Source organism: Amblyomma americanum, chromosome 1 (assembly GCF_052857255.1).
Source record: "Amblyomma americanum isolate KBUSLIRL-KWMA chromosome 1, ASM5285725v1, whole genome shotgun sequence".
Classification (NCBI taxonomy): domain Eukaryota; kingdom Metazoa; phylum Arthropoda; class Arachnida; order Ixodida; family Ixodidae; genus Amblyomma; species Amblyomma americanum.
The window spans coordinates 219,108,467-219,252,645 of NC_135497.1; the positions used below are offsets into that span (position 1 = coordinate 219,108,467).

A 144,179-nucleotide genomic window follows, 5' to 3' on the forward strand; every position below is an offset into this window, starting at 1 on the left:
AGATCCGGCATCGTCAGATGCCGGATCACGTAAACAGACCTACAGCGTCCGCTGCTGTAGCAAAGCTCTCAACTGCACGATTTTCTCCTGCGTGATTCACTTCTAGGAATCGCACGTCCACGAAGATTAATTAGCCACTAGTTTGCGTACCAAATAACATAATAGAATGACTCGCATTTTTCCTTTCCTATACTCCGTGTACAGTCCGACGCCCGCAAGAGCACGACTCGCTCATCAGCGTACATCAACTCCGCCATCTTTAGACAGCAAGTTAGCCTGCATCGATGTGGACTTCGGCGAAGCAGTCTTATGAGACTGCTTCGCCGAGAAATGGAACGCGTCCCAAGATGGCGGCTGTCCGGCTAGACGTCTAAGTAGCCGTCTACTTGGGAGTATTGGAACGCAGCCTAGGCTTCAAGATTATGACGTCACGCTCCCCCCTAGTTGTTCTTCCTCCATGCTTGCGCCCACTTCAGAAAGCGGGAATGCGGCATCCAGCCACCTAGTGGAGATCAGTGTTGGAACCTCAAGCGCCTCAAGCACTCTTGAGGAATCGGCATCGAGTCAGCAGGATCGAGCTCGATTGCGCTTGAAAGTGGCCGTGTGACAGGGGTATTACTAAAGGGGAGCGCGCCACTAATGGAGGAAGGGCGCAACTCGGGGACGCACGCGCTTCGTATTTAAACGGACTGTTCCCACCTCCCGCCGCATCTCGGTGAGGTCGCCACTATACTCCCGCTCCGCTTCATGTCGCCGCTTCCTTGCAGTGGCGCGAAGTACCACACCGAAGTCAAGATGCTTGCATTTCTTTACTCTAGTTTTATATTGCAGAACGCTCTACCAAAAAGCTCTCACTGAGTACGCATTTTGGCGCGCTTTCTTTGTGTAACGAAGTTGTGGTACGTTTGTGGGCTCGCTCTACATACTTGCAAATTGTAGTAGTTTTATTTACGTGAAACGTTTGCTGTGATGGCAGAGGCGATGGATGTCGATTCGGAGAGCGCCCAGAAAAAGAAAGACTGCATACCTTGGGTGGAAAAGTACCGGCCCGCAAAATTCTCAGAAATTGTGGGCAACGAAGAGACCATCGCGCGCCTAGAAGTGTTCTCTCGAGAAGGTAACGTACCGAACGTAATTCTTTCCGGTCCTCCCGGTGTTGGTAAAACGACGACAATCCTCTGCTTGGCACGAATTCTCCTTGGGCCCGCATTTCGCGAAGCCGTGCTGGAGCTGAATGCCTCCAATGATAGAGGCATCGATGTTGTTCGGAACAAGATCAAGATGTTCGCACAAAAGAAAGTGACGCTTGCGCTAGGTAAGCACAAGATAATAATTCTCGACGAAGCAGACAGTATGACGGAAGGAGCGCAGCAAGCCCTGCGTCGTACGATGGAGATCTACTCGAAGACTACTCGATTTGCTCTGGCATGCAACACTTCGGACAAAATAATCGAGCCCATTCAATCTAGATGTGCCGTTGTGCGCTTCAGTCGCTTGACGGATGCACAGATCCTTGCAAAGCTGCTCGACATATGCGAACGCGAAAATACAAGCTACGCAGAAGATGGTTTGGAGGCTCTGGTATTCACAGCCCAAGGCGACATGCGTCAGGCAATCAACAACCTCCAATCGACGGTGGTGGGTTTTGGACATGTGAACAGCCAGAACGTTTTCAAGGTATGTGACGAGCCGCATCCGGAGCAAATCAAGGACATGCTGCAGCACTGCGTTGACGGCCAGCTGGACAATGCGTACAAAATCATGTTGCACATGTGGAAACTTGGCTACTCCGCCGAAGACATCATCGTGAACATATTTCGTGTCTGCAAGAGCCATGATATGCGAGAAGATGTCAAGCTAGAGTTCATCAAAGAAATAGGCTATACCCAAATGAGAACCCTTCAAGGCGTACACTCGTTGCTTCAAATGGCTGGCTTGCTTGCCCGGCTGTGCATGAAGAATCGCCAGTGCAAGGCCGACTGAAATCGCTTCAGTGGTAGTTTACTTGTTGTATTTGGCATTATGTGTGTTCTGGTGTGCTCTGTCCTGCTGCAGCGATGGCAGTGTTGCATGTGCTGAATTGTGCTAGCACGTACTTTCTTGCCGCTTTCATTGAAGCATCTCCCCGGGTGGAGTGATGAATAAATGAAGAATACTGGAAGGAATATCTGCTTGAACTTGCTGTCATAATATACAAAATAGGGATGTTTAGTTTCTTTTTGGTTAACTAATAGTGGAGACACAAATGCTCTGTAATTATGTTCCCATATCACGTCATTGTTCACATGCAGAGAAAAAAACTGAAACAGCTTCAAATAAACCAGTTTCAGCCCTTGGCACAGTTGCTTTACAGTTTGCCTTGAATGCTATTCTGAAAATTTTATTTTCCATCGGTTACATTTACTTGCACAACAATATTTGTACAGTCAAGATCTGGTCCTCGTACAGCCACATGGATACTAAAGTTTGTTTGCTGTTTACAATTTTAACGTTTCCATCGTTTACATTCTGAAATCACTAGCTTGATGCCAACTAGCTCGCCACTGCATCATTCTGGACATAATTTACAACCATAAAAAGATACTTATTTACTACTACTAGAACTAAAATTTCAGTTTAGGGAACGGTATGTTATGTGGGGTTTTAACGTACCGAAGCTGCACGAGTTGAGAGAAACCATAGTGGAGGGCTCCAGATTAATTCTGACCACCTAGGCTGCCAATTTCTGAAAATATTGAAAACCTCGGCTCTTCCCAATCATGGATTTCATTTTTACAACTTTAGCTTGGCTACAGATTGTAAACTACCCCTGCTCGAGTGTCCATTGGGGATTATGCTAAATGTGAAGCTGTCATGTTGGTCACACAAGTCCTGCACACATAAGCGTGCCTTTTTCTACTAAACTTATGTCACAGACTTGGTCATCCTTTAATGGGAGCAGTTGCTTTCATTACCAACCTGCAGTTGTGAACAAAAAAAAAACACTTCCAAACCTTGAAATTCTGCATCAGCACCATTCAGGGTATAAACTGAGGTTTTGCTTTCATTGTCACTAGGTTTTAACTTGTTTTAAAGTTTAATATAACAGCTCGAAGCTAAACCATTTCTAAGTCTCCATGTGTTTAGATGCTAGCCCCCAGGTACAACATACTTACCATTTTGCTGCATTGTGCAATGGCATGTCAAGTGTGAGAATCCTGTTGTCAGCAATATAGCCTTGGTAAAGCACAACAAAGCCTGTCATGGCATCACCCCAACTATTATAAATTCCCAAGGAACAAATAGACTCATAGATATGTAAGCTAGTTTATTTTACAATGGTGTTACAAGTATGTGGTTCTCATGACGTCTAGGAAAAAAGACAATTCACTCTGGAGTAATGTGCTTCTTGATGGCATGAAACTAGTACACAGAGCAATGCCATTCAGTAAATAATGATCACATAATTCACGGCTGGCCATGAGTGTCTTCTTTCTTTGTACAATTAACAGGCACAACTGTCACAATGTACTTGACTGCATTGTCAAGGCCTTGGCAGGTGACTGCACAACAGGTGAGCTTGAGACGTTGGAATAACAGTGCTCCTTCAAGTAGTCGGGACCTTTCTCTTCATAGTCGGCCCTCTTGATGGAAAATTTGTTGAGGAAATCTCTTTGAACAGCACACTGCCTTGCACCTTTCCAGCTGTCCAAGGCTGGGTTTTCTGAAAAAGTCTCCGTGTAAGCATCCTCCATCCAAAAACAGCTACAATTATCAAACTTGTTCATATAGGAGGTAAAGCTTCTCTGCAGCTCCTTGGCTTCAGCAATTTTCAGATACTTTAATGCCTGCTGTTCCATGTGGCATTTTTTGCAAAACCTGGTCGCATAATAACTCAACAATTTACACATTAACAATCTGAGCAAATCAACCTCCCCACACCTTGTTAACGCCCTCCCACCAAATGAAATGCACTTCATCATGATTCCTTCAGCAGCCCCTTGTACTGTGTGCATGTCACCTTAACCACGCCTTACTGTTACTGTTCTGATCAGTACCACAGCGTAAATATAAAAACGTGGTTCTCCAAAGCTTCACATAAGGTACTGATGTTAAGCACATTCAGCACATTGGGCCTCTAGCCAGTTGTGACACCACATTTGCACCTGTCGAATAAAGCTCAAAACAGACAGGCACTGTCTTCTATGACATTTTACACCCTACAGCCAATCACAGTTAATCCACCTAGACAGTCAGTGGAACAGCCTGCACCAGTGAAAAGCTATAAAAAGATATTGAAAGAATGCATCTTTTCCGACTGTATTTCAAGCTGCAGCAGTTGGAGCTAGGTATGTGGGCACGGAGGGGCCCACATTTATTTCGCTGGACGACGGGAACCGATGCAGCGAGGCATAACCAGCTGAGGAACGAAGCGTCCGAGCTGCTTGCCGACCTCGAGAGCGCTCTGGCGTTCGATGCTCGCACTCGCCAGAGCCCAACATTCAAAGCTCGCGCTGGCTGGCACGATAGACGCGGTGCCGCGATGGTGGTCGCTACAGGTGCTTAGCAACTGAGCAGTTGAGATGAGTTCTCTTAGCAGTTTTTTGCATTTATCAAAGTAGAGTATTCCCAACTTTCACTGAGCACACTTGCTTGTGAAGAACAGTGCCTAACCTAGGAGAAGCATCAGTTAACAGGTTTAATTGCCTGCAGCTGTACAGGTTTTTAAAAACGGGCTGAAACAGAAAAACATGTCTACCGAAGTTTTGGTACACGTCGACATGCCATCCTAATATATACATGGACTCATCCATTACCCAAAGTTTCATAACATGGTTTAGTTTAGGATAAACGATAAAGCAACACATTTTAATTTTGTCCATTCCAACACATTTCATAACTTGGTTTTGATTTACAACTTAAAGCCATACATTCTAAATTACCATTTACAATAAACACTGCTAAGGATCGAAGGCTCTGCTGTCACAGCTGCAATGCGGCAAGGCTGTAACCTCATTTTGTCATCATGCTTTTCTTTCATATCATGGCATCAGTATACATATCAGAGACAAATAATCTCTACACTTACTTGCAAATGTTACAGAGAACGGGGACTGAAAAGGACGCATCGCCAGGAGTTCAGTGCACAGTCGCTCACAAATGCCAGGAAGCAATGCTGGGCTGCCTGTTACAAACACATTCTACAAAATAAAGAAACACAGCCAGTACTTAATGCACAAGAGTGACACTTAGAACCTGTCTTTCAAAGCTCGGTGGGAAAACTTTATCAAGCACCTACATAGCAATGTAGCCCTCATCAGCCCTTCAGCAGAGTAAACATGTGCCATGGTTTATTCCTCGGCTTTCCAGATGGTATTATTAAAAATGTCTATACAGACAAGCTGTTAGCATCAGTCCCTCAAATATGTGGACTAAATACAAAGAATGAAATAAGCAATACCAAACTACTCAAATCAATTCAATGGCATTTTTCCAAAGAGATCCTTTACCCATGCTATAAATAACATCAGCAAATTCTGATAAACCAAATAAACCAAAGTGATAAACCAAATAACAATCTGGGTGTGGTCCTCACCAATACCAGCAGAATTCTGGTTCCTGAATTCAAGTGTGCACAGCCTTTCAGTAACACTTTTCCTTCATGCTTACTACTAAAAACATCTCATTTCCTCATAGAAGTGCCTATTTTGACATCTCAAGGCTGAAATAACCATTTATGAGACTGGTATTTTATACCAACTAGATAATCTTAAAGGGACTCTGAAAGGGGCTCTCAATAAAGGTATGGCATTCTTGAGATGTTAAAGGACGCTGCTTCACGAATATCCTCCAGCAAACATTTTTTTAAATGCATTTTGTAGAAGCTGAGTTATCTGTAGTCAGAACTTGAATGTGGATTTTAATTTGAAAAATTTCACGAGAGAATGTAGTGACTGAGTAAGTTTATGTACTCTTTTCAGAAGGAATTTCAGAGCCCCTTTAAGATCTTTACCAGCTCTGATTAACATAGCTTAACCAGCATTCCCAAATCATTTTAAAATGTTTTAATCAAATGACTGGCATGCAACAAAAGTGATAAAGCGATAACTACCCTTAAATCATGTGACCATTCTTCTTCCCTCCTTTACCACCCTACCTCAAAAATCGAAACAACTGACTAAAACACATAATTCATCACCAAGTCATTAACTGCTTGGAAGCCTATAACATATTTCAAATACTACTAACATAGCTTTTGCAGTAATTTCTCACAGGGCACTCAACTCATCAGACTACAACTCGCATTTTGAAGTTTATGCAGCTTTGCTAGTACGGACTTTACATTAGTTATTAGGCCTGCTCTGAACACCAATTTGCTGATGCATATTCAATATTAGGCTGCACTAGGGTAAATTAAGCAGCTTTTATAAATTTTTCTGAAGTATTTGATGCTGTCCATTTGATCCTGTCATGCTTAAACACAAATCAACACAATTGAACACTGACTTTCATATTACTCCTTAGATTAAAACCACCTTCAGCTCAGTTAATTTGTTAACAACATTAACTTCTTATCTAAATCCTCTCTGAAATACCCCAGGGAGGGTTTCCTTGGCCCACTACTCTACATTAATGACTTAGTCAGTGATATGCCACATCAAGTTAGGCTATCTGCTGATGACTGCATAAAATATTGTAACATTAATTTTGTCACCAATCATCAGTCTTTACTACTGGTCCTCAAGTGGCAAGCACACATTCATCTTGGTTAATGCCATTTACTCAGTTCTTTTCGCATGGCAACAGCTCACTTTGTAAATAATAGTTCCGTCAAACTTGCCACTAATTACTCACCTTCAATCATTCAGAACAAGGTCAGAACTGTCAGAACCATTGCTTTGTTGTCCTAACCACAATTCTGAATGCTTCGGCATATCTAAAGACACCTGCTTAATTCACCCTAGTCCACCCTAAAATTGAATATGCATCAGCAAACAGGCATTCAGAAGAGGCCTAAAAACTAATGTAAATTCTTAACAAAACTGAACTGTGCATTTCATTGTTTCAGACCATGCAAATATGCCAAGTGTTAGTGCATTAAAAAATCATGTAGAATCAGAAGATTAGCCAAATCACCATAAACTTGATCAACCACCACATACCACTACATCAAAGTTTCTTTCAGTCACCTGCATCCATCTTTCCGTGACATATTACCCTCACAAAGTTAAGCACACTGCATTTCATTAACCTTCACAAACAATGTCACTTATTGTGCGCACCATTACGAGTTGCAACTTAGTACTATCGCACACTGCCCCAGATGCTAATACAGCTAAATTTAATGATCTCATATGCAGTGATGTCAGCCTTTCAAAGCTAACTTCCTTTTCCTTCTTTTCTTTCTTGACACCTTGAACCATTTCTGATATGCAACTAGCTCTTAATATTTCCCATTTAAATTATGTTATAATTATTCTCATTTGTTTCTACTGTTTCATGAGCATTTATGTACTTCCCACAAATGGAGTTGACTTCTTCCTTTTTTTGGTGTTAAACGTATAACTTCTGCTACATGCTAGGCACTCATAGGTTTCATGTCTAATCATGCTTAGATTTTTGGTTGATTAGCTTAATTTTATACCTCATTTTCAGTGTCGCACTTCATTAATATCTGCTGTTACTCAGTGTTTTATACAAACAGTTTTGTCAAAACTACCCAATTGTATTCTCTCTCTTCTTTTTTGTTTTACAACAGCGTACGCCACCATTCATCCAATGACCTTATTGACAGCCTTGAGAAGTATTTCAAATAACCAATAAGAAAGGAACCAAACAAATTCACCATTATTCATCTTTTCTTCCCTTGGAAACCATGCTCTCACTGCAGTGAGGAATAAATTTATGTACACAGCCTTGAACTCTACAGTGCATTTCAGTTAATGATGCAGGCAGTAAGTACTTTACAGCAGCTCTAACAGGGCAGGAGCAGTCAAGGTTGCTTGTACACTCATCAAGCCTTGAACTATGCAGTGCATTTCAGTTCATGCTACAGGCAGTAAGTACTTCAAAGAAGCTCCAACACAGCAGGAGCAGTCAAAGTTGCTTGTACACTCATCACTCACTTGCGACAAGCCTCAGTGTTCTGGCAGTGTAGACAAGGTAAGCAGGACAGCAAGCAACATGAGTTCAATTTCATGAACAGTCAAGCCAGTGCTATGCACACACCGCCTGAACGAGTAGATGTGGAGGGCTACAATACACAGCGCCCTGCAGCATGCTCATGCCACGGCATGAGCACAGCACATCAGTTTCATCAATCTGTCTACTACATTTCATGGCCAAACCAAAACCAGAACTTTCATAAAGTATCTCTTTCTTTGTCCATATAGTTCATTGTGACAATGATCAAAGAGTGCTGACACTACAAATGTGTGCAACTCCACACTTAATGAACTAATGTTAAGCACCATCACAAATAAGAAAAGTAAATGATCAAAGAGTGCTGACACTACAAATGTGTGCAACTCCACACTTAATGAACTAAAGTTAAGCACCATCACAAATAAGAAAAGTAAATTCCCCTGTTCCGTGGCCAAAAAGAAAACAAAGGATTAAGGTTGTTCATGTGCTAACAAACAGTACCTGAATACAAAAGTGTGCTCCATTACCTGAGCCAAGAAAGACTGCTGTTCTTTAGTGTACCTAGAAAACACAAATTCTAAGGTTTCAGCAACACCCGCTTGTTCAACGCCGATTATGCTGGGCTGGAAGAGGATTTCTGGTGCTCTGCATAGACAAGAAAAAAGAATGCATGCCATATTAAGCAATGCAGAAGATTGCAGGTTTTTCTTTTTTTTAACGACACCTGCGTCTAAAAGTTAGCCAGTCGCTTTTCCACAATAAAGAAATAACCACTGTCATTCCAGGTGCCCTGTCAAACTCCTGGAATTTTGATCAGCACAGTAGTGAACCATACCACATCGTGCACTTTGATTTTTACATAAATTTAGTTACAGGTGCTCAAACGAACCTGATCCTTTCAGTTCCCAGTTGAAGTTGATAATATTCAGCAATGCTTGTGCCCACTTGATCAGCACCAAGTTGTTTCCTGAAACACAGCAGATAGATATGGTCATGTTGCCAATGCTTTTTGTTTGCTTCATTCAAAAGCTCAGTCTGACACCTACTTCTTGAATTCCCTTTCAAACTCTGCTATAATTTCTTCCATCTCTTCTCCTTCCTCTGCATAATCTGCATCATCAAACTCACTGTCTAAAAACTGAGACTCCTGCAAAATGAAAAGAAATCATAAGAAAAGCTTCTGACAAGGTTATGCAAGTAACAAACATCACATATTTATCATACATCTCGAACCTTATAGTGCATCCGGAGCTTACCTTCTTTCTTGACTTCCCTTTCTGACCTGGAAAAAATAATAGAGTATATTACACACTCCAAATTGCAGGTTTATGCATGTAGGTGTTGTGCCACTAAATTAGTGAAGTTTTACTACTCTTGCAGCAAAAAAAAATGGCCAGCTAAATAAGTTCAGAGTAAAAGTAAAGTTTGGATTTGGACTTTCCTTTATATGTCAAGAAATCTGTTGATGTCGATAAAAGAATTCTGCCTTCAGAAACTTGCCGTGTCTGCTCATAAACAGTATGCTCGCACAACGTTCATTCTAGACCAGGCAACATATTCTCATCTACAAATCTGCCGAAGATAGGTGGAAAAGGCAGGGTAGAAATATGGACCTCAGACCCCCCGAAAAGAGAGTGTTCATAAAAACAGAGAACCAAGAAAGGAGTCCAAATGATGGAATGAAGATGGTAAAAAGAAATCCTATCCACTAGACCTGCTAAAGAGCTGCAAAGAACACTCTTTTTTTTTTTTTCATTAACTGGTTTCTCTATCCAAAACCTGCACTTAGTTATGAAGGGTATTTTAGTTAAGGGGTCTGGAATAATTTTACAGGCCCACAAATTAGACAAGGCATCAGAAGTAGACTAGACCTGCTTATGCCTTTTTAACAATTCCTTGTGCCAAAAGAAACAAAACAGTATTATTGTTCAGCCTTTTCATTTTACATAAAAGAGGGAAGTTCCCAAACAGCAAATATTATTTCTAATACTTAAAAAATTAAACAAAACTCAAATGCTTGAAGTGAATACCTCCATGGACCACAAAAAATCAGCTGCAATAACAATGATAGTAGCAACAATAATAATAGCAGTAGTACAGTAAAAGCTCATTAATTCGACACCCATTAATTCTGAAATCTGGACAATTCGAACTGCTGGCTCAGTCCCAGTCAATGGCCACGTAAGTCGATAGCATCGGATGCTTTCTCATTTAGATGCTAAGGGTCTCACACCTGTTAAATGGTCGTCTACGGGTCTCACACCAGGTTCCTGAAGGGATGCCGTGCCCAGATATGGCCGGCGCGGCAAGGAATTGTCGAAATAGCCTAACTCAAAACTTGAGTTCCATGCTGCAGATTTGGTTGCACACCTCTGAGATGCACGCAGCAGCAGGCGTGACAAAAAATGAAAAGCCCCGTCGCAGAGTATAGTTTGACCGCTTAGTTTCGATTTCGCTTATCTGAGCTTTGTTCCTATCACCCGTGCATCAGCCAGCCAACCTAGCTTAGCTAAACACCATTTCGGATGCCGACTGGCACATCGCTGGTGTTCTCTTCCCCCCTTTTTCTTTTCTCACTCCTCATACGCAACGGTGCTACTTATGACGCATGTGACAAGGCAGCGGTGGAGCTCCACCACTTCACACCATTAAGGATGCAGGGGTCCTTTACTATTTTGGTGCAGTTCTGCTTTGACGTTTCCAACAGTATGCACGCAGTACAGCCTAGTTTTTTTTCAGGGTCATTCGACAATTCAAATTTTTTGATAATTGGAACATTTTTTCTGGTCCCTTGAAGTTTGACTTAAATGAACTTTTACTGTACAAGACATATACTCGGCTAAAATTTACAGGCTGAGCACATCAACCATCTGGACAACCAGTCAAGACTGTTCTTCTTCCCCTTCAGTGCCAAGCCAGCCAAGCCAGGTGGCGATGGAAACAATGATATAACTAATGCCTACATTAGCATACATCAGACAAGCCTAAAAAGTTAATCTGATGCAGAGTTACTGAAGCCATGATACACAAACAGACATATACTTTGGTTAAGAACAATAATTTACACAAGCACTAACTATCGGAAACACATCAAAAGTTTAATGAGAAAGAAGTAGTGTCCGCCTAAAAAAAAAAAACACCACGTGAAATTTCCTAACGTCTTTCCCAAAGTTTTTCAACACCTAAGGTGAAATCTATGAAACAGAGAAAGTTGGACACCCTGTCGAAAAGCGGCAGCTGCACAAACGGGACTGCACCAGGGCAAAAACCAGCAACCCATGGTGCCAACCATAGGACATTAAAACCATGTTCACACTGCTTGAATTTCAAGTCTTTTGCTATACGTTTCAATGATACCTTATAGGTAGGGCAATATTTCTAGAAATACCCTCATAAGGCACTCCATGCAATGTACACCACATCATCCCAAATAAAACTCATGAATGATCTCAAAATGATATAAAGTTGTTAAATCAATTACACTAACTGATCACTTTAATACATATAAAAATATTTTGTCACAAAAAATTTTTCTGTGCCTACCAACAGCTCAACAAAGCATTACAAAATGAGATTAGCGCAGACATATCATATAAAGACAACTAAAAATTAGTTACTGAAAAATGTGATGTCATAAATTAGAGCAGGAGTACGGTTCCACAATAAGTTGCTTATTATCAATTACAATCTTTGTGCGTAAAGTTCCGAGACTGAGTTCATTAAAAAAAATGCATTTAACATTGAAATCATTTGCGCAGCACCTCTTCGAAATAGTCTCCCTAGCAGTCTATACACAGCTCCCAACGCTTCTTGAGGTCATGGAAACAGTTGGAAAACGCTTCTTTTGGCAGGGCTGTCAGCTCATTTGTCATGGCGTCTTGAATGACCTCCAAGCTCCCCATCCAGCGAACTTTTAGGGCTATCTTCACACGAGGAAACAGGGAAAAGTCGCATGGGGAGAGGGCAGGCAAGTATGGCGGATGGGGAAGTACAGTAATGCTGTGCTTGGCGAGAAATTTTGTCGTGCTGAGAGCAGTGTGCGGCCTGCGTTATCGTGGAGAAGAACCCATTGTGCAGATGCCCATAAGTCATTGCGACAGCGTCGCAGTGCATCACGCATGTGTTGGAGCATGCGGACATATAACTCCTGATTCACCGTCTGCCCTTGCGGGACGAACTGGTGGTGTATGGCACCTCTGGCATCGAAAAAAACTATCAGCATCGTCTTTGTTTTGGTCTTCTGTTGCCGCATCTTTCTCAACGCCGAAGAGCTTGCGGACCGCCATTCGGCGCTCTGCCTCTTTGTTCCAGGATCGTATTGAAAACACCATGTGTCGCTTCAGCCATGATGCTGTCGATGAATGCAGCATCCTTCTCTGCCTCGGAGAGTAAATCAGCGCTCACTGGTGCCCGGGTGTCCTTCTGGTCCTGTGTGAGGTAGTGCGGCACAAGTCTGGCATTCAGCTTTCATTTTCCCCAAGTTCTCACGCAAAATTTGGTGGCATGTTGTCTTACTAATGTCGAGAGCATCTGATAGCATGCGGATTGCAATGGTGCGGCCTTGCTGTACGATTTCCCTGATCCGAGCTACGCTGTTTTCATTCTGTGAGGTTGAAGGGTGATCCTGCCTTGTGTAGTCTTCTACCGACGTTCTCCACGCAACGAACCTCTTGTGCCACTCGAAAACTCAAGCCCGCGGTAATGTCTCGTTGCCATAAGCGTCACGAAGGAGCTCATACGTCTGTGTGGCAGTCTTACCAAGCTTCACACAGAATTTTATGTTTACACGCTGTTCGAGGTGGACGTCTATCTCTCCACATTCACTCACAGTAGAATGCGCAGACGACTAGTGATGTGTTTTTCTACATGGAATGCCACCTAGCGGCTGCCACAGCAATTAACATAAAAAGCTCAAGTTAGCTCGAAAAGATGGCGCTGCACATACGCACCAACATATGTTTTGGGGAATCATTTCTAGAGAAGAAAATAAATCAGTCTCAAAACTTTACGCACAAAGGTTGTAGTTGCTGAAACCTGTGACGTCATAAATTAGAGCAGGAGTACGGTTCCACAATAAGTTGCTTATTATCATCATGTGTACACATGACCATAAACAAGCAAATAAGCATTCAATAAGAAAAAAACAGTCCTACTTTAGGACTGTTATTTTTCAATTCTGGCCGTGACATACACGTCTAAGCTCCGAAACACAACTTTCAAACTTTGTGCATAACCAGCATTCCATATGAAGGCCGAAAGATGTTGCAATACAGTGATCATATACCTATATGCTGTATTTAAATATAATGCTACACCCCAAATACTAAACCTTTTATTCGACCTCCCATTGCCATGCTAACAGCAGTTATGTCCAAGCTAGTTATGACATACAGTCAATAAATTTACAACTACAGGAGAAAAAAACACAAGCAAGCACTCATAAACACATGAAAACTATACAGGTAAACTGCACTGTCAAAAGTTGGACAGCACACCAGCAAGAGAGGTAGCCACTGGCAAATGGCCCATGTCTTGGTTGACCAGCTGAAGTTATCCATGAGGAAATGCATTACAAGATGGAAGAAATGACAATGACTTTGGGTGTGAAGGGATCCTTCGAGTTGCTATGGAACGAAGTATTAATACTTGATCTGTAAAAATTACCCTGCACAAGCATTACAGAAAGTCTAACATCTCAAAACAGTGGCCACCAGTAATGCTGACTCTTTCATATGAAATGAAGAATCACGTGAAGTGTAACCATAGAGTGCTAGCCAGGAAGAAAATAAGCAAGGGTTCTTTTTACAACTACACAGAAGCTGGGAATGAAATTTTAAAGTGCCATCTGCATGACAAAAGCAAGTAAGCAAGCAAGAACCACATGATGGCAGTAAAATTTCACGACATGCCAAAAATGACACGCAGCATATGACAAAAAAGACACTTAATACAACAACAAAGACAAATTAATTCTGCTGTATCACTAGACTGTCACATTTTAACAGCATAGATACTATCTTAATTGAAAACAGAAATTTTCTAAACTAGAAAAGGTAAAAAATGAAACGCAGGTATTGCCATTGCTGGCAGATTTCACAAGTGAACTCTGGCGCATCGACAGTTTTTTTTTACATGGATCTCTGAAGCTAGCTCATACCACCATTCACTTCAAAATGGTGACCACTGTGTCCTTTTCAGTGATTACACAAGTTTCAACTGAGTGGGGGCAATTTTTAAATGCCACTTTCTCGGCAGTAAATGCATCTTTTTCTGCCGAATAAACATCAATATAGCCAGAGAGAGCCATTGAAACAATTTTTACAAAGACCAACAATTGTATGGACTAGTCCTCAGAGCTCCTTTCAGGCACACTCATCAAACGCTCTCCAGCTAAGACCACAGCAACGGAAACATAATAACCCCAAGTACATGTTCAGCTGCACCTGGCTAGCAAACAGAACTGTCGGCATAAACAAAGCCCAAAAAAACGTGCTGCTTGATGAAAGTCCCCTTGACCCCCCTCTACCCCTGTCCAAAGCACTGCTGGAAAATGTGGGCTTAAACAGTCCCCAATTACAAAGTGCATTCTCCGCACCTTGCCTGGGAAGCTTTTTGGGGTCACATTCTTTAAGAAAGCTAAAATAAAAAATACCTGCAAGCCCACTAATTTCCCTTAAAATGAAGAGCTGAAGGAGGCATACGAACAATATTTTCAGAACTGCAAGAAAACATTTTTTTCTCTTCAGGAATACAACTTGCAAACAAATGCCAGTGGTGCAGTGCAGTTTCAGGTGACCCTGCAGAAAGCTATGTTCTCACTCAAAAGCTTGTCACATCGATGCCACACTCTGAACCCATCAACTGATATTCATCACTGCATCCTTGTGTATCACTAGTTAGAAATGATGTACACCCAGCCAATTCTTTAACAGTATCACACGAGTATCAAACAAATGGCTGCAGAGTGCTCTGTGGAAAAACGGGGGGGGGGGCTGAAAAAAGCATGGACTTAGCACACCGCCTCACTTCCCCAACGCCACTGTACGACTGCTTGTTCAAAACCCAGGTGATAAGGTTAAAGAAATGGCCAGGTGTACAACAATTTCAGTACTTTCAATACACTATTCATTTTAGCAAAGAGTTTCCCAAATTACCAGCATTGTGTGCTCGCTCCAAAAACCTTTGCTGCTGCAGCATCTTTTTTTCCTTCAGCTCCTGGAAAGTGAAGCCAAAGACATTAATAACATAGTGCCGACTACAAGACTGCCACAACAGTGTCAAGCTCATCACTTTCCAATTTCCAAGCAATGTTCATTAACAAGAAACTAAATTCATTTCATTTCAAAAGACAACAGAACGCACGCAGGGGCAAATAAGCCACAAAAGCATGTCAAGATGGCTTCGCGTACACACTAGTAGAGGCTCCACACTAGAAGGTGTGAACACATATTACCGAAGCATCACGGTAATCAAATGCCACAATACCAAGGACTCCACCACAGATGAAGCATTATCACTACATTATCTAACTTCACAGTAACTGTGGTTGAGGTTTACAAAATGCTTGCATGCATGCATGCTTTCATATCTTGGCATACCCCTGTCCCCTCTAAACAGTGTGATGTGCTCCTGTGCTGCACAGCTGGCAAGCACTGTTCTCTGATTGCAGCACCAAGCCGAAATCACATTAACCTTTTATTTGCCAATGTTCCAAATTTAGAATATACAAAATTGAATTTTTTATTTCCCTTCAAAATACACCCTTCTCCAAAATTTTTGTTTTTGCATACTGTATGAAGATTGTAGAAAGCATTGCAACTATGATATTTACTACTGACTTATTTGTAGACTTTGAATTATTACTGGTAAAATGAACATCTTTTGGGCCTTGCCACCACAGAGCGTTTGTGGAGACCTTTAACAGGAAAAAGAAAAATAAAGAACTAAACCCTTCGTGTCTTCAGCTGGCAGCGAGTTTTATGCAAATGTTCCTTTTCTGAAACACTGGAAATTGGCAGAAACAAAATTTGTGAGCACAGATACGCCAATGTTTTTCAGCAGTTGCTTCATAAGCAGCATTCCAAGCGCATGCTACGTATGTTGGACCCACCGCATGTCTTCGAGCTCTCACCTCCTGGCTACGTGCGGCGTCTCACAGGTTTTTTTAAGCATTCTGAGCATCTCAATACCACGTGTTCCACCTGATGATGGCAAAGATTGAACGAAGCGAGAGGCAGGTGCATGCAGAGCGTGGGCACACCCCTCCCCCCTAGCATGCACCCTACCTGGAGACGATGAAGGAAGTGCAAGACAGGTGAAGTAGTGAAGAAGGTGGTCACATGACCACGGAACGGAGCCATGCATGGGTCGTCATGGGACGTGCGTACCATAGCCATGCTGTAAAAGCCATTGCTCGAGAAATGCTCTGCTGCCTACCACGGGATCTGAAGCGATGAATGTGATGCAATACAGCAAGCATGATGAAAGAAAACATTATTTAAGCATAGTTGTTTGCGCAGTAATTTGATCTCCATAATTTGCAAAGACATTGCAGGCAGCTATGAGGTGGTCTTGATAGCCAAAAGAAGGAATCGCACTGCACAGACCATAAAAGCTGTTTCAAATGACAATAGCAGTCGGTTTACGGGAAACGCCAATGTTCCAAAAATGGAACATGGAAAAAACTTTAGTCATTGTAAATGTGGCTACATTTTTTTTTGCAGTTAATTTAAAAAGCATCTGTAAATTGCCAAAAAAAATTTTCATCTTTCAAACACTGCTTCACAGCGCGGTGTTTAAAAGGTTAAGAAGTTCACTGGAAGTGGCACCTTGTGTTATCACTTATAACAAGAGTCACACCATGCAGAAAAAGGCATGTGATATACCAGCAGACAGGAAAGGACATGCTCGTTAACAACACCAGTCTGACCTGCAGATGATACGCTAGTGACAGCATGGCAATCCAATCTGGTCATGCACTTGTAATGTCCAAACAGTAGGACCCAAGAGTACGGCTTGCAACACGGCTTGCGATCACGGCTTGCAACAACTAGAATTTGATAGTACCTGGAGAGAAAAAGTGCTAACGTGGGTACTAAGCAGGCCTGCTAGCTGTTCCACATCATCACCAGCAGCATGCATAAGCAAGGCATTGTGCATATGTCACTGCTAACATGGTCACACATCCAGGGCAAAATATGCATGTTGATTAAACATCTGCTATAAAATTGCATTGTACTGTGCAGACTCCATGCAACAAATAGAACAAACAGGAATTCGCTACAGTTAATAGCAAACAAAAGATACAAAAGCAAGCATCAAAACACGTTGCTAGGCTGTATCAATGAAATAAAATCGGACAACCACACCAAACACCCCCAAAATGTAAACAATACAGCTGAGCCAAAAAAAACTGTGTAACAATGCACTCACCTCTCTTCTTTTCCTAACAGCTGATATCCAAGTGTCAGGCTCTGAGAAGGAACGAGGGTCTAGGTCTGAGCAGGATCGTTTCAGGGCACTCTCCTGTAATACCAAAGGAAAAAATTCCTCAGGGAGCAGGCCTATTTTGCTAGCAGTTGCAGCTTAACAGCATACTTCTTCTCCTGGTAGATGAATACAGAGCACCAAAAAATACACAACACAGCGGACAACTTTATGAGAAAAAAATTACCAAAGTAAGCTGCAACAACACTCGTATTCACGCACAGTTGTACACATACCCTCACCACACACACGCACACGCAAGTGTGCATGCGCACACGCAAGCACACACACAAACTATGGAAGAGAAAGATGGCCATTGGCATATATGTGCTGAGAAGTTTACAGCATTTTTTTTGAACTGCTGCACTTCCCTTTTTTTTTTTGCGAAAACCACACACTACACAATAATCACAAAGTGAACAAGGAAGGGAAAACCTCAGTGTGCTTGCCAATGTTTCAACAAGTGTACTTGTCGTTGTCTGGGCAAAGAGTTCATCATTAGCTGGGATTAAATAGGGTCGTCCTTCCAAGGAGGAAGGCCCTCTGAGGGGAGGGAGAGTGTGAAGTGGGAATGCCGTTAGGATGGGGAGGGTGAATCTTGTCCAGGCATGATGGCTACTAAAGATGTTTAACCAGCTGTCCTGCAAAACTGTGAAAAGAAAAAAGGCCAGCTCAGCAGAAAGGAATCCAGTGGTGTGGAGCATGGAGAGGTAGTGGGCGTGGGCTTGAAAGGCTGTGTTGACCTGAAAAACTCAGATAAGGGATTAGTCAGCATGGCAGAACAAAATACCTTGAAAAAAATATAATAAAGGAAAATGAGAAAAAAGAGAAAGCATGAAAGGAAAGGGGAGTGGTGGAAAGGAATGCGAAAGACAAGTCTTCCTGAGAAGTGATGGCAAGAGAAGCAAGGCACAAGGTAAAGATGAAATTGAACAAAGTAGAGAGAAAAAAATAAAAATTGTCACTGAGAGGGTAAAGGACCGGTCAGGGCAGAAGGGCAGGGTGAAAGGAACGATTGAGCGGCAGTATGAAGTGCTGGTAAATGCTCTGACCAGGGCAGAAGGGCAAGGTGAAAGAAATGATTGACCAGCAGTATGAAGTGCTGGTAAATGCTCTGACCATGTGCAACACTTGTTTAAAGAATTACTCCAGTGCCGGACTGTACCTGAGATATTCTAAGTTTCCTCTGGATATGTTAATCCCTGCTAGTTGTAAGGTTTTAAATTTGTGGATTAGGAATGCCTCACTGTATTTTCTGTCCATTGCAGATTTGAAAGCCTGATTGAAGAATGAACAGTTTAAGCTCATCGAAGTTGTGACCGCGTTGATTAAAATGTTCCACCACTGTCTTCTGTCAGTTCCTTGCAGTGTCAGCTTGACGACCATATAGCCTGGCGCTCATTGGTTGCCCGGTTTCTCGGATATGTTGTTTCTGACAAGAGGGGCATGGAAGCGTGTAGATAACATTGGACGACGTGCAGTTAAAGCTACTCTTTATATCGAAGCAGAAGTCGCTTGGCGTACTTCTAACGGTAGTGTCACTTTGTAAATGTTTGCATGTCTTGCATCTAGGTCGAGAGCATGGGCTTACTGTCGGCCGGGGTTTCTTATCAAGGCTAGCGTATACTAGGATGTCTTTCAGGTTTGTGTTGTGTCTGTATGTTGACAAGTTCTCTGTAGGAATGTTATTGTTCGAAATGGTAGGCCTGCCTAGGATATCTGCTGTAAACAAGTCTTCTGCTAAAACCTTAAAGATTTTAGGATGTAAGTAGAAGAGTCCTGCTTGTTTGTTTGACGAATTTAAGAAGTTGTAGTCTGATTGCATTATCAGTTACCAGGATAATAAGTCTGCCAGTGTGCCGAGAATGAAGACAAGCTCTGTTTTAACAAGTCCCGCAAGCTGCCAGAACTTGTGGCGAATGCACAGCACGCCTTCACTGATCCTGATCTCTGCTTCTGCATGGCGCAACGATCCAATGCGTTGGACTGTTCGAAGCAGCTGTGGGTGCTCAAGAGCAGCTCTAACGCCGCCGCAGTGCACTTAGACACGGATCCTAGGACGAACCTGATGGCGCCGAACCAGGTTGAGGATTTCCAGTTTGAGCATTTTATGCACACCGAATCCCTTCATAATCATGAATGTGAATGAGAAGTTTGACAGCAAAAATGTGGCCAGGCACTGCCGTTTTTGATGACTCTTTTCGCTAACCACCTTGCAGACATTCCAACCCTCCTCCCTTCTTTTGTCCAGGATACAATGCACATTCTATGAATAATAGAGTCACTTAATGACACAGCCATTATACCAGTGGATAGCATACTGGTTACACTTGACGTCGACGCTTTGTACACAAATATTTCCATGCATGAAGGGATCAACGCACTCTCCAATGCACTCACTCAAAATCCACACCCACGTGAAACTGAAGTGTATCTCTCGCTACTTCACTTGGTACTCACGCTCAGTTACGTTGAGTTTGATTCTTTTTATTACCTTCAAGTATTTGGAACAAGTATGGGCACTTCCCTCGCACCGACTTATGCAAACATTTTTATGGGGCTCCTGGAGTTTAAACTTCTAAATTAATTTTCAGAAAAATCCTTCATATACCTGTGCTACATAGACAACATTTTTATGACATGGAAACATGGATGTGAGACCCTAAAGACATTCACCACACATCTTCATTCGTCCCACTCTAGCATAAAATTTACCGTTCATTACTCTATAACGCAGGTCAATTATCTCGACACTACTGACAATCCACACAGTACAGGAAACCTACAGACCGACAGCAATACTTGGATTTTACTAGCCATCATCCAAGACACTGTAAGCAAAGCATATTTGTAGGACAGGCATCGCGCCTGAGAAGAATATGTTCCGACGATGACGACTAACTGGAACACCTACACTAACTAAAAAACACCCTAAATGGTAGGAACCATCCACAGAACTCCCTTAATAATGCTTTCCAATGAGCAAGCACTCTGAAACGAGGCGAGGTACTTAAAAAACAAAAAAAAGCTACAGTGAGTGCCCTCCTGCACTTATAACAAAATACTAGAACGGCTTTCCGAACATAAACAATATTTTGCAGAAATACCACCCTATTTTAGCTGGCAACGATTGTTTCAAGAAAATATTTCCCGACGCACCAAAGGTAACATACAGACACAACACAAACCTGAAAGACATCCTAGTACATGCTAGGCTTGATAAGAAACCCCGGCCGACAGTAAGCCCATGCTTTCGACCTAGATGCAAGACATGCAAACATTTACAAAGCGACACTACTGTTAGAAGTACACCAAGCGATTTCAGCTTCGATATAAAGAGTAGCTTTAACTGCATGTTGTCCAATGTTATCTACACGCTTCCATGCCCCTCTTGTCAAAAACAATATATCCGAGAAACCGGGCAACCAATGAGCGCCAGACTAAATGGTCGTCAAGCTGACACAGCAAGGAACCTACAGAAGGCAGTGGCGGAGCATTTTAATCAACGCGGTCACAACTTCGATGAGCTTAAACTGTTCATTCTTCAATCAGGCTTTCAAATCTGCAATGGACGGAAAATGCAGTGAGGCATTCCTAATCCACAAATTTAAAACCTTACAACTAGCAGGGATTAATATATCCAAAGGAAACTTAGGATCTCTCAGGTACATACCGGCACTGGCACAATTCCTTAAACACGTCTTGCACATGATCAGAGGATTTACCGGGCCTACATACCGCCGCTCAATCGTTTCTTTCACCGTACCCGTCCGCCTTGACCCATCCTTTACCCCCTCAATGACAATTTTTTTTCTCTCTCTTCTTTCTTCAATTTCATCTTTACCATGTGCCCTGCTTCTCTTGCCATCAGTTCTCAGGAACACTTGTCCTTCACATTCCTTTCCATCACCCCCCCTTCCTTTCATGCTTTCTCTGTTTTCTCTTTTATCATATTTTTTCCCTGTATTTTGTTCTGCCATGCTGACTAATCCCTTGTCCAGGTTTTTCATACCAAGCTACAGCCAGTCATACCAAGCCACCTGTAGCAGCTAGACACGCAGCTTTTCAAGCCCATGCCCACTATCTCTCCACACTGCATACCCCTGGACTCCTTTCTGCGCTGGCTTTTTTATTTCACAGTTTTGCAGGTCAACCAGTTAATCAACTTCAGCAGCCATTATGCCAGGACAAGATTCACCCTTCCCATCCTAATGCCATTCCCACTTCACACCTCCTCCCCCTCAACGGGCCTTCCTCCTCGAAGGGATGGGACTATTTAAAACCCGCCAATGACGAACTCTTTGCCCAGACGAAGAAAAGTCCACCTGTTGAAACGTTGGCAAGCACCCTGAGGTTTTCCCTTCCTTGTTCACTTTGTGATTATCAAGGGCCTTCTGACCAACCTCTCTCTAGCATGGACTCCACTCACCATTCAGTACAAAAGTCGCACAGTGATGAAAGTAAACACAAGCTAACCATAAGGCACTTCTTCAAATGCCAGACATAATTGCCATTACCCCTTCTACCAACTTTCAGTCTTTGTTTTGGGGGCACAAGTTCACGAATTAAACAGCTCATGCTTTGGTTTGTTACCTCTTTGCTGTATGACAGCCACCATTTGCATGTAATGCAATAATCACAACACATATCAGGAGCAGCACGCCAGGTTGTGGAGGTACCAGACAGATGGAGAAACAGACAACGGGACAACAGTGGGAAGGTTGCCACCTACCCACTGTAACAGGTGAGCCACCCACCAGAAGCAGGCTTCGGACAGACAAACAGACAACGGCTTTTCGGCAGAGTAGAAGCCCTAGTAGTGGCGGATTAAAAGTGTCTACAGTCCTTTACAGTACTCGGATGACTAAACTTAATGTTCAAAAGAAACACTCCGCTCTTTCCTTGCTGGAAACTGCTGACCATAACGAACACTACCCCTCACAGAAAGATGCCGTATATTTCATCTCCGTTTGCCACGCACTGTGTAGTTGACTGTCCACCCATACCGGTCATCCCAGGCGTGTTTGCAGCATTGTCTCCTGTAGCCATTCTTTTCAGAGCTTCAGATATTGTACTTGCTTACTCTTGAAGACATGCTTTTCTGAACTTCTGTACATACTTCACAGGCCCAATGTTGCCAAGCAGGTTTGAGAAGCAAGCTCAAAAAATAAAGCCAAGGTGTGTTGGGAATGCATGGCTTTTTGCCACAGTAACATCCCAGTGCTGTCATGAGTTGCCTGTGGCTTTCTAAAGCAAAAAAAAAGGCATAATTTTGCGAACTTTATGCTCATCAGGGATAAAAACACAAAACAGTTCCTGACAACAAAAGAAAGCCAACATCAATTAAATACTAGCCAAAAAAAAAACACCAGGTGATTTCTCTTAAACAGCACAAAATCCCATGCCATGACCACAGCCAAATTGGCAGGACTGCCCATAAATGGTGCATGATCATCAGACAGAGCAGGACCACAAAAATGGGAATTATTGCAATAGTTGTTTCCGAGATGCTTGTTAACTGCATAGTATAAACATTGCTTGACTTGAAACAGTGCAGTCAAGCTGACACATATTAAAAACCCAATACATTAAACTTTCTTTCATATATTTTTACAAAAATGTAAGCCTATTTTGAGTCACAGCATATCTTGTCCATTTAAAGGGTACTGATAAAGAAAAACAATAACAGGTGCATGCATTTGCACAAACACAATCTTTAGCACAAATGTGATAATAAGCAATTTTGATAAGGAAACACAACAAACTAACCATTAGGTCAGGGTCTGCTGCATTACCGCTGGCCAATGAATTCTTCACTTGTTGAACTTGTCGTTGTAGCTCATTTATCACCAAACTGAGCTCTTCGATGCTAGAGAATCCTAACTCTTGCAAGGTTCTCTACAAAAAATGAACAAAATAATTAAGTTGCACAGAAACCACGGCATGAGAGAAACTGGGAAGAAAAACAAATGGCACAGACAATCATACCATATGATATGACATAAATCTGTTTTATTGGTTGTACATTTTGCTTTTACAATGATCGCCCTCCCATCTCCCTCTCTCTCACACGCATGCCTGCACGCACGCACGCGCACACACCTGGACCAAGGACTATACAACTAATATAGTAAAAATAGTGCCCCATCCTCTTCTTCTCTATCACTATTATGTGACCAGACTTGTCAATGAACTCAATTTTCACATAATATCAGGCTTACTGTATCCCATCCCACCTGCTCCATGCAGTACTGCTGAAGCTGAAGGAAGTATGCAGTAAAATGTAGTTCCTGGCTATGTCTTCGCTTGCATAGCAGATGTGCAGGTAGAAAGATTTTAAGATTCCTTTACACTCTAAGTATCCAGCAGTAACATGTCCTATAGTTATATAAACGATTTTGTAGATGCACTGCAGAGGATCATTCTACGTCTGTACATTCACTTTCAAAATTGGCTACCGTAGTGCACAGTTAGGCTGCACTGCACAAACATCTTGCCATGCAGTAATACCAAATTCATGGTTTAAACCTTCTTACAAATGCAGATGTAATGCATTACAGCAGCATGCTGAAACACTTGTTTACATCAAAGGGTCAAAGATAGCTAAAAATGGTTCAAGCACCCCACTACAAGATGCTTCAGCATAGGCAGGTAATTTGGAGGGCTCTTCCATCTCAGGACCACCTCCACTGTCGACAGAAACACTATGGCAGCATTATAAACAGATACTACTGCTTTTCAGAAGTCTAACCTGCCGTGATGGCTCAAAAGTAGGGCGCTCGGCTACTGCTCCTGACTGAGGTCGTGGGCCCATCCGTGGAAGATGTGTTGCAATGGAGGCATAAAGCAAAATGTGCCCATGTGATGTGCGATGTCAGTACACATTAAAGATCCCCAGGTGGTCAAAACTATTCCAGATGGCTCTGTGTGACCCACCGGTGATCCACGACACAGTGAGTGTATTAAACAAAGCTAGGTAAGGCATTCTCACAAGTGGTCATAAGGTGTCAGGCATCAATTGTACTGCACTGTCACTGCATAATGTTGGTTCATTTAGCTTTACACGATTTTGCATGCCAAACTGAAATCCGTCAACCAACCAGAAATGTCATGCTCAACCCAATCAATACGAGGCAAAATCGTAATTTTTACCACACCCACATAACATGTCTCAGTCAGTTGTCAGTGGTTCAGTACAATATAGTGCCGAAATACATAAACTCTAAGCAATGATGGTAAGCAGCCCCATGCACTATTAGCAGCAAGAGGTCCGGTATGTGGAGGCATAAAACACTGCACACTGCTGAGCCATCCACCATATACTTGTACTCAAAAACCACACCCTGGGCACAAGTGCCAAAGCAACACTGTGAGCTACGAAGGGAGGCTCCGGAATATGCTGAATACTTGCGGTACACCCCAAGATCAAAGCACATGGCCATTTTTAACGTTTCGCATACATCAAAACGCAGCCACCACACCAGTTCGGACCAAACCTTTTTTTCACCTCTCATTCAGGACACTAGGAGTTCATCCAAGGGGTGACAAATGCACAATGCACATGCACATGCATATGCACAGAGCATGGGTAAGGGACAGTAGGCATATGACACCTGATGGCATGGTGGCGCAGTTTAATCAGCACTCACATGCCTGTAAGCTTCTGCTGCCAGTACACCTCAAGCACACTTCTGACCTGAAATGTTGCCTCATCTTCAAATTCAAGCAGCTCCTGGATGTTAATCAGCTGCTGCAGTTTTTCTTCATCATCTGCTAGCTGTAAAATAAGAAAAAGGTGAGATGTAGAAAGTACTTGCAGTGTGGTCATGGCAAAGAAGGCATTCAGATTATGAGCAGTCAGTTTCCACTAACAGTATCCTGTTTCTTCTTTGCTATGGACTCCTGTACTCGCTTCACAATGTTGAAACAGATGTCCATTTTCCCAACCCCAGAGCCAATGGCACCACTAGAGGTCTGCAAAAAAGAAAAAATAGAAAGCAAGTTGAACTATAGAGGCACCCTTTCAGTCACACATCCAAAGTGTAACAACGGGCACATCTCATCATGTGATTCATGCATTGTCGTTGTACACAATTATAAAGAGCAAGCAATGACATCAGTACAGAGAGAGCTTAGTACATCATGAGCACTGCTCCTCATAGCAGGGATGTCCATAAAACCCCAGCTACCATTAACAGGCCAGTCATAATATGTCTCAAAGGTCAGCATAGGCAAACAGGAACTTCTAAACTTGTTCAGTTATTTACTGCACCAAAATTATGCTTGAAACAGCTACTTAAAGACCCTGAAAATCCCCACGTACCACTGGAGCCAAAAGTTTACGGAATACCGAATCAATTAAAAATCTTAGCTGTTGTGCTCCCTGAGCAAGCAGCTTTGAATCGCATGGTCCAGACTGTCCTCCTCCCGTGTTGTCCATGCAGTGCACCCATTAATTCCAGGATACTTGCTGAGGATGCATGGCTATGCATAATTTCACAGAACCATGTCTACCTCCCATAGCCTGCCACACTATGAGTGACAAGGAATCCCACTTCAGGGTTCAAGTATTCTCAAGAAGAATCTTTTATCTGACTTCTGCATTAGGCTCACACAAGAATGATGACACTAAAACAGACCGTGCAGTGACTAGGAAATCTATACTTATTATGAATGTCCCTTTATCAGTACACCGACATCATATTTCCAAAGTGCACTATGTTTACTAGAAGGATGACTCGAACGATGATGACACTTAAGTTATGCCTAAAAAGCTTCAGAAAAACCAGCAGCTCAGAAAATTCAGAAGGCATGCAGCTGCACTGAATGGCAGTACTGCTCATATGTCACAAAACGTGCATTCCCCCCATGCAGGACACTAAGCAGTACAAGGATGATGGGACAAAAATAAGCAGGCACATAAAATTAATGCAACATTGCAACTGAAATTTGCTACTAGTAAAGAACAATAAAGATAACTAAAGCACCAGCTGCATTAAATATTAATGAAAAGCTCTGCTATCCATCTCAGTCATAGCACATTTTCTCACATGCATGCCCACCATATACTATATTTACTCGATTCTAATGTGCACCTTTTTTTTTTAGGGAAAAAATCATTTGAAAATGACATGTGCATTAGAATCAAGTGCGAAAATGAAACTAATGCAGCAATATCCTATTTGCTGCTGCAGTAGTTTCATTTTCGTACTATTGCGCAGGTCATTTTTAGACGATTTTTTCTGGAAAAAAGGTGTGCGTTAGAATAGAGTAAATACGGCATTCCATCAATACAGCTGCTCATTTATCACTATAACGACTCTGCATTAATTTGGTCATATATACAAAGAGCCTGAGGAATTTCCCATGCAAACAGGGTTCTGAAGATGCTGATGTTTCTCTCCATAAATGTCAAGAGTGCACAAATAAGGTGCTTCTTACAGTTATATGCTAAATGTCCCGTCGCTGCACATGCCTGCACAACACTATCACAATTAGTAACTGAAGTGACTCCTTGTCTGTCCAAACTAGCATTCCTTATAATACAACAGGGCAATTTTGCACACCACAACATTTCGTATAAACCAATGTTATGGACCTTAGGGACATAAACACTTGAGTGCAGTGGGGTCGTGCGGAGACCCAGGGGCATGCCCCGACTTCCTCTCCAACAATAAAGTTTTTCTCTCTCTCCCCAGCATCTTGAAGGCTCTAAATACTGTTCGCAGCCAACACATTTGTGACAGCTTTTGTGGAGCAATGCAGAAGAGGCACATCAACATACCCCCTCCTCAAGAGGCTCCACGAATCACTGGTCACAAATCATAGTCTTCCATGTGGACACCAATTGTCATCAATCATCAGTGAGAGTGTAGATCCATAACAGGCCACATTCTACCCCGTTTAAGTAACACTTTCAGTTCACTCCACACAAGTCACCGCCCAGCAATGGGAAAGGAAAATACTATGTGGATGCGCATTAACTGCGATAAATTGGGCTGCATGCTGGGCTGGTTTGTAGGTGGTAACTGCAATAGCACTGGCGGTGATAGACCTCCACTAGCATTTTAGCTTTCACACATCTCCTTGCTGTATAAACATCAGCACTTCAAGAATCAACAGCACAAAAGCTGTTCTCTGCATTAACTGTGCTTTGCAGAATGATGGAAAATATTCTGCAGCACAGCTTACACTTGCTGCACTGCCAATCAGGTAGGCACTATGCAACTTGCCCAGAACAAAAAGTAAAAATAATGTGCATTAGCCACTGTGCACATGGTAAGCTGTCATGCTTAAATGACCGACTAATACACAAGATTCAGTTGAAATAGAATGGAAGATTAGTCATAACTATTCAGTTTGTAACTACACCTCGGTGGCTATGTATTAACATGGTTCCACTCTGTTCAAAATTAAAGTGATAATTATATCAGTGAAATGTCTGTGGTACTGGGCAAAGAAAGGTATGGTATGGTATGGTATGGTATGTGGGGTTTAACATCCCGAAGCTGCACACAGGATATGAGAGATGCCATAGTGGAAGGCTCCGGATTAATTCAGACCCCCCGCAGCTCTGTAACACACACTGGCATCATACAGCATAAAGGTGTGTTTAAATAATCGAAATGTGGCCACTGCAGCTTAGATTTGATCCATAGTCCTTGGGTTCAGCCAATAAATGTCATTTGCATTGAGACACAGCGGCAAGTTGATGAAGAAAGAGCAGTTTAGTTGATGGGATATATGCCTGCCTGACACAAATGTGCAAATATACGCAATAACTTGCCACAGGCAGCACAGCTTTTTCATCACACTCTATGGTTCAAAGTGCACTTTGTATGTGATGTGTGTGCTGATGTGTGCATGTGTTTGGTTTGGCTTCCCCTTTTCCTGTTCAGCATTCGTCTTGTGGGCACCCTTTTTAATGCCCGAGCATTGTTGGCCGCAGTGAGCGATTTCAGCGATGTGTGTGTGGACCCCCTATATGGTCCTTCTGCGTCACACGAACAGAAAAAAAATCCTACAAAAAAGTTCCACGGGTCAGATTCAAACCCAGGAATTTTGCGTGGGAAGTGAGTACGGAACCTCATAGCCCCGACGAGTGCTGTGTCATTTGATGGATAAAGGGGAGCATAGCCACCTTTACTGGAAAGGTCTTTTAAAAGTGCCATGTGATGTGACAGGAATATAAGATTTACTCAGAATCTCAAACCATTACTAAACCAGGATATAGCATTTAGAGTGAAAAATGCAAGCACATATTAAAATACTAATGCTCCTCATTTCTGACAACCATCCAGTCAGTACCTGTCATGGAAATTCTGCTTTGCCTTGCACATTTCCTGGAAGACATACTGCAGTGGTGCAAATTATTATCATAAACTAAAATTACTTTACTTGACTCTTTCTGCACTGCAACAAGTTCCAGTTTTGGTTTCCAAGATGGCAGCTTTGCCAAGCAACAGTGAACTTGCCCCTGCCTTTTCTCTCACCTCACCCTCTGTTACGTGCCCAAACTTTCATTTTCTAGGCATGCTACATGACCGCAGTAGCACCACACTTTACAGTTGCAAAAATGGATATATAAAGTTTTATTTTGCTTGTTTTTGCGATCTATCTGAGAAGTGGTCGGAACCCAAGTGCATGCCACAGACCTAGAACATCTTCCATTTGTTCCGTAGCCTTTTTCACCCATGGAGTTTGTCACGAACCAGCTAACGTACGTCATGGTAAAGCGTGAGGAGTGCTGCCGAAGGGGAGCAAGGGAACACGCCGACAAAGAGGAAAGACTCTCAAAACAGCGCCGCGTGCGAGTTTCGGGTTCCTCGGCCAAGGCCTAAGCGAGTGAGGAATGGCTTGTTTTTGGAAGTCGGTCGGTCTGAAACAGATGATGCCGACAAGACGGCTCGGGTGGACCGGTGCTGTATGTTTTTTTTCCTTAACCTTCTTGCTAGCCAGCCAAAGCGGCTAACAGCGACGCGTGTGTTGTAAATTGTGTTTCTCTCCTCTCATTGTAGCATCTTCTAGTAAGCCAGTACAGCTTGCAGCAAGGCGTGTGTTCGATATTGTGTGCTTTTCTTTTGCGTTGTGAGGCATGTGTTTGATATTGTGTGCTTTTCTTTTGCGCTGTGACATCTTGCGTCATGACATCTCGCGTCTGAAAGGTGGCGGAAAAGCCACCTATTGGCTGCTAAAGAGTAAGTTCTGGCGGGAGGATTGTGTATTGGCTAAGGATGTAGTTCTGGCGGGAATTCAACGAGATGGGTACGCGCGAAGGAGAGCGCAGGAGGTTGGTGTGTGGCAGCCGGACAGATCGGTCGTGTGTGTAGCCGGTGGTTGTCCCGGGGCCACGGAGTTGGAGACGCTAGTTCCTTGAGCAGCGGCCGGACAGGTTGGCCGTGTGGTGTGGTGGCCAACGGTGGTCCGGAGTCGTGGGAGTTTGAAGTTTTGTTTTTAGTTAAATCGAAGAGGCCGAAATCTTTCGGCATATGTAAATCAGTTCTGTAGATATTGTAATAAATAACTTTTTGAGGAAAGCCTTCCAAGTGCCAATGTCAGAAGACCTGCACACCTGTCTGAAACTCACCAGTCGCGAAGTGCGTCCCCCGGCTCACTCACGAGACCCACCCTCTACCACTCCACGTCAACATCTGGATCCAACAACATCGACAAGGGAGGGAAAAATTCGTGACTGAGTTGCTGCAGGAATTTCACTTTAATAACTTAGCTTCCTTATACCTTTGTTGTTCGTCACGGTTGCTGCACCTTTTCTTGAGTCCATTCCTGTACCTATTAACTTTGCTTTTCCTCTTACACTCCTTTAATCTGTGTAAATTTTGCATCTGCATTGCCTGTGACCTTAATTAACCTCCTCACTGTAATACTGTGAGCTGCGGCTTTCTGTTCTCAGTTGTCTAGCGCTATATTTTCTTACTGCATTTATCCTATTCATTCTTTTGTTACATGCTTTTCCTTCCAAAGTGCACTGGCATAAAGGCTTTGGTTGTTCCAGGGCACTATAAAGAAACATTGCTTGAACGACAATCATTATCATCATCAACACACTGCTGCAAGAAATATGAAACAAAAATTTCTCACCGTGTTGTATGGAAGTTGGACCAGCTGACAGTGCTCATTAAAGTAATCAACATCTGCCCACTTTTTCAGTTCTTCCATATAATTCTCCGCAACATAGCAGTGTTGATGCATTAAATGCTGCAAGCATGTCCACGTGTTAGTTAAAACTTGTTCAGCAACTTGAAAGTACCCAAGCTTTTTGCATCCCAACACAGCAGCCAGAGACATGAGAAACGCACTAGTTCAGTAGACAATCTTAGCCTACCTCAGATGGTTTAACATGCACAACTCCAGCACAGATGAAGGCTACCCAAGTAGAAAGCATGATACTACTCAACACAAGCATTTGACAAAAGAGTGAGTAACAAGAGAGAATTATTTTGGTGTTTGTCGCTGCTCAGAGGTCACTTTCATGATAAACCTTTATGTTCATACAATGGCCGTTAAATGACGTGTGTAACTACCATGAAAACTGTCTATCTTGCATGCGGTGATAAACATTTGCTGTGCTATATTCATTGTCCACTTCATTATAATATATAAATATATATTTATCTATTTATTTATTTCTTGCCACGGTGGCTCAGTGGTTATGGTGCTCAGCTGCTGACCTGAAAGACACAGGATCGATCCCGGCTGCGACCGAGGCAAAATGCTAGAGTCTGTGTGCTGTGCGATGTCAGTGCATGTTAAAGAAGCCCAGGTGGTCTAAATTATCCAGAGCCCTTCACTACAGCGTACCTCATAGCCTTCGTCACTTTGGGACATTAAACACCATAAAACCAAGCCATTTATTTTTTTCTTAGTATCTCAAAGGCTCCCACAGGCACTATATGAGGGGTGGGCTAAAACAATAATCGGATTGAAGCAGTCAGGGGCAGAGTGTATGTCCAGAAGAAAGCACTTTTAAAAGCCTTCTTTTCAAGCAGATGCAATAATGATGAAGAAATGCCAAATATTTAGTAAACACATTTTGACAGAGTTGCTCACCAGTATACATACACTACACTAAACACAAAGCCATTTTTTTTGTCATTCTTGGCTTAGAAAAAGCTGCCTTTGAACGTTTCAGTTAACTATTTGGACCTTTAGCAGAGAAGTACTAACAAAGCAATGACAATGTAGCCTATCATAGCTCAAGAACAATCCAGTTCAATCACTATTTGCAATGCAGTGACAGCTTAAGCTCTATCACAATCAAGTGCAAAGTGTAAGCCAGCCACATCAGCTCTGTCTTAAGAAGCACTCTTAAATGATGGCTGTAGATACTAGCCCGATAATGCACCTAACAGGCTACTCAAGATGAGGATTATTAAACATTTAGTAATAAAATAATTTAGTCACACACATACACATACACATGACTATCTGCAGAGAGCAATAAGTCCTGTGTACTTGAGGAATCACAAAACAGCCTTTGTCACATTCAACACTGAGGCCACATGCTCCATGGCCCAAGTACACTGATTAGGCTCAGGTTAAAATTCCAAGCATTAGCTTTCCTGCACCTTAGCCTTAGCTCTGTCTTCAGTATTCTATGAAGACACAAAAAACTACACAGAAATGCAATGATCAAGGCCTTCCCGAACAGCACATGCTGAGAGTTCTGGCTAGCCCAATTTTATGAAAGAATAGTATATGCTACATTCATGCAAATCTGATGAATGCATGTGTGGTTATGCCTACCCAAGCCACATGGCACTCGCTTCGAGAGACTCTCAAAAAAAGTAAACACGAGTACTAAATCAGCCACACGGACTGGTTACCTCTAGAATAATATCGTCAATTATAGGACATCGTTAAATATGAACATGCTGTGCCTTTACATGCCTTCAGCTAGTAAAGGGCTGCATTAAATCCATTAGTATACTGTATTTCCTGCATACTTGACAGAACAAAAGGCTAAAAAGGCGCTGCAAGAATATGTGCTCTTGCTAAAGTAAGGCCTAGTACCAGCTGAGAGGACCAAAATGGTGAGGACAGTACATCATGCTGAATCCTACCAACACAATCTTCACCGAGAGCAAAATTACACCGAAGCTGGAAATCCAAGAAATATGTCAATTTTCTCTCGAATTTATGTTGTGGCCTGTTATCTCAACATCCACGCTTGCGGAAAGCCAGTTTTTGTGTACAGTTTTGTTTTTTTTTTGTTGCAATAACTGCCCGCAAAATCATCACAGACTCTTCAGTTTAAAAGGAAGGTGAAATGGTTTTCTGAGAATTTGAGGTCTTTTCAACAAATCAAATCTATGAAGCTTCTAGGTAAAGCATGTCAAGTAGTTTTGCACTGGCATTTAAAATAGTGACGTAATCGCCGATTAAAAACGCAATAACAGTAAGGCTTCTTCTCACTACATTGGAGAAGTGCGGAGAAACTCATGATGACATCATTGTTGCCAAAATTTCATACGTCCGCTGCCTTTGCCCACGAGCTGCAGTGTGTTTTCCAACACTGCCAAACAATGCTGCGTGGGCTTCGCCTTCAGCGGCGGCGGTTTGCTTCCTTGAAACAACAGTTTCTTAGCTGGAAACGCAGTGCTGCCCTATGTGATGTCATCACTGCGGCCTCTGCCCGTAGCTGAGCACTGCAGAGAAGCCTGAACGATGATGCCGCTTTATTCTGCGATTACGTCACCATTTCAAACCCTAGCACAAAAATACTATGCATGGTTTACTTGCCAGTTTCACACAATCGACCCCCTTAAACTTGTCAAATTCTAGAACCTCTTCACTTGCCCTTTAATTCATTACACATCTTGTAGGTAGACCTGCATAAATGCCAAACCATTATTGTGTACATTGGTTTGCGAGTTATCATTGTTGGCATAAGAGGCAAAATTAACACTTTTTAAAGCAAGACATCATGTTTAAAAAATTACAAAACATTTTTTTGAAGCCTTACACCCATTGATGACATCAACATGGTATGCCTGATAATTCAAAACAGCAACAGGAATTTTATTCTATAAAATAAATATTTTCCAAGAGTGGCATCATACCTTAAATGCATATTTAGCCCATTGGGGCATTTCTGAGCTCCTTTCAAATTGAATTCGTTATCTACAGTCGCAGGTTTTCCTCTAAGTTGTCATACACCCTGCAAGCCCAAGCTGCCATCTCATAATGCGCTATTTCTACTGTAAACAGGGCTAATTACCTCTGTTCTGCTCAATGTAACCGCAGCTGTCAGATGTGGATGCTTCAGTTGCAGCAGCCGCTGCAAGTACGCCGTTATGTTGTTTCCACCAAGACTTATCCTTTTACAGTTCTCGATATCAATTTGACAATTCAGAACTGGGATGATGTGCGTTGTGTGGTGCCCAAAAGACAGGACCAATGCATTCTCTGCAGAAAAAAACAAAATTTAAGAGACATAGTTTATTAATTGTATTTATTTAAAGCAAGAAAATATTCCTTCTTACTATTCAATACTCAGAAATGGAAATGAGTAAAAGTTCATCAGTTGTATCCTTCAATAGATAGCTTGCACCGATACCAAAGTAGCCGCGATGTTGGTGAACCAGGAGCACAGCAGGAACCTAGCCCGTTTCTATAATCCACTTACCAACCCCTGCTCAGCATGCACTGTGGAAGTTATGCATGGTTCACCATCATGGCGTTTGTGACGCCAGGTGCATGCCATCTATACCCTCCCTGTGCACAGTGGCACAGAAGGGGCCTGACAAAAAAAACAAAAAGTGTAGAGGAGTGAAATACATAGTTACCAGCTTTCTTGGAGCAGTTATGGTGCAGGCTGAACAGTGCATCAATACCGTAGAGTACTTGGGGCACATGGTAATGTTCAAAGAGTAGTTCTGACATATCTGCAAGTCAGTTAGCACCCATATTGCAGTCACTGCAACCCTGATCAACTCGCAACACCCACAATGTACTCACTCTGGCGGTAGTAATTAGGATTGCCGACAACTTCTGTCATCACAATAGGGTGATCCACCCTATTTTCAGTGGAAATGCCAAGGTGGCTGAATATATGGTCAAAAATATGTTCCTGCAACAACAAGAGAAAGATCCTCGTCAAAAGGACAGGAAGTTCCAGAAACGTATCTAGAACCAATCAGTTCCAAATGCAGTTTGGCAACTTTTTTTTTTGTCAATAAAAGCGAACCTGTATGTCAAAGTGCGTAACGACATTTCGATCAAACTGGGTCTTCAGGAGCCAACGAACAGCCTCGATGTTCATTATGTCATTTCCAACTTGCACTTCACTTTCCTGCTTAAAAAAAGAAGAAAAAAACAAATGGCAAACGTTCTTGTTGAACGCTATTTAATAGCTCGTAAATTATAAACTCCGTGTACTTGCCTTCTTGCCCCTTTGTTTAGCTGTGATGTTCTTAAATACCATACGCGGTGCTTCATCAGAAGCCCAGCCAACTCTGCACTCATAAGAACCTGAAGTCGAAGGAGCAGAGAAGTAATTAACAAACGTAAATTTTAAATAAAATCTGAACCACTTACCATTGTCAATAACAACGGGCGTTTTCCGTAACCGCAGTGCATCGCTGTAAGTGAAGAAACTGTCTGGCTCTTTGGCGAGATTTGGAATGGTGTAAACATCTTGCGAAGACATGACAAGAGCTAGCGATCCACACTCGCACCACAGTTCTGCCTGCACCTCTGCACCTTTTGGCCAGGTGACGACAGTTTCCACCACGTTTCCACAGCACGAGAAATTTGTTTACAACAGCGATGTTACTAGCGCTGTCTTCGATTCCTGCGTGGTTCACGGTACCTATGACGCATTGCAAGAGAAAAGGAGACGGCACAGGAACGAAATAGTCCAGGCGGTGCCGGGCGCTAACAGCTAGAGCTCTTTAACAGTACTTGTTACAAACGCACGAACTACACATAATTAAAATCGGCACCAAACCAACTGTCCTAACTACGAATGCTGTGCAATGAACGGTTCCTCTAATTCACTGTAACCGCTGCGGCCAATCTGGATTTGGATTTGGCTATGTGGCTTGCCATTTGCATCGGGTGTTAAACAAGGGCTGGCGTAGTAGTAGTAAGTGGCTTTTATTAAAATAATAATAAAAAGGAAAATATTTTTGCTAGCCCCAGCATCTGCATTCGATACTAAGCACCTGAGCTGGGGCAGCGGAAATAAAGTATAGCAGGCAGAATGAAGAAATGAAATGAAAGAGGTGAGGGGACAGAAAGAGAGGATAGAGAAAGACACGTTTTTATGTGCCGGATTTGAAAAAAATTCCTGTGCGAAAAATACTAGCCTAATCGAGAGCAAACACCGCTCAAAAGGTAGGATATTATTGCCAGTATTTGGTGGGATTATCGAGAAACTGCTTTCGGCTACGAGTACAGTTTTTGCAGACGCGAGCCAAGCAGGCGGTCTCAGAGGCTGCTCCATCTGCCGGATGAACATACAACTCGCAAGCGACGACTTATCAGTTATTAGCAGTGTTGTCGGTAACGCGTTACAAGTAACGGCGTTACCGGTAACGGGTTACTTTTTTCGGTAACTTAGTAACGTACTTGTTACCAATTCGGAACTGTAACGGGTAACGTACTTACGTTAGCATTTTTCGGTAACGTGAGGTGTCACGTTACTGTCGTTTGCCTCGCCGTCCGGCAGATGGCGCAACCTGTGAGACCGACCTGGCAGGAATAGACTGAAATGGGAAGAAATAGAAGAACAGTTAAGACAGGAGGAATTAATGGTATATGTTTAATGGAAAGGCATCTTAGAGACGGAGCAGCCACCCTGTAATCCAGACTACGCATGGGAATATTGCAATAGAACAGAGGACAGCAGAAAGGGGGTGGAATTGGGGCATTGATTCATAAAAGTATGAATTTTCAAAGGGTTAAACTGGGATGCAAGGAACATTTATGGCTAAAAGGAAAAGTGGCAAGGGAGCAAACACTCCTTGGTTTTGTATACCTGTGGACAGGACCTATTGCCAAAGAGGAAAACAGGAAAATGTTAGAATGTATTGAAGTGACATTGATGAGCTAGGAAGACAGGACGATCAGTAATTATATTAGGCAACATGAACGCACATATAGAAGACCTGGATGGGTACACAGATTCGACAGGAAGCATGCTGCAGGATATGTGTGACAGGCATGATTTAGTTGTATGCAACAGTACCGAGAAGTATGAATTAAGGGCTCATAACATGGGAGGCAGGGAGTCTGCACTCGACGATAGATTATGCACTAATGTCACAGAGGATGTATAGATGATGTATAATAGATTAGGGGCAATAAGCATAGATGAACATGATTCCAGAAGCCTAGGTACTGACCACAAGCGTATCAAGTTGAGTTTCAGAAGAGAAACCAATGTAGGACTGAATTAAGCAAGCTTATGAACAATCGGAGGGGAATTTTTACTCAGAAAAGCAATTGGAAGCAGCAGCCAAACAAATTGAGAAAGCAATTTTTGAGGATAATGAAACAGAACGGACTTATGCCAAACTAACTCGATTACTTGAGCTAGAGCTAACTAAGGTGCGAGTAAAGCCAAAAGGGAAAAGATGCAAACCCAAGAGTTGGTGGGATGAGGAGGTCAAGAGGGCGATAGAGAAACGTCAGGAAGCATCCAGGGAACACAGATATTCCAAAAAGAGGGAAGAACCAGAAGTTGAAGTAGACAGAAAATAGAATACCTTCAAAAAGTATAGAAGAGAAGCATCCTATTTGATTAATGGGAAAATTAGAAGAAAGGGTGCCCAATGGATGTCAAAAGTAAATAAAAAGAATAGAAAAGCAGCTCAAAAATTCTGGAAACATCTAAATGCAATGAGTAATAAGACTTGGCTAGAGCAACGGTTTATAGTTACAGATCACGATATTTGACTACAAGGGGATGAAGCAATGAAACACATAGGAACAAGGATGACAGAAAAGTTTAAAGAAAGAAATGTTGCACATAATTTATCGAAGGAGGATATACCGGTTACGACAATTGCTCCACTTAATTGAGCAAAGAGAGTGGGAGAGGGCAGAGAAGAAGGTTCCTAGTGGCGCGTCAACAGGACCAGATGGTATTCCGATTATGTTATAAAGAAGCTAGGACCAAAATCCAAGCAAACATTAATACAGGCAGTGAATAAAATGATAATGTATGGGAAAGTCCCTGATGAATGGCGATTAAGTAGAATGAACATGATATATAAGGGGAAGGGGGACAAAGCTGGCGTAAGAAACTACCGTCCCATAACAGTGACATCTGTGGTTTACAGGGTGGTGATGCGGATAATAAAGGACAGACTGCAGGCTTGGGTAAAGAACGAGGGGATGCTAGGGGAGCTACAAAATGGGTTCCGGAAACAAAGGAAGTTGGAGGACAATCTGTTTTCATTCACACAGTGTATAGAGATTGCTGAAAAGGAACACAGGCCCCTATGGCTAGCATTTCGGGTTATTAGGGGAGCCTACGACAACGTTATACAAGAGTATTTGTGGGACACACTGGCCACATTGGATGTGGAAGATGGAGTAATTAATCTTTTAAAAGATATATATAAATGTAACAGAGTGCTTTTAAAATGGGAAAAAAATGTATCAGGGCCTGTAGAGATATAGCAGGGGCTTAGGCAAGGATGTCCTCTGTCTCCTTTGTTGTTCATGTTGTACCCGCAAGGGTTGGAGACCAAGCTAGAGAGGAGCTGACTAGGCTTCAACCTTTCTTTTTTCAAGCAAGGGGAATGGATTAAACAGTCATTACCGGGACTAATATACGTGGATGATATAGTGCTAATGGCTGACAACAAGGAAGATTTGCAGAAGTTTATTGGCATATGTGGTACAGAGGGAGATAGATTAGGTTTCAAGTTTAGTAAGGAAAAATATGCAGTCGATATTTAATGATGAGGGCGGCGAGCATAGAATACAGAAGTTCACGCTAGAAGTAGTGGATGAGTACAAGTATCTTGGAGTGTGGATAAATAACGGTGCTGAGTATCTGACAGAGCATGAAAAATATGTAATGAATAAAGCTAGTAGGAATGCAGCTCTCATTAAAAATAGGACACTGTGGAATTACAATAGGTATGAAGTGGTAAGAGGGATCTGCAAAGGGGTGATGGTTCCTAGCCTGACTTTCGGTAATGCGGTCTTGTGCATGAGACCAGATGTTCAAGCAAGGTTAGAAATTAAACAACACGGCGTAGGGAGGCTAGCTTTGGGAGCACATGGCAATACACCAAATCAGGGGGTACAGGGTGATATGGATGGGCGTCGTTCGAGAGCAGAGAAGCTAGCAGTAAGATAGCATTTGAGGAGCGATTGAGAAAAATGGGGGAAAAGTAGTGGGCTAGGAAAGTTTTCAGATACCTGTATATAAGGAATGTTTATACGAAATGGAGAAAGCGAACTAGAAAATTGACAAGCAAATATCTGGACAGCAGTAGGCGGGCAAATCAGCAATTATCGGTTAAGAAAAAGGTTAAAGAAACAGAGAGAGCTCTGTGGAAAACAGGGATGCTGACGAAATCGGCACTAGGAACATACAGGATCTTTAAGCAGGAAATTGCCAAAGAAAATATCTATGATAATTGCAGGGGAAGCTCTTTGTTATTTGAGGCCAGGACGGGAGTTTTGTGGACTAAGACATATAGAGTCAGGCACCACGAGATAGACACGTTGTGCATTGCGTGCAGAGAGGAGGAGGAAACGGCTGAACGCTTGATACTTTTCTGTAAAGGGCTTCACCCTACAGTGGAAAGCAGCGGGGCTGATTTATCTAAGGCATTGTGGTTTAAGGATTTTAAGCGGACAGAAGTAACCAAGCGAAGGTTATCTGTTTGGTGGCTATAATCAAAACAAGAGTAAAATTTCACAAGTCATGGCTAGGTGGCTTGAGCCACTGCCCGATTTAAAGGGTTCAGCCCCATCCGCCCGCCCGCTTGCCCGTCCGTCCATCCGTCCGTCTCCAGGCTTCGGGGATGTGTACGCGCTCTGCCGTCAGTGTTGGTTGGTGGATGTGTAGTCGGGCTAATAGGCGGCGTCCCTTCGGAGTCTTTGAAAGTCTAGTGTATTGATTGGTCAAGTGTGCCTACTGGAGCTCCGCGAAAGTGTTTACCATCCCCAGGCCCATGAGGCGCTGGTTGAACGTCTTCACCTGGAGATCGAGGGCAAGCTTGTACATCTCTCTGAGAACTACCTCGAGGGCGTTCTCATCAAACTTGTGCAGGTGAAGGTTAAGAAGTCGAGTAGAGGACTCCAGCCCATACCACCACCTACAGCGCATTTCCAACAAGTGGGCATGGACCTGTGGGGGCCATTCCCAGTGTCGTCCTCGGGAACAAATGGATTGTTGTAGCGACAGACTACCAAACGTGGTAATCCGAGATGCAGCCGCTTCCCCGCGCCACTGCTGCCGAAGTGGCTCAGTTTGTTGTAAGCTCCATAGTCTCGCGTCAGTGTGCACCATCGGTCGTCATCACGGACCGCGCCACCGCCTGTAGGCTGACTTATGCGGTCTCTCTTCGAGCTTACCCAGAGCAGACACAGGACGACCACGGCTGATCATCCGGCCGCAAACAAACGGACTGACCGAACACCTCAACCGGATGCTCGCAGACATGCTCTCTGTATGTATATGTTGAACATCGCACGTGGGACAAAGTTCTCCCGTATGCAACCTTTGCCTACAATATGGCTGAGCAGGAGATGACCTTTCTCCCCACTTTCCAAATGGTCTACGGACGTCATGTCACTACTATACTGGACGCTATGCTACCCGCTGGACGTGGTGAAGATGACACTGACACATATGACGACGTTGACACATTCGTCCAGCGGGCTGAAGAAGCCCGCCAGCTCGCAAGGTGTCGAATTCAGCACCAGCAACATCTCTATGCCGGTTGCTACAACCTCCGCCACCTAGCCGTTCGGTTCGAGCCCAGCGATTGTGTGGGTATGGACATCCGTGTGCAGTCGCGAGCTCTCCGAAAAGCTACTCTGCCGCTACTTCGGTCCATACGGGGTAGTGCGGCGTCTTGACGTTACATACGCAGTTGAACCGCGGGACCAAATATCCTGCCATGGCGGAGCCATCCAACCTAGAAATTGTCCATGTGGTGCGCATGAAACCTTACCATGACAGGCTGCAACCCACTGTTACCAGCTTAACTGCACATTATTTTACCCCCTTTTACCATCTTTAGTTGCCGGCGTTGGGCCACCCATTGACGCAGGGAGTATGCCGCGTGCTCATGGGCGAGCAGACGACGAAGACAAAGTGTGTGCGTGGCTGTGTGCCAGTCAGCCATCTTCTCTTAGCGCAGTCTTCTGTGTTTTCCCAGTGCAAGTGTTTGTTACAATATAAAGCAAGTAAAATTTTCTCTTTTGAATCATAGTTTGGCAACAATGTCTAAAATTTTTGAACAGTTAAATACTCCCTTGGACGGTACGCAAGCTAATATAGTTTACAAAAACATGAGTAAATATTTGATAATATCGAATATTCAGTCGATTCGATCCGAACAGAATGTTTGGAATTCGAAATCACGAAGTGTACAATTGAACCTCTTTATAACAAAATAATGGAAGAAATGACGATTTCCCTTGGAAGCTCGCTCAACGCGAGCTATAGCGAAGCTACAGCTATAACGAAAGAATTTCCGAGCCCCTTCAACTATTACGTTATAACGAGGTTAAACTCCAGGTTAAACTCCATTCGTTTCAAGTGAATAAAGTTTCTGGAATGCTCTTTTTGTGTGTTTTCGGATCTGCGCACCTCCTCAGGGATGGCACGACGGCGCGCCTGCAGCCAAAGTGCCGGCCCCAACTTCCTAGACGTGCGCGCCACGCCTATGCAGCAGCCGGTCTGGGCATGCACGCGGCAGCACATGCGAGAGATGATGCGAGCGGGTCGCTCAGATCTGCACCTGCCAAGCGTGTGCGCCGGAACCGGCACGGCAGCGTGCATTGTTTGGACGATACGCGGTTCCCTTGACTTCCACGGGACAAGTCTGAGTTGACTGCAGCTGCCGCAGCTGCTCACCTCCGCGTCAGATTCGCTGATCAAGCATGAGAAGGAGCTAGCACGAAGCACATGGAGATGGGTGCCCCTTTCCTACGCCTGACGCGGGGTGGCGCTGGGCACGCAGTACCTAGGTACGTACGCCTGGCAGGTGTCCAAGGAGTCACCGCTGAAAAGCAACAGCTACACAACGACGCAATCGTAATTAAGAACAGTCGGAGGTGCCACACTGTACAAATTGTCTCTGCATGTAGACTGACTCCCCAAATTTCCTACGTCCATTTTTGCAGAAAGTCGACATGGCTTCAATGAGTTTAACAAGGCTTCGATGTGCTCTTTTTTTGCATGCAATAACCTTCAGTTTATGCTTTATGGGAGTTTAGCGTCCCAAAGTGACTCGGGCTGAGGGACACCATTGTGAAGTACACGGGCCTCTAGAATTTCGCCTCCATCGAAATAATAACCTTGAGTGTCAGAAAAATAAATGATTTGGAAAATGCCAATTGAGCCGCTAACCTTTTTTTGCAATATTCGAAATGTTTACTTCGAAAATATGCGAAAGAAATTACTATTGGTTCGAATTCGCTTTTAACCAATAAATCACTATTTGCAGAGATCTAGTATATATGTATGCGATTTTTTTTAATGCGATAGCACTAGAAGCTGCACCAAGAAAAAAAATTGGCGGTGGGTGGTTTAGCTCTGGTTAAACCTGGAGTGACTCGACAGCTACAGATGGCCGAGTGGAACTTGGTCACGTGACCAACCACGGCGCCGTGCTGCCAGCAGCTGCTCCGCACCACGGTGAAGGTTCGAAATGCTGCCGTAATGTAGCTTTCCCTACAAAAATGCACTGTGACAACTATACATTTCAATAAATCCTCATCGAGTCTGTGTCGCTACCTCCAAACACATTCCGGGAAACATCTAACCACCAGCCAGATGACCCGAAGAGGTATCTGGTTTGTGCAGATAGACACATAGGGGTCCGCAAGCGCAACCATGAAACAATGACACAAAACTTGATGCAAAGGCATCAACAGCTCCTAATGCTATCGCATTACCAACACAATGCAATTCGGTGTCCCTGTGAACTTTTTATCCAACAGTGTGATAAATTATTTTTATGGAAACAAATGATTACACTACTAATTTCCCATTGACCAACATCATGAACTAAAAAAAATTCCCCTATACTTTCTTCAGTTTCAGTGACTGTTGTCTTTCTTCATGTATGCAGAATGACAGTGCTGCAGGCAGCGCAACATCATGACACCTGTGCTTCTTATCGGCTATCACAGGACACTGTGTATACAACACACCAATACCGTTTCCATTTCGCTCCAGCAAAATATATCAGATTTTTTAAAACTTTGGCTCATGTTACTTAGGTCAGATTCATGGCAGACAACAGCGTAGTAAACATGAACTGAAGGGGAGAAATGGGACGGGAAAAGTGCTTGTCCCATCCCGTTTCTTTCCTTCAGTATGCGTTCTACCATGCTGTTCGTTCACCATGAATCTGCATCAATTCTCCCAACTTTCTTCCGTTTACTGGCACACACTCATATGCCTCCCCCTATTAAACCCCCCGGGCAAAGAAGGGCAAGTGCAAAAATGAGCTGCGAGCTCCTTACAGATGAAGCAAGCCTGGCTCAATTGAAATGCCGCCAATGTTAACCAAGTCATCCATTGATTCTGTTTATTCAATGCTTCCTGCATTGTCAACCCATGTCAGACCATCTGCTTTCCAATAGCAGCAGCTCGAACACCTTGTTGACCGGCCATTCGCAATGCAGCATGCTCCGGTGAGCATCTTATTGCTTCACTTGGGCTGCGGCACCACACGGCACAGACCGAAGGTGCCTGCCGTATCATCCACTTTCTAATGGGACCAGCACGGTGACCTTGCTCACCAGTTATCCACGATGTGGTGTGCTTCAGCTGGAGCCCCGCATTAAGTTACATGTTTGACGGGACGCATGTTGCTTCCCATGGTCTCCGTGGCACAACCCTACAACACCCTGCGTAACAAGCCCAAGGTGGAACAAGTAGGAAAGCTAGTGAGCTGGACAGGGCTGGAGAGAGGGAAGGAAAGGGCTTGATTCGTCACTTTTAGCTGATATGATTGATAACACAGGAGGCGTTGGTTTGATGCTTCAGCCATGACAAAATGCTCTCTCACATCTACACTGTGCATTTCCAGGTTGCAGGCTACGTGGAAAGTTGCCTCCTAACCCAGAAAGATCTGGCAGGAGGCGAGGTCCCAGCAATTGACAAAGTCCTGTTAGTACCTAGTAGATCGCAGCAGCAGTTCATAAGGTTTGTACTATTTCAAAATACTCCAATGTGTTTCCCGATTATCCAGGTGCCAAAAACAAATTGAGATTCAACCACACCATAGAGGGTTATACACTGACCTCCCATCTTTATTACAAAATTACATCATGCCTTTGATAAAAGTTGAAGTAAACCGAAGAAAGTCACAAAAGAATGAGCTTAAAAATGACACTGGAGTTGCTGCCAGTAGCTGCAAGAGTAGACAGGCCTGCGCTAAAATATAGTGCCCCAGGCAATGAATAGCAACAAAAATTGAACAATCAAGTGACTTATTCATCTTCAAGCCGAAAGTAATACAAGTGATTTCACAAGCCGCAAGTTCAGCAAGACACTTGTAATCGCTATGGCGCGCCCAATTTGAGTGGGCAAGTGTCAGACATTCTGAGCCTAGTCGTCTACTATGGATGGCTATGCCTTTACTGTGAATATGCACGTAAACATGCAATGCCATTTTCTCTTGTCACTGTAATGTCAACTGTTCACACAGTGTCCGCAACAATATGGCGACCACAATTTACTATGCTGTCAGGAAAATGCAACACATGCATAAGTCATCTCAGCGGAAGAAATCCAGTATGGAATCTCAAGCATTCATGGATGTCTCCTAATATGTCCAACCTGGAAAAATTTTTTACTAGTGCTGTTTCTATGCATTAACAGGCACAGCAGTTTGCCATCTGCAACTATAAGCTTTCCCAATGCTAGCACTTCCAACGTAGGGTGAGCAGGAGAGCTGAGAACTCTGAAATAACTAAATAACTGGCTGTTGCATCATATCAATTCCAGTGCAACAATGCTTTACTACCTAAACTGTGTACAAGGCGTGGATGAATCAAGTCGAATTGACAGAGCAATTATAAATTTGCCACCCGACATCTTGTCAATGATTATATGGTTGCATTTGCTGCGGACATATTAAAAAGACTCGTTTAGACAACAGCACCCAGCAATGCACACAGAAGAAGCCAGCACACTATGCAAAAGCACATATCAATTCTGACAATTTCGTGCAGCTGGAGAGCATTTTCCACTGTATTCAGAGCGATATGCCTAGGGTAATAATAATACAATAATAATAATATGTGAGCTGCTCATCAAATTCAGATGCAACTATTCATCTTGTTTCTTCGAAAGGCAAGACACATGCATGGTATGTTGCCTGAAACGTTCCAATTACACAGAAAATAAAACAGTTACGTTAGCTACTGCAAGCCAGCCCATTACAGCTCCCTGCCTTGATTCTTTCTTGTTTCTTCTATGTACTTGTCAACTTGCTTTTCCAGGTGTGTCAGTGCACCAGGATTGTCGAGTACAACCTTGTGAAATGCTCGAACATCAAATTTTACACCTGAAACAAATAGAAAAATTGTACACGAGCAGTCAAGGTGTAAAATTATAAATTCACAGTTTGCCTACATAAAGTTACAAGCACGTAAGATACTGAATTATTTTTTAATATCAACATACCAGGAGAATAATACCAGCTTGTGAAAACGCAGTGCAGCAAATGTTCACAAACCACTAAAAATGGCAAGTTGTAATGTGGAAAGCAGGTTAGCAACTTGGGGCCCAGAGAAACTTGGCACATGTAGGAGTGGGTTTTACAGTGTAAAATGACCACCTGCACAAATATCTAAACCTTCAGAGAATCAGTAAAGTCTATGTTGATATTATTACCATATACAGCCACATAAAAGTCGATCCCACAACTTGCTGCCCTTGCTAGCCAAAAAAAAAAAACAGACAACACCAAATAAGTCAACCCCCATTTCACTACAGCCCCAGCTGGCCAAGAAAGGATGCACGACTTCAGCATGACCTCCAGTATGGAGGTCTTCACTATGTCTTGCCTGCTCTCCTTCCCTTCACTAACATCCCCGCAGTGCTTTGGCAACTTGCTTACTGCGGGATGCTCACATTGCAACATTTGCACAGGTTAGGACAGCTCAAAAGCAATGGAGGTGTAACAATGCAATTGCAAGACCAACAGTTTGAAGCTAATGAAGATATAAGATGATAAAACAGCGCATCTTCCAAACTTATCTCTTCTGCCATCCCCATTCATTAGCTTGACAAGTGGCAAACTGAAATGCCAATGGTCCGGTGGTTTCAGATTCCAGTGTGATGCATGTTCTGGAAGTTAGTATCCAGAAGTTTGCTCTCAAGCAAACACCAAAGTGAACACCAGTGCGAGCTGGGTAAGTGGCTATGATAATGTGCAGCACAAAATATCGTAGGCGATATGCATGCAAATTAATAAGTTTTTTCTACACATGGAGATCTGTGCTTTCTGGTGAAACTATGGCCCTTAGTTCGAATTAATGACACTTGAGTTTATGAGACTTCGCTATACCGAATCATGGCTGTACAAGACATGGCAGCACCTGTCACTTGGTTGAAACTGTCGAGAATGGATCAGCTTCGATTCTGCATGCATATTTTTTTTTTTAAAGGTTGCCTAATAAGTGGCAATGTACAGTATTAAATGACACTTTTCAATTAACATAAATGCTAAGCAAGTAGTAAAGCATGCCAACAGCCTGTGACCTAGGGTGAAATGTGTGTCCCGAGTTGTTTACTCTGTTGCCTGAAGCAGTGGATTAGCATAGGTACTGTACTGCATAGAGTTTGAATAGGATGGAAAAAGGCCACCAGCTCAGATGGTGTTCTAAACTTAGCTGTGTGAAAATGTATGAAAGGTGCAAGCTGCTTCCATGAATCCAAGTGTACCCCTGGTAACGGTTCCCTGAAAGCTTTAGTAAGGTACAGTATACACTTGTTACACAGGTGAGTTCATGACAGTGTCGCATTATCTGGCAAAGGCTAGCTTTGCTGCTTGGCCGTACATAATGATGAAGATATGTGGAACTTACGAACAACCTCTAACCTTAAAATCTCCAAAGCTGTGAAGAAGCTAGAGCTCTTGAAAAATACTTATTCATGAAGACATTCTAGAAAAAACAGCGCACACAGGACAGGGACCAAGAAAAGAACCGACGAGCTGCTCGTGTCGTCGGTTCTTTTCTTGGTCCCTGTCCTGTGTGCGCTGTTTTTTCTAGAATGACTACCTACCAACTCGCCCAGTCTTCCACATTGGCTTATTCATGAAAGTTATAAGCTACACCCAGGCTTTCATAGGTCTTGTATAGGAAAGCTCTGGATTATGACCACCTCAGTAGATGAAAATTTTTGCAATATGCTTCCACTGAAATGTGGCCCCTAAAGCCACATAACAAATCTGTGAACTTAAATGTGCTTAGATGCACAAATGCAGTCAGACACTGAACCACCATAGCAGGTATTCATAGGTGCCACTCTGCCTTGTAAAAATGTGAGAAACAGCAAGGAAAATAACCCTGTCTTATACAGTATTCTGATTATGACAAGAAATCAAAACACACTAGCCATGACATAACAAAGCCTCATAGCTGTTAACAATTAGCTATTATATTTGTTATTCTTTCTTGCACACTACATGCCAGAATGTCAGGCATTTCATTTCATGTGAAAAATAAATAAAAACCGACCAAAAAAGGTGTAGTCAAGATGACAAAGCCGTTTCGACTTCCACACGGAAGCCTTGTTCACTGAAGGAAAAAATTTCAAACACAAAGCTTAAGTAGGTATGTTGTACTCAGTGTTGGCAGTAACATGCATTACAAGTAATGGCGTTACCCGTGACGCATTCTTTTTTCCGGTAACTTAGTAATGGACTCGTTACCATTTGGGAAGTGTAACGGGTAACATACTTACGTTAACATTTTTCGATAACATGAGGTGTCACGTTACTAGTAACTTTTTGTTCCAGTTGTCCCCCACTCCGCCCCCTTTATTTAGAAAAAAAAAAGTGCAGAGCACCCAAATTGATGTTGCAAATAAACAAACAGGTGCTCTCGACGACCTCTGTTCAGCTCGCATGCATGCCAGAAAACACCTGCTCTTGACAATGCACCCAACTAAAAAAAGACAGAATAGCCATAAAGCCCGAAACACGCGCATGAACACGCATTCACACACTTGCTTTCACCTACCTCCCCTTCCCGAACCACTCACACACACAACTCTCTACAGAATGGAAGCATGTGAGCATTTTTGAACTTGACATTTTTCAGAATTACTGTAAATTTGTTGAGAGTTCAGCGATGTTTTATTTGTGAAGTTAGAATTGATGATGAAGTGTCATTTTGTGTTTAATGTCACATTCAGAAAATGGCTTCACCATGTGCCAGATTTAGAATCCATCACATGTAACTCTAAAGGCAACTTTAGGCCACTACAACATTGCTAAGCTCCTGCACATTTGTGCAAAGTATTCTCATTAAATCAAGATTTCACATAAAATCGTAGTTTGGGCTAGAAGTTTTATGTGAAATATGAGCTTTATGAAATTGTTATCGTGAGTTCTTAAGGCGAAGACGCACTAATTAAAATTTATGGCCATGAAGTAACGGCAAAGTAATGTGCGGTACTTTTTTTCGGTAACTGGTAACACGTTACCTTTTTTTTGTAGATAACGTAGGGCGGTAACGCGTTCCTTTTTATTTAGCGTAGCGAGTAACATATTTAGTTACTTTTTTTCGGTACAACACTGGTTGTACTAATCGCTGCAGGCATCTAGCGTATGTGGGCGGTAGATTGCCAATGTTACTGTTTAGCGTGTGATCTGTTGTCTGGATAATTAAGACTCTTCCTTGAGTATCCAGTCCTTGATAATCCAGTCCTTAATTATCCAGACAACAGATCACATGCTAAACCATAACATCGGCATCTACTGCCCACGCATGCTAGATACCTGTGGCAATTAGTACAGCGCAATTAAGCTTTGTGCCTCAAATTTTTTTCTTCATTGAACAAGGCTTCCGTGTGGAAGTCGAAACATCTCTGTCATCTTGACTACACCCTTTTTGGCCGGCACTTCTTTATTTATTTTTTACATGTATTCATCCGACAAGATGAGATTTCGTCAAACTTTAGATTTAAGCACTTCATTTCAGTCTCCAGTTTTCACAGCAGGGCAGTGCTTAAAATAAGGAAAGGGGGGGGGGGATCAGTACTGACAAGGGGTCTAGACCCCCTAACTAGAAGGTAGAGGTCCCTCTAGAAGGTCCCTCTCCCTCGGTTCTCGAATTACTAGAGACCCCCCTTCGATGAAGCCAGGCTTTAAGCACTGCAGCAAGGTCCATGTTCCAACTTCGTTCCCTCAAGAGACTTGAGAAAAGCTCCTCAATTAGCTGAACCAGGTGAAGCGGTTGTGGTACTCAGTTGCAATAAATATTGCCAGCTGCTTTCTCGCTCTCCCTCTTTATGTCCCTCTCCCTCGGTTCTCGAATTACTAGAGACCCCCCTTCGATGAAGCCAGGCTTTAAGCACTGCAGCAAGGTCCATGCTCCAACTTCGTTCCCTCAAGAGACTTGAGAAAAGCTCCCCAATTAGCTGAACCAGTTGAAGCGGTTATGGTACTCAGTTGCAATGAAAATTGCAGGGGTGCAGTCACATAGTCTGGCCCGAGTGTATGGAAAGCCTGAACATCACTGCAGTTGTGTAAACTGCTTTTTCAAACTAAAAGCACAACACACAACAACTAAAGACATGTCCTCATAACATCACTTCCACAGTAAAATATGCCTGGAGACATATTTCTATTCATCACCAAAAAAGTATGAATTTTGTGGCAGCTGCTTTTCAGCATAGCTGCTAGGCAATTGCTGCAATGTCAAAAGCTGGCTTGACGTCGCAAGGGATTGTTTCTGAACTGGCACACATCACAGATTGTCGATTACTGCAGTCCCATCTACAGTGTTGGAAGTCACACACCAAGAAATAGAGTCGCTGAATCAAGTGCATTTTCGCAGAAAGTCACATGTCGCTACCTTGACACCTAGCCCAACAACACTTTGCATTCCGAGTGTGTACTACAACCGCTTCTGTGCTGCTTCAGCCAATCAAATAGCACTTGGAGGAATTGAACTTAGAATATCAGCTCAGATCATGATGAACTAGTGTAACTGCCATGCAGAACTTTACTGGGCAAAGACAAAAACCTTGGCTCCTGAGAGTCCTAGTGCAACACAGGTGGCACAGTGCTCCTGGCAGTGCCAACGGCACCAAATATGACAGCCATTTATTACTGTATCTAAAGCTCTTCCACTATCAACTGAAGAACCACCCATAGGAAAGCTATGAAAACTTGCTCACCTAGAATGTCCTCAGCTTTCTTGCGCAACTGTTTTATTTTCAGTTCACCAACCTTGTAAGCACATGCCTGTAGGAAGAAACAGTTTAGACATAAGACATGCGAATGCTATTAAGAGCAGAAATATCAGTTTCTGGATGCCATTAACTCACAATTTTGTTAGTAAGTTACCAAGAAAGTGTGAAAAAACATAAACACTAAAATAAAACTTCTGCCGCTTTTCCTCTTTGCAGCACTAAGGCTTACTAAGTGCTCTGCACAGTCAAACAGAAAGTGCATAACCACTGAGAAGGCTTTTAATACTTCCCAAACCAGGTGGCTAGAAGTAAGCACAATCATGACAATAGATTAGCAGCAGTATATAAAAACCCAGATAAGTAAGCAGCTTTCATGTATGCCCACTGTTACTAATAACCCAAATTTAGCAAAGACATGAAAAGGCGGCATGCAAAATCTGCTAACGTGCTGTTAGCCTCCCTTTACACCCAAGGTACTGTGGCAAGGAATTAACTTAGGCATGAAAGATTCTAGAACTATCTGTACTTGCCTGTCCAGGCCAGGTTATGTAGCGGTCAATCTCACTTTCCACTTCACCTAGACTAGATGAAGTGTGCTCAAGTAAATACTGCACTGCCTTTTCCCTGGACCAACTGAAAATTAAACAAGAAAAAAAAAGCAAAATGGGAAACTAGAGCACTTAATAGTGAGAGGTGGTGCACTAGCCCATCATCTGCTACCCCATAGCAGCACGCTGGTCTCAAAGCAACACAAAATTAGCTTCATCAGCCGCAAGTCAAGCATCAGTAGGTTCATTATCTTCAGAACTAACTGTACAGACCACTCAAAATTTCTTCTGAAAGAAGCTACTTTGGAATAATAAACCAGACTGCGTACACTTTACTTGGTGTACGCAGGAGTGAAGTCCACATTACCATGACGCAAGTGTGCTCTGGTAGTGCAGAAGATGATGCACTGCAGCACTGCTTCTAACTATTTCTCCTACAACTGTTCTTTTTTTTTCCCCTCTGCTTGGACCGAAGTTGTAAGGTCTGCAGTATTGTATAAATAAAAGTAAAAATAGAAAGTAGGCCCCCATGAACAGGAATTTTAAGTTCAAGGGCTCATTTCTCTCTTTTTTTTTAAGCAAGCAATATTTTAGAGCCAGGTAAACATTAGGTGAAGTAAAGAGCACTAACCTCTGTACGAAAAACAGCGCAAAAAAACACAGGACTAAGAAAGAAAGACATACAGACTCGAGCGCTGACTAACAACAGATTGTATTTAGTGTGAGAGCGAAATAAATACACGAAAAAAATGACTGATGTGCAGGCACAGAAAAGGAAAAAAACAACAACGTCAAGGCAAGGGCACCAAGCTCGTCAGTTTGAGTTAAGATAGTTCAGCTCGTGGCGTGATAATGAAAAAGAAGGTTTGCTGCCACATGAAGATCTCTTGCGCGCGATGACAAGGGCTTCATAGATTTCCCCCGCGCGTTGCTCGGAGTAGCGCCCGAGAATTTTGCACTGTTCAAAAGGGGGGACACAGTTCTCACAGGATTTAAAGTGTACGACCAGGTTGCTTTTGGGAACAATGTCCTCTAAGGATGAGGCGTGCTCCCTGAGGCGATCATTTATACAGCGCCCCATCTGACCAACATACGAGGCTCTGCAAGAAAAGGGCACCTCATAAACTACCTGGGTACAGCAATCAACAAAATTCTTCTCATGCCTTTTGCCGCATACCCTTCCGGGTCCAGAAGAGTTTACCTTTTTGCATAGATGCTGCAGATTGCGTGGGTCACTAAACATCACATGTACTCCCACTCTGCATGCAACGTGTTTAAGTTTGTGTGAGAACTGGTGAACGTACGGGATGACTGCGACTTTCTGTCTATTGCTTTGCTCAAATTTTTTGTGGTTCGTAGGATTTCGGCAGCCTTTCAATAACCCTTCAGCAAAACTGTACAGTTTAGGAAATCTGTTAGTCAGCGCTCGAGTCTGTCTGTCTTTCTTAGTCCTGTGTTTTTTGCGCTGTTTTTCCTACAGAATGTCTCACCAACTTGCCAAACAATACACCTTGAAGCGTTAACTTTTAACCACAGACAATAGGGAATACGTTCGTGTAGCATATACCCAGTGTTACAAGAAAGAAGTAATTTTCAAAAATATGGCTTTAGCAGCATGGTATTGCCAGGGTTGGAGGATGCCAGAAAACCGGTGAATCATCTTAACTAATAAGATAGTTAACTGCCAATAATTACCTTTTGTAACTATTAAAGTTAGGCATCTAGTTGAAAATGAAAATTGGTTTTTGGGGAAAGGAAATGGCGCAGTATCTGTCTCACACCTCAGAGGACACCTGAACCCCACCATAAGGGAAGGGATAAAGGAGGGTCTGAGAGAAGAAAGGAAGAAAGAGGTGCCACGGTGGAGGGCTCCAGAATAATTTCGACCCCCTGAGGCCCTTTAACGTGCACTGACATCACACAGCACATGGCGCCTTTGCGTTTCGCCTCCATCGAAACTGGAACGCTGACGCAGCCGCTGCGGTCAGGTTCGAACCCAGGTACTCCGGCTCAGTAGCCGAGCGCCCTAACCACCGAGCCACCGCAGAGGGTAAAGTTGAAATTAGAGATTTGTAGCCGGCCATTAGTGACCGCCATATCAGTTTTTGGAATTCCGAAAACGCGATTACCCTTGCCGCTGTGGCTCGATAAAATTTGGCTGCATCGTGCTTGAATACATGCGCTTTCAACCCCCCCAGTGCACATAGACCCTTTAGTGCACGAAACTAGCCGAAAAAGCTAAATTTTGTCGAGCCACAACAGCGAGGGTAATTGCGTTTTCGAAATTCCAAAAACAGATATGGTGGTTACTAACAGCTGGCTATAAATCTCTAATTGAAACTATATGCCTAACTCTAATAGTTAAAAAGTTAATTATCTAAAACTAGTTAACCATCTTACTAGTTAAGATTCACCGGTTTTCAGGCGTCCTTCAACCCTGGCAATACCACGCTGCAAAAGCCAAATTTTTGCCTCAAAAATCATATTTTTGAAAAGAACTTAGCCTTTCATCTAACACCCGATATAAACGCATATAAGGGCTGTACACGTTTCCAGATTTCAGAGCCAATTTTTTGGATGCGGCCCATGTACGCAAGGTGCAAAGAGATTTTTTTTTTTCAAGTAAAAACAACACACCAATCAGGAAATGAGTGGCATTTATTCTACGCTCAACCGTCATCACTCGAGCTGGTGCTGTGCTCTGATCCATGCTGCTTTTGGTTGTACCATCGTCAAAAGCACCTCTCGTTCATGCTGAATGTCCTGCCCACAGCACACTTACCATGCTCGAGCGCAAACTCAATAACTTTCAATTTAAAGCCAGCTATGCAGCTATTAAGGTACTTGCCCATTATGCTAAAATCAAAATGCTCGACGGCAGTTCATAAAAAAAAAGAAATTCAGAGAGCACTTAAGAATCCTTACGTGCTGTGAAAGCGAGAGCATCAGTGTGTCATCATGAGCCTTCGACCTCGATGCACGTTGCATTGCATACCGAGCAACGAAACAAAGACGTGCCTCCGAACGCTGATTCCACAAATGCTGAATCCACAAAGGTCCGAGTGAAACACTCGTGCAATCAGTTCAAATACCTGTCATGAGCTAGCCTCCAACCTGACTAAGAAATGCATGCTATACGGGACAATAAACCATATGACACCACCCACTACAGTGTAGGACGAATGGTTGCTTCACAATTTTAATATGAAAAATAGTTTTTGAGGAAAGGAAATGGCACAGTAACTTTCTCACATCTCGATGGACACCTCAACCATGCCTGAACAGAAGAGGTAAAGTCTGAGAAGGCTTACAATTGGAGGTGCAGATGTCGTTGGTTAGAATCCCTGTCGCAAGCTAGCCTCCAACTTGACTAATGTAAGCCATATGCAAAGAGAAATTGTACGACACCACACAGAATGCTGTACAACAAAACGGCTGCTCACAATTTTGGTACGAATGTAGTCGGGAAAACTGGCGCCACATTGAGGTCAGCCAGTGGGGGTTATATAAGACGAATCAAGTATATGACTCTCTGAAATTGCGGCGCTTGGCTTGCTATGTGCATCCTACGGCCGCTTGATGATGTCACCCTATTTTACTTGCCAGCACTCGGATTTTCTGTACCATCTGCGAGTACACATACACACACACTAACACACTAACATACACATGCTGCCACCATCTCTCGTAATGAGGCTAAAAAGGCTTTCGTCTTAAAAAGCAAACAGCACATGAAAGCCCCAACGCACGTGCGGTTGACAGCCACAAAAAGCTGGGGCTAGTGGTACTGATGCCGATGTGGATAGCAGGAGTTCTCTATTGATGATAATGATGATGATGACCGCAGCCTCGTGCGCCATCCATGAGTGGCACTTGGAAGCTCGTGCACACGCATTCCGAAGGCTATTTCCACGTGGATCGTGGAACAGTTAGATGCGGCCCTTACAAGGATACTTTTTTCTTTTTTAGATATTTTTATGGAAAAACAGGGTGCAGCGCTTACATGCATTTATATGGCATATGTCTTAAGGTGCACATAAATGTTGGCCCCCAATTCACCTGATTGACTATGCAATCAAAAGGATAAAGCCTAATCCAAAGCCCCTCCTAGATTTGACAGCTGCAAGCATTTTCCCTGTGGTTTCCTTAATCGGACCAGCAGATAAATACTACCAGCTCCACCATCCTCCTATGGGACAGTGGGCGTCAATGTTAGCACTCTGGACTCTATGCCATGTGTAGCTAGCCTGCATATGTGACTGGGTGTACTGAGGCCACATCTAATAAACATTACATAGCAAGTGGCCATTAGAAATTCATAAGCTGGCTAGTCATGAAAAATTACTGTTTACAACTCAATAATTGACACATATGCCCCAATGTTGTTAATCAAGAATAAAATATATTTTTCATTCATTGTTTTCTACAGCAAAAGCACAAGGACAAGAAAAGGTGGGGACAAAACAGGTGCTGTCTTTCAACTGAAAGCATACTGAAAAAACAGGACAATTCTGCCTAGAAAACAACACAGAAACACCAAGCAAGCAGGAATAAATTGTAACAACCAACAGCAAGCACAGACTAGCATTTTGAGAAAGACAATGTTGACCAGTCAACCTTCTTGAGATGATGTGATACTAAGTGCAAGTATAGAATGATGACAACTTTTATGCACTTTTCAGGTGCAGACATGGGGTGTTCCGAACTTTCATGTATGCATATTTTATCTTCTGAACTAAGCCAGCAGTGGCGCTAACAATAAAATCTGACAAAGAATTCAGAACCACATCAATATTGCACTTTTCTTTTAAAAAATGCAGCATAGCTCATGCTTTGCCTGGGCAAAACTTCTGCAGGTATACATGCGCGAACTTATATTATGGATGCAACATGCACACATGGATGCACAAAGTCAGGCTAGAGTCGACACCTACTCAAAGGTCACCTTGCACATGCTTAACAAATAAATGTGTGACCTCTTTTCTTGAATATTGCCACATGCACACCAGGATGTGAAAAGTCAGGATGCAGCCAACACCCATTTTTAAAGGTCACTGTACCCTTGCTTATTGAGTGATCACATAACTTCTTGTCTTAGGCATGGACACATGGACATGAAAAGTAAGGATGGATTCAACACTAGCTCAAAGGCTTTGTACCCGCTTATTGAGCAATCACACGACTTTTCTTTGCAGACATGAACATGCATACACTGATGTGAAAAGTTGGGATAGAGGTGTACAATGTATACCTGCATTAACACCATGAATGTGATGAATTACCAAGCTTTTCCATGGTTTTTTAAAAAAATATTTATGCCCTATAAAGCGGCATGCTCCGAATTATATAGAAAGGCATTATCTGTGCAAATGTCACTGAAAAAAACTGGTGAAGTGTTTTCTAAAAACTTGAATTTTTTATTAATTATTGAGCAGTGCCTGGTTTCTCACCTTTTCTAAATGTCCAAACTGCCCTCACCTCAGGAAAAAATTTTTTTCGGAAAATATATTTCAGGCTTACATTACGCAGATTAGGATAAGTTACCATGAATTTTTTTGAACAAATTGGAGATGGTCGAGTGCAACGTCTGGGACGTTTGGCATGGAATGACCCCAAAGTCTGGAAGTACTCACCCAAGTGCATGCATTCCTGTGTCAACCACAAGACGACATGCACGAAGCATTTCCTGGGTCAGATGTCCAAACCTTTGAGAAAGTAAGCAAAGAATCGGCCATTAGCGACACACTGTAATAGTGAGAGCGCAGGTCATGAGATCTAAAGGTATAATACTACTCACTTTTCATGGAGAGTCTTGTAGACACCTAGCTCATAGCCAAGGTATTCACTGTAAAGGCCCCAGCCCTGCAAGCCACAATTTTTTATTCTTCAAACTGAAAGAAATTCTAGATATAAAAAGGTAGAATGCATAGTTGGAACCAAATTTTCAAACAGAATGGCCTTAATGTAGTAGTGCTATTCAAGGCAGTGCTTTGGTAAGTGAAGGAACTATTTACTTGTAGTTATTCAGTCAAATAACTTAGACCATTTAACTAAATTGAGACAAATGAGTACAAGCAGTGGTAGACAAGAACGTAAATTTTTTATGTAGCAGCACATACAACAGTAAAAATGTGCTCTGAAGCAAGCCTCTTCAGCCGTTCTTCTCAGTAAATATGACCCAATAACATTTATGGTTCCAGAGATCAGGGGTGAACCAAATGCCTGCCTTGGATCAACCCCAAGAGCAGGTAAAACATTATCTTAAAGCAGGCTAGGAGCAGCACAACCAATAGCTAGGAGAAATGCGGCCACTGCTCGAGACCGTTAACAACCATTGAGGTGTAATTGCAATGCACATGACAAACAATGGATCTAGCAAGCCAACTCTTGAATACTGGCAAAACATTTTAGTAGCTATGAACTTTTTACACTTATGTATATGCTCTCTGTGAAGACAACTGACCAGCTTCCACAACCTCACAGGTGGCTCTTCATTAGATATTGCTGACAGTACAACAGCAGGCTTTGAATTGGCTTAGATTCTGGCGTGCAACAGTGCAACAGCAAAGACTTTTGTCCACTATATTTTAAACGTATAATGTTTCTTGGGAAGCCTGCTTGCAGTTATGCCAAAGTATGAGATGCCACATTTTAGCTAGATGAGCAATGCCACTTTCCAGTGAGCAGTGCTGATAATCATCGGAAGTGTCCTTGTTGAGGCAAGTTTGCAAAACAATGGCAAGTGGCAGTGCAGCCACAGAATAAAAATTCTTTCAATAGTAATTTGGAAGGCCTTTTGTGAAAACTTTCCATGGTTGCAACCAACCAAACTGTAAGTGACTGATGTAAATGTTGAGCTACTTCATGCTCTAAGTGCTCTGCAATTCAGTTTGTATGCCAACAACTCCAGTGCCTTCTAGCGAGTCCACTGAAAATTGGCTGCGACCCATTGCTCCAGGAGCGAAGGCCAGTGAAATGAATGCTCACTGAAGCATAAAAAAAGTAACAGCTCACGTGACACTTTAAGCACTGCAGTAAGTGCGCATGCCCAAAATTGATTATGCCATGGAAATGCAAAATACTTACGGAACCGGGCGCCCTGCAAAGCAGGTGGAAAGTTCTAAATATACATATATAGATGTACAAATTCTCATCATCATCACACATTGGGTGAAACTTTTCAGTACTGCAGAACACTGAAGAATACTTCTGCATCATTGTCATTAGTGCAAATAGTGGACCCAGGCTTTTTTTCTGCTGCACTCCTAAATTGGCCACTGGACCATTATTATGTCAACTATTCCACTATAATGTCCATTCAGCATGGGAGAAGAGTGACCCACAGATGTTGCATGCTATTTAAAGGCTCCCAGTGCACTTTTGGACTTCTTATGCCATCAGATACACAGTCTAAGTAGTCAACTTTCAGTTCTGAACTATCCAGTTTATTTGCCACAAGACAGTGAATACTGTGGCAAGTCCAAATGGCATGGTGCGCAACTTTTCTTAGCACAGGAGACTCCTTCCAAGACAAATTATTCTGCCAAGTCCTTCCGTAAAATGGGCGGGTTTCACAATACTTTTTTTCTGTACCTTGAGCTGTCTTTTGTATGCTAGTAGTAATGCAGCAATGAGTCTGAAGATAATCAGATATTAATTTGAATCAGATAATATTTCTCATTTTTGGGTCCCATTTTTTGGGTCCCATCTTTTGGGCCCCATCTTTTGGGCCCCATCTTTTGGGCCCCATCTTTTGGGTCCCATCTTTTGGGCCCCATCTTTTGGGTCCCATCTTTTGGGTCCCATCTTTTGGGTCTCATCTTTTGGGTCTCATCTTTTGGGCCCCATCTTTTGGGTCCCATCTTTTAGGTCCCATCGTTAATGTGCTTTTCAGGATAATACAGTTTTATCACTGCAATTTTTCAAAAACAAACCAATGAGGTTCTACTTTGATATTACTATTATTAAGAGAGGTTCTAGTTTACAAAGGCAGAAAGGTCAGCCTGAGAAGCTATGTTAAATATTGCATGTGCATTTTGCTTACAATAAAGCATGCTCGAGTAAGCCAAGCACACTTTAAGCAAGAGAGTCTAATCAGGAAGGTGGGACTAGAATTTGCAACCTACCTCAACATATGCAGTGTGGAGGGGAAAGTGGACAGGTCCATCATTGTAGCGCCTATCTTCAATATTACTCCGAAAGGGTGGCATGCCAGGCAGCTCCATAGCATAAGAACCCTACAGATTTGTACAAACCACATAATTAAAGTCATCAGAACAGAGAAAGTAGTACAACCAGTAAAGCACACACAGGCAACACTGTGCTGTTGCAGCAAGATGCAACAGAAATGCTCATGCAGCCACTGCATTCCTCCCTTTTGCAGCGAATGATGAGTTCGACTGCGTATATATTCAGCCTTAGAAAGATAGTTGGACACTACTTACGTTACACGGGTATAAGTGGAATTCAGTTTGCACGTACTGATCTCTGTCACTCTTTTTACATCGGTTTTGTTAATGTGTGAGAATCCCTTGGAATATGATAATTAGCTATAAAATGTGGCGCAGGGCCCCTCCACATTTCACTGATTTACTAACCTTACTTCACACACTGGCATATAGCACAAGCTACGAAACAGCCATCACAATAGCAGATGGAAGAGACAGATGCAAGCTGCACACACAAAACAGGGAGTTGACTTAATGCAGAGCATCTTTGTGACAAGACAAAGTCGCTAAGAATGGTTACATACACTCTGTGCAGTCACCGCTGGCATAACTGCCACCTACATGCAGTGCCATCCCTCCTCCTCTGTTCAATAACAGCTGATGTCATTTTGAATGCAATACCCAGCAGGTAAAGTTGGTCCCTTCAAAGAGGTCAGTAAGAGCTTTTATATGTGCAGAAATGAGTGCCTGAAGCTGAAATCGGCTATAATCAAGATCATTGTTTTTCTTACGTGCACATTCCTCATCTGCACAGCCCACACATTAATACAGCACAGTTTAAAAAGAAGAAACGTAACACCTTTATTACAAATTTGTAGGCACGTGCAAACAGTGGTTTTTTTGGTTCAAAGCGAATTTGAATCAAATAGTAACTTTCTTCAAATAATTTTGAAGCGAATATTTCGAGTACTTCTAGCATGTAAAATAAGTTGATTGGCATAATAGGCATTTTAAAAATCATGTATTTTTCTAACACGCAAGGCCATTACCTGAAAAAAAAAAAAACATAAAATGCACTGAACTTCATTGCACTCATTGAAGCGTGTCGACGTCCTGCAAAAGGGGCCATCGAAAATTGGGGAGCTGGCCTACATGCGCAGCAGAGACATTTGGGGGGCGTGAGACCTATTATGAGACCCCTGAGGGCTGAGGCTCTTCCGGTCAAAATGCAGCGCAAAGATGGCATATGGTTTTAAAACATTTATTTCAATGTGATGCTATTGCAACATGTTCAAAATATTATTGAGCAGTAGCTTTCAGTAGTATCGTCAGGAAATCTGCATGGCCATAAACCTGCACTTTAAACGATGGGACAAACCAAAAAGAGTAACTGGATAGGGGAAACTTGGCACCTAAATAAATGACTGGGGGGAAGGAATCACCCCCACCCCCCAACCTGTGCGCATGCCTATGCCTGCTAAGAGTACGCACTGCGCGCCCAGCACTGCCCCACGTCAGGCGCTGGAATGGGGCACCCGTCACAATGCGCCTTGTGCTAGCTTCCTCTCGTGCTCACGTCTTCGCGCTTGATTCATGAATTTCACGTGGAGAAGAGCAGCTGCGGCACCTGCAGTCTAACCAGCTCCGCAAGGTCAAGAGAACCGTGCGCCCTCCGGTTAGAGCACGATCCGCGGCCGCTATGGCGATCTGATTCTGCGGTGAGCCACTGCTCATGCGCAGATCACCCTGAAGACATCACAAGGCACCAGGCACCGGCTAGCTGTTTACACGCCTGCTCCGTCGGGTCCAATCAGCACGTGTGCATTAGAGACGCACGGAAGCGGATCGCGGCCACCGAGCGCGGCTACGGCGCGTGCACACCGCGGGTAGCAGGGCCGCGGACACCTGGCAACTACAGATCTGGGCTCCACGCTTACACCTGCTCGCGTCTGTTGTTGCGAGCACGTGGAGAACGGTTCCGGCATCCGCGCAGGAGGGCAGGAACACGACGCGGAGTCGGGGCTTTGGTTACACGCGTGCCGAGTTGCGATCTCGGAGTATGAAGCAAGAGTTACAGAAACGTTATTCGCTCGGGACGAATACTTCGAGATTCTGAATATACCAAACATTCAGTTCGAATCGAATATCGAATACTTTACCATTCGACCGAATATTCGAAATTGTTGAATATTCGCACATTCCTACAAATTTGATATTGAGCAGGAGGCAATGTGAAGACTGCATTATAGTTAGCTGTACAAGGGAATGTTTTTTTTTTCCCCAGCCTACAACTTTGCATTGTACCACTGAGTAAAAAGTCAAAGTACTAGTTGCAGTTTTTACTGTACGTAGAATTGTGCTGGTCATGCAATGTTGTACACAATGCCACCTACCTGCAGATGGTGACCAGGGTTACCTTCATGCAGTGCCAAAGTAGGCATAAGGTACTTTGGACTGTGGCAAAAGAAAGGCAAAAATTACCACTAGCTGCAAGCGCTACATGAATATTTCCATTTCAAAGCACTATAATCATGGGAAGTAAAAAAAAAAGCACCATGTTTCACTATTTTACCTGAAGAATGTGCAGGTAAAAACAGACTTTTGACTGATATCCTCTATGCCCAATTCTGCCATCCCTATAATGTACAGCTGCACACTACATATTTGGCCCTGGTAATTTTACTCAGAGCGAAGATGCTTCCTTAAAGGGACACTGAGGAGAACCCTATCAAAATTTTTTTGTCAGCAATATCTGATAGTTCCGCATTTCATGGCTTTGTTGACGCTTGTCCGGGAGCGAAAGATGCATTTATTTCAAAGAAATTTGGATTCGAAGTTGAAAAAATTTTCCCCCCCACTCCGATTCAAACTCGAGAACTCTTATGATGACACGGAGAACTCTTATGACGACACAGAACAGAGTGACGTGAAACGTGACGTAAACGGAGACTCCGTGATTTCTGGCGGCTAGCGGTGCGGTCTAGCAGCTGCTGAAATGAAAGCTACCGCCGCCGCACGTTGAAGGCATCTATCGGGGGTCACTACCGGCGCTTCATTTACGTTTGCACCGGCGTCTTGCCAGCGTTACGATGGATCCTGTTCCCGAACCCGACGACGTAGTTCTTGCAAAAACTCTGGCCTGCATTTCAGCGACCTCAGCCCCACAGATCGTGCGATGCTTTTGAGAGAGCACGGTTAGGTTAGGCGCCGGCGGGTGGTTTCCCCCTTCCTCAGAGAGCAGCCGTTGCAAACTAAATATCATAACCGCAGTGCGGGGAGTCGCAAAGGGCCAGGACAAGGTTGGCGCCTTGCGCCCATCGGAGGCTGGCCGTGGCTTTGGGGGCCAACGGATTGTGATTCCTTAAACGGCGCGGTTGCACGGCGCAGCAGGCGGCGTCGAGGTCTCCCACGGTTGCAAGGGCCAAGTTATTTATTTATTTTTTGCCACAAAAAACAAATGGGTGCTCGAGGGTGGTCGCGTTTAAAGTCGGCGGCTTGAAACCAAAGCCAGCGCACGACGCTTCAACGGCTTCTGCTAGATCCAACGGGTCCACTGGATCTGGCTCTCTCGCCAACTTGCATGTACCTTCAGATATGTACTGCGAATGGATTAAAATAGCCGAGCTTGAAAAGAACAGTTCCGCCCAACTGCCGCAGCTATTGAATATAACGCGCACCTCGCCGCGGAGCCAAATCAGTCTGGCCGAGCCGGCGGCAGCTGGCGCACTCGGCGCGAAATAGATACATGCTCCAATCTCCCCGCCAGTGTGGTCAGAGTGCACAGAAGCCGCCGAACGCGTCGGCAGTGAAGCGTAGTTGGAGTATAGAGGGTCTCGCTTTGACCGACGTGACTTAACCGTGCAGCGCGCGCGCCCGCGCGCCTCGCCGCAGCATAAACACGCCTTAACAGAGCCTGCGCTTAACCGCTAACCAACGTATTCAGCGGCGGCATCCATGGGAGCCACTGAAACCGCCCGCCCACTCACTGAATAAAAGAAAAGAAATCCGGTGCCGAGGTTCGGAATCGAACCAGGGCCTTCGGCGTTTGAGGCGGAAATGCTGCCGCTCCGCCATGACGGCTCAAGTTGTAGCCGTCAATAAAGGCACATCTAGTGAATGCACTCTTCTGATGCAGAAATCTCCGCGTTTTCGCTAGGTATATCCTGGCCTAGCAGAGCTAGGCCATCAGCAATTTTTCTGAACTGCCTTGTACCTTGTCTCCCGTCCCTAATACACGATTTCCGTGAAGTAGTTTGAAGTTGACTGGCACAGCCGGGAATGTTTCGCCGGGCAAGCGTGGGAATACACAAGTGCTGCCTTGTACGATCACCGCCCATCGTGCCATCATAGCTTTACATCGACCGTGGCGATCATCTGACAAGCCTTAACAGGCTCCTTCAAAGTTTAACTAGCACTTGAAGCGGTACTTGGAGTTCCTCTGCTGTTCGGCGCTTGTAAATCGAAGCGCGTCAAAAACAAAACCACGGGGCATGCAAAGCTCATAGACGCGAAGCGTCATAAAAAATCGAAACTCTCCTGGCCACCTGTGGTGCCGCCAAGCATCCGTTTTCTTTGCTTCCAACATTCAGATTGTCTTTTGCCTGCCTTCCTTGTGTGATAAAAGTGCACTATTGGTTTTAAAACAAAACTTACTTCAATATTGATATGCACAACCTACCTTTGTCAGCCTCAGAGATTCGCGACACCAAGTAGGATAGAAAATTCCTCCAAGGTGGCGTCTCTTGTCCTATGGCGTCACCACGCTTGTACTTGCGAGATCGGCCTGTGGTGGCGATACCTGTATTTTGGTTCTTGCTATTTTCTACCTTACAAGAGCTTTGTTTTCAATAAGAGCGGCGTTTTTGTGATCAGGAGCTGGTATTCTATCGATACAAGCCAAATTCAATTTCTCCTCAATGTCCCTTTAACTAAGTCAGTGTAGAATAAGGAGGAAAATTTCTTATTACCAATGGCCAAGTTCAGTTGATCATTGACAAAACTGGGCATGACCCAGCTATTGAAAGGAAGCATATTTTGTGATGATAAACAAAACAGAGCCGCTTTTTGCTGTGTACAATCTTAAAAAAAAAAAAAAGAAGAGGCCCTACTGGGCACTACCAGTGCTACCAGATAGAAGCTAGCAGATAGCACTACCAGATAGAGTGCTTTCATGAAATGCCAAATGGCAGAAACTTTCACGAACCAGACTGCTCACATAACATCCATTTCCAAGGTTCCAACTAAAGAGATGTATCCCAGCGATTGTCATTTTGATTATGTAACATTGCAATTATGCAACAAAATTTTACAACATTTTTATGCAAGCTACATAGAGAAAAGCAAGCAAAATAATGAGCTCATTTGAGCATCTGTGCTTGATAAGTCTGAATATTAGAACTAAAAGAGCTTGATGAGTAGGTTGCTCTTAAACAAATTAAGTGCAGGAACTAAGTATGACAGTTCATATTATAATTTGATAACCAACCAACCATTCTCTGTGACTGCAGCTCCTTTCTTTCCCAACATTCTCGAATACTTTCTTAAAGAACTGATAAATCATATTTTTTGTGTGCTTATGAATAAACTCTCTCTAATAATTTATAGCTACTTTAAGAACAGGAGGGTGCAAGTATCAGAACTGGCTTGACAGCAGCTGTTACCCTCGTAGTTTCAGTAGCAAGACATCAACCGGCCAACAAGGAATGAAGTGTACCTTATGGGCATCCACTGCAATCAAACAAACAGGGACAAGAAACATACGATCTGGATAAGTCAGCAGCATTGACGTAGAATATTCCAGGACGAGAAAAATCTGGTGTGCCCTGGATGTACATAGCACATGGACCACTGGACTTGGAGGCATCCTGGAGCTGAACTCTAGAAAATAAACAAAGACAGGATAAATAAAAACATCATTACTGAAGCTCTGTTGATACAAGCCTACTGGAGTAGGCATGATAAAAGTACACACATTAAAGGAAGCGACACTTCCCTGAAGCATGAATGCCCTGAACCAGGGATGCCATCTGGAGTCTAAAAAATCACTACCACAACAGCAATCTATATGTTTCAGGAATGGCAGAAGTGACACTGCATGCCCACATCTGCATCTGCCCACTTCCAAGTTGTGTCACGAAGTGAAAAAGAAATCCTTCACTCAACGAACAGCGTGACTAAGAGCGGCAAAGAGCTATTCTGAACCCTTGCTGTGCAAGCTCACCAAAAAGCCAGTAAAAGAGTTGACAATACAAGGAGCAACTATAAACCGACTAGAAGATTTGTTGCACATGAGCACCCCCAGAATTGACGACTGTGGTGCCACAAAATGTAGAAGCTGTGGTATTTTGTGTTCCAGTGAAAGTTTCCTGCTCAGCTGTTCAGGCATGTTGGTTCAGGAACAAAGGTTTAGAGGGACTAACGCTCAGCAAGGCTATATCCTCTGCAAAACTCATTGTGTATTAGGACTCATTAATATGCAAGAAATTGCACACACAGGCAAAACTGGGTGCCCTGCAAACCCAACAATAAAAGAACCTCAATAGCTAGTTTCTGGGTCTAGAGTTATTTTCTGGGGAGTGTGCACATGTCTACTGCTTCAGATTACGAATATCTATAAATTATGTTTGCTAGTCGCCTGCCCTGTGGCACACCCATGTTCATTACTTATCATCCATTGCTAGCCGTGTACTTTACTTGATGGCAACAAAGTTTCTGGCAAGCATCTCCTGAACTCAAAAAAATGTTATACCTGACTAACATCTATCTAATATGGGCATACGGTTGTTTTACATGGGACCCTTTCATGAAGCAAGACATAAATGAGCTTGAGCATTTGAAGCGTGCAGCCTGGTTTGTTTCTGGTGACTACAGACTTCACAAATTACAATGATTAGAAATTAGCTTGGTCGGTCATTACTAGAAAACAGGAGGAAATATCTCAGATTGTGTCTTCTCTATAACAAATTTCAGGGCAGGACAGGCACTGATAAGGACATATACTTTAAGTAGGCATATGCGAATAGTCATTTTTTGGTTCAAAGCAAATTTGGTTTGGTTTATGCTTCGGTTTACAGGGTTTAACATCCCAAAACGGCTCAGACTATGACAGACACCATAGTGGAGGGCTCCGGATAATTTAGACCACCTGGGGTTATCTTTAATGTGCACTAACATCGAACAGTACATGGGCCTCTCAAAGCGAATTCGAAGCGAACAGTAATTTTCTTGAAATAATTTTGAAGCGAATATTTTGAAAACTTCTGAAACAAAAAAAGAAAGGTTGAATGGCACAATAGGCATTTTTAAAATCATGTATTTTTAAATACACAAAGCCAGTACATAAAAAAAAAACCGAGAGTGCATTGAAGCTTTGTAACGCTCATCGAGTTTCTGCAAAAGTGGCCATCAGAAATTGGGGGAGCTGACCTACACGTCGTGCCAACGTATCTATGGTGTGTGAGACCTATATGTAGAGATTGCGACATATTACTAGCGTTAAAATACACACAAAGGACAGAGAGCAGAAACACACAGGACAGACGCTAGGTCTAGCGTTTCTGCTCTCTGTCCTTTGTGTGTATTTTAACACTAGTAATATGTCGCAGGCTGTGGATCAAAAGCACCAACTAGCCCAACTTAATTCTTTAATCACGCTCCTATGTGTGGAGCCTCCAACTGCTGCTCTTAATTGCGACCGCGTTGCTGCGCAGCTGTTGCTTTGAAGTGGCGACTCCATGACACCTGCTAGGCGTAAGCACCACACGCCCAGTGCCACCCCATGTCAGGCATCGGAAAAGGCCACCTATTTCCATGTGTCCCGTGCTAGCTCTCCTTTGTGCTTGCACCGTTGCGCTTGTTTAGTGAATTTCACAAGGAGAAAAGCAGCTGCAATCAGCTCGGGCTCATTCCACAGAACTTAAAAAAGCCGTGCGCCCTGCGATTGGAGATATTTAGCATAGTGCAATCCGCTCCCGTGGGGTGTCACTGCACATGCGCAAATTGCCCTGAAAACACAACAAGGCACCAAGCACTGGTCAGCTGTCTGCATGCCTTCCTTGTCGGAACCAATCAGCGTGCGCACACTGGCAGCATGAGGAAGTGGATCATGCTATGCTAAACCTCTCTACTGATGCATGCCACCGTGCCGGCACATGCGCACCGCGGGTAGCGCGGTCATAAATGCCTAGCAGGTACAGATCTGGGTGCCGTGCTTCCGCCTGCTTGCGTCTGTTGCCGCGAGCTCCCCTCAACCGGATTTGGCATACGAGCTGGAACGCAGGCATGCGGCATGGAGTTGGGGCTTTGGTTGTGCACGCACCGCAGTGCCATCCTGGAGGTGATACATATGCTGAACCAAAACCACATGCAGCAAGAGTTCCAGAAATGTTATTCACTTGGGACCAATACCTTGAGATTTCGAATACCAAACATTCAGATTGAATTGAATATCGAATACTGTACTATTCGACAGTATTTGAAATTATCAAATACTCGCACATGCCTAACATTAAGCCACCAACTTATGTCTCCCCGAACCGTTTCATTCATTCAACGAAAATACATGCGTACAGGTGCAGGGTAAATATATTTAAATATACTTTCTTCAAAAAACAATCCATAACTAGAATAATTTACCAGAACATACTGTCACTGCTGCAACCTCTTCTTTTTCTACTAAGCTGCACTGTTTTAAGTCAAACCTCTGATTATTCATACCCTATTCAGTGCATAAATGCATTGTTTTATCACCATGACATTTGGCATATCTTGGTTTTTCCCTTCATTTTTGTTTTGATGGTAGTTCTTAAGTACTACTGCAGTTGTGTATTAAGTATGTACAACAATGTTTTTGAGTTGCTTAAAAAAGAGCACTGTTCAACTGCCGGAGTCTCTGGTGCTTGCAAAAAAATATTCATGTATGTATGTAAGATTACAATTGCTGATTCCTATTTTTCTCTATACCCCGCTGCCCTACAATTGTGCCCTTTGGCCTGCAGTCATTCAAACAACCTTTGTACAACCCTGCATTGTCAGACATGTTCGTATCATCCGTTATTAGCTGCTCCCTGGCCATGCCAGCAACACTGACGGGCCTCCCGCATGTCAAACATGCTCTGACCAAAGAACATCATGCTTGCTAGTCTAACAGCAGTGCGAACACAGATGCAGGAAGCGAGAAGCCACAGCTGTGGCCCCATTACATGAACCTTCAACAGTTGTGGCTCCCACATTAGCATAATTTGAAGTGACCACATGGTCTCGTATTGTCAGAGTATCGTGTACCCTGGCGGAGCAAAATAAAAGACAGTCTTCTTTCTATGCTCACTGGGAGCAGACATTTGCCCTTCTCTGTCCACTGAGCACAGGAGACACAGTGTCAGTTGTTGTTACGAGAACAGCGCCTAAGCGGTGCCGCGACTACGACTGATAGCGTTCAAAATGCCTGAAATTTCGTGCACTATACAGAGTGCATACTAGGCCAGGAATTTTGTATAAGCCGCGATTGAGTCATTACCATTTTCTACTATATTGACACCAGTGGGTTGTGCAATAGGATCCTTCTTAAAAATTCCATGCAGCAGGTGTCAAAGAAAAAGTCCACTTCTTCACTTTGACCTTACAGCTGAAAAACAAACCTGAGAGGAGACTTTGGCACCGATGGAAAAATAGTTAGCAGCTTTGGGTTGATTTCTTCATCAAGCAGTTGCTCATAGATTTGAACAACTTCTTTCTATGAGGAAAAAAAATAAGAAAATTAGGCCAACGCGGCAAATTGCTAGTGAGCCAAACATTGACAAATACCTCTCAGTTAATACAGTTGAATTGGGCATACATGTCTCATGTAGTGTTTTGTTTGAGAAGTCATATAAATTATATTAATCTCCCAAAACTAATTTCAGGCTGACAGTACTGCATAAATTCGTTTAAGGGCCATACTTTATTTTTTAATACAGGTGTGAATTTTGAAGGTGCGGCCGATACACGAATTAAAAAAGAAAGGTATAACCATATTTTTTTCTTAGTTATCCAGTCGAAAACAGGGAGTGTGGCCCAAACACGGGTGCAGCCCTTACACGAGATTATATGGTAGCTAATCACACAGTTTATAGAAAATTGAACCCCTAAAATTGAAATCCTAAAGCATCTCAAGCATAACTTGAGGTCATTTTGTGAACAATACTATCAATGTTTCACTGAAGTAATTTAATTCAGTACTGAGGTATTATTTTTCTCCATTTACTTTCTGCGTGCCTAAAAAGAGACTTGTTATTGCTTTATTTTGCACTGATGCAACATATATGATTGGTTCATGGCGTTTAACATCCCAAAGCATCTCAGGTTATGAAGGACGGCGTAGTGGAGGGTTCCGGAAATTTCGACCATCTGAGGTTCTTTAACGTGCACTGACATCGCACAGTACATGGGCTTCTAGCATTCACCTTCATCGAAATGCGACCACTGCAGCTGGGATCGAACCCGCGTCCTTTGGGTCAGCAGCCTCAACATATATGAGTCAACAAAGCAATAGCAAAAATAAACTCAACTTCAATACACTGTGCATTACAAAAACCAGCTTGCTCCAGATTATCACCATCAGCCTTCCTGCACAAGAGTGCACTGAGTACTGGCACCTACACTAGATATTTCTCTGCTTTGGGGAAAGCAGCTTATCTGCTACATCCAAGAACACTCCAGACATCAGCAATGTCTTTACATTTAAGTTCACTTTCCCCTTAAGGGGCACACAGCTCTTTTCTGAAGGAATGTTTCTAGTGGTGCAGTGGCAAGCTTACTGTTCAAGCTACCTAAACTTTGCAATGACTGTGTTGAGAAAACCGTAAAAGCATATTGAGAGGATTTTTGACCTGTCAACTTCCTAACATAAATACAGTCAGCACTGAGATCATTGGCTGACAACTGAGAGTGACTGGCAATATATGCCAGCACTATAGCCCAAAAATTATTTTTTTTTTACAACAGAGGCATTATCTTAGAAAATTTTGTCAAGATACGACAAATGGCTGCATTATGTTCTATGCCAGCATTACATTACACAGCTTAGCATGTCAAAAGCACTAGTGTATGCCACCACTTTGACGAGTTTCCACCGTTTTGTTTATCAATGCAAGGAAGGTTCTACTTATTAATATGTCTTTTTATATAAAAAAATTTTAATAGAGCACGAACACGAATAAAACATTGCAAAAAGCTTTTTCAGAAAAAAAGACATGATGCTATTGGCCCCAACTGACTCGTGCCCCAATGGAAAAAGCTCGCAATTGTCAATACACAGTAAAGCACATAGAACAAGACAAGACCAACACCAGCATGCCTGTCCTGCATTCTTCTCTGTCTTGGTGCTTTTTTTTTTTCGTGCCTTAGTAAAAATGTGCACCAATGTGTGATCATCTGATTAGGGCAAAGCTATAGCACAGTGGAAGGTCAATAACTAAAACTCATTGAATTCAAGATATTCAAACTGACGATCAAGTCCCATCAAAGTCCTTGGTACCTGAACAGGTGGACACACATGTTAAGGTCGAACTTTTCCAGAGATGAAGCAGTTCACTGCTGTTAGCACACACTGATTTTCATAAAAATGAAATTAAACAAAGCCATCTCAAGGCACTGCTAACCCCCACAGTGCTAGTACTCAAGTGTAATGATGAGTTAATCCACTGGTCCACTGGTCAATCCGCACCAGAGCAATGAAACCTGCCATACAGCGACCCAATCCTGATCGCCCAGCGAAACACAAACATGCTTTAGCAGGGAGCCCGACGCAAGCTGTCATGTGCAATAGATTCTGGTATCTGGGCCTGGCATTTTCCTACACATTTTCGTTTTCAGCAGTGTTTCATAAGGGCACAGTTTGGTTGTATCCTGCAGTTAGCTTGTGAGGTGCGCTGCATAATGCCATGCCCTACAGCCAATGACAACCAAGGCTAAACACCAAGAATGAGTGCATGCCCTGCATATATGTACGCATACCTCTTTGTCCGAGTCGTTATGCACTGCAGCGTCGATGTAGCTAGTGATTTTGTGAGGCAATCCAAGAAATGCTCTTTTAAAAAACATCTCTTTGGGGGCACGCATTTTGCTATCGTCACTGGTCTTGCTCTACAAACTCCTTCAACCACGATCCAACAAGATGAGAGGTGTAACCCCTCAACTTGACGATGCACGACGACGCAGTGAGGAATGTAAACAAATGCCCAGGGTTATGGGCGATGTCTCACACAGCCCTAAAAATGGTGAGCTTGGCATGGCCATTCCGGAAGTGACAGGACCACACTCTCAAAGTTAGAGTTAAATTCGCCTCTGGTCAGCGGATTAAGACAGAGCGCCCCCTAAAGAGCGAGCTGCTCTGAAACGACCAGTGGAACACTCATTCATCGCCGGAAAGCAAGAAAAGTTGCTCCGAACTGACGAGTGGAATTCACCCTTACTAGAATTTTTTCACTGACAGTGAGTTTCCAAATGACAGGATGAACAGATTTACAAAAAAGAGGATAAGTTAACTATATTTAAAAACTGGCCAATATCAATTATTTCTACATCCTGCAAATTTATATAGCATACTGCTGCTGGCTTTATTAATGACCTTTTAAATAAAAGGGGCCTTTTGTCGCCTTTTCAGCATGGTTTCAGGAAGTATATGTCAACCATAACTAAGACAATTAAAAATGTCTGACTTTTTCAAAATACTAGACAACTCAGGACAGGTCACCCAGAGCTTTAGACAACACAACACACCCCGAACTCCTTTATAAATTGAAGCTAATTGAAATTTCTTTGTATCTAGTCGAATGGATTACAACATATTTAAGTAATAGAACTCAAGTTTGTCAAAGTGAATGGTGCACTTTCTGAATCACTTGTTACTTCCAGTGTCTTTCAAAGTTGTGTGTAAGAGCCTTTACTTTTTCTTAAATTTATATAAATGATCTAACAGATGTGATTTCCCAGTCTGTGCCAATAAGATTTCCCAGTGATTGTATGATGGTTAAAGAAATAACATCAGTTGCAGACCATGGATTGCTTCAAGAATATTTGTTTAAAATTTGTTAACGATGTGAAGAATGGAATATGGCCCTCAACGTCAATAAAACTGTGCTTTGGCGAGTTACATGGAAAAACAAAGTTTGCTCTTGCCAATATCTATTTCAGAACAGTAACATTTGCGAGGACACCATTACAGTCAAACCCCGCTAAAACGAAATTCACGGGGTGCGCAAAAAATTTCGTTGAAGCAGAAATTTCGTTGTGGCGAAATCAGCCAAAAAAACTTATGATCGATCTGACTGCACTGTTCAAAAATATCATTTATTTCGAAAAAATTTGGTCATCTTGGCTTGCGCCCTTTTAGTGGACATGAGTGTCGTGGTGCGAGTTTCACACTCGGCCAACAACTGCATCGCGATGTCATGCGCACCAATGAAACCACGAATTGTGTCAAATGCGTCCATCATGTGCAATGCAGACGGCAGGGCTGGTGCATCTTCCGCTTCAACATCGCCACTGCAACATCCACTGCAACATCCACTGCAACATCCGTGCAAGTCCGCTGTAACATCTCCCTTTTTCCTACCGCTGGATGCCTCACTTCTAATTCGTGCCTTCTCTTCAAGAGAAAGGAACTTCCGCTTCCTAGACAAAGTCGCCATGCTCGTGTCGATTGCAGCGCACAAGCACGAGTGAAAAAAACTAGAGAAAACGCGCTGCTGCTGTTGCCAGGCTGCTGCGTCCTTTAGCAACGGATTGGTTGAGGCTCTGGCTTTGAAGAAAACGGGAGCTTGCACCCGCGCCTTGTTGCAAGGCAGCCAGCCCGATTGTCATTAGCACCAAGCAATGGCGGTCTTCATGTGCGTTTTAATGAGTGGATCAATTGGTTCCAGCGAAAGTTTAGTGAAACAAAGCAGCGTGGACCTACGGAAGTACACAGATGGGTGGCGATATGCTTTTTTTATTGTAAGATAGATTTTTAAACCCAGCTACGCATAGCAAAAATTCCGCTGAAGCGGAAACGCGCCCCAAAAATGGTTCGTTGTGATGAGAAAGTTCTATTACTTTGTATGGCGAGCTGACGGGAAATTGGAAATATTTCGTTGAAGCGAAAATTTCGTTGAAGCGACGTTCGTTGTAGCGGGGTTCGACTCTATAAGCGTTTAGGAATCATTCCTACCAACTGACTATCTTGGAGCGCTCATATCTCTGAAATCTGCTCTGCTACATTTACAAAGGTTTGTTTCTGAAACATAAATTAAAATGCAATCCTAGCAATATGAAGCGTGTGGTATATAACGCTTTCTTTAAGTCTAAACTCAAATGTGCTTCTGTTACTTGGGGGTGGCATATAATGCTTTCAAGTCCAAACTCAAACGTTCTTTAGTTATTTGGGGTCTGCACAGTAAAAAAACATTATTTACCAACTAGAGCTCATTCAGTGAAAGACAGTTTGTTTCTGTTTCATTCTTCAGGAGTTCTGACTCCCCAACAGAACACATGAAAGACAACATTCCATTGCTTCATGTGTGCAGTAAACTGAACTGCATTTCCTTCCATCACAAAATCTTGGCAGCTTAACATAGAATTATTCCTCCTTCATTCCTTAGGCACCACACCACAAGAATATCATAAAGAACATTCTTTAGAGACTCTTTTTACTAAAACACATGTTCAAGCACATTTGAGTATCTAAAATAATAATTTGATTAGAAAGCACTCATGTATTTTCTGATTACCTGATGTGGAACAGGTGCTTCAAAACTATTTTGTTCATTAGACTTATTTCAAGACTTTTTTTTTGTACTTCTGAGTTTTAGCATTTTCAGTTTTTCTTCTTTGTTATGCCATTTTTTATACTTCACTTTTATAGTGTGTCACTACAGTGCTGTTTTTTTCTCGTGTTGTATGATGTTTTTGTGTTTCATACCCCTTCTGCTACAGTCAATCTGGACTGCAGTACTGTCCAATAAATAAAAAATAAACTGGGTGGCATGCGAAACGAGCCACACTTTTCATTCTCGTAGCCCAACACTACTCATTGCACTGTATGTGAAAGCGATGAGCCAATCATGGCCAGTGAAAATTCACCTGACCAGGCACAGCTACTGGAATTCTGAAGGGGCATTGCTGCATGTATTTAACCTTTATGTGATTTTCTGGTTCATTCAAGCTCCAGCTTCCAATTCCCTTTAGTGTCCCTTTATGATAGTTCCAACTACTACAACAAGTATAATCCAGCTAAAGCTACCCTAGTTTGCAAGTCGATCCTGGATATATCAAACCCAGATATCTCAAATTATTACTTATATAGAACAGCTGTAAAATTCCCTCGGGAATCCCATGCAAAAGTATTGCAAATCTGTTTGCGTTTATCCACCTTCCGTGCACCCCATATTTGATATATCGAACTCCGTGCCACGCCGCACCCCCGCAAGTGCGCTTCTCCCAATACGACCCACCATGGAAGCAGGCTTCTCCCATCGCTACGCACCACTGCAAATGGGCTTCTCCTAATCGTTTTCACGACCTTCCCTAAATCCCATCTCGTGCGCGGCGCTGGCCTTGGTCACCTTTGTGCGGGGCTGCACAAGTAAAAGTCACGTGATGAGAACTTTGTGGGGTGTGAACGGAAATGGGAATGGCCATAGGGACATGTAAGGGGCTGGAAAGAGGGAAACCGTGCAGGCCGAAAGCCTGCAGGCAACCGATTTCTGCATGCTGGTTGGCTGACTCTGCTGGCATAGCGAAAACAAGCAATGTCAGCTAGCTGTCACCAACGTTTTGGCCATTTTGGCTGTCACTGCTGTCGGTGCTGCTTGGGCATGTGACTGGTGTGGTAGTGTGTGGTGGTCGTCCTTTCCGCTTTGTTCACGAGGCCAATGTGAATTTGCTTGTTACTTGTGTGGTGCCATGCACTTTTTTTCACTTTGGTCGCGTGTTAGGGAGACATGAATGCGAAAAAACGCAAAAATTTGCACTTGGCAGCAAAAACAGACATCATTTGCAGCGCAATCCAGTCGCCCTGGAGCGTGTTGTATGTGTGCTCAAGCCTACGACAAAGTCGACAAAGCTTTGTACGCCTGGTTTTTAGACACACATGCCAGAAACATCCCTGTCAACGGCTCGACGCTCATGGAAAAACTGAAATGGTTTGCTGTAGCCTTCAGAGGAGAGAGCTTCACAGGTGGCACTAGTTCGTAGCAGCGTTTTAAGAGTTGCTACAGCATCGTCGGAAAGACCCCCTCGGGTGAAAGCGAGACAGGTGTCTAGACACAGAAGACGATGGTACTGGATGCCTGCCTGGAAAGCGAGTTTCTTGAGCTCTCGGCGTTTTTGTCAGTGCTGATGACGACATGCAAGCCGTTGTGGATCGTGATGATGCTGAGATTGTGGCTGACATCATAGATACCGAGGAAGCAAACCCGAGCAGTGGCGAAGATTCAGACCGAAGAGACCAAGCTGCCATGCACTGCGGCTGAACTTGCATTCATATTCAGCACCATTCCTTGCTGTTGTGGTGCAGTGGAAGGCACTGGACTTTCTCATTTGGATACCATCAACAAGCTATGAGGACAGCTTAAAACTTTATGGTGCAGAAGAAAAGACAAGCTAAGCTCACGGACTTTTTTTTTTTTTTTTTCAAAATAAAGTGTGGTGGTCGTGGAGCTGTGCTTTCGTTTTTTGTGGGCTTTGGAGGAGCAAATCGGTAAGTTCCCAATTGTCATGATCCTGAGGAAATTGTTGAAAATGTGCGCAATTTTGAAATAAGCATCTAATAGGCGTATTTTATCGTTCGAATTATCGATATATCAAACTTTCTCACATCCCCTTCGAGTTCGATATATCCGGGATCGACTGTATGAAGGGCTTAAATCTAACAGCTTCCATGACACACCCTTCTTCACAACTTTCATGGAACCTGGCACGATATAAATTGGTGGCAAGCACTCATGGTACAGTGACCGCAAATAAGACTGAAAATTGTATGCTGAAAATTATATTTGCGATGTACTTTCATTAGTAGCTCAAATGAACAGTACCAGCTACCTCAATTTTCACAACTTTGAATCAGGTAGACTCACACTTGACTTGCATAGAAAAGATGAATCATTGCGTAGCGCTTCAGAAAATTCCTTTGGACTAGCTTCAGATCCCAGAGATTTGATAATCTGAAAGAAAAAAAAAATCAAGTACACTTTCACAGTCAACCAAGTGTCAGCAGCCATGGCACAGAGGTATGCAAGTGAAGCAGTCAACTACATACCCGAGGCTTTTTTTTCTTTCTGCAACCAAATTATCTTGGTAGACTGCTTTGCTGTGCAACAGCCAAGTTAACACATAGCAAGCTAGCAGTCAGCACTTACAGATGTATACCCATAATTTATTTATGCCACAGCAATTAAAATGTTAAGTACATGCGACTATTACAAAAAAGAAAAACACACAAAGAAAGGTCTTGAGAGTTTTAACTGTGCTGTGATGATACATAGCCTTCCAAAATAGAAAAAACAATAAACGTGTGACAAGCGGTTTGGCGGCCTCTGATGAAAAGTCAATTGGCGTCTTTATTATATACCGTAAAAACTAGCATATAATACGAGGTATTTTAGGATGTCGAATTTCCACCTCATATTATATGCGGATCTAAACAATTTTGAGCCAAAATCCGCAGTTCCGGTTTTGTTATTATCAAGCGCCGTTACCACCACGGTTTGAGTGAGAGGAGGCGCTATCTAGCAGTGGCGTAGGTCGGTAGTTTCGATTTCGACGCCAGTTCACCATGCTGACCTGACATCGCAACTCCCAGGACGATCGCACCTCCCATGGTATCGGGACCGCGAAAGCAGTACTCAGTTGCTTTTAAAAGGAAAGTAATCCCTGCTGCCAAAAGCATCGGTACTGCATCAAACGCTGCTACATGGTCTGGATGACGTCGGGAGAGCCTGCAGTTACTGCAGCCAGACATGGGTCTCTCCAGCCACGCTGTGCAGTTGGATGGCGGACGCTTGGGCTAGCATTCCCGAGGAGCTCACCGGTTGTAATTTCAAGAACTGTGGGACATCAAACGTGCTCGACAGTGCCGAAGACGTGTTTCTGTGAAAAGATATCCCTGACAAGGGCTTTTCGGAAGACAGTACACCCGACAATGACGACGATCACTAAAGCACCGACTACGGACATTTCCGAATAGCACGCCTGCGAGCCCGATCGTATGCCGGAACCAGTCTGCACACGCTCGTGGCACAGGACACGAGTAGGAGCGAGCATGGCGCCCGATCTGTATCTGCCAGATACTTGACGCCCACGCTACACGAGTCTTATCCGGTGCGCTGGTGTACACAAATAATCAGAGAACTTTCAGCTTTCGCGACTTCCTGAATGTCTTCGGGCTGACTGCCTTACTCGCATTATACGCGGATGCAAACTTTTTTTCTTGTAGCGATAGCTACATTACGGTAGCATATCAAGCCTTCAGCGTGGCGGTGCTGCCACCCTGTGGCTGCGCCGCCATTCTGTGGCTACGCTGCCACCCTGTGACTGCGCCGCCACGCTGTCACGGGTGCGGAGCAGCTGCTAGCGGCACGGCGCCATGGCTGATCACGTGGTTCGTCACATGGTTGGTCATGTGACCAAGTTCCACTCGGCCAGCTGTAGCTATCGCGTCACTCCAGGTTTAACCAAAGCTAAACAACCTCCAATTTTTTTTTCTGTTTTTGCTATCCCCAAATTACACCTCGTATCATAAGCGTGTCCAAAGTAAACACAGGTTTTTATGGTATTTCAACCAGAGCATTCTCCTGTGCAACAAATCAACGGCATCAAGAAAAATACATCTAATTGTCACTGTACTAATACATGATCTAATCCATAGCACCATGCAGCTAACAGCCAATTCTTCGCCAGCAAGCCGCACCACGACATTCGTACATGCACTGGCATGGTAACCATGGCGTCAACTGAAAGAGATCAATGTTTTTAGACCGGTTCGATCTCTTGTGCAGAAACAACTTTGAAGTGCAGAGGCCCACTGTTGTGTGGTCGCGTAACAAAAGGACACAAGCCGAAGGCATATGTATTAAACAGGGCACCCTGTAACATTCCGATGTTTTCAAATGTTATTTGGATGCGCTTAGATTCTAAGAAAAGCCCTTTTAGTTGGTTAGTTACACTGCCAGTTATCCTGGCATTGTCGGAACCTATCAAGTGGTCTTGTTTTTTGCAGTGTTCCGAAAGAGTGCTGCTTTCAGGTTTGCAACATTATTTTTGTGTTTTTCCAGGAAGCTTTTCATTTCACCAATGTCAGTTAATAAGCCAATCCTTGGCTCTTTCCTTTCAGTGCCTCGACCTTTTGGGGATGTGGGAGTGAGTGCCTGAGCATTGAAAATGGCTCTTGGTTTAATTGAATGCCCCACTTTTCGAGTATACTTGAAAGCTGCTTGCTAATCCCTTATTACATACTACTATATATTACGAATGGCAACGTGCAGTCTGGGGGTAGTTGGGTCTAGTGTCTGTGCAAGAGATGGGGAGGGAAGACTGGAGAGGAAGAATTTCAGGGGACCGCAATGAAAGAAAGTGGCCATGCCAGTGCACAGTGCAGTGAATAAAACTGGCAGTGCAGCTATTCTACTTCAGTCTACAACTGAGGCTTTTTCTTCATTTTTATATTGTCTTCTATAGTGCATATGGTACTACCAGACGGAAGCATTAAAACCACAGACGGTATGAAGTGACTGCCAGGCAGAAACACTTTCACCCATGGTGACCAGTCATGGACCACTAGCATCGGTTTTCTGGACTCACCTTTCTCTGCTCTAAGTTTGTTAGTGGCTATTTATTAATAAAATAATGATGAAGAAAAAGATGTTGCTAGCCACGGCATCTGCCATCGAAACCTGAGCTATGGCTAGCAGGAATAACAGGACAGGAAGAGGATAGAAAGAGGGGAAAGAAAGGGGGGAGCGATAGTAAGAAAGGATAGGAGTAGGGCGGCAATATACACTACGTACAAATACAGGATGTTTGTAATGCTTCCTGGTATGCTCCCTGGTATGCCCCCTGGTATGGTACGGTAGAGTACAGTACGGTATGTGGGGTTTAGCACTCAAAAGCTGCACATGAGCTGCAAGAGATGCCTGTTATGGTTTCTGCTTACTTAAAAAGTTTATCTCAAGCATGGTTTTCCTCTTCTGCCCAGCCAGATTGTCAGAATTATAAGCCTTGCCTTTCTTTTGCTACTTTGTTTCTTTCCCTTTTCTTTTCTATGCTAGCCAACCAATTAATATAACAAGCATTACTCTGAACAGCCATTAAGGAGTGCCATTTTGCATACTTTATTCTGGAAGGGGAAGGGGGGGTGGCTGGAGACCTCCCCACCATATAGCCAGCCCCACATGACTGGAGCAGTTTTCTCCCCCGCCTTGCCTTCCCATCTCACATTCAGATGCACCGAAGCACACTACCCCTTCCTTCCCTGTTGCCAACCTCATGAAAAAGTTTATTATACATCACTGAGCATGTCCTATGGGCTTCTCTTTAATAAGGGGGAGTCCACATCACCTCCGGCAATTCCAACCGAAAAAGTTTTCACGAAAACTGTAATAGCAGTTCCATCTCTTGTCACTAAAGGACGAAAGCAGACACTGTTTATACATACCACGACACTCTCGGTAGACATAGAAGAAGTTTTCTACTCAATTCTGCATGAAGCCTTGTTTACAGCTGTCAGGCAACAAGCTGAAGAACACGGCGAAGTCGCCTTTCGAAATGCAACTGGAATGTCTTTTAATCATTTCCTTGAACTATTGGACTTTTACTTTGCTTCGGCGGCAATTTGCTATCAAGGAGACTTTTACGTTCAGAAAAGTGGAATTTGTATTGGATCCTGCGTTGCACCTGTGCTATGTAACATTTTTCTTTCTTCCTTCGACTGGCGCTTGGAAAAATGCCTCTCTAATGAACCTGTTTTGCATGCTTCACGTTATGTAGATGACTACCTCATGATCCAAAACCTGCCTGCACTTCTTGTTTGCCCAAATCTGTTAGCAGAATCCTTAATGTTTTTAACTCTCAAGGAAATCAGCTACGCTTCATGCATGAATTGCCTGAAGAAAATTAAATTCAGTTTCTTGATCTCAGGTTGCATTTTTCGCCATCGCACAACTGCTGAACCTACAACCCGAGAATGAAAAAGCAGTTCCTACCATATGACAGTGCTCATTCAAGGCTAGTAAAGAGGGTGAGCGTTTATCTTGCGTGCCTTTCTGCACTGGAAAAATTTTGCCAGCACAATCTGGAACAGAGTCTTAGCCTCCAGATCGAGAGACTATGCAGCAGCGTATCCGCAGCAACATGTCACTAGTGTTTGCGAAGGCCTACTTCAAAGGATTAAGGGTATGAACCGCCACAAGATTGACAATGAACGTGAACCGGTTTGTGTCATGCCGTATGTTCACCGGGTGACACATAATCTGAAGAAAATCGCAGGCAAATTCGGCGCCCGCCTCATGTTTTCGGTGCCATGTAAGCTTGCCAGAGTGTGCCCAATGATGAGCAAAATTGTTAGACAGCAAGTATGTAGGCTCAATCACACCATAAAGTACATCAAATGCGCCATAGAAGTAATCTATAAAGTTCCTGTTTCTTGTGGAAAGTTGTACATCGGCCAAACTGGCCGATGCTTCAATGAAAGGGGAAGTGAACAAGAACGAAATATGGTAAATAAGACAGGAAGCAATCTAGCTATTCACTGCAAGAAGCGCGAGAAAAGTGACTGTCGGCCACTTCTTGATACACAACATTGCTCCCAGCAGCTAGAAACAAGACTGAAAGGGAGATAATTGAGGCTTTCCTAATTGTCAAGAATGTGGAACAATGTGTGAGCACTCTGTCCATTCAACTTTCAAATAATGAAACCTCATTTTTAGAAGGCACATATTCGCACCATCATATTAAGTCTTGCGCTCCCTATACCATATTCACACCTGTTCTCACTTTTTCACTCCTTTGGTTTTAGCCTTGGCTTTACAGTTTTTAAGGTACACACTCACCTCTGTTATTTCTTTTAACCGTGTTTCTTGTTGGTAGCATAAATGTTTTCTTTTTTTCACGTCATTGGTTTTAACCTTGGTTTTTTATTTCGCACCCTCGCTTTTTTACCGTGTTTCTTGTTGATACCATCTTCGTTTTCATTCTTTCACGTCTCTGGTTTTAGCGTGGGTTTTATGGTTGCACCCTCGCCTTTGTGCCGCGTTTTTTTTTTGTTCCATTTTCATTGTCATTTGTTTCAGCTTTGGACTTAGCTTTGTGGGTAGGTTGAAAGTCAAGTAGCGACCTGCTTTTTTACATCGGGTGGGATGTTTTTTTTTCTTTTCTTCGGTTCTTTGCCACTGCGCTTGCTCCAGCGCATGCAAGATATCGTGCAGTGAGTGGTGTGATTCGACGCAGATAATTGTCCTTGTTCTTGATTGTACGGTTTGCTTGGTGGTGGTTGCTGATGGTATAAAAGAACTGCTTGTAAGTTTTCGAATAAACAGTTGGAAGTCTGCACTTGTGTTGTGTGTGTGTGTGTCCTTTGCTCTGTGGTCGTTTTTGCGCAATTCGAAAATGAACTTAAATTGCTAACTAGCCCGCCAGAAAATGCTTCTACAGACACTGTGCAACAAAAAGTAGTTCCTGATTACAGTTGTTCATTTGAAGTGCTGTAAATTCATTTGATTAAGAGTTCGCATCATTCATTACATGCTTGTAATGAGTGCCCACTTGCTGCGGTTTCTACGAGTACCTGCGAACCACCAGAATGCCATAACTACAAGGTCGAGTTGCCCTTTAATGTGCCTGTCAAAACATGCACAGACAAGCCCAGCTCTGCCTTCCCAGACTTAGCTCATTGCCCGCTGCTTAATATAGCCAGTAAGCAAAACATACACAAGAAGCAAAGGGAAGCTTACCTGCTTCATGGCACTGGATATCCTCTCCACTTCATTCAGCCCCAATTGGTGCACTTCCAGAGGATTCAAGTCAAGCTCAAGGTGGTACTGCAGGCACTCCTTATAATAGGCTTCACCATTTGGCAAGGACGTGGCTGCAATCTCATGTCTCAGGTGAGGCATGTACTCCTAGAAGCAGTGCACATATAAGTACCATTCCTTTCTGCAGCACCACATACGCAAACCATGACTGTTGAAATGCTATGAGCACCAGTACATCACAGCCAAATCGAAGTACTTGACAGCTAAGTCTCTAAGCAGTTCACCAAAATTTTACTTGGTCTAAATTGGATGTAATTAAGCAGAACATGTAAAGGATGTAACCGCAGCCAAGTGGCATGGCTGTAAAACAGGATAGTTTTGCAGTAAGCCCAGCAAAGAGATGTGACACTGCACTGAGTCACCACCACTCGCTGCAAGCCTTCCCCAATAACTTTTACTGTATGTGCCTCTGTTTGGAAATCGTGTGAGAAAGTATCTGCCTTGCTTTTCGTCACTCTCACCATTGTTCCTGAATGGAGCATTATGTATGAATATAAATGAGCATGTGTACTCACAGTTGCTGTTCTGCTTGAAAGCTGAGACAGCGAGTGTAAACTCATCTTTGCATACTGATGAGGTGTTTACAGTTTGCATATGCTGTGTTTAGTATTCTACTGCAAGTTTCTCTACGGAGCCAGTTTATTAAACTACTTTTGGTGCAGTTTTAGTTCTGGAGTTCTATGCCTAATAAACATGAGCATTCAATTCAACTGCACTGACACAGAGGAATGACAAGCATACAGCAATGCAAACTTTCAACATGCTGCACGAGGTTCTAGAGCTTCTGTCATTCTAAGGCTGCGTCCAATGTTCTGAATGTCCGTTGGATTTGCAAGCGATGCAGAAGGGCTCCAGTAAAAATTGTCAAGAGCCTTGCAAGGTCGTCTGCTTTGAATATAAAATTAAGTGGCAACATCAATGCCAGAGTTATTCCACAGAACAGAAAAAATAAACAGCATGCTGTACAGGCAAGACGGTGGGCTTCTTCTATGGGATGTAGTGTGTTTGAATAGAAAAGCGGATGGAAACCTTTCTCTCCCTTTTTACTTTTTATTATCACTTCCTTTCAATTAGAGATTCCACCTGGGCTTTCTTTTCTGTCTTCTGTTCTAGTTGCTTTTCTCTAACAAACATTCCACCTGCCACTTTGTTTTTCTAGGTTTATTCATATCTACATTCCTCTCACTGAGAGCTGGTTTTCATTTTAAGTTCCTCGGCATCTAGCGTTTTGCTACCCAGATGCACACTAATCAATAACCAGGTGTACACTAAGGCAAGCTGACTCTGGCTTTTCCAACAGTTTTTTCTCTCAAACTGGCTGTTTATAATGTACACAGCTGGCACTGAGTGCTTCAGGGAACACAAACTGTCAATCGATTAGTGGGTGAGCTTTTCACACTACAATGTGGCTAATGAGTTACTGAAATGCTAGGGGTGTGTGAATATTAGAAATTTAGAGTAGTTTGAGAATAGAATTTAATATTAGACTGAGCTGGCACTGCACTTTTCCTATTCAAAAAATTTGAACAGTAACTCGAGACCGAACATTGCAGCATATCCAAACAGCGCTCTCTAGACACAGTAGCTCACTCTTGTCACATCAATGAACTTGTCATTTCCTAGTAAAATCAACGCGGCAATGTTAAGTCTGGCATAAAACCCATTGGCTGACAGCCATTGAGAGCCACCGTGGGCTGGAAAACGAAGTACAGCATCACATGACACGACCCCGAGGTGAGCGATGATGCAGCAAATGAGTGGCTGTGAACGTGCCAGAAACAAAATTGAACAGGCGCCAGCAATCCTCTCGTTTTCGATCACCACGATAAAAGATGCGGTGTGTGCTCCAACAGATAGCGAAATGGGCAAAGCTGTGCTCCGAGTTCGCTGCTGCAGTTGTTTTCCAACGAGCTCGACCATCCTTCACAATTTTCGTCTACTAAAATCTAGAAACTGAGCATCTTTGGCTCCAGAGGACAAGAAGAAAGCTTATGTGAGAAGCAAAATTCGAAGCCAGCCAGCGCAACCTCACAGCGTACAGCACGGCCCACGTGCAGGGAGAAAACGAAACCATTCCAACTAAGCGGAGTGGTTGGTGTGGTTTCGTTTTTGCGTCTTTGGTTTGTGACAGTACTTGGGTCCATCAAGGAGCTTGCAGTCCAGCAAAACCAACATGCAAAGGCTGTCCTTTGCGCTAAATAAGATGAATGTGATATCGAAATGCCAACTATCTCAACAGTCAACTCTTCTAGAGGGCGAAGTGGGCCACGTGTTGTCGTGAACACTGCGTTTGGCGCGGCATTACACAGCCGGCACTTTGCATTCAGGCACAAGAGGAAGCGTGAAAGGGAACGGATGATCCCAATCGCGTTGCAGATCAGGTTGCCACTCTTGTGCCCGTTTCAGAAGCAGTCTTGTCAGATTTCATCAGCATTGTCCTGCACTTTGCCTCTCCAATAATCGACCGCTGGCGTCGCTTTTCTAGTAAGGATCTGGCCACCTTACAGTGCTTTATGACAGCATTCAGTAAGCTCCTTTGTCATTGAAGCATCAAGTCAATCCGTTATATTAGACTGTTGCTCACTGAACAATATTATGTTGCTTGAAGAATTTTAAACATGGTATTCAGCTAGTCTACACGCTTACTGTAATGTTACTAGTGCAAGATTCTCTCTCCCTTAATTAATAGGCTTTATGTGCATGCATGCATTAATAGGTCTTATATGCATACCAAATTACGCTCAGTGGGTAAAAACAAAATTTGCAATACATGCATTTCCCTCCATAGCTGTGTTTCGTAGAAAAAACTGATTATAGTTTAAACTACTTGTATTAATATTTGAAACAATTTGAAAATAACCTGCACTGAATTCCAAGCTATTCAAAAACATCAATTCAATTCGCAATCAACTGTTATTATTCGTATTCACTTTGCAACCAAAAATTTTATATTCGCATTTCTATAAAATACACTGGTGACGGCTTCAATGTAGTGAAACTGTTAATTGACAAGCTTGCGACAATATTTTGAAGTGACTAAAGGAAAAGCCTCACCCTCAAAGATTCTGATTATTCAACAACATGCATCAATAACTGAACAAGACAGAGTTCTTGGGTTCAATACATGTGAGTAATCAGATAATCCCTAAATCAGGTCATCACACCAAGAACCCTCCCCCGGATGTCAGAAAATTCCTTGAATGGTTGAAACAGTGATGACGTCACAGGTGTCGTGTGACCACCCAGGACCGATCACAGCACGACACCAAATTTGAAAATCCATCACCACAGGAGGAGCTGGGAGGCTGTGACCGTATCAACATCGCTACCAGAGAGGGCATGCATAGCAGGGGATGTCAGGGTGTCATGTGGGAGGATGTAGTAATAAATAAATAAATAAAACACTTTAAGGCCACGCGCAGGATTTGAACCCGCAGCGACGCAAACAGATCAGCTTCACTAACCACTGCGTTAGACCACCACACCACTGCCACAGCCAAACAGCCCATGTGTTTGTCTGCCAGTATCTCCTGCTGTGCCTGGGATGTTGTCGTCTTCATGAAATTCCATCGGTGCGCAATGGATCCAGAACACACTGCTATCACACTGTCCTCTGCAGGTGACTTAAGCGGCGTCATGATTTTTTCAGGCCACACAAATATATACACTACTTTGCAGAATGGTGCACCTTATTTTCCAATGCTGGCACTGGGAGGAACATTGTGATATATGTGAATAATCAAGCGGCTTTATGTGTGAAAGTTGACCAAGTCAGACGGACATGAGGGAAAACAGATACACCACCTGTTGTCAGGCACGTTTAAATAGCTAATATAAATAAATCTCCCACTTCACATCATGGTCCCCTACTTATTGGTTCTAAAATGTGCAAAACATTATCATCGCTGAGGACCAGTTGCACATGTGCAATGAAAAGATATGCCTGACCAGGCCAGACCTCTCTCTTCAGTCCTTCATCACTTCCAGTGGCCAGTAATGGCTATTTTTTCCAGTTTCAGTACCAGAAACAAAAATTCTTACCGGTCATTTCTGATGCACTCACTGATATTTTGAGCGTAATATTTTACACTGTGCATTACCATTAGCCCTAGTACTAGCTTGGAATGGTCTTTGCACATCAGGTAAATTAAGGTCAAGTAGGCCTTGAGCAGCATGAACTGCAAGATGATAATACTTTAGCTCAGAAGAGATGTAATTAAAATGAAGAAATATACTCTCGCAGGGTATGCAACACAAAGAGCCAAAAAAAAAAACAGCAGTATATTAGAAAGAGAGATTGGATACAAAAGGAAGACGAATACAGTTGGAGGCAGTGAAGCAGGAGAAGCACTTGGAGCGATGATGTTAGAAACTGCCTCGGTAGGGTTGCAGCAGCTGATTCAGGACAGGGAAAACCTGTCCTGCTATCAAAATAGCAAGCACATTTGAAGTGTTATGGTTTCAGGATGAAGTCATTACTTTTCAGAAGAGCTTTCAAAGCAAATAAAATTATTAGTCATGATTACTTAGCAGCAAATACAATGCCAAGCACCACTGAAGTAATAGGTGTGTGCCAATTTATAGCCCGGCATATGAGAAAAAGACTTAAGACATGATGCTGCATGAATGCTTAGTCTAGCTCTAGTGATGCAAAAAGGAGAACATCTGTGGGTCACAGAGCGAGTTATGAAGCTGCTGAGCAGTACCTTTATGTCACACAAGGTTTTTGCGCTAGAGAAAAGGACAAAAATGCTATAGCAACAGAAAGTATGCATGGGGGGGGGGGGGGGGGGGGGGGGGGGGGGGGGGGAGGCTGGACATTCAGCCACAGGACAATAAAAAGGAATTATTCTCTTGCTTACATTTTGAATGAACTTCTTCAGCTGTTTGAAGGCAGGTAGCACAGATGCTTCTATCACTTTTCTTGCATCTTGCTTGAGGACTTCCCTACAATCATGAGAAAAGGATGCATCATAATGTGTTCCAAAAGACAATCTACTTTTCACACTTTAACAAGAAACCTTTACGAAAACTGTGAACAGCCTTGACTTCCACCTTCAAACCTGAGGCATGACACATAACCCCAGAAGAGAGCTCAGTAGCAGTGCAATGCAAAAAGCAGTTAATCAAAACATAGAACACATTTACTGAATTCAAGAGGATTTAAGGCGGGACATTGAAATCTCAAGAAGTTTTTTTGGAAAGTTGAATTCACTTGTATGCCTCGTTTTTTATGCTGTCCGAAAGTTTCATAGCTCAAATAAACCGGGAAGTACTCTAAAAAAATTGTTTTGTGACCCATGGCAGCGATGCATTGCGGGGAAATGTTTGAACAATGGGTATTTTTCTCAGTTACCTTTTTCTGCCTAGATAATAAACTTACGAAGATTTCTTCATGACTTTTATTTATTTTGACCCCGCTTGCTCTGATGCACTCCTAGTACCGTAGCGCAGGATATTCTTTGCTTTTCAAATTTGTGAATTTTAAATTTAAGAAACTTTCTTTTCACTCTAGATATGTCAACAGACACTGCATAGCAAACAATTCAAAACCAAAATTCATGCTTTGTGAAGAAAAATTAATTTTAAGAATGTCTTAAACTGTAGCATGCGAGTAGAAATGCAATGAATGTTAGACCAGCCTTCTGCCACATTTTCTTAACTCAGCACCCTTTTCACAAAATTCAAAGAAAAAATTTATATTGGAAAACAATTTTCTGGAGATATAACAATAAAATTTTGTGAGAGTAGTCACAAAATTATTTCTAATATGCTAAAAAAATTTCATGAAAATACATCAAGAAATAGTTTTTTTGCTGAAAGCTGCATTCCCCCTTAAAATACAGCTGTTGGCACTTAGCCAACAGTGTTTATTAAGACCGTTACAAGAGTACATATGATGTTGCTTAATGGTCAGTAAAAAAGTTCTGAAATGTGCAATAACAGTATTCCAAGAATGAATTAATGAAAAATTTCTGCTTTATATTACAAATTCACAGGTCCCACACATTTAGCTAATTTTGCTGCTCGTTCAGCATTATGTCCCCAGTTAAATGCAACCAGGTATATCTCAAACACTTCAGTAAAAAGTGGCTACAGCCAATGCACATGTGCTTAGCCTTTTGGCAACCTTCAATTACCGCAATGTACTGATCCCCCCAAATCATGCTGATACCATGCACAATTATACCTTGCTGACTGCGAAATTACAAGTGAACATAATCACACCAAGCATCCTGATAATGGCAGTGCTAAATTTGCAAGCACAATCTACATTCAAATATGAGGCTTGGTGTACCCTACCGGCAGAAAACCGGAGATACTCTTTCGGTTACCACCACTCAGAGGTGCACAATTATAACATACCTTTCTTGTTCAGATATGGCATCAGGGTACTTTTCAAAACGTTTAAAAAACTCTGACTTCTCAGCAGGACCCTCGAACGAGTTCAGCCTGTCCAAAACACCTTTCTGGAAAAAGAAGAAATGCGAAAAGTTACTTGGTCGCCTAGCACTATCATAGTATGCAGGCAAATTATACAACACTAAATATTAGGCTTCCTTTTCTAGTGAACTACATTTGGTATGGGACAAAGCAGTGTATGGCTTGGAAGAAACTTTCTAGGGCAGGTAGATACTTCCCTGGTAAAGACAGATGTTAGAGGGGAATGTTGTTAGCTTGTCTTGAGCTAGGTGTATTCTCATCTTTCACCTGCCTTACTACCTGTATTATTGCCCTCACATACATGATTCATTTGTTCTCTCTCTGTGGCACAATTCACAAAGGTCAGATCATATAAAGGTGGTATCATTTCTTTCTCAAACCCCTACTTGTCATGTATTCTAGATGAGTAAAATCCCTTTTCCCAATAAATAATAACCACTTAAGCCTTCAAGGACTTCACATTTGTAATAACACTTTGTAACCAGAGATAGTTTATTTGGTGCCTTTTCTCTATGTGATTTTAAATACGCACTTAAAAATTAAAATGCACAGTCAACAACCAACTGCTGAATTTAGACATGCCTCACACATCCAGCTGATTTTGACAGCATCATCAGCGACTCAAAATACAATACCAACTGGAATTCTAGATGCCCTCACATTCGCCACCTTCCAAGCCTAGTTTGTAATGAGCCTGCCTTGAACATCCCTTGCCAACCAAGTACTCGTGGAGCATCACCAGACTGAAAAAATGTTTTATTCCTAATGCCATATCACCTAGAATTTGAATGGAGGCACACACAAGACACGTACACCAAGTTTTACAGGTAGTAAAACTAACCACTCTGAAGCTATTGTCAGCTAGGTTCTTCAAGCATGGCTCTCAGGATACCTGTGGTAACTTTAGATTCTGGAAGGTTTTTCAGTTTCTGGGTCCTCCTACTTAATGCCTGGATTACTTAAAACTATTAAAACATGCTTCTAGCACACAAACTGTGAGCATGCAAACAAACCTCATAGAACGGCAAATCCAAATACGAAAGCACGACAATTCTCACTCATTACTAATGTACCGATACATTACTTACATACTCACTTTTCCTGCCTGAGCAAACTTGACGGTTTCCCTGAAACATCAATGAACTCTTTTAACAGCACACTGTCAGTAACGATCCCCGATTTCCAAGTTGACAGGTTGGAAAAAGTTTCAGGGATCCGGTTTTTGCAGACATTGCAACCTTGCATTGGAGCCTTGTATCATCTGTTTGGATCTTGCACAACCAAACTGACACATGTTTCATTCCATGCAGCTTGCTGGCCAGCATATGGCCAGCTCTGTCACAATAGAAGCACAAGTGCTCAGCAAAAACATGGCAAACTCACCATGGACACAGCATGCATCGTCTTCTTCAGCCTTATGCCTTCCTTCATCAGATCTACAATCTCTTCAAGCTAAAAAGGAAAAATGAGGTTTTCTTTAAATGATTTCCCTGGCAAGAGGTCTGGCACTGTGCAGCCATTTGGTAACACTGTACACCAAGCCAATAAATGTTGTCAGTCCACAATAAAGTGCGCCCGCTACAGCTCGGTTTGGTCTAGTTGGTGCGCAGGTATGACATGTCAAGGAGCCTGCTTGACACCATGGGCACCCTTTTTTGAAATGCAGAGTCAGAATTCTTGCTCAATGTCCCACTGCAGAGTGAAAAGTTTCTGCCACTATGCTGTTTCTTTAGTGCCACTGGCTCAGACTAAGAGGGAATGCCCACAAAAAAGGCCACCATTTTTCTGCACACTGCAGGCCTTGATGTCATTAAAGTGCTCAATACTTGTCCACTAACAGAGAAGCAGCACGAAGATTATAACATAATTACCAGCACCTTCAAAGGACACTGTGATAAGCAACGAAAACGATGGAAAGATTATCTTTCCATTCCTGAACAGTTCCTGAAAGATGTGCAGCTCAAATGCCAACTGTTCTGCACAGTATAGGGCAAAACTCATGCTCACCTAAAGTATCAGCAAGCACTGACTTTTGCACCAGCAGTTTTCTGAGCAGGCAGAACCAGCAACAGTGTGTGGGCTATACATATACCTTATATCCCTCAATCTCTAACCTTCTTAATTCCAACAATGAGTCTTAAAACCTGGCTTCGAACTTGATTTGTTGTTCAATCAAAATGCATGTTTATGTTTATGTAGTCTTATTTTGTGTATCATTCGTGTCATTTCAATGCTTGTGACTTTGTTCTTCAAAGCAAATTCTGCGCTAGTATGTGTCTAGTCTAAGTAAGCTTGGTTACCTTTTTGTTGTTGTTATCTGTACACTGTTGTTGCCGCTGTTTTCTGTAGGAAGGGAGTGCACTCCCTTCAGCAAGGCGGAAATTTGGGCTAGTTGGTAAGTGTTCATTTTTGCTCTCAGCGCAACACGAACGGGACAAAAAAAAAAAAAAGTGCACTCCCTTGTCAAGTCAATCTAAGGTTTTTTTGGGTGCACCTCCTAACAGCACATGACGTTGAAATAAAGGCATTTTGCATTTTTGTATTATATTTCTTCCCCCAGCCAGCAGCGAGTGCACTGATGTCAAGACCCGTGCCCGCTACTCAGGAGCAAGGGGAGAAGAGGCAGAACAGGGTGGAAAGGCATCTCTGCTTCTTCCCCGTTCTGTGGTCACCAACACGATATCACGGAGGTGCACTGGCCACTCAGTCGAGAAAAAGCGGACATATCCAATCCCGCAAGAGAGCAACTGATTGCTCCTCAAAGGGTGATACCCAAGGGGATAAAACAGGCAGTCGCAAGAAACGGCACACTTTCTCCCTCTCTCATCGTGGGCCCTCAGACTGTCTACTCACAGACCTCCTCCTTGCTCACCTCCCACCCTTCTCGCATGACGACTGACAGCACAGTAAGCCTCTCATCCATGTTCATCTATCAGAACATTCTTCTGCTCAGAGCCTATTTCCTTGTGTTAGGTTAATAAATGCATTCCTAAACTGCTCTCCCTTTGCTTTTTCTTCTGAACCTGCCATGGCTGTTGTGCCACAAGTTGGAAACATTTGTTGTGTAAAAGTAAAGCCTGCAAGTAGTTGGCATGGAAACTCGCCTTGCTGGCCTGCTGCACGCAGCCGCCCCCATAAGTGGAATATGAAAATTCAAAGCATGAAGATATTAACCAGGCCTGCAATAGTGTGAAACACACAACGAGCCATTGGAGATAGACAAAGGAACTGGTATGGGTGATGTGGAAAATGGTATGACCTGAGAAAGTGGCTGGTAAAAAAAAAAGATATTTGCCTCATGCTTTACAATCACTAACATTCATAAAGTAAAACCCCCGCTGGCAAAAGAGGCATTGCTATACAAATATGACTGTGATGATGACTAAAATATGCGCAGTAGAAATTGGTGCTGAGAAAGCATAACTGGACCACAACCAATGACTTCGTCAGTCATGCGACACATGTCAAAGTGAATACAAGGCCACAGGGAAACATTCTGCTGCAAAGTTACTTTTACAAACTTGTGTCATGAAGCCTTCAGTATGAATCCTAAACTGCATAGACAAGCAAAGTTAGCAATGCAATATATCACCTTAGTGAGGCTACTCCACTAAGTCCATGCTGAGAGACAAGAGCAAGAAAATGTATATTTCAAAGGATGAAAGACAGGCCCTATACAAGTAGAGGTCATACGAGCTGTTTATACCAATCATGCAGTTTCAGTGCTCTCACTGCACTGACATGGCCGAGCTGGAGCAGAGAAGAAATTCTCGCCACAGTTTCAAGGTACACAATGCAGCCACTGACAACACAACTTGGTTCTGAACAAAGACGCTTAACCTACTGCCATGCCATCCTGGAAAATATCCTATGCGCTTTACCTCTTTCCTCACCGCGCCCACTGAGCATCATTAGCCCGCAAACGATGACTTCGCGCATCGATTTCGGAACCTTCCACATTGCTTACAGGCACGCTGTTTGTCTGGCTTAGTCAAAGAACCGAAGATCTGACTGAATGCTGACCGATCTAAGGTTTTCTTTCAAAAAAACAAAAAAGTTACAGGTGGAATAGCTGACACTGCACCTGAATGTAAAGATGTTTTCAACAACACAGATGGAGACCAGAGCTTATAGCTGCTCAGTTCCATGCAAGGAAGCCTGAAGTGGCTTCCCAAAATAAGCCAAGCAACCAGCAGCGAGCACATTTGACCTGCTAAAATCTGCAGAAGCGCTTCCAAACACTGTGCGTTGAAATAAAAACACCAGACCAGCGTGCCACCTGCTTGGGGATGCACACACTGTGCCTTAGTGATTTTCATTTATAGAACTCTCCTATTCTTACACCATGGCACAGACTAACAATATGTCAGCCTTCATGTTAATAAATTCACTCTACTAACATACTACTTCTATTAACAATACAATATTAGCCATATTACCATTAACAATAATATGATTTAACAGAAACGCATTCTGATAAACAAGCAAAATTGCATGTCCAACCTGTTTTGGAAGTTTCTCGTATCTGGACAGTAACTTTCTGAAGTCATCCACAGTATTGAACACCATGTAGTCGATGGTTTGGAAAATGTCCACATGGACTCCTTCGATGAAACTGATTGGATACAGGTGGCTGTTTGAAAATAACCAACAACAGAAATTTCAAGGTTAACGACAGTAACGGATACTGTTGTCCAGAGCCCAATTCTGAGCTCTACATTAATGGAAAGGGCACATGGTAGATATCTAAATCCTGTTCAAAAACATCACATGTGCAAATTTTATATAAGGAGAGTCTGAGTAATAATACATTTGCACTTATCCCCCATTAGGTCTAAAGCGAAGTCCTCAGCAATATTAAATGGCACATGTTGTGGACCAGTGCAAAACTGACAACGAACCTAGGAAAGAGGACACGATGACCGTGTTGTCTTCTCTTTCCTAGGTCTGTTGTCCGTTTTGCGTTGATCCACAATATGAATAAATTCCAACTTGCCCAACACAACGTAATGGCACATGTGATATGAATCAACCATACTTCCAGACTGCTGTATTTTAACCTACTATGCATGCTTTTGCTGCTTTCTTGAGCAATCCCAGAGGCTAAAACACATACTGATGAGAAGCAAGCAGCTAAGCAAACAGTACACTGTGAAACTACAGCTGCTTTCAGAAATGTGCTTTGAGAACACATAACAGTATGTGTGTATAAAAGCAAATGCAAACGACAGAAAGGCAAGGGGTTTTAAAGTACCCATCTGTGTCAAGTCCACGAAGGTAGCCTTCCAATCCAGCAATCAGTATGTTTAGGCTTGACATCAACCACTGGTCTTCTGTCTTGGGCAGTTCTTTCGCTTTCTTGAGAAAGTACTGTACTTTATCCTGCACCACAAAAACAGCAATTAAAAGATTATGATACTGCAGTAGTGGCCTACTGGTTTCAGCATCCAAATCATATGTGGGCGGTACGGGGATTCGATCCCCAGTGCCATCAGATGGCCACCAGTTTTCCAATGGGTACAAGCTTACCTCTGGATGGGTGCTCAGCTTCACTGGGATGAAATGGTTGGAAAATTGGGCCTCCGACTGCCGCATTGCAGCGATACACTTTTACCACTGATACACCTATCACTGCATGTCAAGAGCATGCAGAGACCCATGAGTGCACTGCCACTGCTGGGAACTATACAGAAAGCGATGTGCTCCTGGGAGAGAGGAAATTGCAAAGTTTCATTTGAATTAAACGCCTTTTAATTCCACAGCAAAAGAAGGTTACAGCCCAGGAGGCAAAGCTTATTAAACGTCCTTTATAATAAAGTAGGAACCTTTGTGAAAACATTTATTTCTTAATGATAGCACAATGGTGTACAATGAGCAGCAAAGGAGAGAAACTTTACTGGACGCAGCTATGTGCAAGAAAAGTTATTTCGCTGCCATCACTGTCATAAAGAATTTCGGTGCCATCACTGCGAAAAAAAGGAAGCTGTAGATATATGCATGTACACATGTGCACGAGAAAAGATGAAACACTAGAACAGGCTGGTTTCACTGACGACTACTCTCTCTGTCTTATGTGTGCTACGCTGACTAGCACAGTCATGAGAGCCAGCTGCCTGAAATGTCCTCAGGTACGACAGGAAATGAATACCAGCTTCTGCTGGTATCATTACCAGACGCTGGCATCAATACCAGAGAACCAATACCAGCCCACATGTTGCTTTAGGGTGTTATACACTACATGCCATCAACACTAGACAACCGGGTTGTGAGCCAGTGCTTTAATAAATTTATTCCCAGGTATACACATCCAGTAAGCATTTGCTGCTGATTATAAAATGAGAAACATCTTCCTTTTAACTGTTAGGCAAGTACTGTGATAGCCATAAATAAAACAAGTGGAATGCAGAGCAGTGCTAGCACTGTGCACAAGTGTACATAACCTGCGAGACAATAAGCGTGGGATCATGCTCGCATCACACCTTCTATCATGGCTGCGCACATACATGTAAGAATTTCACCAATGCATCATCATGTAGGGAGCACCTGCCATAGGCATAACTGAACATATTTTTCAAGCAACAAAATGCCTGGTGTGCACAGCTGTATGCATTAAAACAATAGGTAATCTCAGTGCTGCAAGTTAAATGCCTTCAATACAGGGTCTCAGCTTTATGGCACAGCTTTCAGTTCACACTGATCTCACATTTTGTAGTTTTATACCAAAAAGGCAACAGTGTTTCAAACAGAACCAAAGAAAACTAAAGCAGGGCTCTCAAACACGCAGCGCATGGAACACATGCGGCCCCAAAAGCCTTGTCGTACGTCCTGCTAGGCCTAATGATTTCAGCCTCTGTCCTCGAAAAATGTTGCTACCTTTTGTTTTTTCACTCTCTGACAGCCTATAATAGCAACTAATTCCACAACGCCCAGCCACCTCTACTTACATCAGCAGTTAGCTTTTTGTGAGAAGTGCCTAGAAATTTGGAATAGAACAGAAAAATAAACAACCAAAAAAGTTTTTTTTTTTTTTCACCAGCGGCAGTTTGTCACGCTCTTGACTTGTTCAATTTGATTTTTGTGCTTCATTTCACTTTTGCGTACTTTTGCTTACTTCCTCACATTTTAATTTTTTTCTTTTGTCTTGGATCCCTCCTTGTCTCTCCTCTTCCCTTTTCAGTTACTGGCCCATGGGAGACAAAAGTCTGCCAATATAGCCCATGTAGGAAGATGAGTTTGAGGCTCCTGGTGTTGAGGAATTCTATTCTCCTGTTGTTGCTATTGTTGTAGTGGAAAGTAATTACTGTTACTTGCCGTTATTTACTCAGATTTAAAATTGAAAGAAGCAAAGTAGAAAGCCACTAGCCGGGACCAAACCGATAACCTCTGCATTTTGAGTGCAATGCTCTTGCAACTGCATTCCACGTGCATGTTGCATGCTCCATGTGACATGCAATTGGCATAACACCACATACAAAACGTGAAGGTCACACATTTAGTCCAACAGCAGAATGCTATTTCTTCTCCTGTCTTAATTTATAGGCAGAAAACAAATGCAACACAAACAAAACAAGAAGGGGCAAGTCAGCGCCAGCTAATAAGCAACACTATGACTTTAGGCAGAGCACTCAAGACCTTCACTTGCGCATGCTCGCGTTTTTGAGCTTCCAGACAAGAGTATTTCCTCACTACATGCTAGCAATATTTAGGACTTGACACAAGCTGCCACTTTCGCAGCCACCATGTTGTGCACGTGGCTGGCAGTGTACAGTGGGTGATGAAGTTTGCAGATTCACTCTATGGTCAATAGGTGCCTATCACTAATATCCTCCCGTATGAAAAAGTCACATTATTTGGAGATGCAAATGAGATGATGCTTTACAAGGAGCACGTACAAAACATTCAAACTGAGAAACTAAATATGCTGCATCCAATTTATCTGCACTACATTAAAATTGTTTCTTTAAAGTGCTGTGCACTGCGCAAGAAGCCTGTGACCCTGAAATGCGTGCCTACTGTGTTCTCTCATCCTTATCCGAACTCTGATTATTGCAGTATGCTTATGCAGTACTGTCCTTAAGTCTCCTGCAGTTTGGGGCAAAAAAGAATATCAGCTCCAACCCGGAGACCCAATTCCAGGCAGTGGAGCGAGCCAATGAGGTCGCCGTAAGCCATGGGCTGACGGCCATCTAGAGCGACCAAGACCTCACCTTAAACCACTCTCTGCCGGCGATTAAATGTTTTCCAATCCAAAATTACAACCATACTGTGCAGTAGGATGGCTAAAGTTCAATACTGTAATTGCATGTAAATGCATGACTCGCAACTTCATTTTTAAGCCCTCTTATTTCAAAATGGATAACTTTAAGTGGCTAATTAAACAAACAGTGGTGGCAAGTCAGCCCTTTATATAACATCACCTCAGTTTTGTTCCCACTGATCACTTAGTCACAGCCTATTACAGAAGTTAGATACACAATGCTCTGCTATGCTGTTTTTGACAGACCCTTCCCCAGAAGGGTGCTGCCTAATTCAGAACGACAGAATCCTCAACAATGGTATGTCGAGAAGCCACCCTGCCCAATGATCTGGGTGCATGTAGCTCCAGCAGCCACTAAACAGTTCAGGCGTAAGCATAACTGAAAATACTGGGGATCTTATGAAGTTGTGCATCTGAGAACAAACCTGTCCAGAGCAATAGCCAACATGAATGGCCACAAGCTGAAAACTGAGGAGTGGGAAAGGTACCTCATAGCCAGCTTCACACCAAAGCCACACAGAAAAATTGCATGCTAGGGAGGACTGTTGAAAGCAGGAATTCTCATGCCTGCCAACCAATGCAGTAGATGTGCCTTGATTAGCAATTAGTAGCTACTCCTCACTGTGTATACTTTTTTTTTCTCATTCTTATGAGCACACCGAAGGATTTGTAAATGGTGCCCGTGTTCACTTCATTTTCTTAAACTAAATTATATGTCAACAAAAGACAAATTTTTTGAGTGAAAATTTTATTATTCCAGGCCTTTTTCTTGAGAATCTTCTTTCCAACACTCACAGACACGTTACCGACCATACATTGCAATGCAAATAATGCAGGCTTATCCTTACCCACTGCATGCTACCACAAAAACCTATATAACTTGTGTTTAGACCTAGACATCATCTGTATGAAAGAAGGAAAGGAAAAAAGCAGAAAAAAAAGAGCCTAAGTACATTCCATGGCCTGGACAGTAGATGCTCACTGCCAGATGGCACGAAGATCAATTTCAACCAGCACTCACACAATCTACATTATCTTGAGGCTGGTTTCCCATGACACAGATTTAGTCCCCAATGGTGTGTCATTTCATCCACTTTGTTAAAATTTATGGAACACCTGAATCATTTCCAACAGAAGTTTTCAACAACAATTCAAGGAAACTGAAATCTTTAATTTACTTTCTTTGGCCTAAAAGATCACTGCTCTTCTATGTAGTATATTCACTGAAGTAAACATATTAAATAGAAGACTAGTAGCACCTAACTTCCCCCGAAATATCTAAGTTTATGTGCAATGTTATGATAATGGCTCATGTTTACTGTCACTGCTCAGTAACACAGGATTAATGACACCACAATCAATGGCAAGGAACTCAAAATTCCATAGCTGGGGCCACCCTAGCTTCACTGTAAAAATTTTTTCTGCATTAAACTTAATTACAACAGATTGCAAAAGATGTGGACTATAAAGAAAAACAAATGAACAAAACACTGACTCTCAACTGGCATTTGATGAAAAGTGGTAGAATACATAGCTAAATCAGGCCTTTCATATCCAAATGCTTATCAAAAAGCCAAGTAAAAAAGAAACAGCCCTCCTAATCAGAGGTACTACTGCCATTCAAAAAGCAGATTTCTTTTTTGAGATTATGACAAGAAGGTAACACTGACACAAGCCCCATTTTTGCTGTGTATTTCACATGCGTAAGCTCGTTACATTGCTTGCGTAAAATTCAGCATTCATTGTACAAGAGGCGACACCTGCAATCTCGACAGTGCATGCTAAGACGCCCTGTAACACTTTAGGCAGGTTGCTGTGATGCTCCCTTAAGCATTCATCCCAGGTAATGATTTGATTTGGTTCTATGGCGTTTAACGTCCCAAAGTTACTCAGGCTATGAGGGACGGCATAGTGGGAGGGCTCTGGATAATTTCTGCAGTCTGGGGTTTTTAAGCGTGCTGCACTGACATCACACAGTGCACAGGCCTCTAGCATTTCCTTTCATCAAAATGCGATTGTCGCAGTCGGGATCAAATTCGCACCTTTCGAGTCAGCAGCGGGGCACTATAACCACTGAGCCAACACAACAGCTCCATTCAAGTAACGAGATGTTTGTCCCATACAGCCGGCAACGCAAAATAGTGGAACTGAGAGTAAGCAGCCCCTTCCACAAAATAATAATAATAATAATATTTATTTGCACATACAAAGAGGAATAAAGGAGATCACGATGCTTCTTATAGAACAGCCGCTTTTTTCACTGCTTTCGGTGCATGGCCTAGGCAACTGGTTAAGCGCTTAAAGAATGGGTTCAACGCCAATGTGCACATAAGGAGCGACAGCAACCCTTTTTACCCTGCCAGACAACTCGTCCTTTACCATGCACTCTGCCACAGATGGCATGAGATGCTGCAGGTAGCCAGAACCCCTCCTGACGCATGGTTTACGTGGTTTCTTGGTTTGGCTTTTCCGATATGCACATGCATATAAAATACCTGATCCACCTATTTATCCACTCCCTTTCAAAAAAAACTTCAGTCGAGAGTCTGCTCTGTGTTCGTTCATTTTTTTTTCTAGTCCGCATCTTCTGCGCTAGTGATCAGCGGCTCAGAGATCTGCACTTGCCGATTATATTAATAAATTTTCCCATACGAAACCTGCATTCAAGCCACGAGGCAAGCTGTATGGGATGCACGCGTCTGGACCCATTTCGACCAACTGAGGTTCTTTGACATGCACTGAAGAATAATAATTACTCAGATGTTTTCTGCATTTCGGCTCCATCGGAGTGCGGCAGCCGAGACGGATTTTTTTCACTTCTTGTAAGGGCTGTATGAAGTCGCAGAAAAACGCCATAAGGTGTGCTCCAGCCTTTTTTTGTTAGGAGCACGTTCAATGCGAAATGCGACACTTAGCGGGCCTAGGCTGCAGCGAACGGACAACGAGACACTCACCCTCCTGTCTCGAAACGACTGTAACGAGTACGACTCCAACAGGTGGTCGTAGCCGTGGAAGCCGACCATGGTGGCGAATTCAGGGCTGTCCTCCAGTCTCCACTGCCAAAACTCTTCAAAAAGCTGCGCTGCCATTGCCTCCGGACGATCCGAGTAGTACCCAACGATTGCCTGGACCATCAACGGGGCGTGAAACGCCAATGAACCGTCCCGTAAAGGAATTCCGACAGCTGTGAAACTGTGTCACTTCCCGCCAAGAGTAGACTGCGATATCAGTAAGCTGAACTGGCACACGATTACCATGCGCACGAAAGTAGCATGCCACCGACCGGGAAATCACCGCGGAATGCTTATGCAGAGCGCAGCTCGTCCTACGATCGACTTCTCGTTACAGTAATTCACAAGTCGCGACGTATACAACGTATATACCTAAAGATTGATCGCAATAAACTTCACCACAAGTTATGCCATGTAATGCAGGAGCGAGAACCCTTCGTGCGATATGATGGCCTTCGAGCGGCAACCGGAAACCATACACAGCCGCGACAAACAGCTGACAGTCACGAGGTTTGGCCTCACGTCCCGCAACACACCTTGTAAACATATGGCGAAATTGTGGCCAACATAAGACCACAAGCCGCCGCAAATACCGCTCGCATAAACGCCGGCATACTGTTCTAATAATGAAAAGTGCGTGTCGGAGTCACTCTACAACCGTTTTCGTGTTCACCGACTTCCTGGCTTGAACCACTTCAGCCCCGTAAATGGCCAGTTCGACTCATTATGAAAAAAAAAAAAAAAATGCGGCGTTACATTTTTTTTTTATTGGCGTCGCGGTAGGCTGCATGGCTTTTCGGCACTTTGCCTTTTTTGCAGCGATCAAAGTCGGTAAATGTAGAAAATCAATCGAGCGTGAGAATGTACGCACAGTTTCGACAGGCAGCGCGTTTGGATACAACTACGGTTAATCCGTGGCTAATTCACTTTTACCAGCTAACCCACAGGGAAGTTACGCTTGCAAGTGCAAGGGGCCACGACGTCAATCGGTCGACGCCGTTGGCCGGTGGGTCTCCTTTGAGGGGCATTTGCCACTTCGCTCTTTGCATATTTTGTGGCCGAACCTTAAAATTTCCTCTGCGAAAACTACAGGCCTATTGGACGCAAACATCGCACACAAAGTAGCATATATCTTAGCCTACGTTCTTTAAGACGTTATTTTATATCGGCACTTGCTTGTATTCTCCGATTCAACAGGCCGCACTACCTGCCAGACAAAGCAGCAACTGACGGGCGGATCGGTGGGTGAGTGAGTTGCGCGTTGCTTTGAAAAGTTGTTGAAACTACCCTCCGGCCGCGGTGGCTCAGTGGTTAGGGCGCTTGGCTACTGAGCTGCAGTACCCGGGTTCGTAACCCGGCCGCGGTGCCCGCGATTCGTTGGAGGCGAAACGCAAAAGGCGCCCGCGTGCTGTGTGATGTCAGTGCATGTTAAAGGTCTTCAGGTGGTCGAAATTATTACGGAGCCCACCACTACGGTACCTCTTCCCTTCTTGCACCGAGCCGGGCCGTCGGTTGCCTTTTGTAGCGATAGCTGCACTACGCCAGCTACATGGAGGAAGGAAAACTCTCCTTACTCCATGGGCAGCTACTTCGCGAGGTCTGCGTGGCTGCGCGCTGAGCCGTGGCACCACCGCTCCGCCAGATGTGCGCACATAGAGAAACATACGGTGCGCATGCGCGGAGTGACGTCATAGCGCGCACTGATCTCCACTAGGGGGCTGGATAGCGCATCGAGCGCCCCAAAGTGAAGCCACCGCGTGCTTGTCCCGGAAGTCAGCCTTTGGCAGTGCACGAAATCGGACCTCAGTACGGTTTTTCAGTTTCAATTTTCGTTTTACACTTCGCATTTCGTCCTTTTGCCGTTCTCGTCTTTTTCCAAAACAATGCCTACCTGTTGCGCCGTCAACCTGCATGAGGAGACCAGCAAAGTCTTCGGTAAAGACGCTTAAAAAATTTGGGTTCAATGCATCGCAATGGGACGACACTAGCAGACGACATGACGTCGCTCGTGCCTCGTCTGCTCAGCTCTGCGTCGTCCCGTTGCGCTAGCGTCGCCAACTCTACTATTTGTTGTGATGTACGTTGTCGCGCTATAAGCCCAAGTTATACCATCAATGGCGGATAAATTTAAGACAGAATAGGTGGAAACCTTCACCAGGCAGCAGACTTTGCAGTGAACATTTTACCGAATTATGTTTAGAACGAACCGGAGCGAGGGCGAGGCTACTATCCGGTGAGGTGCTGACGGTGTTCTGCTGGTTCACAATAGCGCTTCCAAAAGGTATGGTACTGCGCTTTTTCTACGGAGTGTATCATGTACTGAGCCGCCGCGGTGGCTCAGTGGTTATGGCGCTCGGCTGCTGACCCGAAAGGCGCGGGTTCGATCCCGGCCGCAGCGGTCGAATTTCGATGGAGGCTAAATTCTAGAGGCCCGTGTACTGTGCAATGTCAGTGCACGTTAAAGAACCCCAGGTGGTCGAAATTTCCGGAGCCCTTCACTACGGCGTCTCTCATAGCCTGAGTCGCTTTGGGACGTTAAGCCCTCACAAATCATGTATCATGTACTGTTTCGTATTGTATCAAATTATGTCCCAATGGGCTTTTATTCGTGATGCTTGGTGCAGTTGACTTCAAACAGCGCTTGCCCCGCCCGCTGCAGCATTCGTATTTCTCGTCGGTCGTTTTTCTCGCACTGTGCAGCTGAGACGTGGCTGTGCTATAAAGTTACGTTAAAAGCACGTCTGGACGGTAATGGACATCCTAAAACGATAAAAATCAGCCGCCGTCGATGAGACGAGACATCGGCTGCCTGCAACTCGAAACTGAAACTGTAGCAGCTGGAAAACGAGTGGCTCTTCGAGTGTCACGATTTTCGCGCCATCGTTCGCCTTTTATTTGCTAATAAAATTCTGTGTGAAGCTTGGCAAGACAGCACACAGACGTATGAGCTCCTTCGTGACGCTTACGGCAACGAGACATTATCGCGGGCGCGAGTTTTCGAGTGGCACAAGAGGTTCGTTTCGGGGAGAACGTCGGTGGAATACGAGACAAGGCAAGCTCGCCCTTCAACCTCACGGAATGAAAACGACGTGGCTCGGATGAAGAAAATCGTACAGCAAGACAGCACCATTACAGTCCGCATGCTATCAGATGCTCTCGACATTAGTAAGACATGCCACCAAATTTTGCGTGAGAACTTGGGGAAACGAAAGCTGAATGTCAGACTTGTGCCGCACTCCCTGACACAGGACCAGAAGGACACGCGGGCATCAGTGAGCGCTGATTTGCTCTCCGAGGCAGAGAAGGATGCTGCATTCGTCGACAGCATCATTGCTGAAGACGACACATGGTGTTTTCAGTACGATCCTCAAACAAAGAGGCGGAGCGCCGAATGGCGGTCCAGAAGCTCTCCAGCGTCGAGAAAGGTGCGCCGACAGAAGACCAAAACAAAGACGGTGCTGATAGCTTTTTTTCGATGCCAGAGGTGTCATACACCACGAGTTCGTCCCACAAGGGCAGACGGTGATTCAGGAGTGTTATATCCGCGTGCTCCAACATATGCGCGATCCACTGCGATGCCGTCGCCCTGGCTTATGGGCATCTGGACAATGGAGCCTTCTCCACGATAACGCAGGGTCGCACACTGCTCTCTGCGTGGCAAAATTTCTTTCAAAGCGCAGCATTACTGTACTTCCCCATCCGCCATACTCGCCTGACCTCTCCCCATGCGATTTTTTCCTGTTTCCGTGTGTGAAGAGAGCTCTTAAAGGTCGCTCGATGGGGAGCATGGAGGCCATTCAAGACGCCACGACAAAAGAGCTGACAGACAGCCCTGCCAAAAGAAGCGTTTTCCGACTGTTTCCAACACCTCAAGAAGCGTTGGCAGCTGTGTAGACTGCAAGGGAGACTATTTCTAAAGGGTGCTGGAGAAATTATTTCAATGTTAACCTCATTTTTTTAATGGACTGAGTCTCGGAACTTTACGAACAAAGGTTGTATTTTGCTATCCCCTTGAAGTTCGATTTGTCAGAGTTCTACTGTATTGATATGAGGGCATCTTTGAGCTTTTCACTGCTCCAATGTTGCGAGGTGAAGACTGATAATCGTTGCGGTTTAAATCGGCGATTACGTCCATTTTAAATGCTAACGCGAGAAAAAATTGGCATGTTTTGCAATCTGCTTATAATCGAATCCTTGGATCTTCTCGAATAGACAGAAAACCGATTCAGCTTCCTTTTAATGCTCCTACTTATTTCTACAACTCCCTGAAAACTTCAGAAAATTTTTTCATGGAGCAAAGCTTCGAAAAGCGAACTATGCGGAGGATTTTTCAGCGACGGGGTCCTCCGTTCGTCGTCGCGCTTGTTGCGCACGCGTCAAAGATGCACCGACAAGACTACGCCCAGCAGTCAGGCTTGAGGAGGGATATTATAAGGATCGCTTGCTTTGCAGGTCACACCTCAACATGACCTCAGAGTCGATAGCTCGTTCGAAATAGCCCGTGTGCGCTCAGATGCTTCCTGATTAACGAAAATCCGACATTACAGACTTACATGGGCGCTTACCTGCAGCACGCCGGCAGGCCCAATTATCCGGATTTCCGTATTATGGGGGGGGGGGGGGTTTGAATTAACGAGGCTTTAATGTATATCAAATGGATACTGGTGCGGGAGAGGCTATTTTTCTTAATCAGTTATAATGCCTCAAACTATATATCCTGTCCTCTATATCAAAATAAAAAGTACGTTAAGTGAAGAATACATACGCACTGTATGTTAATTACCCCCCCCCCCCTCCCGAGGAGTGGATTGAAGCGGTTAATGGATGAGCCTCTTTTTATAGGCTTTGTGGCGGACGCCGGAGACCCTCGTGGAAACTATCTTTTGTTCCCCAATCACCCCCATCCCTCAAACCTTGCGCATGTTCACACACTGCCACTGCTTGGCCTTGCTGTTGCAGCGGGGTGAAGGTCACTTTGGTAGGGGACCGTGGTTTGGGGTCAACCTCGCCACCAAGAAAAATGTGACGACCCCCCATAATGCGCAGGTCCACACGGGACGGGGAGGCAAAGAGACACCGTATGGCTCAGTTTAAACAAACAGATATATTCAATAATTATACATGATTATGATTATACATCCGAGGCTGGGGTGTCCGAGCTTACGTGCCGACGACTTCATGGGGACGATGGAGGGGCTCCGGAGTTGAGCTCGAACGGTTGCTGGCAGAAGCTGCACGCCGTCGGGCTTCGGCGCTGAAGGCCCCCTTGGCGAACGATGTCGTCCTGAGCGTTCTTTCTTCCGTACTCCTTGTCGATTTTTATATCCTTCTTATTCCCCACATTCCCTAGGTTGAGGACGCCCACGCCGGAGTGGGAGGGGCCTAGGGCTTTCACTTGGGCGCACAAACACACCACCGCACTTATGGTCTCGCCCCCGTCACGTGTTGAGTCCGAGGGAAAGAAGGTTGTCGTCGAGGTAGCGTCGGCTGTGGTAGACGGTCTCTGGCCCGCTGACGGTTCCCGCGGGTCACCGACCTCCGTTCTCCATCAAATGACACTCGCCACTCAAGGCCGGAACGCGAAGTCATTAAAAGGCCGGGAAAGTGGTCCCTTGTCCTAGGATGTGCTCGGGAGTGTTGGTGATGATGCCCGCCGTCTTGTCACGGGGCCAGGCCCGCCGAAACGAGGCCCTTTGTCCCCGGCAGGGTCACGGCAATTGGGGAAGATAACGCCCGTCTCCCCGCGGCGGCGGCGGCGTTCGACACGTGCCGACACTACGGAAAGGGGGTCCGGTTGTGCTTAAACCCCTTCGTTTTGGTCGTTCACTCTCAACGAGTATGGCTCGATAATTGGACGCAGCTGTCACCTGGGTCTTCTCCGTGCGGTCCATGGCGGCAGGCCCGAAAGCAATCCCACTCAAGTTGCTTGCAGCCATATACAGTAGAAACATGTGTGCTGGCTGCTTCCAAAATGAGACCGGCTGTCGCCGATCTTCTCTCTTCCAGCTGAATTGCTTTCCCTTGAGTGCTTTTGCCGCCACTGGGGGCTCCGTCTACGCCGCGCCGTCGAACGCGGACCCTCGTAGCACACACAAGGAACGTCACACTCGCTCAACCTCCAGAAGAATGTTCTCCGAACATTTGAGTCCATGCAGCTCCCCTTCTCTTTCTGAAAGGCCTCGCACAGTGCGTCCGACAAAACACTTTTCGCTGCTCTCAACACCACTGCACAACACCATATGCCTCAGCTGTCATAACTGGCGTCTCCAGGGGCAGCACTGATCTTCTTTTACAGATAAACATGAAACTCAGCACCCAAGCCTCTCCTTTCTAGTCCAAACTGGACGAAATAAATTTACCATAGTTACAAAGGAGCTCCCACTTCTAGCACGATCACGGCACAGACAAAAATGTAGATAACGAAAGGAAGTAGGGCAGGTTCTGCATGCGCTCCGCATGCCCTCCTGTGAAGGTGTTACTTAATGGCAGAAAGGTTTAACTACCAACTCCGATATCTTAACACATAAGCACATAGCAATGTTATGAGCTGCGGCATTGCACAATTCTAACCAGTTCACAACTCCGCTCTGTTTACGCCATTAGTCCGACTTAGCTTTCCGATTTCGCAGCGGATATCGGCCTTCATGAGTCATACCAAGTAAGTCTGTGACCCTTTGTCTGCTTTGAGACTCGCGAGGGCTCGTGGCAGGAGCCTCTCCTGGCGTTATCTGCGCGGCAACCTCGCGCGCTTCTTCTTCTAGCAATGCATGAAGTAAATCCGGTGGCATTCCGGCCGTCACCTCTGGCGCCTGCCGAACAAATGCAGGAGAGGGCGTTTCTTGCGAACTATCTGCGCGCTCCGCTTCACTTCTGTCCCCATCAAAATCCGCGCTTTCCCTTTCCTCATTTCGTGAATACTGAACCGGTGCCGACTTGAGGCGATTTGCGTGTATCCTTATCAAGCGCCGGTTCACGTCTCGGACTCTGAAGTTTACCGGAGAATGCTTCTCGACAACCTCGCACGGTCCTCTCCACTTCGTCTGGAACTTACGAGCTAGCCCAATCTGCCTTTGGCTGTTTTCAATGTACACGCTGTCCCCCACATCAAACGGCGCGTCTCTAGCACTGCGATCGTGCACCTCTTTCATGCGCTTCGCCGCTTTCTTTAAGGCCTCCTTTGTGATGTCCCTCGCCACTTGCAAGCGCGATTCTAGCTCAACCTTATAGTCGTCCAGTGAAGCGTATGGGACACGACGGGGGCCCTCTGGCATTTTACTAGGCTGGTCCGGGTCTCGGCCGTAGAGAAGAAAGAATGGCGATTCGCCCGTGCTCTCGTGTGCTGCGGAATTGTAGGCAAACATTGCATACGGGAGCCACAAGTCCCAGTCCCGCTGGTCGCGCGAAACAAAATGCGACAGGAAGCCGGCCACGGTTTGGTTCAGTCGCTCCACCGCGCCGTTGCAAGCCGGATGGTACGGTGTTGTCTGCTTAGCGATCTTAAGCAGCTCGCAAACTCTCCTCATTTTGCGACACGAAGTTCGTTCCCCGATCTGTCAAGAGTTGCCTCGGGGGTCCATGTCGGAGCACGATCTGTTCGACAAATGCTCTTGCAACCATGTCTGCCTTCTGATCTGGGAGTGCTACCGCTTCCGCGTATTTTGAAAGGTGATCGACAAATACTAAAATTTACCTGTTTCCGGAAGTGGTCGTGGGCAATGGGACCATTATGTCCATACCTGTCCGCTCGAAGGGAGCCGAAACCTCAGGGAACGGCTGAATTGGAGCTGGTCTTCGTCCCTTGGGTGTTTTTCTTTCGAGACAGGAATGACACTTCGCACAGTAGTCTCTAACATCCTGTCGCATGCCACTCCAAAAGTACAAACGCTCCACACGCCTGCGTGTCTTCGCTACGCCAAAATGACCGGCGCATGACGCATCGTGAAACGCGCGAAGAACCCTTTCTGTCCACGACCGAGGTATGACGACTCTCTCCCAAGCGGTTTTCTCTGGTCTCCCTTTCCTGGTTGGCCTCGTGCGCCGACACAGGGTGCCGTCTTTGCCAATGAAATAACCTAGCTGTTCGGGGTGAGACGGTGCGCCCTCTAAGCTTTCGATTATTCGCTTCAGGTCAGGATCTTTGCACTGCTCTGTGCGTAGTTCGGCGGGGTCGACTACGGGCACAAACTCATCTATAACTGCCACGGCAGCTGTGCGGCTGAGTGCATCAGCATTCAGATGTGTCTTTCCTGACTTGTGCTCCACTTCAAAGCAGTATTCCTGCAGGTGTAGATTCCATCTAGCGAGTCGCGAGCTAGGGTCCCTGACACTCATCACCCATTTCAGAGGATGGCAGTCTGTGACTAGCTTGAATTTGCGGCCGTAAAGGTAGCATCTGAAGTGCTTTACTGCCCAGACAACGGTGAGGCACTCCCTTTCGTAGCTCCGTACTTTTGCTCTGTGGGGCTCAGCTGTCGGCTAGCAAAAGCAACGGGATGTTCTTTGCCCTCGGTAACCTGAGATAGCACGGCACCAATTGCGAACTTTGACGCATCTGTGGCCATAACGAAGGGCAAATTAAAATCCGGGTGGCGCAACAGCGGTGCACTCATTAGCTTCCTTTTCAGGGCCCCAAAAGCATCCTCCGCGTTTTCGTACGAGCGAAAGGCGACATTTTTGGCTGTTAAGGCGGTGAGCGGCTTAGCGAGCTTGGCGAACTCCTCTATGTGCCTTCGGTAGTAACCGATCAGGCCGAGAAACTGCCGGACCTGGCGGACGCTAGTCGGGGATGGAAAATCCGAGACACACCTTAGTTTCTCAGGGTTCGGTCGCACGCCGTCAGCTGAAACAACGTGCCCGAGGTATTTCACCTCGTTTTTGAGGAATTGGCACTTATAGGGCTTCAGCTTGAGACCCGCTCCTCTTAGTCGCACCAAAACCTGCTCAATATCGCGCAAATGGTTCTCAAAACTGTGGCTGTATATGATTATGTCATCCATATACACGAAGCACAGCCTCCCCAGAAGACCTGCCAGGATAACATCAGCGGTTCTCTGCCAGACAGCAGGGCTGTTGGCCAGACCTATCGGCATTCTTTTCCATTCATAGTGCCCTGAGGGCGTGTTGAATGCCGTTTTCTCGGCATCTGCCGGATCTATTGCTATCTGCCAGAATCCCGCCGCCATGTCCACTACCGTGAAGTACCTGGCAGAGCCCAGCTGAGAAAGCGTCTCCTGTATATTGGGGATGGGGTATGGATCGATGCGAGTTACGGTATTTAGTTTGCGGTAGTCCACTACCAATCGATACGAGCCATCTGGCTTTTCCACCAATAGTGCTGGTGCTCTCCAGGGTGACTTTGAGTGTTCGACAATGCCGCGATCAATCAGGTCCTGCACCTGCCGCTCCATCTCCTCACGTTGGGAGTAAGGAATCCTGTACGCACGCTGGTAAACGGGCGATGAAGTGCCGGTTTCTATCCTGTGCTTTATAACGCCACAGCAGCCCAAATCCAGGTTGGACGCGGCGAATACTTCCGAGTAGTCGTTCTGCAAACCAGCCAGAGCCTCCCTCTCCCTGGATTTTACGTGAGAAAGATCGAACGCCGCCTTTGGAGCAGCCGAAGGACTAGCATGCTTTACAGTTGCGAGTATCGTATCGGTGGGCTCACGTTTCTCTATCGCAGAGGTGAAGAAAGCCAATGTTTTGTTCTTGGGAAGGCTCAGTGGCTGCTGGCTACAGTTAACCACCCGTAGGGGCACTCTGTGGGCGTCATTAACTGTCACGAGGCACGCGGCTGCCTTCAGGCCATTGCTGAGAGAGTCGACCTGCTCAAGCACTCCCACGGCGCCGCTCTCTACATCTGAAGGCACACACGCGTACAAAATGTGCTCCGACCAAGGAAGGACGACCGCCTCATCGACCAGCCTGACGGCAACCCGCGAATATACCTTCTCCAATGATCCCACTGTTTGACGGGTGTCAATATCGGTAATGCGAATCTCAGCCCCTCTCCTGTTCAAAAACGGAACTTTTGAGCCGCCCGCATTAACCTCTTCCTCAGAGAATGAGACTACTACCTTCCCTTTTCTCAAAAAATCCTGCCCTAATATACCTGACACTCCGTTTGGCAGAGACACCGTGTCCGGGCATACGTAGCAGGGGTGCTCCAATGCAATTCCGCCGAGAGAGAAGTGTAACCGGTAGAGTCCACTTATGCCAAGAGGATCCCCCGTTATGCCTACAAATTTGGTTGCCATACCACCAGACGCTTTCAACACCTCGCGGCCCCCCTTCCTTCGAAGCGTGTTAAAACTGCTCTCCTTAAGCAATGTCACCTTTGACCCCGTATCTATCAACAATTCCATGCAACAACCATTTAACTTGCAACGCACAACAGGGCATGCCTCGTCGGCCACACAAACCACCACCACGTCATCATCCACTGCTCCCTCCCCACGCTCCTCAGGATGGGGAGGACTATCTAGTTTTTTGTCTCGGTATCTGGAGCCCCGCTGTAGGCTTGCTTAGGGCGTGTCTCGCCTGCTTCTCTTTGTGGCTCCCCACGGCGCACGTTTTGGCCGAACCTGGCGATGTGTCCGCGACCCTGGCAAGCGAAGCATACGATTTCTTCAAAATCTCGCATACCGCGCCTGTAGCTTTGTGACGGTCTCCGGTTTCCAGCGAATGGGCGCTGTTGAGCGCGCGCTTCAACCTGGCGTTCCACCTGCTGAGATAGCAGCTGTTCTAAGCGATCTAACCGCTCTGTCAAGCAACCTCAGGGTTGAGCACCGCTCTCTCTATGACGCGTACTCTCGCTGCGGCTGTCGTTAACGCCTCATTTCGTTCCTCATCCAATGCGGCCGCCACGGCTTGGTCGAAATTGCTCGGCTTGCGCGAGAGCACGAACCGGCGCACGGGGTCTTGCAGACCAGCCACCAACAAAGCGGTCATTTCCTCTTTAAGTAGATCCTCCGCGTATTTCTTCTTTAGCTGGTCTCCTGCCTCCTCCCTGCTTAATGTATCGAGTGCTAGGCGCTGAAGCCGCGACGCAAACGTTCGCACGTCCTCCCCTACCATCTGTCCGGCGTCACGGAACCTCTGTACCCGCACGTGACGTGGTTCAGTGTCGAAATGCTCAAACGCGAGCTTCTTAAATTCCGCAAATGATTTTGTGGATTTTACTTTTTCGTCTCGCCATGCAAAATCATGAGCAGCTCCTGCCATCTTACACCTCGCCATTCCCAGCATTTGAGCATCGGACCATCCCCCCATTTTCCCAATCTCTTCTAGCATGGAAAAGAAATCGCAGATTGGAACCCCTGTCTTATCTCCCGTAAACGTCGGAATGACGCTTCCTAATGCCAGCATGCTTGCTCCGAGCGACGGCTGTGGAGTGGGAGCTCCATCAGATACACATTTTTTTTTCGCTCAAGCCCTCCGGTGCCTCAAGCCTCTCAAATGGGGGAAAAGTCCCACAATTAGTCCCGTGATTCCCTTTTGATTACAATTTTGAAGTCATGAATGTCGCAGCATTCAGAGGACATTTGCTTTTGACACCCCACTTCTGACACCAGTGTGACGACCCCCCATAATGCGCAGGTCCACACGGGACGGAGAGGAAAAGAGACACCGTATGGCTCAGTTTAAACAAACAGATATATTCAATAATTATACATGATTATGATTATACATCAGAGGCTGGGGTGTCCGAGCTTACGTGCCGACGACTTCATGGGGACGATGGAGGGGCTCCGGAGTTGAGCTCGAACAGTTGCTGGCAGAAGCTGCACGCCGTCGGGTTTCGGCGCTGAAGGCCCCCTTGGCGAACGATGTCGTCCTGAGCGTTCTTTCTTCCGTACTCCTTGTCGATTTTTATATCCTTCTTATTCCCCACATTCCCCAGGTTGAGGACGCCCACGCCGGAGTGGGAGGGGCCTAGGGCTTTCACTTGGGTGCACAAACACACCACCGCACTTATGGTCTCGCCCCCGTCACGTGTTGAGTCCGAGGGAAAGAAGGTTGTCGTCGAGGTAGCGTCGGCTGTGGTAGACGGTCTCTGGCCCGCTGACGGTTCCCGCGGGTCACCGACCTCCGTTCTCCATCAAATGACACTCACCACTCAAGGCCGGAACGCGAGGTCATTAAAAGGCCGGGAAAGTGGTCCCTTGTCCTAGGATGTGCTCGGCAGTGTTGGTGATGATACCCGCCGTCTTGTCACGGGGCCAGGCCCGCCGAAATGAGGCCCTTTATCCCCGGCAGGGTCACGGCAATTGGGGAAGATAACGCCCGTCTCCCCGCGGCGGCGGCGGCGGCGTTCGACACGTGCCGACACTACGGAAAGGGGGCCCGGTTGTGCTTAAACCCCTTCGTTTTGGTTGTTCACTCTCAACGAGTATGGCTCGGTAATTGGACGCAGCTGTCACCTGGGTCTTCTCCGTGCGGTCCATGGCGGCAGGCCAGAAAGCAATCCTACTCACGTTGCTTGCAGCCATATACAGTAGAAACATGTGTGCTGGCTGCTTCCAAAACGAGACCGGCTGTCGCCGATCTCCTCTCTTCCAGGTGAATTGCTTTCCCTTGAGTGCTTTTGCCGCCACTGGGGGCTCCGTCTACGCCGCGCCGTCGAACGCGGACCCTCGTAGCACACACAAGGAACGTCACAAAAAGTACATCCCAAACAAACAAAGAGACGCGTACGCTTTTACTTTCATACAGCTATTGGTCACCTTGAGGGCCAAATAAGAAAAATAGAAACAGGAAAAAACTTCCCGTACAGTCTCTTCCGTCTCCGGTGGATGACAAGAGTAACCATGTACGGCTAATAGGGACATTTAGAAAAGGATGACCCTGTTGGCTAGGGGTTTATGGGGAATAGCGGAGCGCCAGTGCGCAGGCGGAGGACAATAACGCCCATCCGGTTATTGTCTTGCGCAAGGGCACTGGCGCCTCGCTCTTCCATGCCCCTAGCCTATATGGTCACCCTATTCTAAATGTCTCTAATACCGCGTGTTCGTACACTCACACGGGCGCCTTTGCGTTTCGCCTCCATCGACCGAAGCGTTTCGATGTAGGCGAAACGCAAAAGCGCCCGTGTGCTGTGCGATGCCAGTGCACGTTAAAGATCCCCAGATGGTCGAAATTATTCCGGAGCCCTCCACTACGGCATTTCTTTCTTCCTTTCTTCTTTCGTCCTGCCTTCTCTTACGGTGCGGTTCAGGTGTCCGCCGATATATGAGACAGATACTGCGCTATTTCCTTTCCCCAAAAAAACAATGTTCAATTTACACATACACGACGAACAGAACTATGTCCCAAAGCTTAGGGCACATAATATTAAAAACAACACGGGATAAAAATGCATAAATGGTGCCACGTTTGTGACAGCCTGACTGTAAATCGTACTCAAGAGCGCGCTCAAGAGTCAGCAAGCTGTAGATTCCGATAGAGTATACCTTAAGGATACAAACCTTTTTCGGCTAAAACTGAATTAAAAAAAATGAATTCAGCATGTGCTTACCGTTCTTTTTTTTTTGTTTAAACCCAAAACTTCAGACCCGACTTTTTCGAGTGGTACGCCTCTAGCCCCGTCCAAACACCTCCGATGTATCACTTTATTTCGGTACAGGCGCCACGAGCAGGTCTACAGCTAGCGTACAGGCTTACCGCCCGTTGTGCTGCTGTTGACCTTCATGTTTCTTTTGCTTTTGTGAATGTTGCATCTTTATGTATCTTTTTTAGTCTTTATATCTTCAGTGTTCCTTCTCACAACCGTCTTCCCCCCTAATATTTCGCGCGTGCAGAATTAATTTTCAATTCCTCGTCAGCGCCCACGTTTGCCATTTGCTCGTCCGCGTCCTTGCGCTGTTTTACCATGTGTAACTATGAACCAACTAGCACGCTTCTGGTGCGGAGAGCCCCGGAAGCTAGCGGAAAGAAGCGGGCAACGCACGCCACGCGCGCAGTGTCCAGGGATTCTAAGCGTACATCAGCGCGCGACACCCGCGCTCAAATGGGCGCGCGCGCGTGCAACGCAGTGCCACGTGCCCAGAACCAAACTCCGAACGTTCAGAAAACGAGTCCCCCCACTAAGGTCGTTTCGTTGGGGTGGGGTAAAGCCCCTCTATTGGTCGGCAGAAAACGTCATGGAGGGGCTTTAGGGTGGGGATATGGCTCTATCTTCTGCTTCCCTCTGCGGGTATCACTGCTCAGAGTCCAGGGTGGGGGAGGGTGGTGGGGGAAGGGATAGGAAACGGGGAAGTCCGCGAAGGAAGCCATGGCACAGGCCAAACATTCCGCACACGAAGTTCAGCTTATAGATGAACCATAGAGCACTACACCATCGAGTGACACTTATCTCCACTAGGTGGACTAAGACATATAGTCAGGTACCACGAGATAGACACGTTATGTGTTGCGTGCGGAGAGGAGGAGGAAACGGCTGAACACTTGATACTTTTCTGTAATGGGCTTCACCTTACAGTGGAAAGCAGCGGGGCTGATTTATCCAAGGCATTGGGGTTTAAGGACAGTGAAGGGAACGTAGATTTTAAACGGCTAGAAGTAACCAAGTGAAGGTTATCTGATTGGTGGCTAAAATCAAGAGAAGAGTAAAATTTCAGTAACACGGACAGTTGAGCGAGTTGGTACATCATTTTAAAACTTTCGAAAGCGCTGCTACGGGGACACATCCATCCATCCATCCATCCATCCATCCATCCATCCATCCATCCATCCATCCATCCATCCATCCATCCATCCATCCACCCGCCCGCCCGCCCGCCCACCCACCCATCCATCCATCCATCCATCCATCCGTCCGTCCGTCCGTCCGTCCGTCCGTCCGTCCGTCCGTCCATCCATCCATCCATCCATCCATCCATCCATCCATCCATCCATGGCTGGATGCCGCATTCCCCCTTTCCAAAGCTGACGCTAGTGAAGCTACCGGAAGTTGGACGGCATGTCCCAGAAGTCCGGCGTCTGCTGTGCATTTCAATCCAAAAAGTCGCATCCTTCGCCCTTTCGTTCTCAGTTTTTTCTTTTTGCATTGTTCTCGCGTAACGTCTACTGTAATATCAAAGGAACAAGCAAGCTGAACGCGGCAAATGTGAGCATGGTTTGGAGAACCCTGTAATTTCAGAGAAAACGAAGAAAACAGGCATGCTGGTATCACCCTGTCGCGGCAAAGGAGTACGTGCATAAAGCACTACGTTCTTATCTGGCTCTTGTCTCCAGAGCGTAAAGCACCACTAGTGGAATTACGATGAGGCTAAGGTTATCTTAAAATCGAATTTTCTCGTAAAAACGGACCCCGCCGCGGTGGCTCAGTGGTTAGGGCGCTCGACTACTGATCCGGAGTTCCCGGCTTCGAACCCGACCGCGGCGGCTGCGTTTTTATGGAGGAAAAACGGTAAGGCGCCCGTGTGCTGTGCGATGTCAGTGCACGTTAAAGATCCCCAGGTGGTCGAAATTACTCCGGAGCCCTCCACTACGGTACCTAATTCTTGCTTTCTTCTTTCGCTCCCTCTCGTATCCCTTCCCTTACGGCGCGGTTCAGGTGTCCAACGATATATGAGACAGATACTGCGCCATTTCCTTTCCCCAAAAAACCAATTAGAATTAGAATTAGAATTAGAAAAACGGAAATGCTAACGATGGCGGAAATTCTGACACTCCTTGAAAAGCCGCTCGCTATACAGCTGCTGCAGTTTCAGTTTCGAGTTGCAGGCGGCCCATGTCTCGTCTCATCGATGTCCGGGGTGATGTTTATCGCTTTAGGACGTCATTTACCTTCCAGCCATGCTGTTAACCTAACTCCATAGCAAATCCACGTTTGACAGCTGCACCGCGAACACAGTAAAAAAAATATCAAAATTTCAATTGCAACCAACTGGACATTTCAGTTGGTTCAAATTGAATTTTCCTATTGGTTCCAATTGGGCTTTTAGCCACCCGACCAATTGGGCCCAACTGCATCCAAAGGACCAACCGATTGGACCTATTAGACCATAGTTATTGCGCCCAGAAAATGTTCACAAAATATACCTGACAATTAAGTTTCGCAAAATACAGAATGTGAGAAATGTTTGTACAACTTAACATTTTATTATTAATGCGCAAAAGGAAAACTGATTTGTGAGGTCCGCAGGGAGGCACTCTGCCTGGTGCCAATAAACATTTTTCTACGGAATATAAAATCGCAAGCTTTTATGGAAATCAATGGCAACAGACACGCATACATCATGCACACGGGAAACACTACGCTTTCAGACACCAATAGCATATATTAGCTCAATATGTAAATGCAGAGCACATATCTTCCGCTTCAATTTATATACCCCATCTATGAGGCCCTCATGCCAAGGCCAGTGTCGTTTGCTCACTGAACGCAGCTATTTAAGTTCGACCACAGTGGTACGGTGCAGATGATGAATACAGTTCCGTAGGTAAAGCAGCTGACAGCTCTTATTATAAGAGCCATGTTAATTCTGCCTTTTCTTCCTGGTCCTCCTTGTAAGTTCTTGTGTTTAAGTACAGCGCGCCAGCACCTTGAAGTTTTGTCAAATATGCAAATGTTCACATGGATACATTGGGTGCAGTAGGACAGACGAACTGTGTGTAATTGGTAATACCAGTTGGGCTCAGCAGTTGGAAATTTAATTGGTCCAATTGGAACCAGCTGGAAATCCAATTAGCTCCAACTTTTTTTTACTGGGAAACGAATGACGAGAAAGGCGAATGCTGCAGTACGTGCTTTTTTCGATGCGCACAGCGCGAGAAAAATTGTGGATGAGAAAGAGTAACGAAGGGCAAGCGGTATTAGAAGTCACCTGCACCAAACATCACAAATAAGGGCCCATTCAGTCATAATTCGGTACAGTACGAAACAGTACTTGATACTCTCCGTTGGAAAAGCAGTACCTATACCTTTGGAGGCGCTGATGGGAACTAGAACACAGTCAGCATAGCACCAGATAGTAGCCTCGCCCTCGCTGCAGTTCAGTCTAAACATAATTCGGTAAAATTTTCACTGCAAAGTCTGCTGCCTGGTGACGGTTTCCACTTCTTCATTAAATTTATTCCCCATTGATGGCATACCTTGGGCTTAGAGCGCGGGAACATGCATCACAATAAAGAGTAGAGTTTGCGACGCTAGCGCAACGGGAAGACACAGAGCTAAGAAGACGTTCCGTACGTGCTGTGTGTAGCGACGTCCTGTTGTCTGCTAGTGAATAATAATAATAATAATAATAATAATAATAATAATAATAATAATAATAATAATAATAATAATAATAATAATAATAATAATAATAATAATAATAATAATAATAATAATAATAATAATAATGGGTTTTGGGGAAAAGGAAATGGCGTAGTACCTGTCTCATATATCGTTGGACACCTGAACCGCGCCGTAAGGGAAGCGATAAAGGAGGGAGTGAAAGAAGAAAGGAAGAAAGAGGTGCCGGAGTGGAGGGCTCCGGATTAATTTCGACCACCTGGGGGGAACGTGCACTGACATCGCACAGCACACGAGTGCCTTAGCGTTTTCCCTCCATAAAAACGCAGCCGCCGCGGTCGGGTTCTTGTGAAACTGAAAACTGGTTTTTGAGGAAAGGAAATGACGCACTCTGACATATCTCGGTGGACACCCGAACCGCGCCGTAAGGAAAGGGTTCAAGGAGGGAGTGAAAGAAGGAAGGAAGAAAGAGGTGCCGTAGTGGAGGTCTCCGGAATAATTTCGACCACCTGGGGATCTTTAACGTGCACTGGCATCGCACAGCCCACGGTTGCCTTTTGCGTTCCGCCTCCATCGAAACGCGGCCGTCGCGGTCGGGTTCGAACCCGGGTACTCCGGCTCAGTAGACGAGCGCCCTAACCACTGAGCCACCGCGGCGGGTGCTAGTGCCGCCCCATGCATTGCAGTGCAATTGACCGTTATTTTTGAAACGTCTTTCCAGAAGACTTTGCAGGTCTCCTCATGCAGATTACGGCGCAACAGGTAGGCATTGTCGTGGAAAAAGTCGAGAACGGCGAAAAGACGAAATGCTCCTTCTTTCAGTCCCTCCTTTTCCCCTTCTCTTACGGCTTGGCTTCGGTGTCCACCGAGATGACCGAGATATGTGACATAGTTAATTACCGCGTCATTTCCTTTCCTCAGAACAAATTTTCCAAGGGGAAAACAAAAGCTGAGACTGAAGAATCATGCTGACGTTTGATCAGGGTTTGATTTCGTGCACTTCTGGTGGCTTCACTTTCGGACCCCCTAGTGGAGATCAGTGCCCAGCACCGGCCACTGATCTCCACTGTGGGGCTGGATGGCGCATCGCGCGCCCAAAATCTTCCATGCCCAAAAGCATCGAGTAGGAGAACTTCCTTCCTTCCACCATGCCCAAAAGCGAAGCCACCGGAATTAAGCGGACTTGTCCCGGAAGTCAGCCTTTGGCAGTGCACGCAATCGGACCTCAGCATGGTTTTTCAGTGAATAATAATGAATAATAATTGGTTTTGGGGGGAAAAGGAAATGGCGCAGTATCTGTCTCATATATCGTTGGACACCTGAACCGCACCGTAACGGAAGGGTAGAGGGAGTGAAAGGAGAAAGGAAGAGAGAGGTGCCGTAGTGGAGGGCTCCGGAATAATTTCGACCACCTGGGGATCTTTAACGTGCACTGACATCGCACAGCACACGGGCGCCTTAGCGTTTTTCCTCCATAAAAACGCAGCCGCCGCGGTCGGGTTCGAACCCGGGAACTCCGGATCAGTAGTCGAGCGCCCTAACCACTGAGCCACCGCGGCGGGGTGCTTTTCAGTGTCAGTTTTCGTTTTCCACTTAGCATTTCGTCCTTTTGCCGTTCTCGTCTTTTTCCACGACAGTGCCTACCTGTTGCTCCGTCAGCTGCATGAAGAGACCAGCAAAGTCTTCCGCAAAGACCTTTCAAAAATAAGGGTGCATTGCATCACAATTGTACGACACTAGCAGACGGACAGCACATCGCTACACACAGCACGTACAGAGCTTCGTCTACTCAGCTCTGAGTCGTCCTGTTGTGCTAGCGTGGCTAACTCTGCTCTTTATCCTGATGCACGTTGTCGCGCTCTAATCCCCATTATACCATCAATGGGGAATAAATTTAAGAAATGATGGGTGGAAATCTTCACCAGGCAGCCGACTTTGCAATGAACATTTTACCGTATATGTTTAGACCGAACCGGAGCGAGGGCGAGACTACTATCTGGTAAGGTGCCGATCGACGGTGTTCTGCTGGTTCACAGCGCAGCCAAAAGGTATGGTACTGCTTTTTCGACGGAGCGTATCATGTACTGTTTCGTACTGCAGCAAATTATCCCTGAATGGGCTTTTATTCGTGATGCTTGGTGCCGTTGACTTCTAACAGCGATTGTCACGCGCGCAGTAGCATTCGTCTTTCTCGTCAGTCGTTTCTCTCGTGCTGTGCAGCTGAAACGCGGATGTGCTATGGAGTTAGGTTAAAAGCACGTCTGGAAGGTAAACTGACACCCTAACGCAATAAACATCACCTGTCATCGATGAGAACAGACGTCGTCCGCCAAAAGCTCGCAACTGAAACTACGGCAGCTGTATAACGAGGCTCTTCGAATGTCAGAATTTCCACGCCATCGTTCGCCTTTTCTTTGCTACTCGAGAATTCAGTTTTAAGATGACCTAGCCTCTCCGTCATTCCACTAATTCTCCTAATTACAATCGGAAGACAAGAACCAGATAAGAACATAGTGTTTCATGTACGACCCCTTTGCCGCGGCAGGGTGAAACCTGCATGCCTGTTTTCTTCGGTTTCTCTCAAATTACGGGGTTCCTGAAACAATGCTCACATTTCTCGCGTTGAGCTTGCTTATTCCTTTGATATTACAGTAGACGTTACACGAAAACAACTCGAAAAAAATTGCTGGTGGTTTAACTCTGGTTAACCCTGGTCGAAAGCGAAAAGCTGCATCTCCCTGACTACGTTTGTGGTCGAGAGACTGGCGGTCTCGACGGCAGGCGTCGCATCGAACACACCTAGCGTTAGGTTGAACTGCTGTTGCTGAGAGGAAGAAGGAAAAGGAAAGTGCACGGGCTTGCCTACCCCACTGAACACTGTGTCATCTTTCAGACGACTAGAGGTAATCTTGGCAAGATGTCCAACCCGTCTTGAAGACGTCCTAAGTGAATCTGCGAACATTTTATAAACGTTTGGAAAATATCTTGGCAAGACATATAACAAATGCCTTGCAAAATATTTACAGATACCTTTCAGACGTTCTGTAAATGTCCTCTAGCTCAGCTAATGCTCCTATTTGAGCTACAAGATGTCTTTAGAGGATGTTTCGTAGCTGGCCCAAGATAACTTCTAGACACCCACAAAAGTTCGTCAGACATATTATAATCATCTAGATAAGCCGTCTTATAGACATGTCAGCTGGCCTCTCAGGCAGTTACTAAACGTTTGTAAAATGTCTCATTGTCGTCTGCTTGAAAAATATTTTTAGACATCTTGATATATCTTGTACCTATCTTCTAGCACAGCTAGGGCTCCCACAAGATATGTAGTCTCAACTGGCTGAATAAGATTTTTTATGTACTGCTTAATAAAGGCCACCACAGTCATCCGTACAAGCACACGAAACATCAAAGAATACAAACCCTGCAGCACTCACCTTATACTACCAGGAAACCTTAGCTGGTCATCCTTATATACCCCACTCCAATGACCTCTGCAATGTGCATGGGGAGAACTTCCGATCTACAAAGTTACTGAAGATATTTTCGTGTTTGTTAATTTATTCTTGGTGCATTAGAATTAGTCTGGTTTAAATGCGACATTCTGTTCGTTGCAAGTCTTGATTCATACCACAGAAGAAAAATAAACTCAGAAATGTAAGGTAATTTATGGGCACGCACACGCATTCTACATAAAAAAGGTCAAGTAGAAACGTCTTGTAGACGTCTGTGAAAGATATCTCAACTTTTACTGAAACATCACTATTAGATTTTGGAGTCTTTAAGACGTACCGTGCTAGTGAGCGGCCAGGCAGTATACTTCCAGGGACAGCTCAAAATGAGTTCTTGAGACTTCTGATTGTCATACATGTTTCCTGCTGTAGGCTGTCACTCAAACCAGTGTACACCTCTAGAATTTGTCTTTGAGAGATCTACAAGAAGTCTTGCAAAATGTCTTGTAGCTCAAAAAAAGGGGGAGCATTAGCTGAGCTAGAAGGTGTCTACAGAGTGTTTCAAAATGCCTAGAATCGCCTTGTAATCATCTGCAAGATATCTTCGTCAAGACGTCTAAGAAATATCCAATACCTGTCTCAGAGGTCAGTTAAGATGCCTTATTAAGATTGTTTGTTCATCTTGGAGAAACGCATTATATCTATTTAGTAGATTGATTGGGGCTCAGTGGGCAGGGAGTTGTCACGCATGTGCCACAGGAATCGGAATAGCATGTCCGAGGCAATAAAATATTCCTGCCATATGCAGTCATGCATGCGTGTACGTGTTGGCAAAATGTGAATTTAACTCTTTTCTATTGTCACGTTTCTGATGGCCACATGTCTCTCTAGGTGTTTCCTATTTAAACGTAAATATTGCACTCAAGCTATATATAAGTCAGGCCGTAAAACGTCTTGTGAGGAAGCCTCCAGGCTTCTGAAGCAGAATGCCTTGAAGACAACTTGCTTAAGCGGATTAGTAAGCGTCTTGCGTAGCTGCTGTAAGCGTAGAAATACTTCCTAAGACAGCTTCTGGACATCTTGGCTAAATATCTTCTAGACAAGTATCAAACAGCGTCTTGTAGATATCTTTTGTAGTCTAAGATGTCTATGACAGCCCTCCCTATGGTGGAATAATGACTGTGAGAGAGCATATCGCCTTAGAAAAGCTGCTTGGAAAACCCTCTCTCATAACCACTGCCCGCGGAATTGGATAAATTACAAATTTCTAGCGGCTTCATTTAAGAGGACTATTGGTCAAGCGAAGGAGGAGTACAATGAGAATTTGAACAGTTATCTATCCAGCCATAATAACCGCAAAGCTTTGTGCCGATTCATGGAACGCACCCATACAACTCCGACCTCTCAGGTCACACAGTCCGTGGTCTTATCACCAGAGGATGCAAAAGATCAACTTGACCAGATAACACAAGGTCTTGCTCTGCGCTTTCAGGCGCGGTTGGCGGTTCCATTCGTACTACCCCCTCCGCGCGCAGACTTCACTGCGGCTACACCCTCTAAATTATTTTCCATTGTTTCTGGCCTCAAACCTGCAGCTCCCGAATGCGATGGGATTTCTGTTGGTATGTTGAAATCTCTTGTGCAAGAATTTACCTCGGATGTTTTGCATATGCTTAATGTCTCTCTGGAGAAATATTGGCTCCCTCCTGAATGGAAAATTGCGAAAATAATCTTACTTCTTAAGGATCCCAAAAAGGGGTTAGAAATTGACAACATTCGACCCATTTCCCTCTTGTCTAATTTAGTTAAAGTTATTGAACGAACTGTGCAAACCCGTCTAACATATCATGTTCTAGCGGTGCAAGCCTTCAGTCCTTCTCAGATAGGGTTTCGTCGGGGGTGCTCGATTTGGACCGCACACTTGGATTTGGAAAGTAGAATTGGGATGGCAATGGGGAAGAAAGAGGTCGCGGCTTTAGTCACCTTGGATATTGCTAAAGCGTATGACAGTGTAGAACATTCGATTTTATTGAAAAAGCTGGACGAAATTCGGCCGCCTTTTTATATTCTTGCATGGGTTCAGGAATTCCTAAAAGAAAGACGGTTCTTCTGTTCGGACGGTTCTTTTACGACCGAGACTTTTTCACAGACTAGAGGCGTGCCTCAGGGCTCCGTACTGTCTCCGTTACTTTTTAACATACTGGTGCGAGATATACCTATTCAGGGTTACGTCAAGGTGTATGTATATGCGGACGACATCGCCTTTTTTGCTTCTTCTAGAGATATACACTCACTTTAGCAGCTTTTGCAGACCAACCTCAATGCACTGGGAGTATGGCTGTGCAAGTTACAGTTAACTATAAACGTGAATAAGTCTTCAGTTCTCATTTTTCCTCCAGCGTCCCCTCTTTATATCAGTCTACAGTATCGTGGCGCCCAAATCCCGCAAGTGCAGTCCTTAAAGTATCTAGGGGTCATTTACGACCCTCACTCGACTGGCGACCTCATATCAAAAGTATAGCCTTAAATGGTGAGCGAGCTCTCGGTCGCCTTATGCGAATCAGCAATGGGAAATTTGGTATGCGGAGAGACACTCTCTTATTTCTCTACAAAACTTACGTTAGACCAATTTTGGAGTTCGGTAGCGTTCTCTTCTCCGGTTGCCCTAGATATAAAATTCAACCGCTGATTCTTTTGGAGAGATGTGCTCTACGGCTATGCCTGGGTCTACCAAAATCAGTGGCCAATTGTGTCCTGTTTCTGGAAGCTCGCATACGGGACTTGAACTCCCGCTTCCAACTTCTCACAGTGCGCACCTTCCTACGGGGACTTGAGCCAATGCCTGGAGTGGCCCCTCAAATTTTTTTGACAACCCCAGCATTCTTTCTAGATAAACATTGGCCGATCTACAAACTGCCTCAATTTGTGTTCACAGAGCACCTTTGTCCAAAATTGCAGTCACGCTTAGGTCCGTGCAATGCGTCACCGATTTGCAGGCTGCACCAACTGTTTGCTTTGACCATGTGATGCCGCTTTACGCAAAGCAATTACCTGCCAACATGCTAAATGGTCTCCTGGAGGATTATCTATTGCAGTATCCGAGCCACGCTGCAATTGATACGGATGCCTCTCAACAAGCCGAAAAGGCAGCAGTAGGTGTTTATTCACAAACACGAGATTGGCGTTACTCTCTCCGGATCCCTGATTATACTCCAATTTACACTGCTGAATTCCTCGCTATCGGTTTGGCCCTTCAAAACATTCCCAGCAATATTGATCAAGTCATCATTCTCTCGGACTGCCGCTCAGTCTTGGCTGCACTGGAAAGCTCGCAAAATACTCTCCTTTACCAATCCCTATTGTACTTCGTGCCACGTCATGTCATAGAGGTGCGTTTTCAGTGGATACTAGGACATTGTGGCATTTCTTCAAATTCTATGGCCGATTTCCCAGCGAAATCTGCCATCAATGGCCCTGTTGCCCAGGGCGTTCCAAACCTCATACTTCTGGCCACGTCCCGGTATGAACGCTTCCAAATTCACCATTACCTGAGCCATGCGCCCATCCTTGGTACAGCGGATTTCGAACATTTGAAATTCCCATGGAATATACGTTACTGTACATCAAGACAATGTGAGGTTTCTATGACACTGCTGTGATACCTCGCCTTAATCTATACTTATGCCGTTCGGGGTTCACGCTGTCGAATCTATGTGCGTCATGCGGGGACGTTGAATCCATAGATTATTTCATCCTCTACTGCCGGCGGTTTGCACGGCAGATAATTCAGTTTTTGGTAAATCCGCTCGCTCAATTCGGACTGCCGTTTACTCTTCCCGTCCTCCTCTCATTCGGTGCAACCGTCAAAGGGCATGCCATTTGACAAGTGTGCCAACGACTCCACAAGTATATCAGTGCAACCAGGATATTTTTGTGTTAATTTCTAGATTTTTTTTAAATTTCGTTCTCTCAAAATTATTTGCTTTCTTATCAATCCTCACATTAGTATTTCAACTCGCACAGCTTTGTTTCCTTTATTTACAACTCGATTTCCTCATGCTCAATCAAATTAAGGATTTCCTTTTCACTCCCAATCATCTTAATTGATTAGCCGGTTTAGATTCACTTGTATTAGACATTCCCTGTTTGGACCTGCACCAAACCCTGGCCAATCCCCCACCGTTTGTATGTGCCATCATCTTTTCAGGCAACAACAACAACGCTCCCTGCGCCACACGGGCCGGTTGGTTGCAGCGGCGTGGTCGCGTTTGTCGTCTCTCATCGTTGTTTTGCGGCAATTTTGTTTCCGTGTGCGATGTGCAGTGGATACTAAAATGCCGAACAAGTGTTGTGTGCCGGGGTGCACCGGCAATTACGATACGGGCAGGAAGATACAAGTGTTTTTTTTTCCCAACAGACGACGACACTTTCAAGGAGTAGTTACGCGCCATTCCAAGGAAGGACTTCGTGCCCACTTCGTACACTAATTAATGTTTATGATACTGTTATGTGCTCCTGGTTGCTTTTACTTAATCAGCACGTTTATTGTGATACTTCCGAAGCCCAGATAGATTGTGACCACATTTCTTTGCTGCAAACACGCTTATAGACAAAGGGGCTAGTATTAGGCTATTTTAATAAGTGGATTCTGATATGTTTACGAAACGTTTGTAAGTTTGTGCAGGTTTGTGCCGATCATTTCGACGCTTCATGCATCGAGACGACGACATCGTAGACGGAACCAAGAACAGGAAATGCTCTTACAGTTCGATTGCCAGTACCGCGGTTGCGCCGTGGATCGGTGCCTACCGTATTTCCCAACTCCCCTTCGTACCTTTCAGCACCAGACAACAGCAAGAGAGAAGCACCTGGTGCTAAGAGGAGCCGACTAGAAGCTTCCCAACTCGCCCGTGCGGTCAAAAGATCACAGGCGTCTTATGAACCGGAGCAGGAGAGAGACCAATTTTCGTCACTCGAAGAACTAAAGGCGCGCCTGCAAGTGGCCTCAGTGTCAGTGCAGTGGACTATGATTCATAAAGAAAAGTGTACGATGTTTTTGAACATCACCAACGATCACGAACCTTGGTTGAAGGCGTCATTGACAGTGTTCGAAAACCTCCAAGTCTCAGCCGCTACCAAGGATCCGCGATCAAGAATCTTGGTAGCGCTGTTGTACCAGACTCGGTTTGCAAAGTAAGCTCCTTGTTGGAAATTTTGAACAGCCTGTTGTGACGTTCCTTGTGTGTGCTACGAGGGTCCGCGTTCGACGGCGCGGCGTAGACGGAGCCCCCAGCGGCGGCGAAAGCACTCAAAGGAAAACAATTCAGCTGGAAGAGAGGAGAACGGCGACAACCGGACCCCCTTACATGTTTCTACTGTATATGGCTGCAAGCAACTTGAGTGGGATTGCTTTCGGGCCTGCCGCCGTGGACCGCACGGAGACGACCAGAACGAAGGGGTTTAAGCACAACCGGACCCCCTATCCATAGTGTCGGCACGAGACGAACGCCGCCGCCGCCGCGGGGAGACGGGCGTTATCTTCCCCAATTGCCGGGGCCGTTCCAAGGGGGCCTCGTTTCGGCGGGCCTGGCCCCGTGGCAAGACGGCGGGCATCATCAATCAACCTTCCCGAGCACATCCCAGGACAAGGGACCACTTTCCCGGCCTTTTAGTGACCTCGCGTTCCGGCCTTGAGGGGCGAGTGTCATTTGATGGAGAACGGAGGCCGGTGACCCGCGGGAACCGTCAGCGGGCCAGAGCGCGCCTTACCACAGCCGACGCTATGCGCTACCTCGACGACAACCTTCTTTCCCTCGGACTCAACACGTGAGGGGGGCGAGACCATAAGTGCGGTGGTGTGTTTGTGCGCCCAAGTGAAAGCCCTAGGCCCCCCACCCCCCTCCGGCATGGGCGTCCTCACCCTAGGGAGTGTGGGGATAAGAGGATATAAAAATCGACAAGGAGTACGGAAGAAAACCGCTCAGGACGACATCGTTCGCCAAGGGGGCCTTCAGCGCCGAAGCCCGACGGCGTGCAGCTTCTGCTAGCAACCGTTCGAGCTCAACTCCGGAGCCCCTCCATCGTCCCCATGAAGTCGTCGGCACGTAAGCTCGGACGCCCCAGCCTCTGATGTATAATCATAATCATGTGTAATTATTGAATATATCTGTTTGTTTAAACTGAGCCATACGGCGTCTCATTGCCTCTCCGTCCCGTGTGGACCTGCGCATTATGGCGGGTTATCACACTGGTGTCAGAAGTGCGGTCTCAAAAGCAAATGTCCTCTGAATGCTGCGACATTCATGACTTCAAAATTGTAATCAAAAGGGAATCACGGGACTGATTGTGGGACTTTTACTCCCATTTGAGAGGCTTGAGGCACCGGAGGGCTTGAGTGAAAAAAAAAATGTTTGTATCTGAGGGAGCTCCCACTCCACAGCCGTCGCTCGGAGCAAGCATGCTGGCATTAGGAAGCGTCATTCCGACGTTTACAGGAGATAAGACAGGGGTTCCAATCTGCGATTTCTTTTCCATGCTAGAAGAGATTGGGAAAATGGGGGGATGGTCCGATGCTCAAATGCTGGGAATGGCGAGATGTAAGATGGCAGGAGCTGCTCATGATTTTGCATGGCGAGACGAAAAAGTAAAATCCACAAAATCATTTGCGGAATTTAAGAAGCTCGCGTTTGAGCATTTCGACACTGAACCACGTCACGTGCGGGTACAGAGGTTCCGTGACGCCGGACAGATGGTAGGGGAGGACGTGCGAACGTTTGCGTCGCGGCTTCAGCGCCTAGCACGCGATACGTTAAGCAGGGAGGAGGAAGGGGACCAGCTAAGGAAGAAATACGCAGAGGATCTACTTAAAGAGGAAATGACCGCTTTGTTCGTGGCTGGTCTGCAAGACCCCGTGCGCCGGTTCGTGCTCTCGCGCAAGCCGAGGAATTTCGACCAAGCCGTGGCGGCCGCATTGGATGAGGAACGAAATGAGGCGCTAACGACAGCCGCAGCGAGAGTACGCGTCATAGAGAGAGCGGTGCTCAACCCTGAGGTTGCTCTCTTGACAGAGCGGTTAGATCGCTTAGAACAGCTGCTATCTCAGCAGGTGGAACGCCAGGTTGAAGCGCGCGCTCAACAGCGCCCATTCGCTGGAAACCGGAGACCGCCACAAAGCTACAGGCGCGGTATGCGAGATTTTGAAGAAATCGTATGCTTCGCTTGCCAGGGTCGCGGACACATCGCCAGGTTCTGCCAAAACGTGCGCTGTGGGGAGCCACAAAGAGAAGCAGGCGAGACACGCCCTAAGCAAGCCTACAGCGGTGCTCCAGATACCGAGACAAAAAACTAGATAGTCCTCCCCATCCTGAGGGGCGTGGGGAGGGAGCAGTGGATGATGAGGTGGTGGTGGTTTGTGTGGCCGACGAGGCATGCCCTGTTGTGCGTTGCAAGTTAAATGGTTGTTGCATGTAATTGTTGATAGATACGGGGTCAAAGGTGACATTGCTTAAGGAGAGCAGTTTTAACACGCTTCGAAGGAAGGGGGACCGCGAGGTGTTGGAAGCGTCTGGTGGTATGGCAACCAAATTTGTAGGCATAACGGGGGATCCTCTTGGCATAAGTGGACTCTACCGGTTACACTTCTCTCTCGGCGGAATTGCATTGGAGCACCCCTGCTACGTATGCCCGGACACGGTGTCTCTGCCAAACGGAGTATCAGGTATATTAGGGCAGGATTTTTTGAGAAAAGGGAAGGTAGTAGTCTCATTCTCTGAGGAAGAGGTTAATGCGGGCAGCTCAAAAGTTCCGTTTTTGAACAGGAGAGGGGCTGAGATTCGCATTACCGATATTGACACCCGTCAAACAGTGGGATCATTGGAGAAGGTATATTCGCGGGTTGCCGTCAGGCTGGTCGATGAGGCAGTCGTCCTTCCTTGGTCGGAGCACATTTTGTACGCGTGTGTGCCTTCAGATGTAGAGAGCGGCGCCGTGGGAGTGCTTAAGCCGGTCGACTCTCTCAGCAATGGCCTGAAGGCAGCCGCGTGCCTCGTGACAGTTAATGACGCCCACAGAGTGCCCCTACGGGTGGGTAACTGTAGCCAGCAGCCACTGAGCCTTCCCAAGAACAAAACATTGGCTTTCTTCACCTCTGCGATAGAGAAACGTGAGCCCACCGATACGGTACTCGCAACTGTAGAGCATGCTAGTCCTTCGGCTGCTCCAAAGGTGTCGTTCGATCTTTCTCACGTAAAATCCAGGGAGAGGGAGGCTCTGGCTGGTTTGCTGAACGACTACTCGGAGGTATTCGCCGCGTCCAACCTGGATTTGGGCTGCTGTGGCGTTATAAAGCGCAGGATAGAAACCGGCACTTCATCGCCCGTTTACCAGCGTGCGTACAGGATTCCTTACTCCCAACGTGAGGAGATGGAGCGGCAGGTGCAGGACCTGATTGATCGCGGCATTGTCGAACACTCAAAGTCACCCTGGGGAGCACCAGCACTATTGGTGGAAAAGCCAGATGGCTCGTATCGATTGGTAGTGGACTACCGCAAACTAAATGCCGTAACTCGCATCGATCCATACCCCATCCCCAATATACAGGAGACGCTTTCTCAGCTGGGCTCTGCCAGGTACTTCACGGTAGTGGACATGGCGGCGGGAATCTGGCAGATAGCAATGGATCCGGCAGATGCCGAGAAAACGGCATTCAATACGCCCTCAGGGCACTATGAATGGAAAAGAATGCCGATGGGTCTGGCCAACAGCCCTGCTGTCTGGCAGAGAACCGCTGATGTTATCCTGGCAGGTCTTCTGGGGAGGCTGTGCTTCGTGTATATGGATGACATAATCATATACAGTGACAGTTTTGAGAACCATTTGCGCGATATTGAGCAGGTTTTGGTGCGACTAAGAGAAGCGGGTCTCAAGCTGAAGCCCTCTAAGTGCCAATTCCTCAAAAACGAGGTGAAATACCTCGGGCACGTGGTTTCAGCTGACGGCGTGCGACCGGACCCTGAGAAACTAAGGTGTGTCTCGGATTTTCCATCCCCGACTAGTGTCCGCCAGGTCCGGCAGTTTCTCGGCCTGATCGGTTACTACCGAAGGCACATAGAGGAATTCGCCAAGCTCGCTAAGCCGCTCACCGCCTTAACAGCCAAAAATGTCGCCTTTCGCTGGGACGAAAACGCGGAGGATGCTTTTGGGGCCCTGAAAAGGAAGCTAATGAGTGCACCGCTGTTGCGCCACCCGGATTTTAATTTGCCCTTCGTTATGGCCACAGATGCGTCAAAGTTCGCAGTTGGTGCCGTGCTATCTCAGGTTATCGAGGGCAAGGAACATCCCGTTGGTTTTGCTAGCCGACAGCTGAGCCCCACAGAGCAAAAGCACGGAGCTACGGAAAGGGAGTGCCTCGCCGTTGTCTGGGCAGTAAAGCACTTCAGATGCTACCTTTACGGCCGCAAATTCAAGCTAGTCACAGACTGCCATCCTCTGAAATGGGTGATGAGTGTCAGAGACCCTAGCTCGCGACTCGCTAGATGGAATCTACACCTGCAGGAATACTGCTTTGAAGTTGAGCACAAGTCAGGAAAGACACACCTGAATGCTGATGCACTCAGCCGCACAGCTGCCGTGGCAGCTATAGATGAGTTTGTCCCCGTAGTCGACCCCGCCGAATTACGCACAGAGCAGTGCAAAGATCCTGACCTGAGGCGAATAATCGAAAGCTTAGAGGGCGCACCGTCTCACCCCGAACAGCTATGTTATTTCATTGGCAAAGACGGCACCCTGTGTCGGCGCACGAGGCCAACCAGGAAAGGGAGACCAGAGAAAACCGCTTGGGAGAGAGTCGTCATACCTCGGTCGTGGACAGAAAGGGTTCTTCGCGCGTTTCACGATGCGCCATGCGCCGGTCATTTTGGCGTAGCGAAGACACGCAGGCGTGTGGAGCGTTTGTACTTTTGGAGTGGCATGCCACAGGATGTTAGAGACTACTGTGCGAAGTGTCATTCCTGTCTCGAAAGAAAAACACCCAAGGGACGAAGACCAGCTCCAATTCAGCCGTTCCCCGAGGTTTCGGCTCCCTTCGAGCGGACAGGTATGGACATAATGGGCCCATTGCCCACGACCACTTCCGGAAACAAGTACATTTTAGTATTTATCGATCACCTTTAAAAATACGCGGAAGCGGTAGCACTCCCAGATCAGAAGAGAGACACGGTTGCAAGAGCATTTGTCGAACAGATCGTGCTCCGACATGGACCCCCAAGGCAACTCTTGACAGATCGGGGAACGAACTTCGTGTCGCAGCTAATGAGGAGAGTTTGCGAGCTGCTTAAGATCGCTAAGAAGCAGACAACACCGTACCATCCGGCTTCCAACGGCGCGGTGGAGCGACTGAACCAAACCGTGGCCGGGTTCCTGTCGCATTTTGTTTCGCGCGACCAGCGGGACTGGGACTTGTGGCTCCCGTATGCAATGTTTGCCTACAATTCCGCAGCACACGAGAGCACGGGCGAATCGCCATTCTTTCTTCTCTACGGCCGAGACCCGGACCAGCCTAGTGAAGTGCCAGAGGGCCCCCGTCGTGTCCCATACGCTTCACTGGACGACTATAAGGTTGAGCTAGAATCGCGCTTGCAAGTGGCGAGGGACATCGCAAAGGAGGCCTTAAAGAAAACAGCGATGCGCAGGAAGGAGGTGCACGATCGCAGTGCTAGAGACGCGCCGTTTGATGTGGGGGACAGCGTGTACATTGAAAACAGCCAAAGGCAGATTGGGCTAGCTCGTAAGTTCCAGACGAAGTGGAGAGGACCGTGCGAGGTTGTCGAGAAGCTTTCTCCGGTAAACTTCAGAGTCCGAGACGTGAACCGGCCCTTGATAAGGATACACGCAAATCGCCTCAAGTCGGCACCGGTTCAGTATTCACGAAATGAGGAAAGCGAAAGCGCGGATTTTGATGGGGACAGAAGGGAAGCGGAGCGCGCAGATAGTTCGCAAGAAACGCCCTCTCCTGCATTTGTTCTGCAGGCGCCAGAGGTGACGGCCGGAATGCCACCGGATTTACTTCATGCATTGCTAGAAGAAGAAGTGCGCGAGGTTGCCGCGCAGATAACGCCAGGAGAGGCTCCTGCCACGAGCCCTCGCGAGTCCCAAAGCAGACAAAGGGTCACAGACTTACTTAGTATGACTCATGAAGGCCGATATCCGCTGCGAAATCGGAAAGCTAAGTCGGACTAATGGCGTAAACAGAGCGGAGTTGCGAACTGGTTAGAATTGTGTAATGCCGCAGCTCATAACATTGCTATGTGCTTATGTGTTAAGTTATCGTAGTTGGTAGTTAAATCTTTCTGTCATTAAGTAACACCTTCACAGGAGAGCATGCGGAGCGCATGCAGAACCTGCCCTACTTCCTTTCGTTATCTATATTTTTGTCTGTGCCGTGATCGTGCTAGAAGTGGGAGCTCCTTTGTAACTGTGGTAAATTTATTTCGTCCAGTTTGGACTAGAAAGGAGAGGCTTGGGTGCTGAGTTTCATGTTTATCTGTAAAAGAAGATCAGTGCTGCCCCTGGAAACGCCAGTTATGTCAGCTGAGGCATATGGTGTTGTGCAGTGGTGTTGAGTGCAGCGAAAAGTGTTTTGTCGGACGCACTGTGCGAGGTGATTCAGAAAGACAAGGGGAGCTGCATGGACTCAAATGTTCGGAGAACATTCTTCTGGAGGGTGAGCGAGTGTGACGTTCCTTGTGTGTGCTACGAGGGTCCGCGTTCGACGGCGCGGCGTAGACGGAGCCCCCAGCGGCGGCGAAAGCACTCAAAGGAAAACAATTCAGCTGGAAGAGAGGAGAACGGCGACAACCGGACCCCCTTACATGTTTCTACTGTATATGGCTGCAAGCAACTTGAGTGGGATTGCTTTCGGGCCTGCCGCCGTGGACCGCACGGAGACGACCAGAACAAAGGGGTTTAAGCACAACCGGACCCCCTTTCCATAGTGTCGGCACGAGACGAACGCCGCCGCCGCCGCCGCCGCCGCCGCCGCCGCGGGGAGACGGGCGTTATCTTCCCCAATTGCCGTGGCCGTTCCAAGGGGGCCTCGTTTCGGCGGGCCTGGCCCCGTGGCAAGACGGCGGGCTTCATCAATCAACCCTCCCGAGCACATCCCAGGACAAGGGACCACTTTCCCGGCCTTTTAGTGACCTCGCGTTCCGGCCTTGAGGGGCGAGTGTCATTTGATGGAGAACGGAGGCCGGTGACCCGCGGGAACCGTCAGCGGGCCAGAGCGCGCCTTACCACAGCCGACGCTATGCGCTACCTCGACGACAACCTTCTTTCCCTCGGACTCAACACGTGAGGGGGGCGAGACCATAAGTGCGGTGGTGTGTTTGTGCGCCCAAGTGAAAGCCCTAGGCCCCCCCCCTCCGGCGTGGGCGTCCTCACCCTAGGGAGTGTGGGGATAAGAGGATATAAAAATCGACAATGAGTACGGAAGAAAAACGCTCAGGACGACATCGTTCGCCAAGGGGGCCTTCAGCGCCGAAGCCCGACGGCGTGCAGCTTCTGCCAGCAACCGTTCCAGCTCAACTCCGGAGCCCCTCCATCGTCCCCATGAAGTCGTCGGCACGTAAGCTCGGACGCCCCAGCCTCTGATGTATAATCATAATCATGTGTAATTATTGAATATATCTGTTTGTTTAAACTGAGCCATACGGTGTCTCATTGCCTCTCCGTCCCGTGTGGACCTGCGCATTATGTTGGGTCATCACACTGTGCATGCTGTCTGACGAGTCTGGCGAGCGTTGTAGTTCTCGCCACCTGTCACTTGCAGTAAATTCCCTTCTAGACAAATTGGAAGCAAACTTTAATGAAAACAAGGAAGGGGCTGTGAAATTTTTAAAGGAACAGCTAACACTGCTCTCTGCAGAGCGTATTCAGTACAGCGCACAGGTAATGGTGTTTGCATGCATTCTCCACACAATATCGCCGCGTGCCTACAAGTATTTGAGAAAAACAAGTACACTAGTCTTGTCCCATCCGATCACTATTAGGAAAGTGTGCTCATCTGTACAAATGTGCCCAGAAATTTATTCTTGTGATGCAACTTTTCTTCAGTATGTTTCCCAGAGATTTACACATCTGCAGCCACATGAAAAGACAGTGACGTTGATGCTTGACGAAATTCATATCAAGCCTTGTTTTGATTATAAGGGGGGGGGGTGCAGCATATGTGGTGCTGCAGTGAATTCCAGCGAGGCAGCCACATCTGTACACTTGTTTATGATACAAAGTCTGCTCAGCTCATTCAAGGAGGTAGCACACATTCTTCCGGTAAAAACCATACAGGGCGACCAACTTCATGCCATACTGAAGAAGGTGATCATACGCTTAGAAGAGATTGGGTACAGGGTCATAGCCGTTGTTTGTGACAATAACTCTCTAAACAGAAAGGTAATGAAGATGTTTCTGCCAAAGCCAATGCTTCGTCATGTTTATCCAAATCCGGCAGACCCAGATCGGCCATTATTTTATGTCGTAGATGCTGTACATCTTTTGAACTGTATCAGAAACAATTGGCTGAATCAGAAAAATGCGGGGACTTGCTTTTCCTACCCACGCTTTGAGCTTTCAAACAATGATGTTCGTACCAACTAGACCCTCACGGCACACGTTTAGAATTATGTTCGTCCTGAATGCAAAATGACTGCCTTATTTAAGAATTTGAGAGATTTACATAAATAGGAGTCATCTCTACTGATAAAGTCTGGGTATGGCTTGACATCCAAGGCACTTAATCCGAGCAACTTGGAACGGCAAAATGTGAAGCTGGTAGTGCAGGTTTTTAATCTGCACGTAGCCACAGCCCCGGCAGCTCGCAGTGGTGAAGCTGATTTTCAACATGCGGCAGAAACAGAAGATTTCATCAAAATCATTATTTGCTGGTGGAGTATTGTCAACGTAAAAACGCCAAATAAAGGCTTCCATCATCGTACTGTTTACGAAGAACCCGTCTTGCAGTACAGATGACCCAAAAGTAGCTTTTCTGAATGGTTTCATTACCTGGCTTGATGTCTGGAAATTTTATGGGCATGACACTGGGGTCCTTACCCAGGACACATTGAGTGCCCTAAAGCTCTCTGCTCAATCCTTACTGGCATTGGCAAAGTACTGCATAAGTGAATTTCATTTTAAGTACGTCCTACTATGGAAAGTTCGAACGGATCCTCTCGAGAGTCGTTTTGGACAGTACCGGCAAATGGCTGGTGGGCAGTACCACATATCTGTTCGACAGCTTTGTGAGACAGAGGGCAGGATTCGCCTTCAAAATGCCCTGCCAAAGATGAGCACTAATGACTCCAGAAACATCGAAGAGACAAACAGTGTCAGAGATGTAGGAACCTCCTTTAGTATTCAAGTTGTAGACGCTGACATTGATGCACTCAGAGAACGAATGCCAGTTATTGGTTATGTTGGCGGGTATTGTGCGCATGCTACAATGAAAGTTTTAAAGTGTGAAAGTTGCCGAGGACACTTGGTTGTTACCGGAAGTGAGACGAAAATGGAAGAAGACACCCATTCCTTAATCGCACAACTGGACCGAGGTGGATTAAAGTTTCTTTCTGCCCTTGTGATTACAATAGTCATGTACACGGAGGTTGTAGTTACAAAACTTGGGACACAAAGTGCCTGCACACAATTTCTCCATGGGCCCAACCAAAGGAATGTCGTTCGGCAACTGACGCTCAACTCTCTACCGAGGCTTGAGGACATAGATGCATGTGAAAATAGGCATGCCTACGAGCTCCTTGTTACAACTGTTGCAAACTGTGCAGCAAACATAATGCTTAACAACTTATGCAAACAAAGGAATGATCAACTTCATATTATAAAAGAACAGAAGGCAAAAAACAGAAAAGCCCAAATCTTTCTTGAAAAGTAATTTTCCATAACTTGTACACCGCACATTTAATTACTCTAAATTGCACTGCAGGTATTTTATTGCAGTTTCCTCATGTGATTTCTTTGGCGAAAATTCTGCCTGTTGTAGTGCAATGAGCCTTCTTTTGTTTGCGTCATGCATGCTTTCTAGCCCAGAGTTTAATTCACAGTTCTTTGTTTTTAATTTGAAATTTTAAAGTATTTTGGCAATTAAGTGCAATGTCTTTTACTGAGCTGAACCTCAGACAGTGTCTGCTGTGGTAGGTGAATGACTTATTTGTCACAATTTTTGTCTCTATGTGCTCTTGTTCAGCGTCTATTATTGTACTATTGTTGCAGTGTCTATTATGTATTATTGTATTAGTGTCTATATTATTGTGAAATGGAGTTTGTGTGGTGGATTCCTTGTGCATTCCTGTGCCTGCAGCAGTGAAATAAGTGGTTCTTTGTGTCACTTATTTATTATAACCTAGTCCACAGTTTAGTCACAGGTGTGTTTAATGTACTGTGGTTTCTTTGCATGTCTTCGACTCTACAAAGTAATATGTTGTGTTTTATGCCACTGAAGGGCGGCCACCTACTCTGAAAAATGGATGAAATAATATTTTCTTCTAACCTACAGTTAAGCTGCGAGTATGGTTTTCGTTTTCTACCTCTTGGCATTGCAATGTGCTATGTTCTGCTTCCTCTCATTCATCTGAAACTCGTACCGTGCCACAGGGCCTACTTTAATGAGTACCCGCTTTTCTATGAGAAACTAATGAGAATACAGTTTCTATGAGAAACTGTAGTCTATGACTGCTTCGCCGAAGTCAACATCGATGCAGGCTAACTTCCTGTTTAAAGATGGCGGAGCTGATGTACTACGCGGATAAGCGCCACTAGTAACGTTGGATAAGCGCGCCGTGCTCTTCGCAGGCGGCGGACTGTAGCCAGAGTATGGATAGGCACCGTCCTTCAAATGTGAGTCATTCCGTCAAGTTAATTGGTACGCAAACTAGTGGCTAATTAAGCAGTCTATGTGGACGTGCGATTCTTAATTAGGAGAGAATCGTATACGGTTGAGAGCTTTGCTACAACAGCAGAGGCTGTAGGTCTGTTTACACGGTCTATTTATAATCTGACGATGCCAATTCTTTGCGCCTTGATTTTATGGATCGCTGCCGTTGGGTACCTCGCCGGGCATCAAGACGGCTGGCGTAACGGCATACAAATGCGTTTTTCTGTTGCTGCATCATCTCTTTTGTGCACATTCTTTGTTTATCTCTACAGCCTCAGAAAAAGCACACCTAACAGTACCGGCATGTTGCGAATTTATTTTAGTCTTTGCGGGATTAAAGCTCGCTGCTGTCTTGAGGTTTCTCGCCGTCGCCGAGTGCCACGTACGGCAGACAGCCCGCATGCGTTTCCTGTTGAGTGTATAGTAGCCATATCACATTTCGCGCATATTAATCTTGTGTTTACGGCCTTTCGTATTCTGTTTTGTGTTTACAGGGCCGTCTGGACGAGCACGTTCGAGGAGCATGTACAGTTTAGCATCAATAATAAAAGAATAATTGCATATCTCTTTAGCGTCGTCTTCTTCCTTGTCGCTTCATTATACGTGGGGAGTGGCTATATTTTCTGCTTCCCTCTGGGGGGATCACTGCTCAGAGCCCGGGGGGGGGGGTAACGTAGAAGGAAAGGGGCTCTGCGAAAGGTGACATGGCACACACTAAACGGGCGTCTAAGCCACATGGTGGGTTAGACTTGTCTGATGTGGACTGGTGGTGGTGATGTCCAAAGGAGTTTGTCTCGACACCACACAACACCGCACCATAGGAACACTGCGCTGCCGAGGAAGGACAGATGGTAGGTCCTGCCACACAGCGACTGTCCTGTTATGGAATGGGAGAGGTCCGTTGACAGCACTCGAAGCACTGAGAGGTCACTCTTAGGAAGACACAGGACAGAGCACTGGAAAGCCCGGTTATATTAGGGGAGTGGCCACTTGACACAAGACGCAGCACAGGACACAGCACCGAAAAGTCGGGAGCGGTCCTTCGACCGCCCTAGGAGCACTGAGAGGTCGCACTTGGGAGAATGACACAGCACTGTGGGAAGTGATGGTAGGTAACACCAACAGTAAAGTGTTGGTGTGGTCTGACAGAAGATGAAGTCAGTGTGGATTAACAGGGAGTGGCACCCCCAAAAATAAGGATAATGGGCATTGATGTTGAGAACAATTTGCAATGACACGTAACACAGAAAAATGGGTTGTGCACTGGCTTGGGAGGAAGTCCATTTGCACAGTAAGGTGACATAGAACAATGTTATGTGCACGGCTTGGGAGGAAATCCATTTGCACAGAAAGATGGATTGTGTACTGACTTGGAACGAAGTCTATTTGCATTTGAAGGTAACACAGAAGTATAAGTGTGAGGTGTAGAAGTGGTATAGATAGTTGTAGATATAAGGCCCACTAAGACTGAAGAGAGAAAAAAGGGGGGTGTAGGATAAGAAAAAGTGTAAAATGTGATGTAATGGAGGTACACGTGGAGTGAAATTGTAGATAGGGACAAGGGTATATGGCGAGACGCAGTGTTAAGGTCATATGACTGAGGAAAGGGCTGTGTTGTCAAGGAAAGTCAGGAGATGCTGACAGGCTCGAAGATATGCCGATTGGGGAAGAGGAGGAGGTGTTCAGTTTCTGCAGGCAATCCGAGCTTTCTGTAATTGGAAAATAATGTGTCTCTCGGCGCGTCATATGCCGGGAAGACAAAAAGATGACCAATGGTCTCAGTATCACCGCAATGAGGGCAGTTCGGGTCTGGGGCTAAACCGTGGCTGAACTTGCGGGACCTGGTCCAGGTGCAGCCGATTCTCATACGGAGTAGAAGAGATCGTTCTCTTCTTGGAAGGTTTGCTGGAAGGCGCTTGAGGAGGAAACCTGAGGAGACTCTTGAGTCACGATGGTAAGAAAGTACATTGTTACGAAGATGTCTTTTTGGGGTAATCTAGGAGTTTGACTGCTGATGATACGTCAGTGGAAGTAGAGCGAGCCTGTTTGGCTAAGGCGTCGACAGTTTCGTTACCTGAGATTCCAGAGTGTGAAGGGATCCATCGGAGAGAAATGTCGATGCCCGCATCTTCTAGAGCCATGAAGCGGCCCTTGAGGAAAGCTGCGGCTGAAGAGGTATGTTTTGGGTGCTGTAGGCTCATGAGAGCAGTCTTAGAGTCTGTCAGGATGGAGACGCTGTCTTGATGGTGAAGTTGTTCAATAAGGTCTATCTAGATGGAGAGCTGCTATTTCTGAGGCAGTTGAACTGGCGGGAAAGCCAAGCCTACAAGTTTCGGACATATTGAGAGAGAGAATGAAGCAGGCGGCAGCGGCCTGACAAGTTTGGGGTAGGACAAACCCATCTGTGAATATGAGGAGTCTGTTCTGAAGCTCTTCATGTATAAGTGTGGCTGCAGCCTGTTGGAGATGAGCCGCTGGGGTGCGATGTTTATGAAGGCCCTCCAAAGTGGTGCGCACGTCAATGGGACGGCGGGTGGGAGGAGGAGGGACTGCAGTGAATGGAGGAGGAAGGTCTTTATGGAAAATATCTTCAAATGCAGCGTAGAGGCTACCTGCCCTGGATGAGGCGCGTGAAGAAACTTTTGTAAGGAGCTGCGATCCTTCAGAAAGATTATAAATGCGACTGATGTGTGTGAGTCCACTTTGGAGGAGGAGGGAGAGGGGGAAGACTCCAGCTTCAGTCACGGTAGGGGCTACTTGGGAGCTGTTGGGTACATCCAAAAACTCTGATGTAGTTGCTGCGAAGGACTTCGAGTTTGCGAAGACGCGGGGGGGGGGGGGGAGGGTCGAAGGGAGACGAATGGAAGGGCATAGAGGATACAGGAAGTCGCTGCGGCTTCGAAGAGAGTTATGGCCCATTTGGTGCTACCGCCAAACCCACGGGCTAGTAGTGTAACAAAAGAACTGTAGCGCGACCAAGACGAACACAAGACAGAGGCACACAGGACTAGCGCTAGTAGTCTTGTATGGCCTTTCCAACCCTGTGGATATGAGGTGTAAGCTAGTTGTTAGGCCCAGGTATCGGACTTGATTCTGCCATGCTGCCATGCCAGGGAACGGCAAATTATTCAGTTTAAGTTTAGGTACTCTGGCAAGAGAAATTTTTGGGCGAATGAGAAGGGCTTCAGACTTCTCTGGAGAGAGAGAGAGCAAGGCCGATGCAGCAGATGTATTTCTCGAGAGCAGACAGAGCCTGCTGAAAGTGTTTTCGGGAAGTTGCGAGATGTCTTGTGGGACAGAGCATCCAAAGTGCAATATCGTCAGCATATATTGAGACATGAATTTTATATGGAGAGTTTGTGGGAAGGACACTGGTTAGACCTGCAAGGGTTAGATTAAAAAGGAAGGGGCTAAGTACGGACCCATGAGGAACACAAAAAGATATGGGGTGGGCGGAGCTCATGCATGATGCTACCTAGACGAACTCTGATAAGTCGTTGACTGAGAAAAGAGTGGATGAATTTTTTTTAATGTCCATCAATCTCTAAGGCATCGAGAGCCATCAGGATGGCTGAGTGGGGGAGTCAAAGACTGATGTAACATCCAGAAGGACGAGGATACTGACATCCTCTTGAGCTCGAGCATCTTCTAGAGACGACGTCGATGATGGAGTCGATGGTGCTGTGGTGCCGACGGAATCCTGTTTGCTCATTAAGAAGAAAGTTCCTGGCATTTGAAATCCATGCAAGTCTCTCGAGGGCAATAGCTTCAGCAGTCTTGCATACGACAGAGGTCAAGGAGACTGGCCTGTATGAGATGTTGGACAGGGGCTTATTATTTTTGTGAATAGGTACAACAATGGTTAATCGCCAATGGCCAGGAATGTCCCCAGAGTCCATATGCGGTTGAGGGAGTCAAGGAGAGTGTCTTTTTCAGGGCTGTCGATGTTCCTGAGCATTTGCTCTGTTGTTCCGTCGGCGCCTGGAGCTGATTTACGCTTTGAGCGATTTAGAGCAGCAAGCAGCTCATGAGATGTGATTTCTGAATGACAAAGGTTATGTATATGTGAGACGACTTCTGTGGTGAGAGGTGTACTAAATGAGAGAAAGTCTGCCGCAGAAGGAGAATAATGTTGAAAGAGAATGTGAGAAGGACAAGTGGTTGCAGAGCTGCAAGATGGTGAGCAAGTTCCATGTCTGTTATGCCCAATGAAACGGCTACACCAAGAATGGGGTTACGAGGGATTTTTCGTTCCAGCATGGGCTTAAAGAGTCGCCAGGCAGTGCGAGTATCGCGAGCTCCCTGGAGCTTATGACAGATGGAGATCCAGCATTCCCTCCTGTGTCTATTGGCCTGTCTTCGGCAAGCACCGTCGATGCTACGGTATGTAACCGAATCGGTTTGTATTTGGGTGCGAATAGCTTCACGTTCTGCTCTGCGTCGAGCTGCCCTGAGTGAAAGAATTCGGAGATCAGGAGCAGATGTGTTGGCTGGGATGGTCCCCGATGCAGTTGCCAAAGAGGCGCAATTAGTGATATGGGATAAGAAATCACCGTCCGTGGGAGATTCTTTGGTTAGCTCCCTGAAGTTTTTCCAATTTATTACTTTGTATTTCTTTTGATTTGATCTGCGCTTAGGTGAAGGGGAGATTAAGATAGGAAAGTGATCGGATCCCAAGGCGTCTGCGGCCTTGGTAGAGGTATATCCATGTATGTTGGATATATGAAAGCCAGATATATTGTGGAGGATTGGCTGCCATTTATGTAGGTGGGAGGATCAGGTGCCAAGAGGAAAAGACCAGCATTGAGGAGGGCAGCCTGGAGATGTCTCCCTCTGGTGTTAGATGATGAGCATCCCCAGTGAGGGTGTCGAGCATTCAGATCTCCACAAATGATTGCCTCAATGCCGCGCCTTGCGTGTATGGCCACGAGACATGAGGGGTCCCAGGGGCAATTTGGAATTACATATTGCCGCGAATATTTGCAGTGTTCGTTTTTCAAATCTGCCGCCACACCACTTTATTGCTTTGTTTGCGACGCAAGAAGCGACTAGATTTATCTCGATTGATCGCAGCCAGGCAGAGCTGATTCTACTTTGTTCGAGAATGTTCTAGTAATTTTGCACGCTTTATCTCGAAAGTTCGTTATCAGCTTTAAATTTAGCACGGCCGGCAGTGGCGGCCACTCTGTTCGACGACCGCCGAGCACGCTTGTCGCTTCGCTGCCGCCGAGTGATTCAGTCCATTTTGGGTGCAAGTCAGCCCAATAAACAGTTTTCTTTTAGAAGACATTTTGTCCGTCTTCATCGCTGCTTCGACTGCCGTCACCACTGCGCGCGCTGTGACGTCATGTGCCTCCTCGGAGCACCGCCACGGCGAAATCGCAAGTTCGCGGCCAGTAACGCTTTCGCTTGCAAACACTCCGAGGATATTCACTGCTGGGCCGCGAGCTTGCTCGCGCACGCCACTACCACCATGTGCACCGCAATCAAAGCGATCCCAAAAAGTTTCGATACAAAAAGTTTCGATAAAGCAGTGCAACGCTGCTCGGCGCAGTTATTTGAGTACCCAATTTTTTAATCTCCCATGCCATGATTTCATTTCGACCGAAGGCAAGGCAGAAAAATTCAGGGGGGAGGGGGCACTTTGTTGACATAAAGTGCGGTGTTGCTGCTTGTGCCGCTGATTTGTGGTGAAGATATTGGTTGTCGCTTCGCCGCCGCCGAGTGATTCAGTCCATTTTGGGTGAAAGTCAGCCCAATAAACAGTTTTCTTTTAAAATACCCTTGTGATGACCCCCATAATGCGCAGGTCCACACGGGACGGAGAGGCAAAGAGACACCGTATGGCTCAGTTTAAACAAACAGATATATTCAATAATTATACATGATTAAGATTCAGAGGCTGGGGCGTCCGAGCTTACGTGCCGACGACTTCATGGGGGCGATGGAGTGGCTCCGGAGTTGGGCTCGAGCGGTTGCTGGCAGAAGCTGCACGCCGTCGGGCTTCGGCGCTGAAGGTCCTCTTGGCGAACGATGTCGTCCTGAGCGTCCTTCTTCCGTACTGCTTCTCGATTTTTATATCCTCTTCTCCACACTCCCTAGGGTGAGGACGCCCACGCCGGAGGGGAAGGAGGGGGGGCTAGGGCTTTCACTTGGGCGCACAAACATACCACCGCACTTATTGTCTCGCCCCCCTCACGTGTTGAGTCCGAGGGAAAGAAGGTTGTCTTCGAGGTAGCGCATAGCGTCGGCTGTGGTAAGGCGCGCTCTGGCCCGCTGACAGTTCCCGCGGGTCACCGGCCTCCATTCTCCATCCATCAACTGACACTCGCTCCTCAAGGTAAGGCGCGCTCTGGCCCGCTGACAGTTCCCTTGTCCTGGAATGTGCTCGGGAGGGCCGCCCCTGGAACCGCCACGCCAATTGGGGAGGATAAGCCCGTTTCCCCGCGGCGGCGGCGGCGGGTCCGGTTGGGTCCGGTTGGGCGTCCTCACCCTAGGGAGTGTGATGACCCCCATAATGCGCAGGTCCACACGGGACGGAGAGGCAAAGAGACACCGTATGGCTCAGTTTAAACAAACAGATATATTCAATAATTATACGTGCTTAAGATTCAGAGGCTGGGGCGTCCGAGCTTACGTGCCGACGACTTCATGGGGGCGATTGAGTGGCTCCGGAGTTGGGCTCGAGCGGTTGCTGGCAGAAGCTGCACGCCGTCGGGCTTCGGCGCTGAAGGCCCTCTTGGCGAACGATGTCGTCCTGAGCGTCCTTCTTCCGTACTGCTTCTCGATTTTTATATCCTCTTCTCCACACTCCCTAGGGTGAGGACGCCCACGCCGGAGGGGAAGGAGGGGGGGCTAGGGCTTTCACTTGGGCGCACAAACATACCACCGCACTTATTGTCTCGCCCCCCTCACGTGTTGAGTCCGAGGGAAAGAAGGTTGTCTTCGAGGTAGCGCATAGCGTCGGCTGTGGTAAGGCGCGCTCTGGCCCGCTGACAGTTCCCGCGGGTCACCGGCCTCCATTCTCCATCCATCAACTGACACTCGCTCCTCAAGGTAAGGCGCGCTCTGGCCCGCTGACAGTTCCCTTGTCCTGGAATGTGCTCGGGAGGGCCGCCCCTGGAACCGCCACGCCAATTGGGGAGGATAAGCCCGTATATAAAAATCGAGAAGCAGTACGGAAGAAGGACGCTCAGGACGACATCGTTCGCCAAGAGGGCCTTCAGCGCCGAAGCCCGACGGCGTGCAGCTTCTGCCAGCAACCGCTCGAGCCCAACTCCGGAGCCACTCCATCGCCCCCATGAAGTCGTCGGCACGTAAGCTCGGACGCCCCAGCCTCTGAATCTTAATCATGTATAATTATTGAATATATCTGTTTGTTTAAACTGAGCCATACGGTGTCTCTTTGCCTCTCCGTCCCGTGTGGACCTGCGCATTATGGGGGTCATCACACCCTTTTGTCCTTCTTCATCGCTGCTTCGACTGCCGTCACCACTACGTGATATCTGGTGGAGGTGCTGGGTCGCCTTCCATGTTCCGGACGCCCCCTTCAAGTCGTGAAGCCAGCCCTCAGCGCTTCGCACCCGAGGACGAGCCAGCAGCTCAGCGAGCCAGCCGACGTCTCCAGGGAGAGGAGCCTGAGTTCGGGAAACTGCCGGACCGCACCAGGCAGCGAAAAGACGCTGCTACGAGCACCGCTACCACGCCGAAGATGTCGACACCGATCATACTGCAGCAGCCGCGGGTGCCGCCAACTTTCAATGAATCCCTAGGCGAAGACCCTGAAGAATGGTTGGACCAATTTGAGCGCGTGGCGTCATTCAACAAGTGGGATGATGCGGCAAAAAATGGACACGTGTTCTTCTCATTGGATGG

General features: G+C 45.3%; 3 protein-coding genes across 8 annotated transcripts; 1 reads left to right on the forward strand and 2 right to left on the reverse strand.

The window, feature by feature from the left end:
• The first annotated feature begins 821 nt into the window (after positions 1-821).
• RfC4 (replication factor C subunit RfC4) lies at positions 822-2,337 on the forward strand. Its single transcript, XM_077648495.1, has one exon. The coding sequence runs from the start codon at positions 970-972 to the stop codon at positions 1,981-1,983; it is 1,014 nt and encodes a 337-aa protein (XP_077504621.1). The 5' UTR covers positions 822-969; the 3' UTR covers positions 1,984-2,337.
• A 950-nt stretch (positions 2,338-3,287) lies between these two features.
• Positions 3,288-35,845, reverse strand: Arp5 (Actin-related protein 5). Its single transcript, XM_077648496.1, has 18 exons — positions 35,167-35,845; positions 35,012-35,100; positions 34,817-34,921; positions 34,588-34,699; positions 34,416-34,514; positions 33,848-34,035; positions 30,709-30,825; positions 25,483-25,584; positions 25,307-25,387; positions 23,380-23,508; positions 17,557-17,649; positions 15,279-15,339; positions 9,381-9,406; positions 9,171-9,271; positions 9,014-9,091; positions 8,652-8,769; positions 5,069-5,180; positions 3,288-3,703 (listed from the first exon to the last, which is right to left on the reverse strand). The coding sequence occupies exons 1-18, from the start codon at positions 35,276-35,278 to the stop codon at positions 3,501-3,503; spliced, it is 1,926 nt and encodes a 641-aa protein (XP_077504622.1). The 5' UTR covers positions 35,279-35,845; the 3' UTR covers positions 3,288-3,500.
• An 8,218-nt stretch (positions 35,846-44,063) lies between these two features.
• Positions 44,064-101,285, reverse strand: LOC144114638 (uncharacterized). 6 transcript variants are annotated; one of them, XM_077648499.1, is made up of 18 exons: positions 101,159-101,285; positions 99,623-99,793; positions 93,666-93,793; positions 92,915-93,044; positions 89,795-89,863; positions 88,334-88,437; positions 86,830-86,914; positions 81,887-82,054; positions 76,019-76,105; positions 68,564-68,658; positions 64,689-64,805; positions 61,322-61,382; positions 58,887-58,997; positions 56,558-56,622; positions 56,394-56,465; positions 50,743-50,845; positions 50,198-50,264; positions 44,064-45,350 (listed from the first exon to the last, which is right to left on the reverse strand). In XM_077648499.1, exons 2-18 carry the CDS (start codon positions 99,755-99,757, stop codon positions 45,223-45,225), a joined length of 1,725 nt encoding a protein of 574 aa, XP_077504625.1. In that variant the 5' UTR covers positions 99,758-99,793; positions 101,159-101,285; the 3' UTR covers positions 44,064-45,222. The 6 variants fall into 6 exon arrangements, with proteins under 6 accessions (XP_077504625.1, XP_077504626.1, XP_077504623.1 ...); XM_077648500.1 differs by lacking the exon at positions 101,159-101,285 and adding an exon at positions 100,338-100,356; XM_077648497.1 differs by lacking the exon at positions 101,159-101,285 and adding an exon at positions 100,216-100,354.
• Positions 101,286-144,179: the final 42,894 nt, after the last annotated feature.

Bases quoted from the DNA above. Each gene is read 5' to 3' on its own strand.
- Arp5 (XM_077648496.1), bottom strand. From the start codon at position 35,278: ATGTCTTCGCAAGATGTTTACACCATTCCAAATCTCGCCAAAGAGCCA. The intron at 35,101-35,166 runs GTAAGTGGTTCA...CTTCGACTTCAG, and splicing joins GCCCGTTGTTATTGACAATG to GTTCTTATGAGTGCAGAGTT. The intron at 9,092-9,170 runs GTAGGTGTCAGA...GCTGTGTTTCAG, and splicing joins TTTGAAAGGGAATTCAAGAA to GAAACAACTTGGTGCTGATC.
- LOC144114638 (XM_077648497.1), bottom strand. From the start codon at position 100,293: ATGCCGGCGTTTATGCGAGCGGTATTTGCGGCGGCTTGTGGTCTTATG. The intron at 86,915-88,333 runs GTATGTTATAAT...TCATGATTGTAG, and splicing joins GCCATATCTGAACAAGAAAG to GGAAGTCCTCAAGCAAGATG. The intron at 82,055-86,829 runs GTAAGCAAGAGA...CACTGCTTCTAG, and splicing joins TGAAGAAGTTCATTCAAAAT to GAGTACATGCCTCACCTGAG.
- RfC4 (XM_077648495.1), top strand. From the start codon at position 970: ATGGCAGAGGCGATGGATGTCGATTCGGAGAGCGCCCAGAAAAAGAAA.